The 121,919-nt window shown below is 50.4% G+C and overlaps 2 protein-coding genes across 2 annotated transcripts; one reads left to right on the plus strand and one right to left on the minus strand.

Moving 5' to 3' along the window:
* Positions 1–5,798: 5,798 nt before the first annotated feature.
* LOC124517771 (nodal modulator 1) lies at positions 5,799–61,931 on the minus strand. The gene is made up of 31 exons (XM_047087301.1): positions 61,708–61,931; positions 59,589–59,678; positions 57,564–57,609; positions 54,272–54,372; positions 53,196–53,302; positions 51,311–51,383; positions 48,773–48,925; positions 48,078–48,215; positions 47,653–47,742; positions 44,979–45,084; positions 44,640–44,790; positions 39,882–40,056; positions 38,117–38,258; positions 36,806–36,937; positions 35,628–35,764; positions 33,812–33,899; positions 31,810–31,873; positions 31,131–31,226; positions 28,491–28,709; positions 28,318–28,400; positions 27,046–27,205; positions 26,808–26,934; positions 25,016–25,129; positions 24,012–24,139; positions 22,923–23,064; positions 18,997–19,080; positions 17,745–17,855; positions 15,988–16,089; positions 13,714–13,833; positions 9,350–9,442; positions 5,799–6,431 (listed from the first exon to the last, which is right to left on the minus strand). Exons 1-31 carry the CDS (start codon positions 61,870–61,872, stop codon positions 6,300–6,302), a joined length of 3,669 nt encoding a protein of 1,222 aa, XP_046943257.1. The 5' UTR covers positions 61,873–61,931; the 3' UTR covers positions 5,799–6,299.
* A 2,908-nt stretch (positions 61,932–64,839) lies between these two features.
* On the plus strand, positions 64,840–116,505 carry ABCC6 (ATP binding cassette subfamily C member 6). The gene is made up of 31 exons (XM_047087813.1): positions 64,840–64,875; positions 66,361–66,543; positions 68,828–68,953; positions 69,099–69,227; positions 72,925–73,050; positions 74,255–74,316; positions 77,345–77,476; positions 81,869–82,063; positions 83,729–83,906; positions 86,377–86,538; positions 88,026–88,118; positions 89,707–89,910; positions 91,154–91,300; positions 92,196–92,283; positions 92,670–92,745; positions 94,544–94,670; positions 94,859–95,035; positions 97,354–97,521; positions 97,953–98,127; positions 99,465–99,540; positions 100,986–101,094; positions 103,265–103,472; positions 104,413–104,723; positions 106,754–106,953; positions 109,019–109,145; positions 109,854–109,955; positions 110,756–110,902; positions 112,685–112,843; positions 112,923–113,089; positions 115,885–116,079; positions 116,397–116,505. The coding sequence occupies exons 1-31, from the start codon at positions 64,840–64,842 to the stop codon at positions 116,503–116,505; spliced, it is 4,494 nt and encodes a 1,497-aa protein (XP_046943769.1).
* The last annotated feature ends 5,414 nt before the right edge of the window (positions 116,506–121,919 follow it).

The raw sequence follows: 121,919 nt of genomic DNA on the forward strand, positions 1-121,919 counted from the left end.
CAACTTTGAGGCACTCCCACATGGATCATTCTAGCTCTCTCTTTGTAGTGGATCAGTCACCTTCTACTCCAACAGTGAGAAACCTCGCTCCCACCATGTACCATCCATCTACTTGTTTAACTTCAGTGTACGTGTATGGTGGGTTGGCTCTTCAACCATTCTGGCCCATGAAAATGGTAGTCTCATATGGTTCATCCTAAGCAGAAGACAAGTATGAACTGGTGACACGGTCTCCACATGAGTCATTTGCATTGGTCATGACCAATATTATTACTAATGAGCATTCATTAATTCATCAGTGAGTGGGTGGATTTCTCCCACCTCACTGGCCACGCCTCTTGGTTTCTTGGTCAGGTCCTTCCTCCTGCCAGTCTCTGAAGGTTAAACTCTCCCAGAGCATGGCCTCGTTGCTGTTCCTCGAATTCATGAAGCTCATTTCCTCCTCAGAGCCTTGGCAGTTTCTGACCCTTCCACCTGGGCAGCTCTTCGTGCAGATCTTGGCATAACTGGCCCCTTCTCTTCTTCAGGACTCAGCTTAAATGTCACCTCAACAGAGTGGCCCTCCCTGACAGTCACCTTCCACCATACCACCTATTCTCCTCTTTTTAATAACACCGTTATCCAAGAAATTCTCATTTACTTGTACGTTGTCCCTCCCCTCTGTCAGCACTACCCGCCAGGAGAGTTGAGGCCTGGTTGCTCTTTCTCACCACTATATCCCCCGGACACAGAGCAGTGCCAGGCACAGGCTAGATGCTCAGTTCATACATGCTGAACAAATTAATGACTCCCCCTGAAGATCAGACTTTACAAAGCACCCACTAGACTAGAGGTCAGCAAACCTTTCCTAGAAAGAGCCATATATAAAGTTTATAGGCTTTGTAGACCATAAAGTCTTTGCCACAGCTACTTACCTCTGCCACTGTGGGGCAAAAAAAAAAAAAAAAAAAAAAAAAAAAGCCATGGGTAATCTGTAAATGAACAGGGATGGCTGTGTTCCCATTACACTTTATTTCCAAACACAGATGACAGACCAGATTTGGCCCAAGGGCCATGGTTTGCTGACCCCTGTCCCTCAACCAATACAAATCTTAGACCTCATCTTCTTATGTGAACAGTTCTTTGCTGCTGTAACTGAGTATCAGTCATCACTGAGGTAAGGCACTCTTGCAGGTGTACAAAGAAACATTTTTAGGGGCACCTGGGTGGCTCAGTCGGTTGAGCATCTGACTTCGGCTCAGGTCATGACCTCACAGTTCATGAGTTCGAGCCCCGCGTCGGGCTCTGTGCTGACAGTTCAGAGCCTGGAGCTTCTTCGGATTCTGTGTCTCCCTCTCTCTCTGCCCCTCCCCAGCTCGTGTTGTCTCTCTCTCTGAAAAATAAACATTAAAAACATATATTCATGATACAACCATGATCCCACCATTGTATCATGAAGCATAAACACCTTCTCCCACTGAGAAGGGTGGGGAGGAAAAGGGCACATCCTACCTTTCCCTGTTCCACCAAGTTCCAGGGCTGGAAAGGCAACTCCTGGCCCTAGCAAATAGTAGGCTCACAGATGGATTAGTTTCTTCCTTCTCTAGACATGTCATAAGGTCCATAAGGTCTTGGTCACATTGCTAATGAAAAGATAAAGCCCAAAATGGCAGGTGACTTCAACCAGGCCTTGTCATCAAGTTTTAAGGAAAGTGGAACTGACAGCTCGCCACCACCTGCTTCTTTAGGAAACGGAGAATCCCTCATCATGGCAGCTACCAATGGCGTGATGTAGGTGTGGCTCGGGTCTGGTCGGGCCCCAGCCATTCTGCACTTTGCCCCTTTCCCAGGACTGACACGCGTTGCCTCAAGATGAAGTTCTCTTTCCGTCAGGCCTACAAATTGGGATGTTAAGGCCTAACACTGCCAGGTGACTGTCTTCCATAGGAGCACAACAGACTGACAGAAGTCAAAGACCAGTTTCCCACACTCCACTCGGGGAGAGCAGTGACTGAGCAAGCACACCTGGGCCTGCTTTAAACGTCTGTCGGTTTGTATAAAGTGGTCTCTCAGAGCCAATCATGGAAAGCTGCCCATAGCGCCTTGGTGGAGGAAACAACAAGGTCAACACGTAACAGGAAGCAGAGTCAGGAGACTAAGACAGACCCTGGATCCAGCCGTACATAAAGCCTGGATCTCTAAATTACATGATCAGAGTGAAATGGACCATTTTGCTTAAGCTAGTTGGAGCTGGGTTTCTATTACGTGACACCAAAAAAGCGTGGACCAGTACACAAGCACTGCATAACACATTACCCCAAGACTTAGAGGCCAAATACATGATTATGTATGGTCTTCACAGACTCTGTGGGGCAGGATTTGGGAAGAGCTCGGCTGGGCAGTATTCAATCTGGGGCCTCTGAAGGGGCAGCAGTCAGATGTCGGCTGGGGCTGCATCATCCGAAGGCTTGTCTAGGGCTGGAGGGTCACGTCCAAGGTGCCTCACGCACGTAGCTGTGAGACTGGATGGGCTACTGGCCACAGGGCTCGGCTCCTCGCCACGGGGCTGCGGGAGCACCCTCAAGCAGGGCAGGCAAGCTAGCTGCACCCTGAGCCAAAGAAGGAGGCACAATACCTTTCCTGGCCTAGCCTGAGAAGTCACACATCACCCCTCACTCCTCCCCTACTCCATTGGCCACGCCACGCCAGCCCCAATTCAGGGTGACAGGGGACCACATAGGACAACGTGGATCACTAGGGCCCCTCTTGAGGCTGGTACCTATCCCAAGCGCCAACCATAGGCCGGAGGCTGGAAATGCAGGTGATTAAGATGTTCTTAACTCCTAATGAACACTCAGGCTGAAAAGAATGTAACCACTTTGTCCCCCCTAATCCTGACCAACTCTCCCCTTCAGGATGTTCCAAATTTTAAGGGAAAGGAAATCCTGCCTATTAAGGAATTGGAATTGGGTGCCTGGGTAGTTCAGTTGGTTAAGCATCTAACTCTTGATTTCAGCTCAGGTCACGATCTCAGTTTGTGAGTTCAAGCCCCGCATTGGGCTGTTCGCGGACAGCGTGGAGCCTGCTCGGGACCCTCTCTCTCCCTCTCTCTCTGCTCCCCCTCCGTTCATTCTCTCTCCTTCTCTCAAAATAAACATTTAAAAAGTTTAATTAAAAAAAAAAAAGGAAGTGGATTTAAGTGTCTAGGCACAGAGTTCTCTGGTCCCAGAAACAACACTCAGCAAACAACGAAAATGTTCTCTGTCCTCCACGTCCCTTCATGACCCAACCCTCCATTGCACAGTGTTGCATGTGGCCGGATCTTTACTAACTTTATCACAGCTACATCCGCATCTCCTGCCCGCAGCATTCACTCTCTAATCCCCTGAACTAGCCCCCTGGTCAACCTGGCATATAATTGCACGGTCTCCTTTTGTGTAGCGGGGGCAAGAACTCTTGGACTTGGGTTCAAATCCCAGCTCTGCCTGTTAGCAGCTGTGAGATCCTTAAGTCTTGGTGTCATCCTCTGTCAAATGGGACTGAAACGTGTGCTTCACGAGGCCATACGGATCCAGGGCATCATGAACGCAAGGGCACAGCACGGTGCCTTGCACACGGTGACCACCAAAGGAGGGCTGGTCTTTCCTGCTGGTGCTCTCACTGCAGGACGGCAATCGTTCTCCTCCGGGGAGACCGTGACGAGTTAAGCTCCGGGCTGTCTCTTCCCTCTGCCCTTCTCTTGTGGCCACCAGTCCCTCCTTCTCTGGGTGCACCTGCAGCCCTTCCCATCCCCCCTCGTCCACCAATCCTTACTGGTCGGTTGATAAAACTGAAAACAAGACAAGCCGGAATACTCAAGTGAAAAGTGAAGCCAGTACCTTAGAATCACAGGTCTTTGGGGTGTCCTCAGTGAAAATTTCATGGCCACTTAAATAAGCAAAAATGTGCAAACAATGGAGGTAAGAGCCCACTATTTTAGACATTTAAAATTTTTCTCAGTGTTAAGAAAAAAACAAAGAAAACTTCTCATGTAACTTTGGCCCCATTCAAAATCCTCAAACATCATTAACCCGTACACCTCCCAGGGGGAATCAGAGGCATTCTGTCCTGAGATTGCCAGAAAATGAGAAAATTAGAGACAACAGAATAAGCCCAACTTTCAAATGGACTGAGAAATGCACACGCTTCTCCCCCCGCCTCACCCCCCACCCGCCCACAGGGGCAGAGCCCTTCAGAAGTGCCCTGGGCACCCCAGGTGACCCGTGGCCAGAGGCAGAGGAAGACCGCCACTTAACGGCAGCAGCTAGAACTGGAAGGAATGTATTGACATCCAGGAGGATCTTTCACAAGCTCTTAACCTTTACACCATGTCAATAAAAAGCCCCATTAACATTTAAAAGGGACGTTTCTGGGTGTCCACTTGGAATAAGAGTTAGCATACACTCCAAGAGTTGGGTTATGTATCTCATCTGTCCCAGATCTCCAAGAGTTTACTTCCTTTCATGGTTAAAAAAAAAAAAAAAAAAGCCAGCCCATGAAACGGCAAACAGCCAAGAGCCACCTGCTAGCAACACAGCGACTCTTGGGGGGGCCACCAGGACCGGGGGGGCCCTCGGGCTGACCTCCTGCATTGGCAAATCACACCCAACAAGACTTTCTGCCCTCTTTCTCCTCTCTCCATTCTGGATCTTCAACCACACTTAACATCACCTCCGGGAAGCCCCCCTCAAACCCTCAGGGGGGGGATCTGTGCCCCCACGGCCACTTGCGCTTCCTAAACCAGGAGGCCCTGAGCTCGCCACACTGCCCTTGACCACTCACCAGCTGGTCTTGCACTCAGCGATGGGAGCATTCCGTGAAGGCAGGCATCGGGCACTCACCTATCCACACGTGCGCACGCGCACTGGCTCACTCCTCACAGAATACTCGCAACATGGCAGGCAGGCGCTGGGGATGTGAGGAACGAAGCAGACGTGGCCCGTCCTCAGTGTTGCCCCCCCACCGCCCATCTTCATATCCCCAGTGCCTATCAAGTGCGGTTCTCAGTAAATGCTGGCCGGATGGATGTGTCCCTCCCTCAGTGGAACTTCATCACATCGACCACTTCCGAGAAGAATTGAACGAATGCTGTAAAATGCTGGGGATTGCTGCAGACCCCGGATGCAAATGAGCGGCCTTCAAGCCTCACCCATCCCACATAGGCATTCTGATTGGTTGGTGTGGCTTCTTTATTTTCTTTAAACACTAATTTTTTTTTTTTTTTTTAAGTTTTATTTATTTGAGAGCGAGCCAGCGCCTGCATGAGCAACGGCAGGGCAGAGACAGAGACAGAGAGAGACAGAGAGAGGGAATCCCAAGCAGGCTCCACGCTGTCAGCGCAGAGCCCGACATGGGGCTCAATCCGAGAACCACGAGATCGTGACCTGAGCAGAAACTAACAGTGGGACCCTCGACCAACTGAGCCGCCCAGGCGCCCCTGTGTGGTTTCTTAATAAATGGGATCTGTCACTCACTTTTAAAACTTCGGTTTCACCCGTGACTTGTCCATCTGGCTTCTCTACATCCATGAAGGTGCACTCCTGCAGAGCACAGGAGAGCAGGAGCCGAGAAACTCTGGCTCCTTCAGAGGGGGTGGGCACTCTTGATCTTGCCGCCCCTCCTCCGTCCCCTGTTGTCCTAGCGCTGAGGCCAAACCTCACCCTGGCTGAGGACTCTCTTGCCCCGGCTCCTCACTCAGGGTCGACGTGCCCCTTGAGGCATCTCGGTTTATGACCCCAGCTTTATGCCCAAGTTACCGAAGAGACACATCTGAGATGAGCTACAACACGAACGAATGGGCAATTTTATTGATCATTACCTCCTACCCAACCTCCTAGTAGTAGATACAGGCTGTGCGGTTTCCAGCAGGGATCTCAGGTGCAGGGGAAGTCACGGGACAAGGCGAATTCTGGCAGGTTCTTCGCTGGCGGACCAAAAACCCACGTTTACTGCAATTCTCACAAACGAGTGCTGAAGACGAAGAATCACATTCTCACACCACCAGCACAGCTTAAATACTTCTTCGACAAAAATACTAATAATAAATTATCTTCAACTCAGAAAATAAAGTGTGCTCAGCAGAGTGACAGGAGGGTCCATTCATTGCATTGCACCAAGGGCTGGGCGAGGGAGGGCAGGCCCGGGCAGCTGCACCGGCGGGAGCATGGGGCTGACAGCACGTGCTGAACTTGGTCGAATGCATGCTTGATGCCAACGGTGGGTGGTGGCAGCCCCTAGGCCGCGGCCTGTCCCGCGTGAGATTCACCTGCCCCTCCTCCTCCTCACGTCCGCCTTGTCTTCTGTTTCTTGGCTTGTCTCTTTGCATCTTCTGGGCCGCTATTGTCAGAGGCTGTCTGGCCAAGAGCTCGCACACCCTGTAGTCGACTTGTCAACTGCAACAGCAAGGGAATGAGCTAGAACGAGAGAGAGAGAGAGTGAGAGAGAGGGATGCCAGGAGAATACTCTTGCCCAGAGGGACAAGGGAGCCTCACGTGTCAACACACCTCCTTCTTCGGGCAGCTCACCACCCACTGTGGGCTAACAGGTGACTCTTGGTTCAAGACGAGGCAGAGAGAGGCCTTGGCACTGGAGAGGGTTGGCAGACACACGGGGACAAAGGATTAGGGGAGATGTTACAAGAGGTTTATGGCCTTCAAAGGAGGCCTGAGATTTGACAAAGAACAGTATCTATTCTTGATAAAAGCCCTCAACAAAGTAGGAACACAGGGAACATACCCCTATATCATCAAGGCCGGATATGAACGACCCACAACTAATATCCTCCTCAATGGGGAAAACCTGAGAGCTTTTCCCTCTAAGGCCAGAAACACGACAGTGATGTTCGCTCTCACCATTGCTATTTCACACAGTACTGGAAGTCCTAGCTTTAGCCATCAGACAAAAAAAGAAATAAAAGGCATCCAAATCGGCAAGAAGTCAAACTTTCACTATTCGCAGACTACACAATCCTTTACGTGGAAAGCCCAAAAGATGCCACCAAAAAACTGCTAGCACTGATAACACGAATTCAGCAAAGTCGCAGGACACAAAATCAACATAGAGAAATCTGTCACGTTTCTCTACACCAATAATGAAGTGGCAGAAAGAGAAATCAAGGAATTGATCCCATTTGAAATTGCACCCAAAACTGTAAGATACCTAGGAATAAACCTAATCAAAGAGGTAAAGGATCTGTATGCTGAACACTATAGAAAGCTTATGAAAGAAATTGAAGAAGACACAAAGAAATGGGAAAACACTCCATGCTCCTGGACTGGAAGAACAAACATTGTTAAAATGTCCATACTACCCAAAGCAATCTACACATTTAATGCAATCCCTATCAAAATACCACCAGGATTTTTCACAGAGCTAGAAGAAACAATCCTAAAATTTGTGTGGGACCACAAGAGACCCTGATTAGCCAAAGCAATCTTGAAAAACAAAAGCAAAGCTGGAGGCATCACAATCCCAGACTTCAAGTTATTATTATAAAGCTGTAGTGATCATGACAGTATGGCACTGGCACAAACACAGCCACAGAGATCGATGGAACAGAACAGAAAACCCAGACACGGACCTACAACTGTGTGGCCAACTAATCTCTGACGAAGCAGGAAAGAATATCCAATGGGAAAAAGACAGTCTCTTCAGCAAGTGGTATTGGGAAAACTGGACCATTTTCTAAAGTTTTTTTTTTAATGTCTGTTTATTTTTGAGAGAGAGAGCGAGACAGAGTGCAAGTAGGGAGAGGCAGAGAGAGGGAGACACAGAATCCGAAGCAGGCTCCAGGCTCTGAGCTGTCAGCACAGACTTGAATGCAAGGCCTGAACTCACGAACTGTGAGATCATGACCTGAGCCGAAGCCAGATGCTCAACCGACTGAGCCGCCCAGGCACCTGAACCTGGACCACTTTCTTACACCATATACAAAAATAAGTTCAACATGGATGAAAGATGTAAATATGAGACAGGAAATCATCAAAATCCTAGAGATGAACACAGGAGTAACCTCTTTGACATCAGCTGTACCAACTAGACATGTCTCCTGAGTCAAGGGAAACAAAAAGCAAAAATGAACTACTAGGGTTTCAAGATAAAAACCTTCTGAATAGTAAAGGAAACAATAAAACTAAAGAGCAACCTTTGGAATGGAAAATATATTTGCAGATGACATTATCTGATAAACGGTTAATGTCCAAAATCTAGAAAGAACTTATCAAACTCAATACCCAAAAAATAAATGATCCAGTTAAGAAATGGACAGAAGACACGAATAGACATTTTTTCACAAGGAAGACATCCAGATGGCTACAGACACACGAAAAGATGCTCAACATCCCTCATCATCAGGAAAATACAAATCAAAACCATGTTGAGATACCACCTCACACCTGTCAGAATGGCTAACATTAACAACTCAGGAAACAATAGATGTTGGCGAGGATACGGAGAAAGAGGAATCCTTTTGCATTGTTGGTGGGAACACAAGCGGGTGCAGCCACTCTGGAAAACAGTATGGAGGTTCCTCAAAACATTAAAAATAGAACTACTGTACAACCCAGCAACTGCACTACTAGGTATTTATCCAAAGGACACAAAAATATTGATTCAATACTGATTCAAACATGTACCCCAATATTTATAGCAGCACTATCAACAATAGCCAAATTATGGAAAGAGCCCAAATGTCCATCAACTGATGCATGGATAAAGAAAATGTGATACACACACACACACACACACACACACACACACACACACTGTGGAATATTACCCGGCCATCACGAAGAATGTGATCTTGTCATTCGCAACAACATGGATGGAACTAGAGTATATTGTGCTAAGCGATAGAAGTCAGTCAAAGACAAGTATCATATGATTTCACACATATGTGGAACTTAAGAAACAAAACATATGAACATATGGGAAAGAAAAAAGAGAGAGAGGGAGGAAAAACCATAAGAGACTGTTAGAGGTGATGGGGTAATGGGTTAAATGGATGACGGGAATTAAGGAGGGCACTTGTGATGAGCACTGGGTGTTGTATGTAAGCTCTGAATCGTTAAATTCCACACCTGAAACTAATATTACACTACATGTTAACTAACTAGAGTTTAAGTAAAAACATAAACATTAAAAAATAATAATAAATTAAAAAGTTAAAAAAAAAGCAAAGGAAAGAAAAGAGGACTGGGGACTGGATTTGAGGCCTTCGCACTCGCTTCCAACCCTGTATCTTCTGGAACACTGGACACCTCGCCGTGTGTGGGAAGGTGTGTAACAATGGATGGAACCCTGCACTTTCTCGCAGGGCCTCTGCATTTCCTACCTTATCGTGGTTGTAGCCGGCCAACAGGACAAGCAGGGTCAGAGGCAGGGCGATGTAGGACCCCTGTGCGATGTCTTGCTCAGGCAGTTTCCTCTGTGGACACCAAGACCACCATTACTGCTTTATAGGCTCTCCGCTTCCTGGCCGCCCACCATCCCACAGCCTTGGCCCACCCAGCCGGGACCCCGGGCATCCACATGACCCAATTCTTGCTCTCCACGGCCAGGAAGTGCAGCGACTTGGGTATACTTTCAGGTGAATCCCCTGCTCCCCAAACTCCCCTGCTTGCTCTTTGACACTCTGGGCCAGACAGATGCCAATCACAAGGTAGGTCTCACCCTCTGAGCCTCCACGAGACTGAGGAAACCGAGCTGTGGGGAGCAGGCCATCCCTGTGGCTGAGACGTAAAGGGCCCCCTGGGCACTGAGTCCCGGCTACACACAGGGGCTCTTCCCTCCAAGGGGGTACGGAGAACCCGCCGTGCTAGGCTCGGGCGCACAGTGACAGATGCACTGGTCGCAGAGAGTATCTCTAGTGATGGGAGGAGGCAGGCTGCCATTTGTCTCCTAGCGGCCATTTGCCCTTTCTTCCAACTTTCATCCGGGCCGATCAGAATATACACACTTCCCAGCCTCCTCTGCAGCTAAGATAGCCATGGAATTAAATTCTGGCCAAGACCACATGGATAGAAGTGTTCGGTAACACATCCAGGCTGTTCGCTAAAAAGTGGTGCTGTGCCCTCCCCTCCTGCCGGCCAGGAGTGCCATCTGTCAAAAAGGTGATGTGCTAAGGGATGGCAGAGCCCCAAGAGAGGGGAGGCTGGGCCCCTGATACCTTGGGGCTGCCATAGCATTCCTGTACTGCTCCGTCCTGGATGCTGACATAAGACCGAAACTTCCATCTGACTAAAAGCCCCTGAAATTTTGGGTCTCTATACTAGCCAATGAACCTGTACCTTAGCTCACTCTATCCGCGCAAAAGAAACAAACAATGGAAACTTTCAGATAATGACAGAACAAGTTAAGGAGCCAGAGCACTGGTTCTCAAAGTAATGTCTAGGGAACTTCCTTTCAGATTTCCAAGGTCAAAACTATTTTCATAACAACACTAAGATATTATATGGCTTTTTTGCCTTCATTCTTTCACAAGTGAACAGTGGACTGTTCTGGAAGTTACATGTGATGATGTCATCACGCTGATAACAGAATATGATAAATAAAAATACATTACACCCATGTAAACCAAGTCTCTTTTGGATTCTCAACAACTTTTAACAGGGTAATAGGGTCCTGAGACCAAAACATCTGGGGAGCATCCAGGCTGGAGAACGACTGCGGGGTCATTTTGCCCGAGACGGTTGAGGCAGAATGGGACGGTCGTTCAGAAATGAAAGAATCAATGGGATGTGCACTGGGTGTTCTATGGAAACCAACTTGACAATAAATTTCATATAAAAAAAAAAAAAAGAAAGAATCAGGGCGGGAACACATTTCTACCTCCAACGGCCCACTCCTGGATTATCCGATATGTCTTAGACCCCAATTTGCTCTCCGTGGAAGTAAATATTTAATGGCGAAACTGCAGAGTGATGAAGGCAATGAGCTTTGAGCTCAAGGCTCAGGTCTGGCCACATGACCTTGGGCAATCACGTGAAGCCTCGGGCCATGTGGTGCTGATACCAAAAGCACCTGCTGCAGGGGGATGTGAAATTCAGCAAAATCAGCTACCTCAAGTGCCAGCAGTGCATGAAACACTCAGTAAAAAAATCAATGATGTGGCTCTCGGTTTGCATGTTGAACAAAAGAACAGAGTGGAGCACATACCAAGGCCCTCGCGAACGTACAACATTGAGCCGCCCATCCAGAAGGCTGTAATGCACTAGAAGCCACGTGATGTGGGACCCGCCACCTCCTCTGAGTTCCGGCTCTGCTGATCAACCGCAGGTAAGTTACTTACTCTCTCTGAGCGTCTGTAAAATGCGAGGGATGGCACCTTCCCGGAAAGGTGTGATGTGAGGACTAGCAGTGAGTACCCTTCAGGAGCAGGCACTCCCTTCCCTGGTCACTGGGGCCCTGGTCTCCCAGGTAGCCTCTGGCAGGGGTGTGTTCTCAGAAGTGACAGGCACATTCTTGGCCACAGCCGTGAGGCACGGTGGCTGCCCAGCTGCCACCCAGCATCATGTTCCCGCCACCAGCTGCCAAAGCGTCTCCCTGGATCCAGATGAGTCTCTGGGGCGGGGGGAATGTCCCAGACGGCTGCCATCAGTGCCCTTCACAGAGGCCCTCTGCCTCTCCCTGGGGTGGCAACGTGCCTCTACAGAGACAGAAGGTTCCCTACGTGCTCATGTCAGTGGCCCTTCCAATTGGTCCCAAACGTGGGAAATGAGGTAAGTGCTTCCTCATGGAGTCATCAGAAAAACTCTCCACTTCACATAAAATTTGTATTTGCCAAGTCACTGAGCACGAGCCCCTCATCAGAGATGCTCAGAAACCAGCAGAAGAGCTGTGTTCAAGTCCCACGTCTGCTGCGCACAAGCTGGGGACTTAGACCACTCAGAATCCTCTTGGGTCTTATCTCTAGATGACGGAAAAGAATCCCTACCTACCTCGCCTCTAGGATGCTGTTTGAAAAGCACAAAATGGTCACTTGCTTGCATGTAGGAAAGATAAATGTGGAACTATTCTTTCTACCCTACACCAGGAAAAACCCTAAATGGCTAGAGATGGCCATGTATAAAATGTAACCATACAGGTACTGAAGGAAAAATAAATTCCTTTAAAACTGGGAGGGGGGAGCTTTTCCAGACTAAGGCTCAAAATTCAGGAGCAAGGAGAAAAAGAATGACACATTTTAACATATAAAATAAATGTTTGCATAATCAAAATGAAAAAAGATGATAAATTAGGAAAAAATATGGACAACGTATATTACGAAGGTTTAACATCCCTCTTACACAAAGGGCTTCTGAAACATAAAAAATACCAACAATCCAGACAGATAGGTCCAGAAGTCAATAGTTTCCAGAAAGGGACATACCTGGGTTCTGAACCCCGTGGAAGGATGAGAAATGCAGAGGACAGAGACATGGAGATACCACTTCTCATCCATTATACTGCAAAAAATCTTTAATTTGACAACACACTCTGCGGGGGAACAGGGATGCTCGCATACGTAGCTGGTGGGAATGCAAATAGTACAGCCCTACGGACAGGAAGTGGCACCATCCAGCAAAATTTCAGGAGCATCGACCCTGTGATCCAGCAACTCTACTTCTTGAAGACTATTTCAAAGACAGACTGACAAACATCCAAAAACATGCACGCACAAGGCCAATCACTAAAGGGTCATTTGTAATGGCAGAAAACTAGGAATAACCCAAACATTCATCAAGCAGGGGCTAACTGAACACACCACAGTAGAGCCACACAGAGGAGTATTACATAGCCATTAAAAAGGAACAAGAAGACACTAAATCTATTGCTGTGCACACAGTTATGTTTATCAAGAAAAACTCTTCACGCCGATGAGGCCTACGACGACGGTCAACGCAGTAGCTACGGGGCCAGATGTTTGTTGTACTGTAGATCCCTGGGCTCCACTCTTACTACCTAAACCAAGTTCACACTCAGTAGGTCTGAGGCTGGGCCCTGGAGCCCATTTTTGTTGCTGCTGTGGGCATTTAATCCCCAGGTGATTCTACCGCATGCCAGCTTTGGGAAGCACTGGCCTAAAGAATTATCTCACGAATGTTAAAAATACCTGTGTGTGTTGTTCTGTTTTGTTTTTCAGTCTGTTCGACACGGGATCCATTGGGCTCTACACATTGCAAATGGCTCACAAAATGAGCAAGTTGCTTTTAACCTACAAGTATCCCACCCACCTGTGGGTTTTTTTTTTCTTCCTCACTTGCAATCTGTCAAATCAATCAGTTTCCAGCTTATTGTCCTGCACTTTCCCATAACCTGCATTTTGTTGACTACATCCTTGCAGCATCCTTTACATGTTCCTGTGTCCTCTCAACTTCCTGTAAACTGGCAGCCGGTTCTAGAAGTTTGGGTAGGGCAGGTGTCACGTGGCTCCAGATGGAGGACCACAACACCCCCAATCGCGACACAGTGATGAGCCTTGTTCCTAAAAATCACACCCGAGCCACTGACCTAAACAAATCCCCTGCCCTCGCTGACAACTTCCTCCTCAAAGGGAACCGAAGGCATCAGCACTCGAAAAAGGAGAAAAGCATCTAGGGAAATTCAGAGTGCGAAATCCAGAATGCAATCGGGCATCAAGGTGAGGGTCCCTCAAGCGGCCGTCCTCCCTCACCACCCCTAGAGGTTGTTTTCAACCACCCACCGCCCTTTCCTTACCGTGGGATTGAAGACCAAGGTGATGTGCTTATGGTAGCCCACTGCAGTGAAAGACACCTGAGGCAAGACGTAGTCATACTGGGATCTGGGGAGCGTGGAGTCCAGCAGCACAACGTAATTCTGTGCACAAGTAAGAAGAAGTTACTTTTTACAAAGGACTTTATGTTTTGAAAGAAATCCCCAAGTTTACACATCCAAACCAAGGTTGCTAACTTCAGAGGAGGAACCTCAGTGGGCTCTTCCCTCGTTGACAGCCGTGTGTCCCGGCATCTCGGAGACTGTGTCTTCTGATAAAGCTTTCAGAGCTGGCGGCAATATTTTATAAGCATATTCAACCACGACATAATTGTGCTCCTTTGAGAATCTGACTTTATGAAACACAGAAAGTTATTACGAGCCAATCTGGATGAGGGACAGACATGATCGAACTGGGAAAGACTGCTTTCAATCCAAAATGAGGTAGACTTTTAAGGCATGATAATTAAGCGGCTCACCAGCTGGCAAGTTCTAAGAACACAGCATCTCGGGAGCGGTGCGGGCGACGGTCAGAGCCCACTCCACCGTTGGGTGCAGAGCCCCAACGTGGTAGGCACCATGAGCACTGCCTTGGGCAAATACCGGCTGTGCTCTCAACCACGGACAAGGTCGGGTTTACTGCTCCCATCTCACAGCAGGCTGTGAGCCCAGGGGGAATCGGACCCCAAAGCCCATTACGCTTCCACACTGACGTGATGCTTACAGTGACTGCTGGGGCGCCTGGTGGCTCAGACGGCTGAGTGTCCAACTCTTGGCTTCCGCTCAGGTCATGATCTCACGGTTTGTGAGTTCAAGCCCTGTGTCGGCTCTGTGCTGACAGTGCGGAGCCTGATTGGGATTGTCTCTCTCCCTCCCTCTCTGCCCCTCCCCCACTCTCTCAAAATAAATAAATGAAACTTTAAAAAAAGCTCAATCTTTAAAAACAAATAAAAAAAACAGCATACAGTGGCTATTTCAAAGGGCATCTCAAGAAACGGGGAGCAACTCCAAGCTTCCATCGCAACTTATTTCATTATTTTACAGCTGTTTCATGACAAAAAAGGCCACAGTTTATCATCCCCACGGCAGGTGGTAAGAAGCCAGGAGAGGAAACGTCGTATGTAGGCTCACTACTGACAGGTGCACGCCGAGCCCACCAGAAAAGAACCGAATTCTGTGCCAAGTTTCCTCCCAGCACCTCAACTACAACAGCCTGCTCTGTCTGAACACAACTGATAATAAACAGTCTAGAATCAGTAAACGATGTCCACCGTTAAGGCCTGAGTTAAATAAACTATCATTATTTCCCACATTATGGACGGCTGTGCAACCATGAGAAACCATGTTATAAAAAATGTAATGATGGGATGGGGCGCCTGGGTGGCGCAGTCGGTTAAGCGTTCGACTTCAGCCAGGTCACGATCTCGCGGTCCGTGAGTTCGAGCCCCGCGTCGGGCTCTGGGCTGATGGCTCGGAGCCTGGAGCCTGTTTCCAATTCTGTGTCTCCCTCTCTCTCTCTGCCCCTCCCCCGTTCATGCTCTGTCTCTCTCTGTCCCAAAAATTAAAAAAAAAAAAAAAAAAATGTAATGATGGGGAAAAGATTTCTGATGTATTCTTCACTGAAAAGCACGGATTATAAAACAATGTACCAAACAGTCCTAGCCTTATTAAACTAAATACACATGTGTATGTATTAAACTAAATACACGTGTGTGTATTTACACACACACACACACACACACACACACACACACATATTGAAAAAAGACCAAAGGAGGGGCGCCTGGGTGGCGCAGTCGGTTAAGCGTCCGACTTCAGCCAGGTCACGATCTCGCGGTCCGGGAGTTCGAGCCCCGCGTCGGGCTCTGGGCTGATGGCTCAGAGCCTGGAGCCTGTTTCCGATTCTGTGTCTCCCTCTCTCTCTGCCCCTCCCCCGTTCATGCTCTGTCTCTCTCTGTCCCAAAAATAAATAAACGTTGAAAAAAAAAAATTAAAAGAAAAAAGACCAAAGGATACCTGTCAGCACACTGACCAGGATTATTTCTAGATGATGGGACTGTATTTGATTTTGTTTTCCCCCCAAAACAACTCCTGCCGTGAATGTGTATTATTTGTGTAAACAGGAAAACAGCAAATTAAGCAGAAGTAAATGCTACAGAGCCTACCCCCCTCTTATTCAGAGAGCACATCCACTGTCTCCGCGAAGGGAGATTTGGAGGGAGACGCAAGGACTGTTTGGGAGCCACGGGCATTAGTTACCTGGCCGTCCCGGAGCAGGGGTGGGAAGTGGAAGAAGAGAGACTGGCCCAGGGAGACCGTGTGCATTGGGCTGTCGAGATTTTCACTTTTGTAAAGCTTTACCTGGAGAGGAGAAACAAAGCAGGACGTGCTTTCAAAATTAAAACACAATCAACATTTCATTTCCAACACTGCGTTTCATCCTCAGGATAGCTCATCTGTTGCAGGGGAAAAGGATCTTTGGAAACACGGATATTTGAAAGAGAAACCAGACACCCCCAACAGGAATACATAATGTGTTCCGCAATCACCTGAGCCTCCAGTTCCCTGACCTGCATAGAAATGGAAGATTTTAAAACTGATTCCAGCGACTTTACGTTAATGTACAAAATGGTAACAGTTAGTATGAGGGCCATGTTAAAAGGAATAGCCTCTGATATAGCTATAATATGCTGGGCAAGTGACAGGCACTTTACACACATTGTCACCAATCCTGGCTCTGAACAGGCATCATTATTACCTCTAGGGAGGCCCAGAGCCTGCATCACCTAAAGGCGCACAACTTATTCGTGGTGGTCCCTGGGATTCAGCCCATGTCACTGAGGGTCTGGCCCACGTGGCACTGCCTCTCCATCGGCTATACCCTCAACCCCACAAGTATTCCTTAAGCGCACGACACATTCCCATTTTGCATTTGGTTTTCCGGGCTGCTTCCAGAAGCAGTTCAGTCGTTTGTTTCTAGCCTTCCTTTCTCTCTGGCCTGTTCTCATTCTCTCTACCACAAGCAACGGGACGTGAGGAGGTACGGTCCCGCCTGACGCAGAAGGCTGTGGGGCTCGAGCCTGGCACCTGCCACAGAAGAACGCCATGGCCGCCCCTCTCCAGGGCCCACGGCGACACTTTTCTATAGAACACACAAGTCACGAGGAGTTTTCCTAAAGTAAGCCACAGACTGGAGGCCTACGGGTCACATCCAAGACCACATATGTGTCTTTTTGCCCTACACAGTGTTCTAAGCAAAACTCAATTCATTGCCTGTTTTTACAAACCAAGTGATTTCAAATAACTCTAAGTTCCATCTTCTCTGGAACACTGGGAAGTGATGCCAACCCTGGGCCAGAGCTCCGACACAACAACCATCCGACAGAGCCGAGGAGCGGTGGGTGCACCCTGCCCAGCCCTCTTCACCCTGGCGTTGCCCTGCCTGGCCCCCACGAGCAACATGCTTGCCACCCTGGAAGGAAGGGCGAGTTGAGAGGGGAGTTAAAACCTAAGCGTACATTCTCTCCCAAGTCAAACACATCACTGTACATAAAATTACAAGCGCCTCTGAAAAATACGCTCTTGTGGCAATTCACTGACATTTTTCAAGGGATCGTAGGGCCTTATATAAACATTTCATTAACTGTAGACATGGAGATTTTGTTAGAACCTGAAGACACCTTAAGAGGGTTTCACAGAGGAGAAACCAGAGGTCCAGGGGCATGAAGTGACTGCCCGTGGCGGCAGGGCAAGCAGGACACAGCTCAGACTGTCCGACTCCTAGTCCCCTGCCCACACCTTCACGCTGGACAGAATTCTACAAGTTACAAGGCACTGTGCCCTAAAATCATGTCTCCGCTTTCAACTCTAGGTCGTACTAAGCATTCATTAGGTGTGTACCACAAAGCTTCCAAAGCTATATTTCTATGAATAGCTAAACAAAGTTATCTGAGAGTACGACCCCTCCTATGCTTCTCAGAGCCAAAAAGACCATAACAGGAAGAAGCTGGCCTTACCCATAATGTAGGGAGATACTCAGAGGAAGTGATCACGTTTCCACTTAGGTCGAATTGATTAATCTGCCGGAAAACTATGATGTTTACATCATCGATGTCGTTATTGCCAACCTGGAAAGAGACCGGGAGCGTTGGCAGTGAGGAAGCTGGGAGGCGAACTTGCTGGGTGACGTCCCAGGAGCTATTTCAGAGCAAATTTCACTTCTTCAGTAAGGGGGCCAAGTTCACCAAGTCCAAGGGCACAAACTGACAGTGAGGATGTAGGCTACGGCTGGCCCACAGACACAACTTGTTTGATGAGCACAGCATTTTTTCCCCCTAAGTTTCAATTATCTTCTCCAACGTTTTAAGAGAGAAATTTCATACACAAAAAGAGCCAGGTTTTCTGGCCTCTCTTGGAAATAGAGAAAGATGTTCTTGCCTGGCAGCAATCATCAGGGGCTGAGCAACGGCTGTCCCGTGGGTGGGTGGGTGCCCTCCTGTTTGTGACTTTTTCGTATCTGCCAGGCCATGGTCCCCATGACCACCCGTGATCCTGGCCTTAGTTAGCCACCATGGCAGAGAAACACGCAATTTAAAGATGCAGCCATCACAGCCTGATGCCATAAAGACATCCATAAAGAAAATCCACTTCCCAGCCAAATGGTCCTATATGGCCCGCCACTCTCCTGACCCCCATAATCTTCGTGCCTAACGCCCCCTAATCAAGCCACCAAGAGGCAGCCCCCCATCACACCCAAGCCCTCCAGTCTAGCAAGCGAGAGTTATTCCACGGGGAAAAAGCTTCACTTCAAATGATTCTCAGGCTGCTTCCCACGAGCTGCAGGGAGGGCTGCCTCTTTAGGGATCAATTAGCGAAGTCGTGATCAGGAATATCAAGAGACTCCACCCACCAAATGGAAAAAGCAAGGTCATCTGGATATAAGGAGGTCCGACGGCCCCACCACCAATTAAGCCCATGTTGTCTTTATTATCCTCCCTTGATCTGAAATGCCACTTAGACACTGAGCTCCTCAACTTGGAGGATAATGATCAGAGCTTGCAGGGAGACTGAAGAGACAACAGCTCAAATTTCTCTGGATTCACGACAGCCATGCTGCTCATTAAAAGCCCGCAGGAGATGCTGCTTGTGAAGATGACACTATTCAAAGAGGACCCTTAATTAGGGCCCAGAGCTCCCCCCGGCAAGAGATGAAAGGCAGGCAGCCAGAGAAGCACTGCAGGGTTTCTGCCGCGGAGCGGGGTGCCTTACCGCGATCTCCCGGTGGTGGGGGAGGGCCCGCTCGATGTGCTCGTTGCCTTCTGCCTTGAGCTGCACGTGGTACACACATCCCGGCTGCAAGCAAACGCAGGGGTCACGCCTCTCGAAAGGGGCTCGTCGCCTGGAACCTGACCTGCGCCTGCTCTGACCACAGGCCCTCAACGCGACCGCGACGCCATTTCCACCCCGTCGCCGGTCCCAGTCTGCGGCCTGTTAACCTGCTTAAGAGTCCCTTTTAAAAGCACCCTGATGAAGGAACATTTATCTCAAGGTCTGCAATTTCTTCAGTCCCCAAGGAAAATTAGATTTAGCTTCCTATTCCAAAATCGTAAGCAAAATATGCTTATTTTGACAAAACTGTGCTTATAGGGCTGTCCACCCCCCACATACACGCAGGGTGTGGTATCTGCAACGACAACTCCCAAATGCTTACAATGCACACGATTTCTGGGAAGTGAGATTTGAAATTTTTCTTTAAAAAAAAAAACTTGTTCTGAGGCACCTGAGTGCCTCAGTCAGTTAAGCATCTGACTCTTGATTTCAGCTGAGGTCGTGATCTCATGATTCGTGGCTACGAGCCCCATGACAGGCTCTGTGCTGATATGCAGAGCCTTCTTGGGATTCTCTCTCCCTCTCTCTGTGCCCCTCCCCTGCTCATGTGAGCTCACTCTCTGTCTCTCAAAATAAGTAATAAACTTAAAAAAAATTTGTTCTTCCTAAAACTTTTTATTCTATTGCTCAAATTTATAGGTGTACATATTTACCAAATAAATCATTACTCTAAGAAAACTTTTAGAGCAACTGATTTCTGATCAATAGCACAAGTGACCTAATGACATGCTAGGATCTAAAGCATCAGGCCGAGGTCAGAGGTGTCTATGTGCAGCTAATGGGGGACAACCCTAAGATACAACTGTTTATTTGTAAACCAGCGTGGATAATATGGTTCTGGTCTCCTAAAATAATGTGTGCTTTGATAGCTGTAGGGTGTGTTTTTTTGCCCTTTCAAGATTGCCTGTTTGGATATGCTGCCTGAACTACTTTATAATGACCACATGGCACCTTTACAAAGACGAAAAGCTATTGTTTTTTAAAAAGTGAGAACACCTCTGTGATGGCCATAATCATTGACACATTCACTGACTTTACAGCTCGGTGAGGACTGGCAGCACGGGGTTCGGTTCCAAATGGCCACGTGTGCCCCAGAGGGCAAGGGACGCGAGTAATCACTTGGGAAGACAAAGGCATAGTCCTGCCCACTTGCTCACGCACCTGGGCCACCGGGAGCTCATCGGGGCAGCGGCTCCGTCCCACCCGGCTCCCTCCTTCCTCAGGACCCAGGCCGACCAACTCGGGGACTCACCTTCAGCCTCTGGCAGGGGTGTCTCGCCCCAGATGTCCTGACAACGTGCTGGGAAAGGTGAAATGAAAGACCGGACCCTGACTAGGGTCAAAATCCCTAGGAAATCTTCAGCAAGGGCTCTCCAGCCCGGTGTCCTCTGGGAGACGGGCACACTCAATCCCAAACCCTCGCTGAGCAACGTCTAAGGCTGTCCCTCCAGCACCTGTGGCCTGGCATGTGGAAGGCGAGGGCTACCACCAGGGCGACCCTAAAACCCACTGAGAGCGCTAATAAATTCACACCTATTAGGAGGGGGAGGGTGTCTCAGAGCATCAATTACAACAGAAATCTATTGTGCTGGACAAAGAAACTATATTCCATTTAATTAAATAAAACGCGTGAAGATGGCGAGTTGAGAGCACGTCTGGGCCAGCAGGACACTGGGGAACCCAGAAGGGGAGGGAGAATTTGCGTTCCTGCAACCATGAGAGGGAGGTAAGCCGAGAACACGGAGTCCGCCCCGGGGAAGGGAGGCTCTCCTAGGCCCGACCTGCACAGGCCCCCACGCAGACCCCGTCTCAAACTGCTGCCTCACAAAGCTGCACACCGAAACCCCAGCTGGCAGTGACGGTGAGGACCGCCTCCAGGAAAGTCTTGTTTATTGTTGCTCATTAACTACTTGCTGAGTCTCCGTGCCAGGACCACTGCCTGTGCTACACGTATCAACTTACTTATACTTACACCTGTTCTATATCACACTCATCCTCACAAAGATGACAAAACAGATACAGAAAGGAAAAAACCTTGCCTGAACGTAAACAGCTAAGAAATGACAGAGGCAGGCCTCAAACCCAGGCAGGTGGAAGCAGAAGGGCGTCTGCACAGCCTTTAAAAAAGGACAAAACTACAAAGGCTGGGCTTGCACCGAACGCATAAGACCAAGGACCTGGCTCCCACGACATGTCCCCTCTCCCTGGGCCCTGGCTGCAGCAGCATACAGCTATGGAACACCCCTCCTGGCCTGTGTATTCTCTGTGGGAAGCAGGCCTGGAGGACAGCAGAGAGCAGGTGCCAGTGGCAGCATGTTCCTCGGGGGCAGGGCCTTCCCACACAGCGGAGGACAGCTAGGAAGGAGCATCTCAGGAAGGCCTGTGTGGACTCCTAAGGATGGCAAGGTAACTGTCACCTTGATGCCGCTGGTGAGAACACGCGGGAGAGAAGGAGCAGTGGGCAGAGTGCAGTGTGGGGAGCCCCCCCAGTCAGTGTGCATCCAGTTGGACCATCAGAACATATTCCAGTATTCCAGTCCTCAGCACAACCAGGGAAGACAACCCCGAGTCCGTCCTCCTCCTTCGGCTTGAACACCTCCAGCTCACCAGGAAACCTTGCAACCTGCCTCCCAGGTACCCCAACATCTGACACTGGGGAGTCCTGGACAATGGACGGGAGTATTTTTGTTTTGGGGAAAGAATAGCTTTGCCCCAACCTATCAAATGATTTATTTTTAACATTTATTTATTTTTGAGACAGAGCATGAGTGGGGGAGGAGAGAGAGAGGGAGACACAGAATCCGAAGCAGGCTCTAGGCTCTGAGCCATCAGCACAGAGCTCGATGTGGGGCTCAAACTCACAAACCGGGAGATCACGACCTGAGCCGAAGTCAGATGCTTAACCGACTGAGCCACCTCGTCTCTAAATCAACTGGCAAGCCGCTTCACATGCGAGCTCATGTGATTTGGACAAACATTACCCTTCTGTGGAGCTATGTGTGCCTGTCTATATGTGAACTATGAATACCCAGTCCGTGCATCTGAGAGCCCAGGGGCCCCACCACGGATCCAAGTGGCCCAGTCCAGCAGGTGCTGTCCAACCCTGCCAGTGACCACACGGTACACAGGTAAGGTCTGCTAAATGAGCAAATGAATGAATGCACACATAAAAACTGAGGACAAAGCACCAATAAACCCTAAACTGAATGCTGCAATTGAGGAGTGAGAAGGACAAATGAGTTGTATGGACACACAAAGAAGTTGTGGGTTTGTGTTTTTTTGTTTTTTTTTTAATTAGTTGTTAACACCTAGAAATCAGGAGCTTTCACACAGAAACCTAAACTTGTGACATCCCTTTTAACAATGCAAAGGATCTGGCAGCCCCGAGTCTGTCTTCCCACATGGCTACAGAGAGCTGGGGTTCAGTGGCAGCTGCCCCCTCTCGAGTTCACCAGCCCCGCGTGTGCACCCAGCACCCTTCAGCCATTCACAGGTCTCTTCCGGCCCCACAGGCATTTGGCGTGAGAGCCCCTGCTTAAGCCGTAACCACTCGATGCAGGCAACAGCTGCTCCAAACCCACTGTTTCCCAACTTTAATTTGCCACAAAACCCCAACCCAATGTGTCAGCTCCGTGAAAGGTAAGCTGTGCCAGTTAAGATACGGAAGGACGCTTCCAGAGCCCTAACCCCACAGCCCCAACCCCCCTGCCCAGCCTGTTCCTAGCCGTCTTGGGGGCAGGCACCACAAGGCAGCTGTCAACAACACAGTGTGCAGACACCCACTAATAAAAGATGTCCAGTCTCACCAGCAATCCACGAAGTCTGAACTTGCCCTCCTCATCCGTCACGGTGTCTTCTCCGTAAATACTGCAGTCGTTCTGTCCCACGGCTTCCACGGCCACACCCTGTTCTGGTTCTCCGTTTAAAGAAGAAACCGTTCCATAGCAACTAGAATGGCGAGAGACAGAGCATGATATGCCCGGGGTTTTCTGAAGCACACAAAGGATTTGAGGTAAAGCATCCTGCCTTTACTGACAATTCACAGTGCAAAGCAGTCCGGTGGGGAAGTGTACCTCGATGAGCCAAGGGGATTCGGTTCTGGCCTTGTCACTTCCAATCCGGCCTTCCTGCCTGAAGGCCCGAGCCTGCCTGAACGCTGCCATCAGTTTCTCTCCTCGGACGCTCCAGGAAATTACAATTAATGGAGGCCAAGCCTTGTTTTATTCCGCTTTACCTTGCTTTCATTAAGCTTTGTTTCAAATAATGAAGCATTCCATGAAATGCAATGAAAACAGTTTCTCATTCTCTACACTCGTTTGAAAATGGCCCATTTTCCTAAACTTCTGATCAGCCAATCTTCATCTCAAGCGCTCTTGCGACTGTTTACAAATATGTACGGTGTGTGTATGAATACCTTTCCAGCTACGTACAGCTAACAGAGCTAACGTATGGCGTGTCGTACACGTGTACGAGTATCTGTGTAAACCATCTCTGGAAGTGCTCTGACACACCGCAAAACCTGATGCGCTGAAACAAGGAAGGGGAACCGAACGTTTTACACTCTCGCCAACATTCTGCAGCCTTACTCCAGTGAGTTAATTTCCTTGTTTTAAAAATTTAATTTGAGTTTCAAGCTCTTGAACAAATAAAATTTTTAAGCAACTAAATGGGCACTCCCAGGCCAATTTCAGAATAGGAACTTCGTGACAGAATCGCTGATTTGGAGGGATCTGAAGAAAACAGGCAGCCGTCAAAACTCTCTGGGCCTGGTCTCTTATCGCCTCTGCCTCCCACGTGAAACCCGAATGCAGGCTGGGTGAAGGCTCCGGGTCACGGAGGCCTGAGTGGGGCTCCAGAACCTGGGCCTGGGGGACAGGGACAGGCAGGCTGCGTACCTGTAGGCCGTTCGGTACCCGGTGACGGAGATCTTTAAGTTCTGCCCCTCCTGCACCTCGATCATTTGTGAGGACGGCTCAAACCGGAACTCCTTCATCATGGGTTTGAAGTAATACTGGCCAGGGCTCTGTGGAGAGACACCCACGGACTGAGCCTCTGCTGCCCCATCTATATATGGCTTCACACGGGGCAACTAAAGCCAGCAGGGACCGGAATTTGGCCACCAGAGCCCCAGGGCTTCCTATGCAGACAAAAATGGTGACTCTGCCTCTCGAGGAAATGGTTACATGAAGCAATTACAACTCTAATAGCAGCCGGCATCACGTGCCTTTAATTCAGTGAGGCAGAAATCAATTTGAATTTTATGAACGAAGAAACTGAGGCTCAGAGAGGTCAAGTAACTCCCCTGAGATGACACAGTACATAAGCAGCGGAGGGAAGATTCGTGGCTGGGTGTGCATCAGTGCACAGCACATGACCTTTCAGATACGCCTCGCTGCCTGCGTGCGATGTCCCTGGAGCAGTCCCTTTACACCCAGGCCTCACAGAATGGCCAGCTAACATGTACTTGCTGAGTCCCCACCACTCAGGGCCTCAGGTTACATCCGGAATGAAACGCTGCCATCCTCCTATCATGGGGAACACGGTTTGCAGAACAAACACAAGCGAGCCACCAAATAAGACTCGGCAGTCAACAACGCGATGTTGTGGTCAAACAAAGGGATGCCTAGGAGAGGAGCCGCTGAGGCCACGGTAATTAATTACGCTGTCTTACTGACAAGCCGGTGGCCAGAAAACAAGTGTGTGCGGAAGGGAATAAGAATCGGCAGCATTAAGTTCTAGTAAGAGCAATACCCTAGTTATATTTGGTCCCCTAAGAAACGTGCAGCACTCGACGCTGCTCTTCTGTTCTCAGGTTGTCAAGCGATACCTAAGTCACGCAAGCCATGTCCCTGCTCCCTTGTGGGAACACGGGCAGGTGGCACATTACGGGACACTTTACCAGGTTTGAGAACGTCAGAATGCCATTGTCCTGAGTCAAGAGGTTGGATCGAAAAACACCACCACTGAGGGACAAGAGGACCCCGGGGAGGGGCTGGTCATCTTCCGCCTTTATCTGGGGGCAAGAAAGAACAGCAGAGCAAGGGCAACTCCGTTAGCCACTGGAGGTAACATTTCAAAAGCCAAGAGGCAATTCTTCTGGGTTGTTTTTCTCTTATTGTTATCCATCGGTAGACAGAAGGTCTACTCTTCGTCCCCAGGGGTAACTAATGTTAATAGTTTGGTACGTCGCCTTCCAGAACGGCTTCTACGCCCACATAAACGTGCAAACATTACAGCTAGCGCTGACCGACTGGCAAGTTTACAGCAGGGAGGCTGGGCAGGTGGCCCAAGCTCTGCACCTGCTGCTTCTCTCAAGTACGGATCCCGGCCTCCCTCCCCTGCCGGGCCACATATCTACCGTACTGTGTCTTAATGCACATCATCCTAAAGCAGGGGGCGGCCGAGCTCTGCATGAAGACCAGCCACCTACTTCTGTGATAGGAAAGGAGACGATCGAAACTTCCTGGAACATGTGTTCCTTGTGCACTTGTTTGCCTCTGTTCCTGGGAGTAGAACTGTTGGATGTTGTGCACTTTGAATTCAGAAAGACACACCCACATTGTACACCAAAGCGGCCATAACCAGTTACAGTTCCATGAATTATCTATGCGTGGGAAAATACACGCAAAAAAATGGATACTGTCTGAATCACTGCAAATCTAAGCTACATCCCAGTGTTTCAATGGTAATTCCTTCAGTCACTTCTGAAGTTGGGCATTTCTTCTAGTTTATCAGACACCGGTATTGCTTCTGTAAACTGCCTTTTCATATACTTTGTGGTTCTTATTTCTATCAAATTGTCTTTTTCTTACCAATTTTAGGAGTTCCTTATCATCTTGGGTATTTCTCATGATATAAAGATTTCTTCCTGGTTTGAATGTCTTTTAATTTGCTTTAAAAATGAATCCTGCATCGGGGCGCCTGGGTGGCTCAGTTGGTTAAGCATCTGACTTCAACTCAGGTCATGATCTCACCATTCCTGAGTTCGAGCCCCGCCTTAGGCTCAGAGCCTGGAGCCTGCTTCAGATTCTGTGTCTCCCTCTCTCTCCTCCCCTCCTCCACTAACGCTCTCTCTCTCAAAAATAAACAAACATTAAAAAAAAATTATCAAAAAAAATGCATCCTGTGCTACAGAATTTGAAATCTGTATGTGATGTAATCTGTCCTTCTTTTCCTTGAGTCTCCCTCTATATTGAAAATATTCACACTCAAGGACCTCTAGACTTACTCCGGGCACCACACACTTCTTCCCAGGAAGGATGGTTAAGAAGAGAGGGACATCAAATACTGCTACAGGAACATTCTGTCCTTTTCCACAGGACACAGTTAAGGATGAGAGTTTAAAGCACTTCCCAAAAGGTAGGCAAACAAGCTAAAGTCAACAGGTCTCCAAATTATGCTGAGTGAAAGAAGGCCTCCCCAAAGGAGTACATCCTATATGGTTCCGTTTGTGTCAAACGCTAGAAAATGCAAACTAATCCGCAGTGACAGAAAGCAGACCAGATGAGCAGGGAGATCGGGAGGGAGGGGGTACCAAGGGGTACGAGCACACTGAGCAGGGTGCCTGACTGTCACTATACTCCCGGGTGCACCCGTGTATGTTGAAACTAGCAAATTATATGCTTTAAGTGCAGTTTATCATATGCCAATTATAACTCAATAAAACCACTTTTCGAAAACGTAAGGGTTACCTCAAAGCTTACGCCGGCCAAAGCATAAGCCTTAAAGTCTCCTATGGTTCCCTCGACTGCGGTCAAAACGTAGCCTTCCTTCTGCGAGGACACCGTGTACTCCAGGTCACTGTGCAGGGGCCCGACGCTAAACAAAAGAAAGCAAGAGCACGCTGGATGGCTGCGCTTCATGCCTGCAGGAGGCCTCGCCGGCCCCACGGACACCTGCTCCCAAGCATGTGCTTTGTCACGGGCTTACCTATAGGCACCTTTGTCATCAGTGAAGACTGTGATCAGGGGTGAGCTCGCCCCCTTTTCACTGATGACGATCTCGACTCCCTCCAACTCCGGGTGGATCTGGCCTTCCAGAAATAAGCCTGCTTTCCCGTGGATCTCAATCAGCTTCCCTGGGCAACTTTCTAAAGAGGGAACAAATAGAAGAATGGGACTTAGCTGCAGTGGGATGGGGGCATTTTGGAAGGGGGCTTCCCGTTAAAGAAGGGCTTGAAACTGAGATATGTGAAGCTAGTTCCAAAGGAGGCTGTTCACTACATATATCAGAAGCCTCAGTAATTGGGTGGCCCACACCTCCCTCCATTCCTGGAAGAGTTTGCTCAATGGCCAGGAACGTGAGCACACAAATCTAACTAGGCTGGGTTCTCACTACCCCTCTCTCCACTGTCACAAGGCCTTTCTGGTGGAGGAGAGGCTGTGCAGCTGGACCCGGCGGGGAAGACCACCCCAAACAAAACGCCCGCTGGGAAGCCGCACTACTCAATATGCTCTCCTCCCAAACACAAACTGCATAAATGCCCAGGATCCACTGAACCCATGACGCTAGAGAAAACTGTTGGAAGCCAAAAGACAAATACCCCACCAGCAGTCACTTTAAATTGTCCAGTCCCAAAAAGACCCTCTCTCGCTCCTACCAACAGATACACACACCATCAACAGTTCATACATATGATGCCTAAAGCTCTCATTTCAGCACCGGATGGTTTTGCTTTTCACCTACCTTTCAGTAACAAACTAAAAACATCAGGGAAAAAAGTAATCCTTCCTCAGAAAGATCACCCAACTTCTAATAACCACAGTAACTTTCGGGACACCTGGGGGCTCAGTCGGTTGAGTGTCCGACTTTGGCTCAGGTCATGATCTCACGGTTCGTGAGTTCGAGCCCCGCATCGGGCTCTGTGCTGTCAGCACAGAGCCTGCATCCTGCTTCAGATTCTGTGTCTCCCTCTCTCTCTGCCCCTCCCCTGTCTGCACTCTGTCTCTCTCTCTCTATCAAAAATAAACACTAAATAAATAAATAAATAAATAACCAGTTACTTTCACGGACTGAGATGATCCATTCACTCAGCCACTCACCAAAAATGGTAACAGCTATGTGCCAGTGCCAAAGGGGATTATAAGGAGCCCTACAAAGATGGTTTCACTGTAACAACCACACAAAATAAATTTTTAAATGCAGGTAAAAGGAGCGGTGAACTGCAAAGATGTGTCACTGGCTCACCGAGTTGACACTTACCTCCGCTGACAGTGGCTTCCATGGACGGGGGATAGAAGAGTAGCTCTTTAGAGGAGGGTGTGACAGTGATTTTCTCTCCAGACCTAAAACAATGAAAATACTTCCATTTGGTTGGTTTTGCCCTCGGTTAGGAAGGGTATGAGAAGAGAGGACGCCGTAGAGAGAGAGCTCACCGTGCCCAGTAAGAGAAGTCATAGGAGAAGGGGCCTTGCAACTCGTCGACCATCTCCTGCGCGGGGGGTTTGGTCCTTCCTTCCCCAGCGTCGTCCTTGCCGTTCTTCTCCCTCTCCTGCCGGCGGCTCTCGATCTCGGCCAGCTGCTGCTCCCTCCGCAGCTCCTGCACGGACTTCAGGGGGCCCAGGACCAAGGCGGGTTCACTGTCTATGGAAGATCTGGAAGAAAGGAAGGAGCAGCCTAGAGCACGTGGTCACTTACCCGCCGCGGTCGGTGGGAACCGGACATTTCTAAAAGGAGTCACCCGTCAGTAAAAGCCTGACTGCCTTCTGACGCCACCCCAGCGGCACACTCTGCTCCTGTTCTGCATCAACGAATCGCTTTCCAAAAAATAAAAACTGAACTTCTTTGTGACAGTAGCAGTATCTAGTAGGTCCAGGGAACCAGTAAACAGGACAAATGACATTCCCTAACCATGTGGAATCCACATTCCAGGGGGGGAGAGACAGACAATAAACAGAAAATGATGTCAGACTGAATACAAGGCAGTAAAATAAAGCACCGTGGAAGGAGACCGTGCTGGCAGCGTGGGGGCGCTCTTCTTTACCAGGCTCCCAGGGTGGGGAGTGTGTTGGGCAAGGAAACAGCAAGTAAAAAGCCCTTGGAGCCTCGGGGGCAGTTCCCCTGCCAGGCCCAGGGGACAGCAAGGAGACTGAGGTGGCCTGGGCAGCGGACCCAGGGAAGAGTCAGATGCGTCAGAGGGTCCGGGGGAGCAGGTGTCAGACCCTGGATTTCATTCTGGGTGGGATGGAGAGCCACTGGAGCTGTAAGCGGAGGAATGACAACGTCCCTACTTTAAAAGGCCTCTGGCTTCTGCACAGAGAACACAGTCAGGAAGCAAGAGCCCATACAGGAAAGCCAGGCAGGATGGCCGTGGCAAGGATCCAGGCAAGAGACAGTGGATGGGACCAGAGTACCGAGGCAGCGTGCTGAGAAGGGACAAGATGATGGGCATATTTCAACTGCAAAGCCAAAGATCTGCACGTGGACTGGCTGGGTACGGATGCAGGGGAAAGAAGAGTCGAGAACCATCGAGAAAGATGACAAAGGGTAGGTCTGTGGAGGGCGACAACCAGGAGTCCGGTTTGGGAGCCGGGGAGCACAAGATCCCCATGAGGGATCCAGGTGGTCCTGTCCAGCTGAAACATGCATCTTCTACAATCCCCAGCACAAGCAACCAAAACAAAACCCCCCTCCCAGGTTTCAAAGATATATTCAATAAAGGCTGAAAATAAGGTAATACACGGTCGCTACTGGTCCGACCAATAATTGCTACTTTCCAAGCAGGAGGAGGGTAAAAGGCACTCTTCCAGCACCAGGCAGCGCCCTGGGCCCACCAGGAACATGCCCAAGTCCTTTGCCTAGACCCCTGGCCGCCCTGGGGAACGAGACACCCCTTCAATCCATTCCCCTCAGCCAGGAGCCGAGGGCCGTCCCCAACACTCGTCCCGCCTGACCCCACTGGTCAGCGATGCCACATGCTGTCAACTCCATCTCCTCGACAGCACCCCCAGGCATCCACTGCTCCCCAGCCCCACTACCGTGCATCTGGCCAAACCTCCACTGACTCACGCCTACACCCCTGCGAGGGCCTCCGCCCCCTGCCTCATGCGGCTTCTTCTGTGTGTCCACTCAGCACCCAGGGGGATCTTTGTGAAGCACAAACACCATCCCTCTACTTAAACACATCACAGTGTCTGTGCGACAATGCTGAGACCCTTAACTCGGGCTGGCCCTACGGGGCCTACCTCCCCCCCACACACACCCCAAGCATCCACGGGGTCCAATTCAAAGCCCTCATCATAGGTGCAACCTCACAGTCCTGCGCGTGACGCCTGGACTACTGTCTGTGTCCCCTGTGAGACCGTGGCTGTGCCTGAGCACTGAAGAACTCCCAACATTTGCGCAGAGGTGGATGAGCTGAAAAGGCGGAGGACAGAAAGACGGACAAACAGTTGAGGTCGCTTAAGGTAAGGAGGGGGAAAATTACTCAGATTTCCATTTTCTGGCACAAAGATGATCATGTTGCCGAAAACTCTCATTTCTCGAGGAAATTACAGTGTCGGGCATCTAACACCTCACCACACAGCAAAAATTCCTCTCAAAGAGGACATTCGCATGAACCTGACTCTCAGGGAGGGTCTGCCTTTCACATACTTTCTCCCTCATGACCCTTCACTTATCAGGTGCTCTCTACTTTCCAAGACTTCAAGGAAAGGTCTCTAGGAAAATAGGCAATTTTTCCAAATTTGCTAAAACACGTGAAATACGATGAACAAGCTAGAGATTTTTTTTTCCTTTAGCAAAGACAGGAAGTGTAGAGAGGTCACACAGAAATTTAAGGCACTGAAACGAGCTGTCAGAAGACTCTCCCTCATCCACAGTTAATTCTTGAGTCATAAAAGGAAAGGATGAAGGCTGCCATGAATTTATGGGTATGTCGTGTGAGCAGAAAGGCCATTCGTATACATACCTAGAGATAAGAAATCAAAAATAATTTTCAGAGTGTCTGTTAGAGAAGTCCCCAGCCCTCATCCACCCCCTCCTGCGCTCAGACCACCGCAGAGCACAAGTCTTACTTGATTGTCACGGTGACATCCATCATTTTGTCAGTGGTGATAGTTCCAAGGACATGGTGGCGGATGGCTGTCAACGTCAAGATACTGGGTGAAGACCTATAAACCAAAGTGGAAAGAAAACACTAGCAACATCACCTAGTTCTTCTCAAAGGGTCACAAGCAACGCCCTCCAGGGGCACAACCGTTCTGACCCTGAAATATACTACCGAAATCGCTCCTAGTTTGGGATGAGGGACCTCCCGAAATACCTATCAGTGTTTAAAGAATAAACTAATTTTCCAATCCAAAACTTTACGCTTCCGATTCTTGGTGAAACTCTCAAGCATCTGTGCAAAGGGAAAAATGGTAGACTGGAGTCCAAGCAACTCCCATCGGTGAGAGCTGGAAGACTGAACCAAGATGATAATTAAGGCACTTGAAAACCATACCCTTCCATCCTGGGCTTACAGAATTCTTGGGAAAGACAGCTCATCTCCATCTCCTCAATAATTCATCCAAATGTCTTGAAATCCTTACGTAGAAATTCTTTTTAATACCTAACTTTACCTCTTCCATTAAAAATACCAAAAAAAAAAAAAAAATCCTTTTGTCTTCCAGAAAGAACTCAAGAAAAGACACACACTCACTTGACCCCAGAGAAGGCTCACAAACACCATGGGGCAGGGAAGACCCAGCTTACGTGTCATAGGTGTAGAACGCTTGCTCAAACCGGTGGCAGGAGCGGGGGGTCACCTTGTACACACCTGCAGCCGGGAAAGCATAAGTCATTTTCAGAGGAGAGTGTCTGTGACACTGAGCGCTTCCAACATCTGAAATCCAAAGGCAGTGCCTCTCACTTGAATACACAACACACAGCAGATGGGCAATGATGGGATCAGAAATGCCTTTTCTGCTGCCTGTGACAGCTTCTTTCCAGCAACCCGGTCCATTTAATGGCCCCTCACAAGCTCAGGATTTCATTTTCCATAATTGAACAACTCACAGTAGTTTAATCTGCACAAACCGAGCCAACAGGGCCGTGCAGAAGGAACAGGAAGTACATTTCCACTGCAGATGAGAACGAGAATTTTCCACTTAACAGATCTCTATTAAAGATCCAAACGATAACCACAGCCTGACCGCCCTCCTAGAAATATTCCTAAAACAGGGCACAGAGCAAACCCCAAAAATTTACGAAACAATCGCAGAGAACACTTTAATGCCACGAGCCTGTATAGGGAAACACTCAGGTTAGGGGTATAAGTAGTTTGGCAGAGGAATACTATCAGTTTCAGGAAGGAGCAAAGTCTAACAACTTATTCCCCCAAATGATCATTAACCAACCTTTTGGACATTCTTCCTACAAAAACCTGAAATTAGTTCAAACTGCCTCTGCTGTTTTCATCACACTGAGGAACCCCTTGTGCAATAACTAGCAGGAAAAAATGCTTAGGTTTCTCCATTCGCTTTATTCTTTCATCCTACAAATATTGACAGAGCACCAGCACCTACTATAAGCCAGGTGTTGTGCTAAGTACGAGTAGACAGCAGAGAAGACTTTGTATTTCACCTCGGGAACCGAAAGAAGTCACTGAATTACCCACTAGGAAGAGGCAAAGTAAAGCCACAATGAGATGCCACTTTATACCCACCAGGATGGCTAAAATCAAAAAGGAAAGTAACGAATGGTGTGAACATGTGGGCAAACAGGAACCGCCGTGCACTGCTGGCTAGAGTACCAACTGGCACACGGGGCCCCTTCAGGAAACAGTCCGGCAGCTTCTTAGACAAGGAAACATCAACTGACCATATAGTCCAGCAATTCCACCCCTGGGCCTCTAACCCAGAAGAGAGGAAAACAGATGTCCACATAAAGACTTGCACACAAATGTTCACAGCAACATGGTTCATGACAGCCACACACTGGTGAATGCACACACAAAGTGTGAACTATCCACACAATGGGATCCAGTAAGGGAAAGCTACAATCCACTAATACCTGCTCCGACATGAACTTCAAGACACGAGGACTCGAAACCAGGCTAAGTGAAAGGAGCCAGCCCAAATACCGGAATGGCAGGACCTCGCTTGTAAGTAATGTCCAAAAAAAGGCCAATCCACAGAGACAACACAGATGAGTGGCTGCCTGGAGCTGGGGGCAGAGATTAACTGTAAACATGCATGAAGGATGCTTCTTCCAAGATGAAAATGTTCTACGCTAGATTATGTGTATGGTCGCATAATTCGGTACGTTTACTAAAAATCCTCGTACGTTGTAAACGGGTGAGGTTTATGGTCTGCAAATTGTACCTCAGTACAGTTGGTAAAAAGGGAGAGAAGCCACCGACGGATTTTAAGCAAGGTGTGAGATGGTCCAAATTTTATCTTAAAAACATCACTTTTAAGGAGAGATCACTGCCCAATGGTGTAGTATTTTTCAAGGGGCAATGACCTAGTGGTCTCTACCTAACTCACACCCAAGGAGACCAGGAACACTCTCTAGCTCCCAGCTCTAATTCTCTCGGTAAAAACAGCACTCCCTCCAGAGGAAAGAGACGGAAACACAGGGGTACACTAACCACAACCGAAATCAATAGCCTGATACACAAAGAACCACGGTAGGAAAAAAAAGGCCTTCACAATGATCCTCGGGTGCCTTTCCATTTCTCTAACTCAGAGCCCATCAATCCTTCCAGACTCACCAGGCTTGGACAGGCAGAATCGGTTGACTCCTTTGGAGAGGTTATAAATCCCCACGTTCTCAGGTCCATTTCCATCCTGATAAAATTCCTAAGGGACCAAAGCCAATACAATGACTTACTAGGGGAGACGGAGACACCAAGATGATTAATAATATTTCTGTTTCTGAACCAGTCATCTGTTTTACCCATTAATCATTTGAGCAGTTGGGCACTACAGGAAAATTAAAAACCTTCAAAAACTTCCCACAAAAACATGCTCTTTTTCACTCAATCAACTAATATTTATTGAGCACCTGCTATGTGACAGACCCAGGGCCGGGTCCTGGTGGCGGACGCGGCTCCTGCTCTCAAGGGGCTTACATTCTAATACGGGAAGACAGAAAATCCATTGTGGTCAATAAAGAAATTAGATTGCGGCTAATAGTAATGGAGAGGTGGGGAAAATGACCAGGAAAGCAGGCTAAAGCATGATCACAGCAGGAGCTTTTCAGCTTGCTGGGCTCAGGGCAGGCCCTCTCCTTCAGCAGGTAACATTATGGCTACAGCCTGAATGATGAGAGGAAACCAACCATGTGCATTTCCAGGGAAGACGCAGTTGCAGGCGGAGGAAAACATGTGTGCAAAGACCCAGAGGAGGAAACCAGCCTGGTGCAGAAGCGGCGAAGGCTGGTGTGCCAATGCCCAGGGAGCAAGGTGGAGAGATAAGGAGGAGGTCTGGGCTAGGGAAGGGCCATCGTTAAGGAATGTGGATCTCATCCTAAGGGAAAGGGAAACCTGCTGGAGACTTTAAGGGAAGGAACAATTTCCTAAATGTGTACCACCTGCTCTCAACTGGGCATCAGCTGACCCATCTCCTGGACAGCTGCTTCTTGAGTATTTGTAGCAGTTAGAATAGTCCACAGGACCTGGAGACACCAGCGGCAATCCCTCCACGTGTCTAAAGTAAGCAATCGCTTCACTGTCGTTTGCCTCAGTTTCTCCACTGGAACCTGACAATGACATCTGCCATTGTCTGAAGCCAGAAAGGTCTATAAAATTCATGAATGGACCTAGACAGTCCTACACACATGTTCTCCTTCCTGAAACCCAGGTGGTACACTGCCTATCAGGGAGCTACCTCAACAAGACAGTAAGATGTTAGCAGCTCTGTCCTTTGCACTGGAACATACTAGAGAAACTGACTCAGCTGTACTTATTATTAACACTGGCAGTACTGGGGCGCCTGGGTGGCTCAGTCGGTTAAGCGTCCAACTTCGGCTCAGGTCATGACCTCGCAGTCCATGAGTTCGAGCCCCACCTCGGGCTCTGTGCTGACAGCTCAGAGCCTGGAGCCTGCTTTGGATTCTGGGTTTCCCTCTCTCTCTATCCCTCCCCCGCTCATGCTCTGCCTTTCTCTCTCTCTCTCAAAAATAAATAAATATTAAAATAATCATAATAACAATAGTAGTACACACCAAGGAAACCAAATACATAAGAGGTTTACTTAAACTTCATTACAACACTGAGAAGTGGACATTATGATCCAAGGGCTACAAAATCAATACACTTTACATGACATCAATGGCTTTCCCAAATCACTAATCAAAGTTAGAATTTAATGTGGGTCTAGGACAAGAAAATCTCCCAAATCAAGGCATCCTTCTGCTAAGGGACTTTAAACAAAGCTTCCTGACTAGGCTTTCCCGAATAAGGGGGAGAATCGAGGGGCAGAAAAGTAAATCTGACTTAACTATGGTTATAATATTCTTGGCATGCTGGTCCTTCCTGCTTTCCAAAGGACCCTCCAAATAAGAGAATCACCACAAGCCATTCATACCAGAGTGATTGCGTGAGAAAGGGAACATCTCAGCATATAGCCCGTCTGCCTAAACTCAATCGTGGACACATCGTCTTCCAGAACCTCCACCTCCAGACTCTTGTTCTTCCAGCACCAATCTTCATGCATGATGCTCACTGGAAAAGCCACAACACAGACACACATGGGCATAGAGCATATCCCCTCCCTCAACAAAAACTGTAATGACTTAATTTTTTTAAATGTGTACGTGCAGACACACACACACACACACACACACACACACACACACACACACACAGCTAGTCGTGCTCAGAACTGAGTACTAAAGAGAAAATGAAACCAACGGTCATTAACGTCAACAAGAAAGAAACTGACAGTAATTCAAGATCACACTTACAAGTAAAAATATTTAGGGATCAACAAACTTTTTCTATAAAGGGCCAGAAAGTATTTTCCACTTTGCAGGTCAGGCAGTCAAATATTCAACTCTGCCTTCATAGCATATGAGCAGCTATAGATGATACGTAAGCAAATGGGTGCGGCTGTGTTTGAATAAAACTTTATAAAAATAGGCAAGTGACCCCCATTGCCATAGTCTGCCAAAACTTGATATAATAGAAAACAATTTCCCAGAAAAAAAGATTACTTTATAAGTTATTCATTGCCACCAGCTCCAAGTTGAGCTTTGAAGAAGCAGAAATATAGGCAATGGGAGTTTTCAAACTGCAGGGAAAAGGGAACCAATGTTGGCCAGGCACTGAACAAACTATATTTCATTTTGTTTGGCACTCTACAGAAAGGCTGTATTACTCCTATTTTAGCAGAGGAAACAGAGTCTCAGGGAGATCAAGTAACCTGCCATGGTCACACAGCTGCTAAGTAGTACAATACATCACTGGAAATATTTCATGCGCTCTGTTCTGGCATTTAGAGTGAAAACGGCATGAATGAGGGCCCCCTTCCAAAACGGAAGAAATGTGTGGGTTGTCCTGACAAGGTGGTAGTTATGCATGGAAGGAACATCAATTCTTACACAATCATCCATTGCTAAACAACGCACGTTCAAGGTCAAGGGGCAAAGAAAAGTTAAACAAGTAAAGGTATATAGCTGGGATGCAATTTGAGAGCTGGGTTTTAGAAATTTCAGAAAGACAGGAAGTACGTGAAGGCCACAAGCCGGTGCCTATGGTTCTTACTTTTGTATTTTCCCGGAAGCACGTTGTCAAAGGTAAAAGTCATTGAGTTGACCTTGCCGGACAGCTGGAGGCTCCGCTTCTCGCCCTGGCGGCTCAGGGACTGCAGTGTCACCAGCAGGTCACCACAAGTGTCTGCAGAGAAAAGATAGGAAGGATTCACTTGGCTGCCCTCACCAACGCCAGCACAGGTTTGAACCCTCCACCTCTGTGTGCCGCTGGCCACCACTTACCTCCTGAAGGGCAAGGCCAGCAGGGCTCCTTCAAAGCCAGGACGGGTCTACTTGATTCCAGGACATCTCCCCCTCCCCCTTGCAGGTCATTAGTACCACATAAAGAAGCCACCGAGGTTGAAAGTGACCCATCACTTGCTGAGTACCCCCATGCAAGGCACAGAAGACCAGGAGAGGGAAGAGTGTCACAGGGCACCTATTAAAGCAGACGCGAGGTGAAAGAGGGGAAGTGATATTTATGGAGCACCAGAAGAAGACAGAAAACCAGCAAGAAAGATCTGGGGTGCCTGGGTGGTTCAGGCGGTTAAGCGTCCGACTTCTGCTCAGGTTGTGATCTTGTGGTTCGTGGGTTCGAGCCCCACATCGGGCTCTGTACTGACAGCTCAGAGCCTGGAGCCTGCTTCTGATTCTGTGTGTGTGTCTCTCTCTCTCTCTCTCTCTTTCAAAAGGAACAAAGATCAAGGAACTTTACTGAATGGCACAGAACTGGGCCCTTTATCATCATAACATCACCTGTGACAGCAAAGATTGGCATGACTCTTACTGTGTTCCAGAAACTCGCACAGGCTCTCCATGCGCTAGCTCATTTGAGCCTCACAACAACCCTCCGAGGCAGGTACGGTTATTATCTCCGTATAACGGAGGAGAGACTCAAAGCACAGACAGGTTAAGTAACTTGCTGCAGGTCACACAGCGAGGGTTCAAGCCCACAAGCCTGGTTTCAGAGTCCACGTTCTTAACATCTGTGCCACACAGCCTGACATGACCATATTTAAAACCCTCTGAGAGCCGTTAATGCTTCCATGCTACAGAAGAAAAACAGGCTGGTCGAGTAAGTGCTTACTGTCTCACAGCTGGTAAGTGACAGAGCTGGGCAAGAAACCCCGTGTTCTTTTAGGAGCCAAAGCAGAAATGCTCCAAGAGAAATGTTTCTGGTGACGCCGTGTGGCACTTAGAAAGAATCGAACACAATATGGATCCACCTTTTACACTATCCAACAAGGAACAGTTCACCAAAATCCCACTTCTAACTGCCTACTCCTTTGAAGCTCTCTGTTCTTGCTTTCAAATGACATCTTACCCAAACAAGAGACTTTCCCAGAAACCGATGCCAAGAACTGTACAAAGGCCACGTCCATCACGGGCCTATTGGTCACAGTAAGAGGAAACGTCTGGGGTTTCAAGGTCAGCCCCGCTCTGGTCTCCACCTCAGGGACCATCACCTGTGGGAACACACAGGACAACGTCAGTGTCTGCATCAAGGCTGCGGCTCTCCCGGCCTGCAGGGCACCAGAACATTCACCTGGGCCCAAGGCTAAGTACTTTGAAGGACAAAGGTCCACTTCTAGGCCGAGTTTTATAATCACAACAAATCCTCAAACAGGCCACGAAAGAACACACATTTCTTTTCTTTTTTTAATGTTTTTTTTTTTACATTTATTTATTTTCTGAGAGACATAGAGAGACAGAGCCCAAGTTGGGGAGGGGCAGAGAGAGAAGGAGACACAGAATCTGAAGCAGGCTCCAGGCTACGAGCTGTCAGCACAGAGCCCAACACAGGGCTCGAACTCACAAACTGCGAGATCATGACCTGAGCTGAAGTCGGATGCTTAACCGACTGAGCCACCCAGGCGCCCCAAGAACACACATTTCTAATCACATACAAAAGAACTAGCCTTCAGCCGTGCCATGGTAAGCACAAAGGTGTATCTGGCGGGGCCCCAAAGAGGCACACAGCTGTCACCAGTACCCGGGGGGGTGGGGGGAACTGCACTAAAGCCCAGAACCTTCTGGCTTGAGGTCACTCATGACAAGCTATGAACTTGTCAATGCTATGTGGATGAGCTCCTGGCAGAGTGAGGCCTTTTCTTCTGGACGCCTGGGCTAAGAAGAAGGACTGGGGAAGAGTCCAGTGGGCAGCTATTTCATCCCTAGTGAAGTCTACCTCCCCAAGTTGCCCTTCCTTGGCAAGTCCCTTATGCTTCAAAAGGGCTTCCAAAGGCCTGCCAATGTGGCCAACTTCACAAGAGCTGGCTGACTGGCAAAGGGGCTAAGTACTCACACCACACTGTTCAGCGGAAGCAGGGAAACCACTCTCCTCCCACCCCATCTCCTCAGGGAGGGGAGTCTGCCTGCTCCGGGGGAGAGCACAGTCTCAGAGGGACCCTTCCCAGCCCTCTCCCTCACCTCACCTGCCCTTCTTCAGGGCAGAAGGGCAGCAGCTGACTGGACAGACGAGAGCCCGAGCTGCCCGGGGACTCAGCCTTCCCCGTGAGCAGGGCCGTGGCACTGAAAGGCACGGTGTGCTGACCTCTGGCTCTGTCCACCTCTTGCCTACCGTCCTGTGCTGAGGCCTTCACCCTCCTCGGTGAGGCCACAGGCCAGGGTGTGCCCAGCTTCTGTGCCTGCCTCGAGGGAGAAATCAGATGGTATTCAGGGTGAGGTGGAAAAACACAAGCTCCACGTTGGCCTCGGGGGCCAGAAGCCATGCACTGTGGACCTGCCATCAGTAAAGGGCTAATGTTGATCTCCTTTGGGACTTATGGCTAGTCTATAGCAGCCAGAAGCCTAGGAAGGTGCAGGTGTGATCGGCAGCCTGAAAGTAACTCCTGACAAACATCGGGACTGGAAAAAAGAGACGTCTGAGTATCATTTTCATAGTGGGTGCCCATCGGGCTCTACTGTGACATGCAGGAACGTAAAGACTTCAAATAAGAAACTGGGGACAGAAACGCTCCTTCTGTAACTCCATTCCGGCTAATGATAATCCTTCTAAAAATCACTGAATACCTTAAATACCTTAAGTAAAACATCAAATATCTCAAACAAAACAAAACTCATCATACCTGGACTTTGTAGGTCCCTGGCTTTGCTTTAAAACAAAATGATCCACGAGCATCTGTCTCCACGGTGACCAAAGACTTGTCCTTGTCTTGAGACGACAGGACAGCTTTGTATTTGCTCATCTGCTTGACAGTGTCAGGGAGGCGAGTGATTGAAATCTGGCCACAGACACTGAACCTGTAACAAGGGGACCACCCATTCCGGCATGAGAATTCACTTGTGACAGGAGAGGCACTTACCAACCCCAACTGCGCATCCCTCTTCCTGCCCCGGTCCCCAGGACTAGTTTAACCTTAAGAAAGAGACAGAAAAGCAGCCTAAATGACTGCGGTCTCAAAAAACAACCTTTGGCGGGAAGACTGAACCCCTCTCTGTGTACCGGAAAAGGCACAGTGGGAGCCCAGGACGGGGCAATCCCCCACCGAGGAGGCCATTTTCAGAAAATCTGCGGATGATAAAAATGTTTCGGGTAAAGCGGATCATCGATGGCGGAACAGCCTCGGACTGAGGACGTGGGCTGGGCTTACACGCAAGAGCTGTGAGGAGCCTGACGCTGTGGCATTGCCCGGGCCACGAAACGGGGCGGCGTTATCAAAGACGCCTTCCTCGCCTGTCATTCCATACAGTTCAGGATAAAAGCAACTGGGGAGATGTGAACAGAAAAGGTAATTAAGTTAAAAAAAATTACAAAGCCAAAATAGAACCCCAGTAGCCACCAAAGCGACTTCTAACTGAAAGGCCCTATTCAGGTAATGACTCACACTGGAGGCTCTAAGTGAGCAGCGTGTTAAGTGCTGCAAAGTGTCCCCGGAGAAGCGCGTGAAAGGCGCGGCCCTTCGCTGCCGAAGACCAACCAAGACCATCATCCTGCACAGTGACGGTCTTCGTTTGTCAGTCGGTTGATGTGTTAAAGCGTAATAATGCACAGGGCTGGAGGCTCCAGTTGTATCTTCGGCTGACTAAAGGTTGTATTTTCTAATCTTAATGGATCACTTTAAGTAAAAGTCAGTTGCTACTTTTGACAGAAAGAGAGTAAGTTGGATTCGATGCTGGATAATTACGGAGTACACACGACGTCGGAATGCCCACCCGCTGCAAATAAAAAATGGCAGAAAACAGCACAGCGGGAAGCTGTGTGTGCGGTCTAAGAACGGTGACAAGCCAGTCGTGTCTGCAGAGTGAAGTGACCAGCCTGCCACATGAGCTCACAATCTAGAGCAGAGGCCCACGTGCCAAATCCAGTCAGCTGCCTGTTTCTGGATGGACGGTGGGCTAAGAAGGGTGTTCACACTTCTACTTCCATACTTCTGAAGGATTAAAAGAGAGGCGGAAAAATCAAAAGAATAATAGTTTGACCCACAAAAATCATACGAACCTCCAATTTCAGTGTGCTAAATAAAGATTAACTGGAACACAGCCACGCCAGTCATTCATGAATTGGCCATGGTGGGTTTCGTCACAGAGGCCGTATGGCCCGTGAAGCCCACCATATTTATTCTCTGGCCCTTTACACAGGAAGTGTGCAGGCCTCTGATCTAGAGTTAAAGGCACACATCTTGGTTCTCACTCTCCCCAACTGGGCACTTTGAGAGTAAAAGGACAGGAAGGGGATATGGGTGAGCTATTTTCTTCCTTTTATTAGTGTTTATTTATTATGACAGAGAGAGCGCGCATGCAAGCAAGAGCACGAGCAGGGGGAGGGGCAGAGAGAGGACAGACAGAATCCCAAGCAGGTTCCACACTGCCAGCAAGGAGCCCAACAAGGGGGCTCGATCCCATGAACTGTGAGATCGTGACCCGAGCTGAAACCAAAGAGGTGGACGCCTACCTACTGGGCCACCCAGGCGCCCGAATTGATGAGTTGTTCTTTCACGATGTCTTAATTTATATACGTGTCATGGGTAACGTCACTTTTTTGTTCTAAACTGAACCTCTTTGTCTCTCAAAGTTTTAAATATTTTACCCATCCCACCTGTTTTAGCTCATAGTCTCAAAGATAACTATCCAGTTACCCCAAACCTCAAATGCACATTGGCTTTAGTTTAAAAAAAATAAACTAAAAAAAAAAAAAAAACTAAATAGGACAGTGTTGTGTTACACTGAAGCCCTCAAAAATTGATTTGTGTCAACAAATTCATCAGAGGTGAATACGTTTATTCAGAAACTGATGATTTTGATGCATTACAAGATAATTATATTCTCATAGTCACTTGGACAGAAGCCAAGGCGTTTCCTTCTCAAATAAATTGGGAATTGTTTTTTAAATAAGATACATGAATGAATTAAAGGGCAAATGTGTTATTTTAGCCCAAAAGGAAAATGAGTTTTTCGAAAGATGCTCGACAAATGTTTTTCTCTCTTTCGACCCAAATACTCCACTTTAAAGAAAAAAATAAATACAAGTATCATCCCCCATCTCCGTGAACGGCACCTCCTCCATCTACACAGTTGCTCAAAAAAGAAATCTGGGACCCCGACAGCACCAGTCTGCCGACCCCCTCCCCACATTATCTGTCAAAGGCATCTACTTCCTGTCCTCCCCTGCCGGTACCCTGGACCTGCCACCACCCTATCCCCTCCAGACAACTGTCACCGTTTCCTGTGGAGTCCCTGCACGGATACTCTGGGTTCCCTGCCATCCCTCTTCCACAGAGCGGCCAGAGCAGGAGAAAAAACATCTATTCTAAATGCCCTGATCCATACTGCTTCCTTGCCGAAAACGCTTCAACAGCTTCCCATCACGGGTGGGGAGAAGAGCCCACCTCCACAGCCTACTACAGGCTCTCTAACCTCGCCAGCTGCCTCCAGCCACGCTGGCCACCTTCCAGAAGGCTCCTCTCCCACCCCTCTGGGCCTTGGAACACACCGTTCCTGCTGTCTGGGAAGCCTCACTTAGCTAACTGTTAGTCCTCCCGGGTCTCAGTGACCCAGTGAGGGATCTCTCTGGGCCCTGGCCCCCTTCCCTGCACACCTACTGGAACTTACTACCACAAGTTACTCAGCTCGAGCCTGTCTCCCCAGGAAGACGAAAGCCCCATCTCCGTCTTGCTAGTTTGGTTCACTGTTACACACCCAGCCTTTATCACAGGGTCTCACCCCGAGTAGTTGCCCAAAAATGTTTATGAAAGAAAAGGAGGAAGGGCGTGAATCCAAAATGATTTTCTGAGCTCTAGCGCAATAGGGACAGAAGTACCGGGTTCCACTGGCGATGTACTTCCTTGTCTCCCAGTTGCCACAGAACCTCTGACTTTGACCTCCACCTGTCTACAGAAAATGTCACCATAGCCTCCTCAGTGACCAAGCCAATGCACCGTGCTTTCAGGGCTCAGCTCTGGGGCCTCCCTGACCATCAGGTACCACCGCATACTTAAACCCCGTTGCCTGGATCTTCCCGAGGCCGCCCCTCAAACGCCAGCGTTCCATTTTTGGTCTACTGTTACCTGCTCTTACACATCTAAGTTGCTGGCGGCCGCCTGGCCCCGTCTCCCCGAATTACCATCTATCCGGGCACCTAGTGAAGAGCTCCACCTAGTGGTCCTACAGATCCAGAGGCCACGACTGAACCCTTGTCACCTGAGGGGCTCCTCTGCCCTGCCCACAGCCATCCTGCTTCTCAAACTGTGAACCCCTAAATACTTTTCCAACCTGTCCCTGATTTCCCTGTAAGGTGAGCCCTCAGCAAGTCTGTTTTCACGCCACCTGTGCCCCAGTCTTGTCCCCTTCACAGCCACCCTCCACCACGGCCGCCGGAGTGCCTCAGTGAATATGAAAACCTAACCCGTGTCACCCTCCATGCTCAAAATCGATCACTGGCCGTCAGACCCCTGGTAGAGAGAACCCCGTTCTTCCAGTGGGAGTGTGAAGACGTCCTCTGAGATCTGCCCCTCCGGCCTCGTCACTCTCCTCGTCCTGCCCAGACACACGAAGCCTTTGCTCACGTTGCCTCTCCCCTGGGAGACCCTGCCCCGCTCCGTTCAAGCCACGGTTCAGTGAGCATTGCTGCTGTCTCAGACACAGATGGTGGCAGCCCAGGCTAGACATTCCACGCAGGGGAGACAAGGACCCGATGTCTGACTCCAGGGTTCTCTGTACTACGGTGCATCACTACAGGATAGAACTGCACAAATTCAACCACCGGATGTCCCCTCACGTGCTCACGGTAGGTACAACAAAGGAGGAAGAACTCTGACAGCGACCGGAAGCATCTTATGACAAACTTTTCCCAAGCAACTGTACTATCTTCCAAAGTCCTCAAGAGTTAAGCCATGGAAGGTCTTGGAGATGTGGAGTCAGACACGAGAGATCTTCTTCTAACTTAGACCCATTTTAACTTTGAAGCAAAACAATTTTCCTTAAGTATCTAAATAGAAGTACCTTTAGTTTATAAAACTTAGCACTAACCTTTTTGGATTTTTTTTTTTTTTTCATTTTATTTTAGAGACAGCAGAGAGTGGGGGAGCGGGGCACAGACAGAGAATCCCAAGCAGGCTCCAGGCTCAGCACGAAACCCCATGCGGGGCTCGATCCCATGACCCCAGGATCATGACCTGAGCCAACAGCAAGAGTCAGACGCTCAACTGGCTGAGCCCCCCAGGCGGCCCAGCACTAATCTAAGAATGCCAGCCTGGATTTCTCGCAGGTGTCTAAAACCCAATGTGGATCCTTGGCAGAAACACACAGTCAGATTAAAGGTAATTCTGTTCTCCCATGGCTGCGAACGTCCACACTGGTACTTCCAAAAACAAACACAATGACCTTACCCTGTTGCAATGATGTCAGCCAGCTGAGGTGTGTTAGGCGCAATTTTGATGGTGACAGTTTCAAAGTAGAGGTGCTCTTTCTGAGCGTGGATGGTGTATGTCCCAGTCGTGATGTTCTCCAGGCGGAATGAGCCATCGGCTTTTGTTTTGACTATAAAACAAGAACATGCAAAAGAAGATGAGCCAAAAACAACCGTATGTCCGCTCCGTCTCCACGAGAATGCTTGAGACAAAAAGCTGGCATGTTTCACAGTCTTTAAGATGGTTTCCTTTCCATTTCTCTCTGTGACCAAAAACCAGCCCTGGCAAACAGTCCCGGGGGCCAACGCATCTGCTGACCTTTGATCTGGTTATTCAGAGTGACCACTGCCTCCGGAACACCTTCTCCTTCGGGTCCATTCAAGACCCTCCCGGTGACTGAGAATCCCATGACGTGGAACACGGGCTGGAAGATGAAGAACAAGGTCTGCAGGTGCCTGAGCGCAAGAGCCTCCCTGGTTCACTCAACGCCACCAGTCAGCGATGCCACCGCTCAGCCCAGCCGCCCATGTGGGAGCCCCGTGTGCCAGCCAGGCCCCTCCCGGCCCCCCATCTCACGCTGCTCCCACACCGCTGCGCTTTCCCCGGGGTCCACCTGCTTTCTTACATTCCCAACACGTTGATGTCTGTCAAATAACTGGATGACAGAGATCTAGAAGTTTACTCCTCCAGTTAAAGCTCACGGAGTCAAACTTGAGAGAGCCCCCCACCCTTGCTCCCAGCTGCCTCCTCCCCTCCAAATGCCCCCTGTTCCGCTGAACCGCACCACCCTCCAGTCTCCCAACCTCAAGCCCCAGCGTACCTGGGACCCCTCCCCACACTCCGACACCTATCTGTTCTCTGCATCCCACCCCCGCCAGTCTCTTCGCACCACAACCCGGATTCATGGCCTTGTTGCCTCCACCTGGGCCACCTTCCTCATTTGCCATACCCCATGCTTGGTTTACACGTGTCTGTGCCCCTGCTCGTGAGTGCCATGGCTTTGCTCTCCCTGGAGTCGCTCTGTTCCAGCCCCCCTGATCTCTGGGGCCTCAAGCTGACCACATTTGGGCACGGCAGGCACGCCTCACGTGGGCCTGTTACACCAGCTGCTCTCTCGGCCTGGATCACTCTTTCCCACACGTGGAGATCGGGGCGGAGGCCTCTCCTTCTCACCACTCAGGTTTGGGCTCAAACCATTAGCACCTCTGTCCAAGAGGCCTTACCTGACTGTCCATCCCATCTCAGGGGCCCTGCCTCCTGCCAGGGCCGGTCACCATCTATCACGCTAAACTGTTTTATTAGCTTCGTCAGATTTTTACCACTATCTGAAGTGACCTTGTTTGATTTCTTATTGTTTGTCCACCTCTTATTGAATGCAAGCTCCATGAACATAGGGACCTTTTCTTAGCTGGTATACAGTAGGCACTCAATAAATCGCTCCTGAATGAATGAAGGCACGCATGCATGCATACATACAAGAGCGTTTGAGAGAATTTCAAATAAAATGGCTTTTTTAAAATTCAGGAAGCCCCTCTTGATCCTTCCAACAAGATGTGGTTTATCCACATACTGATCCCTATATTCACCCAACAGCTACTTGTATGAGACACCTACTATGTGCCAGGCACTAAATCACAGTAGGAGGAAAGAATGACGCTCTGATGGCTCCTGACCTCATGCAGCTCACAGGCCGCACCCTGAAATTTTAGTCATGTGTTCAAAAACTTGCATTTGGTTGAGATCTGGGAATGTCCTTCCCCGCTCACCCGCCCCATCCTTCTCTGCCAGCCCCCTGAAGCAAAAGCAAGGACATCTCCTCACCTCCTGCCTACTCCGGCGTGCACAAAACAGTCAAGTGCTTTACAGAATCTTAAAAAGCAGTCAGAACCCCACTGAGCATGTGACCTAAAAGCTAGCTCCTACCAATTTAAGCTACTTTAACATAGTACTTTCAAATGTAACATTAAAAGAAAGTGATTAAAATCTAATTTTTTCAATAACTGTAACACTGGGAGGTCTGTTTTTGGAGACTACTATTTTCTTTGGGGATCTGCTCTATCTAGCAAATTTTCTACAGTAACCATTATCTACTTCTGTAATTAAAGATAAAATGTGATGCAAAACACATTTACCACCTATTTTAGGATCTAGGGAGTTTGTCACCTCTCACTCACTCCCTCCCTGCAGCCCACACTCTCAGCTCCCACCTGGTTCATGGCCACAGCCTCCTAACTAACCCCTCCCTCACTTCCACCTTGCCCCTTGCAACCTCTCCTCAACATGACAGGCTGAGGAATCACACCTCCCCTCTGCTCAGAACCTCAGTGGCCCGCCAGGTCCTGTGCTATCTGCCCCGTCGTCTCTCCCTTCCCCACGCCCTCCATCCCAGCCACCCCGGCCTCCTTGGGGTTCCTCAAACCCTCCAGGCACACTTCGGCCTCAGGACCTTTGCACCTGCCACTCCCTCCGTCTCAAACACTTCCCACCCTGACTCTTTCCCCTCAGGTTGTTGCTCAAACACCACCCTCACGGTGAGGACTTCCAAGGGCACCCTGGAAGACCCCAACCCGTCTCAGTGTGTCACCTCCTTCCTTGCTTCATTCTTCTACACAACACTTATCACCTTCTGATACACGAGTGAATTTACCTATCGGAGCCACTGACGTCTGAAAGAACAGAATTTTGTGTCTCGTTAGGTCCCCACTGTACCCCCACCCCTGTGACAGTACCTGAATCGTCTGGCACTGGCACGCACTAAATACATCTCATGGCACAAAGTAGCTATAACTCAGGCTCCAATTTTCTCAGATGAGGAAATTACTGAGAGTGGATCCCAGGCTGAACTGGAACAGAGCACAAGATTCTGTTTTTCCCAGCAGCCTAGCCCTTATAGATACAATACTGGTTGTTTATTCTTAAACACGTTTGCAAGGCCTGTGCCCAGGGTGGGCAACTTGGACACCTGTCCCTCCAGACGGCAGGCAGGTCTTACCTCAATTTTCAGGCTGTCGTGTTCCACTGTAAAGTCACGTCTAGAAGGAGCAACATCAAAGGTGATCCTCTCTCCTCTATAGAAGGGGATCTAGAAGGAAGGGTCTGTTCATTACCAAGGGCCAACAACAAGATTCAACCATCAATATTAATAACTGACCCAACAGGCCACAAATGACAAGGGGTTTGAGGCGAGCTGAGAGACAAAATATTAATCCTGTTGCCGATCTTAAAAGAGGAAGGCCCAAACTTTTTCCAGCTATTTATTACCAAAGGGTCAGAATCTCGTCTTAAATAATTACACTACATAAAATGGTCATGAAACTGCAGGTCAATCATTTATTCCTTTTAACACCCAAATGGCATTGATTCTTGCTGCGTTGTAAGAGTCCCATACATTCACAGATGCAAATCTCGTCCACTCACCACAGTGTAGTCCCCACTTGGCAAGGAATAGAAGGAGAAGGAGCCATCTTCTTTGGAGACCACAAAGCACAAATACACCAGACTCTCGTCTTGGGGCTGGAAGCCGGGCACTGGTGAGATGTTGCAGCCCAGGACATCCTGTGCCAAGGGTGGGGGGAGGGAGGGTGAAAATGACTTCCTTTTCCACTTATGTGCTCTGATCATCAGCAAATGGCCATGCTACTGGAAAATTTTTCTAAGTTTTATGTCACGAGATACGTATTTCTGAAATCCAGGGCATAGTACTGGAGATAAAAGGAACACGGACTTTTTTACACTCGAGGTGAGAAGTTAAAAATTGGCACAGTCTCCTTGGAAAAAAATGACATGACTGTCTTCATCTATGACAGGTCACCACTCTCAACAAGAAAATGGAGCGCAGGAAGACGAAGTGGCCGGCCCACACAGCCAGCAAGAGGCAGGGTGGGGACTGGTCTGCACCTGGGTCGGACTGATTTCAGGGCCTGTGCACTTTCTGACATAGTCCACTCCTATCAAAGCCACTCAGCTTCTAGGGAGTCAACCGAGAAACACAGTGTTCTTAAACGTTGAAACAATACACCCACCTTGAGCTACATTTTCAGCAGTGTGTTCTTGGTCTGTAAGCCCGCAGCCCCGCCCACAAGTTTGTCTGTTCTCCACTTTTCTTTACTTACCTCTTTGGATACTACAGATGAGAAGAGAAGGAACTTCACCCCTTTCATGGGCTCCCCGTCGCTGCGGACTGACCCAGACACATTGTAGCCGGCTACGATGAGGGGGCTGGCGGCGTGGGCGTTGGAATTGGTCACCCGCACGGTGGTGCTCGCCTATGGAAGAGGGGAGTTTACCTTCCCAAGCAACAACCTCTCAGGATGTTCAACAACAGGAAGACGTGCTTCAGCTAAAACAGTAACAGGGGGCACCTGGGTGGCCCAGCCAGTTAAGCCTCAGGACTCCTGGTTTCGGCCCAGGTTGTGATCTCACATTTCGTGAGTCTGAACCCCGCATCAGGCTCCGTGCTGACAGCACAGAGCCTGGTTGGGATTCTCTGTCTCCCTCTCTCTCTGCCCCTTCCCTACTTGCTATCTCTCTACTGCGCTCAAAAGAATGATTTCCTTGGCATGGTAACACTTTACTTTTTCACATTTTTCCACCTTCCAAATTGTCCACCTCTGTTATCACTCCTGCTACCATGCTGTTCTATCTGCTCCAATTTTTTTAAATGAGCACGCTTTACTTTTTTTTCCGTATTTAATGGTGCAGATGCATGCATTTTTAAAGCCGTCTGCCAAAGCACAGTTTACACGGAGAAAACACACGCGTTGAAGGTGTACAGCACAGTGATTTTTCACAAACTGAACACACCCTGTGACTAGCACCCACCAACAGAATGGAACCAGCACCCAGAAGCCTCCTCACGCTCATTTCCAAGGCACTACCCCCCAAGGGCACTCATTATCCTGATGTTTAGCAGCATGCCCTACTTTGAAACACAATTTTATATTAATAAACTCAAATTCCTTTATGCATACAATTAACAATGTAAGCCTTAAAATTTATCCTAATCAGAATGTATAAGCCATGAGTTGTTTGTTTTGTTTTAAGCCATGAGTTTTAAACAAAACCTTTTTAAAACCCTGAAAACTGGCAGGCGTGAACAGTATACAGAGAAGTCTAGGTGTGAAACCCTACTATCTGTTATACATGCATAAAACCTTTTCAATAAAAACAGAAATAATGATTCTGATGGTTCTTTCACAAGAATGAGACACAGTCTCGGGGCACATGGGTGGCTCAGTTGGCTAAGCGTCCAACTTCGGCCCAGGTCATGATCTGACGGTTCATGGCTTCGAGCCCCGAGTCAGGCTCTGTGCAGACAGCTCAGAGTCTGGATCTTGCTTCAGATTCTGTGTCTCCCTCTCTCTCTCTGCCCCTCCTCCACTCAGGCTCTGTCTCTCAAAAATAAATAAATGTTAAAGAAAAAAGAATTAAAAAAAAAAATGAGACACAGTCTCAAAACTAGCATAAAAGTTAACATGATGAAATGTCCTTTAGATCTTTCTTCAATTTGTTTTTCCACAGATTCCAAAAGCTCACCTTCTCTGTTTCTTCCTTTTTTTGATCTTTTACTACGAACGATTTCCATCAAACAAAAAGATATGAAGACTACCCTAAAGAACACCTATATATACACTCTAACCAGCCAAAGAAATAAAAGCAGAAATAAAATTCAGGACCCTTGCGTACCTCCAAATCCCCCACCTGCCTCCCTCTATGGATGTCAATGTCACCACGGACTTGGTGTCTGCCATTCCCAAGCACAGCTTCATGCTTTGTCTACATAGGAAGTACCCTGAATGTTTGTCACGACTATCTAAACAATACTGTTTCCTTACCTTCAGCTACTTGCCGTTTTCCCTCAACTTTATGTTTTTTTTTTACTTTATGGTTTTTTTTTTAACGTTTATTTTTGAGAGAGAGAGAAAGAGAGAGCAAGCAGGGAGGGGCAGAGAGAGAGGGAGACACAGAATCCAAAGCAGGCTCCAGGCTCTCAGCTGTTAGCACAGAGCCCAACGCGGGCCTCAAACTCACAGACCGCGAGATCATGACCTGAGCCGAAGTCGGATGCTTAACAAACTGAGCCTCCCGGGAGCCCCAAACTTTATGTTTCTAAATGTACTCCTATTGATCTACGTAGCTCTGGTTCATTCATTTTTGCCGTCCAACAGAATTCTACTGTGTGATGAAACCACTCTCCACCTAAAGGACATCAAGGTTGCTTACGATATTTTGCTATTACAAGCAAAATTGCAATAAACATTCTTTTATATTCTCCTTGGGCACACGTACAACAGGTTTCTAAAATGTTAAGTGTATTTATAGATTGCTCTTTCAGGCTGGAAAAAGAACAACAAATAAATCTAATCGGGTCCTTCTGGTGTTGATTCAGCTTAAAATAGCTACAGTTAATAACAGACCTATTTCACAGAAGGAAGGCAATATTGTCACCTAAAACCAAAAGCAACATAAGCAACATCTGCTACACTGAGTTTTATCTTATAAATACCACCAAACCAATCAGTAGCACTGTCATTTTTCATCTACTTCCAGAAAAACCATAAACCCATTTCATACCTTGAACTGAAATCCGTACGTTTGTCCCCAAACCAGAACACTGCTGGCACAGCTATCAACATAAATGAAATACTCACCTCCTTCAATGCCCAGGTTGGATGAGTTGCAAGAATTTCATAATCTCCAGGAAGAACTTTAAAAAATGCAAACCTAAGACATACAAAGAGCCAATAAACTTTCTTTCAAAACAACCCAAGTATACTAATTTATGACTAGTATTGGAAGCACTAGAAAATAATGTTCAAATTATCACAAACTGGCCATTAGCTGGTTAAATGAGCATAAACAAAATTCAATCCTTCACTGTACAAATCACATCAGGGAGCACTTATTACTTCCTGTATATAAAAACAGGTGTTCTGTGGGCTGACAGGAAGGAGGTTTTAGTTTTCTCCTAAACCCCAAGGATTTCTGACCTGAGAACCAGTCACTGTGTCTTAGCCAGGGATCAGTCACAGAACTTGCAAGTGCATTTTGACAGAGGCGTTAGGCATGAATAGGCATAGAGAAGGGAAGGGGTGCCAAAGGAACAGAAGTGGGAAGGGAGGAGTCCTGTGTAAAGAAGAGAGAACAGATCCGACAGGCTGAGGCCATCGCTAACACAAGATGATGCTGATGACACTGGTAGGGCAAATGACAGCAAGCTTCGAATCCTGTGCCGGAGAGTTTAGATGTGTTAGCAGAAACAGAGTAAAAGGCGTTCCGGGCTCTTGCACAAACTACTGTGATGAAATCAGATGCTGACAAAGACCAGTTAGGTAGCTGTAGACAAACCAGCCCCAGAGTGACAGGAGATGAGGCTGGGAAGGCCACCAGCAGGATTCTGACATATTTAACCCTTTCAAAGCGCAAAGCCCAGACGACGAGAGGGCTAACTCTAGTGAAATGGACGATCAAAAATCCACCTAATTTCTTCTCCTGTGGTGTCATTTTGCTACTTTGCTACAGTAACATGGAAATGACTACTGGATTTTGCAATTAGTGAGATTGAGCCTCTACTTCTGCAGGGTAAGATCACTGTTTTAGATAAGTGCAGAGGAATGAGATTCAACAAGTTCAGGTCACTTTTCCCAGAGAGGTCAAAAGCAAACTACTACTAGTCTAGAGAAAATGGAAGCCCCGCGTCCCCCAGCAGGCTTCAATCAAGTAGAAGTAAACCTTATCCCCAGACTGAAAAATAATTTCGACAACCCTCATTTAGAAACTGGATAGCTTACCGACAGACTCATTATCAACTTCTAATTTGCAGTTAAGTTGGTTTTGTATACTGAAGGAGTAATGATTTGAATGCTTTCAAAATTATCAGTTGGAACTATTCTGAATTAATCTTGGCACATCTGTTAACACTTACAACTTGACGACATAGATCCATTAAATAAATGGCTTTAAATCTGACTCAACAAGGTTAATTTAAATAGTTGTTGCTTCGAACTACAAAATAATTTTCATGTAATAGTGATGAAATGATTTTTTAAAAATCGTAATAGAGCAAATCTATATGGAGCTAACACGATTAAGCATGTATTCCACACCAGGCAGTTTGAAATAAAAATATTAATTTAATCTTCCTAATAACCTTGGGAGGTGGGCTCCACCACCACCGTCACTTATAAATGAGAAAACTAAGGCCCAAAGGCATTAAGTAACTTGTCTGGGACCAAATCCAGTAAGTGGGAGAACAAGGACCCAAACCCAGGTTTTCAGGTTCCAGAGCCAGCCCCAGCTGTTAAATGAAGGCCTACTACGTGCCAGGCACTGCCGGAGGGACTGTAGAGACCTTAACTCATCTCCTCAGTGCTGGAGGAGAGAAGTCAGATGACTTCTTTCACAGACAAAGGGTTTGAACTTGCCTGAAGAGTCCAAACCAGGATTTAAACCCAGGACTCCCTATACCTGAAGCTCCTCCAGCCCCAGTAACAGCACCCCCTCTCCGTGAGGCAGGATGACACGGGCACAACTCACTTTCCACCAGGCTGGGTCACGGTGGACTGGATCTTCGCTTCGGTCCCCGTGTTTCTCAGAGACACCTGAACTCCTGCGGGGCCCAGGGGCTGCCCTTTGCTGAGAACCTGGCGAGGAGAAGGAGGTCAGGACTGAAGCCAGGTGCAAAGCTCTCTCCACTCAGGAGAACTGCCCGGCCCGTTCATGTCCCCCCTCATGGAGCTTATATCCTTCCTGGGAGCAAGACTCCTTAAAAAGATTAGACAGATCACGGAGACCCTTCCCAAGGAGAGCTGAGGGGCTGAGAGAGGGAGTAGTAACAGGGAAATAATACTTTGTTTCACTGAACCTAAGACACCATCAGCCAAAGAGACACCATTATTCTACAATCTCTACAGAGAAAGAAAACAATATCCATGATCCTCCTCCCTAGCAAGAAATTCACACATGAAACCAGGACCCCCTCGCCTCATCCAAGGGTGAGCGCCTCACTCTCGGTGTAAAGGTAAAGGAGAAATGAACCCGCCAGGAAGACAAGGACAGCAAAGAAATCTGCACGTGTCAACCTTGGTGCCGGATGGAGGGAGAAAAAAAAACTCCCCTGAGAATCTGAGCTCGAAGCTGCCATTCGCACAGGTTAGCACTCTAAATTCACACGACCAGGGGGGCCCAGAGAACTCTCAGGGAATCCAGTTTACTGAGACAGCCCCTGGGGGAAGGGGCCAAAGCAAACGCAAATCCTGTCTGGAAGAGGCCGGCTTGGGTTTCCCTCAGTGAGGACAAGATGCCACCCAGCCTGGGGCCTCCGTTCTTCCTGTCCTCACCCCTACGAAAGGCCAGCCGTAGCAGTTATTCGCCAGCAGCCTTTACAGGGGAATGGCCTGGCATTCCCTCGCAAGCGCCCTTGTGGAAGAATGATAGGGAACCTAGATCTGACCCTGAAAAACACCCACTACCTTGTACATGAAATTCCACCCTCCCAAAGCCTACCTATGGGTCCCGTGTGGGCTTACTCGCCCCATTTAAAGCAGGTTAATAGAAGACGCAGTATATAATACGGAGCAACCATTAAAAAGAACAATCTTCCAGAGCCAAACCTTTCCATTCACAGAGAACCCCGTGAACACAAAGTTGATGTCCCCGCCCTTTGTGCAGATGTCGCTGACGCCGTCCACGTAGAGCTCCACGTTTGTTGGCTCTGAGAAGTGAAGGTGGGAGGGGAGGGAACAAACAGGATACGAGACACAAGAGCAAGTTTAGTGCTGAGGTAAGGTGAATGTGCCCGGGCAAAACACCCCTTACCAGTTAACTTTCATTTGTTTTTGAGCACTTACTACGCGCGCAGGGTTAAAACTCCAAAGGTACCAGGAGGTATGAGGAAGATCTCCCCCCGACCTCTTCCCCGGACACCCAGGTTCCCACCCCAGGGTGAAACAGCGTGTGCAGGATGATATGCTTTGATGACAGTCTTTCGGCTGAGCCGTATGTCAGAGCCTCAGTGACAATTCGGGACGCACCAAATCGTTTCAGTTCCTGGATGCTTACCACGGACCAGACACGGAGCTAAGCGCGCATGTTCCTCACAACTACGTGAGCAGGGGGGTAAAAACGCCTCCAACTGATTATTAAACTGACACAAGGAAAGGTTAAAGGACCCCCCTCCCCAAAGTCACAGAGCTTGTGAGTGACAGAGCCCCAATTCAACCTGTAAAAGCCTGCCTCCAAACTGTCCCCTGACCAAGTGCGTGAGTGCAGCCACGGCAAAACGAGACGGGGAGCTCCAATGCCCACGGGAACCAAGCAGGGAGACAGGCCGCATGGGCCTAGGGTGAATGGAAAAGGGGAAGCCACTACTCACTTTGCACCAAATGCCAACTTTCTCACAAAAAAACGGAAACCTGGATTTTTATGTGCTATCTCCAGAATTTTCAGTATTAGCAACTAATTGATTTTGTCTAAAAAAACTGAAGAGGTCATCATAACAAGGGTTCAAGCTTTTAAAAGGTTAGGAAGAGGGGCACCCGGGTGGCTCAGTCGGTAAGTGTCCCACTTCAGCTCAGGTCTTGATCTTGCGGTCTGGGAGTTCAAGCCCTGCGTCGGGCTCTGTGCTGATGGCGTGGGGCCTGCTTGGGATTCTGTCTCCCTCTCTCTCTGCCCCTCCCCCGCACACATGTTCTCTCTTTCAAAATAAATAAATAAACTTACAAAAAAAAAAAGGTTAGGAAGAATGTAGAATGGTAAGTAGAGAAAAAAATGGGAAAATCAGGAGAATTTTGGGTAAAGAATTACACACACACACACACGCACACGCACACACACACAGAAGATGCCAGTAAAAAATGCACAAAAGACTTAAACAGACACCTCACAAAAGAGGCTGTCAACATGGCCAATAAACACATATAAAAAGCATTTATCTCACTGACCGTGGAGCAAACATGAAACACCACATTACCACCAGCATGGCTAAAATGAATAAGAGTGACCATACCAAGTGCTGGGGAGACGACGAGGCACCTGGAACCCTGATCACTGCTGGTAGAGCAGAATTTGCCAAACCTGCTTGGATATTTGATAAGATCTACTACAGCTGCACATGTAAACGCACTGTCACCCAGCAAGTTCCCTTCTGGGGTATACCCAACAGAAATGCAAACATGCTAAAACGTGTACCAAAAGATATGAACAAGGACGTTCGCAGGAACACTATATTTAGTGGCCAAAGTCAGCAGCCCATATGTCTGTCCACAGAAGGGGGTGAATCACCTTCTATTCACACGGTAATGAAATGAGTGAACAAAAGCTACAGGTAATACAGATGAACTTCTTTACCAATGTCAAGAGGAAGAAACCAGTTGGCAGGAGGGGAGGGGACCCAAACAAAACACTCCCACAGGGTGCTGAATCTGTAGCCTCTGCTTTAGTCCTATGCTGGGTTTCCTCCACCTCCGGCTTTCTGGAAGGCACAGGTCAGGTCCCCCCCAGCTACGAACTGGAAAAGAACTTTCCTCACAGAGCCACACTAGCTCTCGGCCATGTGAGCTGCACTTTACCCTTTGTGATGGCAGGGACTAAATTCTTCCTCCTCTAACTCAGGAGCAAGATGGCCTGAACCAACCAGCACCCCAGCCCCCCCCTTCCCAAGCTACAGAACAGGGATAAACACACATCCACTCTTGGAAGCCACGACAAAGCAGAGCCCTCTCTTCTTATCTCAACCCCATTCCGTTCCACATCTCCGGCTCTGATACAAGGCAGACACATCAGGAAAGTTTTGAGCTTTTGTCTGTATGTGTGCAGAATGCTTTTAAGTATTTATTCCCTACTAATTATGTGCCAGCCTTTCTCAGCACGTACACACACTAGCCCATTAAATCTCCAAGACAGGCCATGAGGCAGCTACAACCCCTCCCCTGAACCCCTAGCGAGAAGACACCAACCCAGGGGGAAGTAACTTATCCAAGGTTGTCACAGAGCCAGTAAAGCCCAAGGATGCCAGATCTTGTGATCTTTTCTTTTTTTTAATGTTTTTATTTATTTTTGAGAGACCACAAGCGGGGAAGGGGCAGAGAGAAAGGGACAGAGGATCTGAAGCGGGCTCTGCGCTGACAGCCTGACAGCAGAGAGCCTGATACGGGGCCTGAACTCACAAACTGAGATCATGACCTGAGATGAAGTCAGACGTTCAACCGACTGAGCCACCAAGGTGCCCCTCTTGTGATCTCTTAAGAGAAGTAGATCTGGATTTTCACGTGAAATCTCACGACGTTGAATATTTCAATCAAGTCACTAAAAATGCCCCAGGGGGCTAAGAAAGAAGCCATCCTAGGACAGGAAAAGAAGTCCCCACTCCTGACCTCTAGAAGTCATTCTGCTGCCACTTAATGAATGAAACTACAAAAGCAGAGCTTCCTGAGGCAGATTCAAGAAAGGATGCCTACTTTAAGAGAAATGACAGAAAACCTTAAGGTAGGTCCAAGATAAATCCAATTTAATGTAACAAGCAGGTGGGGGGCGCCTGGATGGCTCAGTCAGTTAAACTTCTGACTTTGGTTTAGGTCATGATCTCGTGGTTCACGGGTTCGAGCCTTGCTTCGGGCTCTGTGCTGACAGCTCGTAGCCTGGAGTCTGCTTCAGATTCTGTGTCTCCCTCTTTCTCTGCCCCTCCCCCGCTCGTACTCTGTCTCTCAAAAGTATATAAAAAAGTGTATATATATATATATATATATATATATATATATATATAGTAGCAAACAGGAAAAAGCCCTGTTCCACACTAGAAATGTATCCTTAATATTTTAACAGTATACGCACTCCAACAATTTAAATTAATATTCAGCACACAATCTAATCCTTTACAGAGTATGTCTGGCTATTCAGTTAACTTACCAAAACTCCACCCTAGGGGAGGCTCGATCTTCAGAATGAAATCTCCCTAAAAGGGGGGGAAGAAAAGGTAGAGGAATGAAAACCAATGACCTTTCAATTAGTTTAATTTACTTCAGGGCTACCATTTAATCTAGCATTTTCACACCTGCAATGAAATTCCAAGTATAGGGGTGCCTGGGTGGCTCAGGTGGTTAAGCGTCCACCTCTTGATCTCAGCTCAGGTCAGATCTCACGGACCATGGGTTTGAGCCCCACATCAGGCTCTGTGCTTACAGCATGGAGCCTGCTCGGAATTCTCTCTCCCTCCCTCTGCCCCTACCCCACTCGTGCTCTCTCTCTGTCTCTCTCTCAAAATAAATAAACTTAAAAAAAAAAAAAAGAAAAAGAAATTCCAAACATATACTGTGTCCTTCTAAGTCGCTGTGGGCTGTCTGGTTCCCTTCGGATGTGGTGGGCTGAAGCTGGCTGCCCAGAAGTCCCCATCCAACCAATCACGAGACACCACGTTAACGCCCATGGGAGAGTTCTAAAGGCGTTATGTTCAGCCACTCGCTGTCTTCTGATGCCAAACATGCGACTAATGGAGTCTCCTACTAACCCCGCCTACATCCAAGGTTGCCAGGGTCATTGTGTATCTTTAGGAACAAAAGTCGTTTCTTAAAACTAGATGTTACTCACACACCTTGCTTTCTTGAGAATGATACGAATAGTTAAAAACAAAACAAACAAACAAACAAAAAATGATTTTAAGACCAACCTATAGAAGTCAGCCCTACATACTGCAGTGAAAGATGTAATTTCAAGAATAGTGTTGTGTTATAATATTTTAAATTGGGAAAAGCCTCTACGCCTATCAATAGAGACACGGTTACATAAATTGACAGTTTTGATTTGATTCTGATGTGCTATGTGGCCATTAAAAATAAATCAGTAGACCTGTACACGCTGATGTTGAAAGTGTACCAAGATGTTACCATAGGGGAAAAAAATAAAAAATTGCAGAATAATTCCTGTTGTTTAGTTCCATCCGATATAAAAAAAACAAAGCCAAAGCTATGTGTACACACTGACTATTTTTTGCAACTTCCTGTGAATCTACGTTTCTAAATAAAACGTTGAAATGGGAAGGGTAATGAGGGTGGGGTGTAAGTAGGTGTGGATACACGTCTATGCATACACGCACATATGTGGGCATCTTTACAATTATAAAAAATTTTTTTTTCTTAATGTTTATTTACTTTTGAGAGAGAGAGAGCACGGTGGGGAGAGGCAGAGAGAGAGAGGGAGACACAGAATCGGAAACAGGCTCCAGGCTCTGAGCTGTCAGCACAGAGCCTGAATGCGGGGCTCGAACCCACGAAGTCTAAGATCATGACCTGAGCCGAAGTCAGACACGTAACTGACTGAGCCACCCAGGCGCCCCTTTATAATTATAATACAGAGAAAGCCGTCTCTTGGGATACACACCAAAACTTTTACCAGTGGTCATCACTACAGAGGGATGAGAAATTGGGGGGCAAATGGATAAATTTACTTCAAATACTTCTAAAGACCTTATTTTGCTGTTTCCCACAAAGCTCACAAATTCGAGTATCACTTGCACAGTTTTTTTTAAACAGTATTTTAAGCTGCTTGCAAATAAAGACTTCTATTAAATCAGGGTTTTTGGATGTCGGCACTGCTGACGTTTGGTCTGTCCTGTGCAGCAGGTTCAGCTTCATTTCCGGCCTCTGCTCACTAGATAAAGACGCCCTCCCCCAACACCAGACAGGTGTCACAACCAAAAATGTCTCTAGACACTGGCAGATGTCCCTGCAGACACTGAGAACCACTGTTCGGTTTGTACTCAATCAACCCACTTTATAAATTGTCTCCCTCAAAATTTGGCCAGGACTGTAGATTCCACTTATAATTTACAAAAGAGACAAGCCTTTGCTCATGTGCCAAATAAAGCCTGCTCTGGTTAGGGCGGTCCTGGAGGCCACACCACTTCCGATCATAAACGACTACAGTAGTCTCTCTTACCTTATCGTACAAGGGGATCATAAAGTAACCATTATTAGGGGCACAGTCTGTCTGGTATTTCAAAGTCCCGTGCTTGGTATACAACTTTATCTAGAAGGCAAGAGAAAGAAAAAAAGTCATAATATTGCCTTTGAGGATTAGCTACATTACACCACAATGCATTTGGCCAATATGCATTTGCTGAGGACCTACTATGTGCTGTGATGAACACCAGGCACTAAGGTCAGAGACAAATAAGACAAAGTATCCACGAAATAGTGTAATTAGATATTTTTTAGGTTAGAAACCCTCTAAAGACTACCCTGCAAAGTCATATTTTTCAATATTTTTCAGTGTATTTTTAGCGGCTGTCTCTGTGGATGTAAAATAAATTTTCCAATGTGCTATTAATAAGGTGCTTATTAAAATGCAATCCCCAAGCCCCACTTCTGTTTCTAAACTAGAAGGTCTTGGGTGGGGGGACAGGGATCTACATTCATCTCAAATGATTCCCAATATTTGCGAGTTAACACTCATCTAGGAATTTTTAATTTCCTCTTTTATTTTCATTCTTAGGCAAAAATAAATCAAAAGGCACTTAATGTATGTCTTTTCAAGGGATCTCTAAAGTTCTTGCATCCTGGGCATTTCCAAATACAATCTCTTAACCTTTTAAGACACTCAAGCAGCATCTGGGTTTTCCACATGCTGTGTGACAGTCATTTAACTTCCTGAGGTCCAGTTTCTTCATAAACACAAAAAGAGCCACTCCCCTTCGTGGTGATTATACAGACTCACATCAATGCATATTAAGCACCTGGCAGACAGCATGGCTCAAAAAAAAAAAAAAGTGTTCTTATCGTTTTACTATATTACTATGTGGTAGTACTAACTTCTCTCTGCCTTTACTTTTCTCTCGGAGCCCCAGGAAACTAAGTAGCACAAAGCCTTGCAAGGCAGCTTCTGAACTGGTCTGTGCCCACACACTGGGAGGCAACCCAAGAGGTGGCACGGGCACCCAGCAGAGCCCTAGAACCCTGCCATTGCCAGTGGGTTGACTCATTAAACACCTGACTTAGGATCAAAACTGGCAGAGAAGCGAGAGACAGAGGGGTCTTGAAGGTGATAATTATTTTCTTTAGTTAATACATGGTGCTGGATTCTGCTTCTGTCTCAACACCCTCCTACAAGAACAAAAGCTGGGATTTGGAACAAGGCCAGGGCGACCCAGTAGAGTGTGGAATCTATTTTCTACCCCTCCCCAAACCCATCTCAGCAACCAGATTTGTAGAATATACTGGTTCATTCCTTCACCACAGCCCTTCAGCTGCCAGCAATGGACTGGCTCAAATGTGCTTTCAGTCAGCCTTTGGGGTCTTAATCCCCCCAAAGTCCCTTCTCTTTGCCAGCTCATAGCCTCTTCCTTTTTTTTCTCTCTCTCCAATCCCCTTCTGCCCCATCACAGTACCCTTCTAAGAGAGAGGCCAGCCCTCCCTCAGGTCCCCTCCCATCTATCCTGACAAGTGACCTTACTTTTCACAAAAGCTTTCTGGGCCATAATGCCACTGTATTGATAATCATGCAACTGCCTGGGGCTTTACAACTTAATAAAAAAGACTTCAGCTAAAATCTCCAGCATTAATTTCACTAACTACCCAGAAAGACATTCAGGGCAGCTGCCAACTCTCCATTTTTAAAGGAAAAGGAGTCCCGGGGTGGGGGGATATCGGGAAAGATTAAAAATACATATTCCCAGCCCCAGAGATGCCAACAGAGATCTACCCTGACAGGATCTTTGGGATGGGAATCAGTGCTCTCTAAAAGCATCCCTGGGGGGTTTCGAGGAGTGGATTAGAACTTTTGGGGGCTCTGAGACGTGGGGTACATACCTCTAGGTCCCCAACCCCACTCCGTAGCTGACCCCACGATAGGAACCCCCACCCCAGCGCGACGGGGAGGGCATGGGATGGTGGAGAGCCCGCGGGGGGCGGAGACTTCAAGGAGGCAAGGACTCCTAGAACGTGGGGCAGGTGGCAACCGCCTGGCGTTTGAGGCGAGGCCACCGCAGCCCAGACAGGTTGAGTAACTGGCTCAGGGTCACAGAGCGAGCTCCGGCCCCGGCCGCGGGGTGGGCGCTCACCTCGATGAGCGAGTAGTTGATCTCCACGTCCGACTTGACGAAGCCCCCGCAGCCCACCACGATGTCCTCGGAGGCGCGTGCCGGACCCACGCCACTCAGCAGCAGCACCACAGCGGCGGCCACCACCACTGGCCCCGGCGGCCCCAAGCCCCCGCACGCCCGCATGGCCGGGCCTCTGCCGCCCGACCCTTCGCAGGCCTCCAGGTCCCGCCCCTAGCTCCGCGCGCTGCCCGCTGCTTCCTCCTCTGCCCGCCGCTGACAGCCCAGGCCCCGCCCCGGGGCTGCTGCGCGTGCGTGCTCCGGCGCCACGCCCCCTCGCCAGACAGGCTAACTACAGCGCATGCTCAGCAACAAAACCAGACCATTAGTGCCCTACGGTGGCCTGGAGGACTCCGCGCACCGTCTATCAGGTGCAGTTGCAAGGTCCCTGATTACAGTCACAAACTCCAAAGTTGAATTATGCTTTGGAATTCAATATCGCTGAAACTGGAAACGACAAGAGACTGTTGATTTAAGTATCCAACTACTCCCCCGAATGTTTTTGGCACATGTATTTCACAGGTGATATATAATCTCAAAAACCCGTTTAGGAATTTGAGTCAGTGCATTTTTCCATTATAAATAATCAGTACTTTTTAAAAAAAGCAATACATAGGCCATTTAAGGTCAGCATTATGTTTTTATTTTTATTTTTATTTTTTTTTAACGTTTATTTATTTTTGGGACAGAGAGAGACAGAGCATGAACAGGGGAGGGGCAGAGAGAGAGAGGGAGACACAGAATCGGAAACAGGCTCCAGGCTCTGAGCCATCAGCCCAGAGCCCGATGCGGGGCTCGAACTCACGGACCGCGAGATCATGACCTGGCTGAAGTTGGACGCTTAACCGACTGCGCCACCCAGGCGCCCCGCATTATGTTTTTTTAAAAAAAGGGTATTTGAAATTTATTTTAATCCCAGTTCTAATAACATTTGTGTAGAAACAAACTTGAGGGTTTTTCTCCCATAAGCAAGAGATGCAAACAGTTAATTTACTTTGAATTGTCTGTGATTTGAAGCATGGTTTGTCAGAAAACAAGTTCAAATCTCAGCACGTTGTGCTTTGCCCCAAGATTATACATATACTATGACAAAAACTGGATTTAACTGCAAGTTACCACATCAAAAGAGACAAAAATTGCTTTTCTGACCTGATATTGGAATTCTTCCATTTTGCCCTAAAAGAGAATCAAGCCCTTTATTTTGATAGTTTTTATATTTTATTTCTAAACAACCAGGTAAGAGAGAAAATTTCCCACTAGAATTTATCATTGTGACCAAGACTTAAGCAATATACAACTATGAATCATAGGGAGTTTAGGCCATGCAATGGTTAAAACCCTCATGGGTCCTATAATGGAATGATACATCCCCCAAGGATCTCAGTCATGAGCACATCTGATTTCAGTTTCTCACTCTGCACTCTCACTGGAAATACAGTGAAATTCTCATCTATTTGGTTATAGAGAGAATCTAGCTTAATATTTATTTCATTTATTGGGTATTTATAACTACAACTGAAACAGATGCCCTTTCCTCTCCCTAGCATGAGTCCCTGGTTTGTCTTAGCAAATCCGCATGGGGCTGAAAGCCACCAATTAGGAAATGCTGACCCATGGAACCTTCTCACCTTACAGAATGGGAAACTGAGGCTGAGAGGGGGGAAAGGGACTAGTTTAGGGCTCTGCATTCAGCCCTGTACTGTTCAGAGGACTGGGTTCTGTTCTTGGCTCACCCAACTGATTTCCTCTGTGTTCTTCCTTACTTTCTGACCATTCCCCCAAAATTCCCACCATTCCCCACAAATTCATCTTCACATATACAATAAAATAAACACTAGGACTGTGGCAATGCCTATCAGAGGTGGGGTCACATGGGGTCACAGTAAGAGAGGCCTCCCCCTAATTTCCATCAGCCTCCACCAAGATCACCTCAAATAAACAGACATAATTTATAAATGTGAACAGCAGACCTGCCACACTCAGCTTCAAAACTGAGTTTGTTCTCTGTGTCCCTGCTCTTCCAGAAGACCCAGGCTGGAGGACAGCTGAAGGCATACTGACTTGGGCCCCAGGCCAGGGTTGGGAAACCCCAAAAGAAAGGGGAGCCCACACAGTGGAGGCCATGCGAGAAGTGGCATTCAAGAGCTGCAGAGAAGTGACAGGGCGATGTGGAAAATGCATAGAGTCTGACTCCTTCCTCCAAACTGAGTACCTGTGTTTGCCTGTCTGAAAAAGCTGTCTTTTCATTTCTATCTTGAAAAGAATACATGCTCGTGGCAGAAAGAAAGAAAACAGAAAAAGGAAAGGAAAAAGAAAAGAAAAATGAGGATTTCCATGATCACTGCTGGACTGCACATCCATTTTTAAAATCTATGCATACATGTTGCATAAAGGATTTCCCAAAAAGAGCTACTGTCTGGGAACACACCTTGCTTTAACACCCAGGAGAGGAAGGCAAAGATTTGACTTCCTTCTCCCTCTTTCCCCAACCTAAGAATATACTTTTTTTTTTTGCATAAATATTGTAGCCTATTTTGTATTATAATCTTGTTTTCATTTAGCATTTAGCAACTATCTTTCCATATTATATTTCTGAAATGGCACAGTGAACCACTGCTTAGTAACCTATGGATAACATAACATTACTAACACTAATAATCGCTAACTCATTGAGCATTTACTGTGTTCTTGGCACTGTGCTAAACTCTTTATTAGTAATCTTAGTATCTTCCCACCACCCTACAGGCAGACAGTGTCCATCCCACCTGTTGCGGGACTGGAGGGTTTTAGCGGGATGCCACTGCACTTTCCGGGGCTCCGAGATCCCCTCCCCCAATGCCGGCCCGGGCCACCCAGAGTGCCCCCTCCAATCGCCTCGTCTCATCCCTTCCCGCCCCACCCTTGCCGCGCGGCGGGACCTTGCCCCGGGCCTGGCGATCCCGGAGCTGGAATCCCAGCCTAGCCTGTCAGTCTCCGCCCCTTCCAGGACCCGGAGCGCGGCAAAGGAGGCTGTCTCGGGACAGACGGACAGACCGCGGGCGGACAGACGGACAGACCGCGGGCGGACAGACGGACAGGCACGGGAGGCGCGCGATGGCCGCGGCTGCAGAGCCCTGTGTGGGACAGGGGGTAAGTCCCCCCACCCCCACCCCGCCTCCTGCCCCACTCTCCTTTTCCGGGCTTGGTAGGTCTCTCCGGCAGCTTTCTCCAGGGGGTGATACCGGGTAGGGGAGAGACCACCAAATTCCCAGGCAAACAGCAGGCAAGTGCGGGCCCTTTAACCGAGCCTGCCCCTGGAGACCCCAGCACCACTAACGGGGCCTCCCGACCTCCCAGCTGCCTGCAGGCTTTGACCTCTATTTGCATAAAGCTTCAGGACCCCCACCTCTCTGGCCGGCTTCCTCTTTCATCCAGGCTCTTAGCGAAGGACTCTGGGAAAGAGGCTCATGGGATGGGAGCAAGGGTCGCAAACTCCCAGGATTTCAGGGGCCGGGCCGGTAAGGCAATAATAATAGCTGATATTAATTGAGGGCTTACTTTGTGCCCCACATCCTCCTATGTGCTTTATTGGTACCAACCCATTTAATTCAATCCTTAGAGGTAGATTCTCTGAACACCACCCCTCTCCTTTGCAACAAAGGAAACTGAGGCACAGGGAAGTTGAAGTTCACAGAGCTGGCCAGTGGCAAAGTGGGGAGCAGTGAAGAAAGATAACCAGTGTGGGAGAGGGAGGGCTGTTAATATAGTAGGAAGAGAACTGAAGAGCCATGTTCTCTGAACTTCCCATTCATACTTTTTGTAGCATTAGAGAAGGCCAGCCAAGAGGCTGAGAGAAGAATCACAGACCCAGGGGCACCTGGGGGGCTCAGTCCATTAAGCATCTGGCTCTTGACTTGGGATCAGGTCATGATTTCATGGTTCATGGGTTCAAGCCCCGGGGCTCAGCTCCGACAGCATGGAGCCTGCTTGGGATTCTCTCTCTCTCCCTGTGTCTCTGCCCCTCCCCTACTCCTGTGCTTGTTCTCTCTCTCTCTCTCTCTCTCTCTCTGTCTCTCAATAAATAAACTTAAAAAAAAAAAAAAGAATCACAGATCAAGACCCTCTGTAGAACAAGCTTTGGGGTCAAACAGGCTTCATGGGAATTAGCTCTGCCACTTTCTGTATGTGTGAGCCTGAAGAAGGCTGTTCCCCTCTCAGTGCCTCAGTTCCCTGGTCTGTGAAATGGGAACAGTAACACCTACCTCTTAAAATATAAGGCTTAAACGACAGTCTGCACCCAGTATTCATCCTGGAACCCAGGTATCCCAGACTCCAGGACCCAGCCACCTTGGTTCAAATCCCAGCACCACCATACTGGGTGATAGTCACCCAGGTTATGTAACCTTTCTGGGCCTCAGCTTCCTCATATGCAAAATCAGTAGCATAATTGCTTGTACTTCTTAGGGTTGATATTATTAGCATTAAAGGAGTTGAGACTTATAAGGTACTCCAGAGAGTGCTGGGCCCATTTTCATGTCAATGTTAGGAGTCCAGATGGTTGCCTTGCCCCCTAATCAGGTGAATCTGGGACTCCTGCATTGTAAGATCACAAGGGTCGCCCTGGTGTTCCCTCAGGTCTGGAACTGGACAGAGCCTGAACCCATTGCTGCCCACCTACTGAACGTGTGCTTCCTGAAAACGGCAGGGATCTGGGTACCCCCGATGTACCTCTGGGTCCTTGGCCCCATCTACCTCCTCTACATCCATCGCCACGGCAACAACTACCTCCGGATGTCCCCGCTTTTCAAGGCCAAAATGGTAACCGCTGCCTCTGGGAGGCTGTAACCAGACAATGGTTGGGAGGTGTGGGAAGCTGGCTGGAGCCTTGGCGGAGACCCCAAAGTGGACACTCCTCCTTTCAAGGAGCACCCAGGGTGGGGACAAGACGGGGACCTCTTAGTCAAACAGAGCAATACTCCAGAGAGGCTACAGAGGTAAACTCTGTGGAACCAGATTCCCCCAAACAGATATGGTGACAATGAAAATCCACGCATCTGCAAACACACACATCCGGATGTTCAGATGTTCCTGGCCAGTTTGTGACTACCATACCTTGGAATTACCCACAGTGTGTGAGGTATACTCCTGGGGTACACGAGGCGATTTTAGGGTCACACTTGGGTGAACTTTTAAAAATTTTTTGAACAGTTACGTGTTGATTTTTATGTTTTCCCACTGGCAGTTCTAAACACCGGTTCTTAAAATTGTTCTGTATTTATTTTAGTGTGTTACAAAAACACGGGCATTCCAAGTGTGAGCCTTTCTGCTCATCCATCCCGTTCTCCAAACCTCTACAAGAATGTCCTTCCCAGGCATTAAGGAATCTGCTCCTGAAATCATTGTTGCACTATATACTAACTAACTTGGATTAAATTAAAAAAAAAAAAAAAAAAAAGAACGTCCCTTCCCATACCACCTCGTTAATTTTTGTCCTATTGTCGAACTCTTCCTTAAAGGGCCAGACAGTATATATTTGAGGCTTTGAAGGTCCATGTGGATTCCATGTCACCTACTCTGCCATTGCAGCAGAAAAGCAGCCACAAACGACAGTAAATAAATAAGCATGACTGTGTCTCGATAGCATTTTCCCGAAAGTCACTGAAATTTAAACTTCATGTAATTTTCACACATCACGACCTATTATACTTTTTTGAGTTTTGTTCAATGATTGAAAAATGTCAAAAACCATCCTTAGCTCACAGGGGATACAAAAATAGGCAGCGGGTCAAACCCAGGCTGCCAGTAGTACTTGGAGCCCTGCTTTGGACTGTGAGGTGCTTGTAATAGTTCCTGCTATGCGCCCAGAGGCCTCGTCTTCTCTCCCACCTGTGTCCACCTTCTGCTTTCCTGCTTTCTCTCATTCAGAAAAGAGATCCCCGCATCTTAGAGAAAGGTCTGGAGACATACCAGTCCTGACAGAGCTTCTCCTTGATTTTATAGCAGGGGTCACGGGTGTCTGGGTGGCTCAGTCGGTTAAGCATCCAATTTCGGCTCAGGTCATGATCTCACTGTTGGTGAGTTCAAGTCCCGCGTTGGGCTGTGTGCTGACAGCTCAGAGCCTGGAGCCTGGTTCAGATTCTGTGTCTCCCTCTCTCTTTGCCCATCACTCACTCGTGCTCTCTCTGTCAAAAATAAATAAACATTAAAAACTTTTTAAAAATAGTAGAGGTCAAAGGGACTTGAAGAGAGTGTAAGTTTTTCATACCCTGCGTGAATGTTGTTTTAGGCCGCTTATTTATTTATTTATTTATTTATTTATAAATGTTTATTTATTTTCGAGAGACACAGAGTGTGAGTGGGGGGAGGGGCAGAGAGAGGGAGATACACACACACACACACACACACACACACACACACACACACAGAATCCAAAGCAGCCTCCAGGCTCCGAGCTGTTAGCACAGAGCCCGATGTAGGGCTCGAACTCATGAACCATGAGATCGTGACCTGAGCTGAAGTCAGACAGTTAACCGTCTGAGCCACCCAGGAGCCCCTTTTTTAAAAATTTTTTTTGATGTTTATTTATTTGAGAGAGAGAGACAGACAGACAGACAGAGCATGAGCGGGGGAGGGGCAGAGAGAGAGAAAGACACAGAATTTGAAGCAGGCTCCAGGCTCTGAGCTGTCAGCACAGAGCCCAACGCAGGGCTTGAACTCACAAACCATGAGAACATGACCTGAGCTGAAGTTGGACACTTAACCTACTGAGCCACCCAGGCACCCCCATGGTGCTTCTTCATACCTAAAGCACCTCGCCTGCGTACTCTTGGTGCACCCTGCCCCACCCTCACATTCTGGAAAATACTGGGTTGGCCTGGGTCCCTGGGGCATACACTTCCAGGTCAAGGTGAGTCTGTAGGTAAGGCTCCCCTTCCTGCTTCTTATTCGGCATCTCTCACACTGGCACTGCTAAATTATGATGTTGGGACCTTAGCGGTGCCTCATCCAGAGCCACCGCCCAGTGGGCGTGGGGTCCCTGTCTGGTTTGCCCCCCACCCTTCTTTTTGCCCGCCGGCCTTATCTAGCCAAGCCTGTTTCCCAGGTGCTTGGGCTTGCCCTCATCATCCTGTGCACGTCCAGCGTGTCTGTGGCTCTCTGGAGAATCCAGCGGGGAACACCCCAGGCCCCAGAATTCCTCATTCATCCTACTGTGTGGCTCACCACGACGGTAAGGACAACCCAGGCTTGCTGGGCTTGCTCCTGGCTGAGAGGCTTCTCTTGCCCTGGTGGAGGGTGTGGGGCAGAGCGCAGCTCCCTTCCGCCCTCCCTGCCCCTGTCCACCTTAAGGGGCCTGTCCTGACTCTCCTGTCCAGAGCTTCGCCATGTTCCTGGTCCACACGGAGAGGAAGAAAGGGGTCCGGGCATCGGGGCTGCTGTTTGGATACTGGCTTCTCTGCTTTCTCTTGCCAGCGACCAGTGCTGCCCAGCTGGCCTCGCAAGGGGTAAGTGGAAGCCTAGGGAACCGATGTTGCAGTTTCAGGCCGTGGGTTGCCCTGCCTCCCTCCTTCCTCCTCCCCTTTCCGCACATGACTTACTGTCTACACAGGGACACACACCACGGTTGCTTAAACTCCAGCGACACACAGGCACACTCACTCACACAGGTGTATGCGTCATCCCATATGTTTTTATGGACACTCATTCCCAGGGTCTTACACACTTAGCTCACACACTTCACTTGCACAGCAGATGCACCCCTTTGTGCCCCACCTTTCATGCATCACACAACTACCGTCTGAAACACACCCACACCTGCCGCCACCCAGTGTGTCTGTCTGTGCCTTCAAGCTCCCACACGATTCAGGCACATGCATCGCCCATTCCCACACTGCACACCCATGCACACGTCCTCCCTCGCACCACTGGCCACAGGTGCAGTGTTGGTTCACGCCGTCAGGAGCTTCCCCGATGAAATTTGAAAGGGGCCCCATAGGGGCGCGTGGGTGGCTCGGTCGGTTAAGTGTCTGACTTCAGGTCAGGTCGTGATCTTGCGGTTCGTGGGTTCGAGCCCCGCGTCGGGCTCTGTGCTGACGGCTCGGAGCCGGGAGCCTGCTTTGGATTCTGTGTCTCCCTCTCTCTCTGCCCCTCCCTCACTCGTACTCTGTCTGTCTCTCAAAAATAATAAACAATCTCTCTCAATAAATAATAAAAATTAAAAAAAATTAGGTCTAATTAGTATTAGGTCTAATACCTGATACTCCAGATGGTAGCTGGCAGAGTTAATAAGCAAGGGGACTTACAAGGCTTGTCCCAGGCACCACAGGATGAGTAGATGTCTGCACCTGCCACCAGAATCTTCGAAGTATATAGAGGCCTATGTCCAGACAGTCTCCACAACATGTTACTCTCTCAAGTTTGTGTTCTTGAAAAGGCTCCAAGTGCGAGACACGAGTGAGTGGAATGACCTCCCAAAACATACCTGCGCACACACTCTTTCTGTATGAGCGTGCACATCTCCCCTCATTCTCACCTACCCTCACCCATGCTCCCCTCTGGACATAATACGCATTGTTGCATATCCATCCATATTTCTTTTTCATTTTATGTAGAGAGAGTGAGCACTGTGCTTTCAGCTCACTCTCAAGACCATGAGATCAGGACCTGAGCCAAAATCAAGAGTCAGATGCTCAACCCACTGAGCTACCCAGGCTTCCCTTCCCCCCACCCCCCTCCCTATATTTCGGTTTCCCATCCTGGCCAATAGCAGTTCCATGTTAAGGGACACATCGGATCTGTTTACCTGCAAAGAGAGAAATAGCCCAGACCTCGGTTCCTCAACCTCAGCACTCTTGACATCATTCTCTTTGGGGCGGGGGGAGCCGTTCTCGCCTTGTCGGATGTTAAACAGCATTTCCGGCCTCCACCTGCTAGATGCCAAGTGCACACCCTCCCTTGATGGTAAAACCCAGAGTGTCTGCCCTTGGGGACAAATTTGCCCCGGTTGAAAAGTGCTTGTGTAGTTGGGATGCTCACCTCAGATCTGGAGACCCCCCTGCAACGGGCTGTAGATCGTTTCTCCAGCCAAATGGTTGTTCCAGTCCTGCTCCCGAAAGGAAAAGGCAGAGACATACCATTCTGTCCTTAAGGACAGATTTTCACAAAGTAATCTTCGTAACCGATGGGAAAATTGCACAGGCCATCCACTGATGTGTGCAAAGCTAGGTTCCCCCAGCGGCCAGATGCAGCACAGAAATAATAATATTGTGACCACGCATTAATATTGTGACCCCGGCCACATGCCAGGCCCTGCAAAAGCCACTTTATGTCATGTCTTCATTGGATTCTTACAAGAATGTGCTATGGCAGATTCTCACAGTCCCGTTTTAAAGATGGGGAAACCAAGGCTAAGAGAAATGAGCGGCCTCCTCAAGGTCACATGGCCGAGGAGCGCAGAGCCCAAGTCCATCTCCCCCGAATTCAGAACAAATGTCCCGATAGAAACAGTGGTAAAAATGGCATTATAGGGGCGCCTGGCTGGCTCAGTCGGTTAAGCGGCCGACTTCGGCTCAGGTCATGATCTCGCGGTCCGTGAGTTCGAGCCCTGCGTCGGGCTCTGTGCTGACAGCTCAGAGCCTGGAGCCTGTTTCAGATTCTGTGTCTCCCTCTTTCTGACCCTCCCTCGTTCATGCTCTGTCTCTCTATGTCTCAAAAATAAATAAACGTTAAAAATTTAAAAAAAAATGGCATTATAGAGAAGGTGAGCCACGATGTAACTGGGATATCAAATTGTCTAATACCTCAGAAAACAGAAGTAAGAACAAAAGAGTAGAAATCCTGTAGAGGAACTGCCATTCGAAACGAGGGCTCTTGTTTTAAGCCACAAAGACTCAACTCACACTAGCTTAAGGGGGGAAAAAAGTCTGGAGGAATTCATTAGCTCCTACATGGGGGCTCTCCTGGGCACGGTTGGTCCAAGTGTTCAGATGACGCCATCAGATAGATCTCCATCTCCTTCTGTCTCTTGGTTCTGGCCTGTTATTTGTTCAACAGTGGGGTGACAAGAAGAACCAACAATCGCACTAGACCTAGGCTCCACCCCTGCAGCAACCCCAGTGAAAGATCTCCTGATGGTTCCAGCTCTCACTGGCCCAGTGTGGGTCGTATGTCCATTCCTGACCCCATCACAGTAGCCAGGGGACTGGAACGTACTCACTGGTCAGACCTCAGTCCCCTGCCCACCGCCTGCAATGGAGTCACTTCTGCATAAACCACATACCTGAGCATGGGAAAAGAAATTAAGGGAGTCTGACAGAGGGGCAGCAGATATGAAAGCCATCACGGTGTGGCAGCAAAAGTTCTTGATTTGGATCGGATCATCTGGGTGCCCTTGAGCAAGGTGCTATTGCTTCTGTGAACTTGGTTTCTGCATGAGTAAAATAGAGCAGCTAAACTCCAGCTGGGGTCAGAGTGGGGAGGGACTTGATGAGACAGTGCCCAAAAAGACTCCCGCATAGGCACAGGGTGGAGTAAATGCTCACTAACTCCAGTTCCCTTCTTTTTTATTTAAGTTTATTTATTTATTTTGAGAGAGAGAGAGAGAGAGCGTGTGCACACATGCGCGCAACTGGGGGAGGGGCAGAGAGAGGAGAGAAAATCCCAAGCATGCTCTGCACCGTGAGCCTGAGCCCGACGCAAGCCCCATGGGAGGCTGGATCTCACAACGGTGAGATCATGACCTGAGCTGAAACTGAGAGTCCAATGCTTAATCGACTGAGCCACCCAGGTGCCCCAAACCAGCTTCCGTCTTAAACCAGAAAACACTGGCCATGAGGAAGCAGAATGGGATATTGGGGTGGGGGCTGGAGTAGAGAAGGGCTTTCCTCCGTGGCACAAGGAGAAAGGAAAAGTATCCCCCCCTGCTCACATTCCAGGGGCTGTGGTCAACTGTCACCTGCCTAAGGGGAGACACATGCCCCCCCCATTTCATGCAGAGTATGGGGGTCGGGTGTTCCTAAATCGGGTCACCAGGCATGTGGCTCTGGCTCCCTGCCTGGGCACTGCTCATAGCTTCAGAAACCTGCTCAGCCGTGAGCATTCCTCCCCTTAGAGACACCCTGCCCAGCCTCTGCTCCCCACAGGCCTCTGGCTGCAGACTTCACCATGCCAGACTCGATGGGACTTGTGCTTTCTCGTCCACAGGGCTTCCAGAGTGACCCCTACTACCACCTGTCGACCTACCTGTGCTTGTCTCTGGTGCTGGCACAGTTTGTGCTGTCCTGCCTCGTCGATCAACCCCCCTTCTTCCCTAAAGACCCCCAACAGTCTGTAAGTTGCCGTGTCTCCAACCCAGCACCTCCCTTGTCCCTGTTTCATTTCTGGACTCAGTTTCCCCGTGGGACAGAAGGGAGCTAAACTAGGACACGAGCCTTTCATCATTTTTTACCCATTCTTTCATTCAGCAAAATGTGTATTCTATATCTGTGCCCTAGGCTGGCCAACTTTTTCTGATCAGAGCAAGACAAAGTATTTTAGGCTTTGTGGGCCATATGGTCTCCGCGGCATCGATCCAACTCTGCTGCTGCTGCACAGATAGTATGTCAAAGGAGCATGGCTGTATTCCAGTAAAACTTTACTTGCAGAAACAGGCACTGTGCCAGATCTGGCCCAGGAGCTGTGGTCCAGTCCCTGCGCTGTACCCCAGCTAGGTGCCGAGGATCTATGGCAAACAAGCAGACGTAGTCCCTGTCCTCATGCAGCTAACAGCCAAGTAGAGCAACCAGACATTAATCACATAATTGCACAAGCACGTAGAAAGTTACATTTGGGGCAAGTGCCCTGCAGGAGAAATTCGGGGTCCGTGAGAGTTTACAACAGGTAGCACTGAACTAGCCTGTGAAATCAGGAAAGAATTCTCTGAGGAAGAGACAGTTGAGCTAAGGTCACCTAAGGAAAAAAAATGCTCAGTGACATGAGTAATCAAATGAAGACTCTAGAACTTTTTTGTTCTGTGAGAATGAAAGAAAACATTAAAAATTGATAATAAGCTGTGATGGCAAAGATGTGGTGAAATAAGCAGTCTCGTGCTCTAGTGGTAAAAGGCGAAGACGCGTGCAGTTTTTCTGGAGCAGCTGGCAACGTCTCAGGACAGATCCCTCCGCACTTCTCACCAAATTCACTGAGGGATGTTGTCGAGGATGTTATTGTCTGTGTCACACATGCTCCGTGCTTCTAGGAGCTTCTTAGTCTCAGTATTAGTAATAGTTGTTCCCCTGGGAAGCTGTTAGTTCTTACCTATTGGTTGCTGTCAGATTTGTGGCACAAATCGCTTTGGGCCTTACCTGCTAGGAAGCACCTAGCCCACGGGTATTCACCTGTAACAAGCAGTCAGGGCATCTCAATGCGCACTTCTAGTAATACCGAGCTCATGGTCCGTTCATCCGGTCTTCCTGACCTTGGTTCCCTTGCCCTTATACTGGCCGTGGAATGTGAGACTTGCGTCCTTCACCACCACCATCTCTTGTCTTTACAGAATCCATGCCCAGAGGCTGGAGCTTCCTTCCCCTCCAAGGCCATGTTCTGGTGGGTTTCTGGGTAAGTAGAGTAGCAGGGAAGGGGCCCAGGTGCATTTGCTTTCTTATTCGTCACTACAGCTCTTCCCCCCAAGACGTTTCCGGTCAAGCCTACCAAGGTCAGCCAGGCTTTCTTCCTCCCAGCCTCAGTGCTTCTCTGTCCGATGTCAGTGTGTCCAATCTCCACACCCCATTCCCATTCACTCACTGGAGTGAGATCTGGGTTTGAGTCTGGCTTTCCTTCTTAGCTGGCCCGTATCACAAACATTCAGGACCTCAGTTTTCCCCTCTGTAAAAGGGGAACAGCTCTACCTTCATTAAATGTACATTGCTTAGTGCTTATGCACAGTAGGTGCTCAACAAAACCAAATCTATTCCTTGGCTGCATTCGTTCCACCAGCATCTAATATGCACCTGCTATTTGCTAAGCACCGGGAGTAAGGACAGAAGAGACCACATCTTTACTCCCCAGAGGCTCCCAGAGGTGGAGAAGACATGTGTTTCTCCAGGGCCAGCACACCAGGCAGTGAGGATGCCCTGTCCCCTCCAGACCACATTGCAGTCAGATCTTGGCAGCCCCTGGATTCAAATCCTGGCCTCGCCATTTCCTGGCTGTGTGACCCTGGGCAAGCTGCTAAACCTCCCTGCATCTCAGTCCCCGCCCCTGAAAAAGGATAATAAGAGCATCTACCTAATAGGGGTGTGGGAATTAAATGAAATAAGGCTTCAAAGCACTGAGCACAGGGTCTGGCCCATAATGAGTACTATACAAAGTGGTTGGTGAATACATAAAGACTAGAATGCCCTCGGGGTGAGGAATTGATGGGAAGTGCATACAGTTTGGCCAAACAGCTCTAGAGAGGACCTAGCCCTCTTTTTCCCAAATGTAGGCATTTGCGGATCATTCTTCAAGCTTTTTGCCTTATTGGGATTTTATTTTCCTTCCTTTACTTAGTGGTTTTTTTTCTATTTTTAAACTCATTTTTCTTTCTTTTTTTAAAAACTTTTTAAAAAAGTTTATTTGTTTTAAGACAGAGAAAGAGAGGGAGAGAGAGAATTAGCAAGGGAGGGACTGAGAGAGAGGACGACACAGGATCAGAAGTGGGCTCTATGCCGACAGTGCAGAGCCCGATTTGGGGCTTGAACCCACAACCCGTGAGATCATGACCCAAGTCGAAGTTGGATGCCCAACCGACAGAGCCACCCAGGCGCCTGGTTTTGGGTTTTTTTTTTTTTCTTTAAATCAACTCACTTTTTCTACTTTAATAAACTTTTTTTAAAGGAAACTTTCTATCACTGCCAAGTTGGAAAAAAACCTATTAAATCACTTGCCACATAGATCTCCTCCCCTCAAAATTTCAGTGAAAACCAGGTCATGTTAATAATTTCTAGGTCAGAACTAGATTGGCTGAATTTGCTCTGCATTAAAAAAACAAAAGGAGGGGCGCCTGGGTGGCTCAGTCGGTTGAGCGTCCGACTTCAGCTCAGGTCACGATCTCACGGTCCGTGAGTTCGAGCCCCACGTCGGGCTCTGGGCTGATGGCTCAGAGCCTGGAGCCTGCTTCCGATTCTGTGTCTCCCTCTCTCTCTGCCCCTCCCCCGTTCATGCTCTGTCTCGCTCTGTCTCAAAAATAAATAAATGTTAAAAAAAAATAAAAATAAAAATAAAAAAAAGGAACTTGGAAAGTCTCCGAGGCGAGCTTAGGACCAGCAGCAAACAAGACCATCTCCTTGGTATTATCAGGAAAATTACAGACACCTGAGAAGTAATAAACCACGCTCCCGCCTTGAAGTCTAGAGTAATTGATCTCTTGTGTATGTGTGCTGGCCCCCAGCTTGGCAAGGACAGACTGAAGACAGAGCAGACCGTTCCAATTGGCAGGTGGTGGTTTTAATAAGCAAGGAAACTTAGGAGGCTTGTCCTGGGCGGCCACAAAGTGAATAGATCTCCTCACCCGCCTGCCAGAATCTTACAAGTTAATGCGGGGGCCTCAGCGGGGTTCAGGCACATCTACCAACCAGATAGTCTCAACAACACATTGCCTTCTCAAGGCTGCATCCTTGAAATGACTTTTAGTGCAGGCAGAGTGGGCAGATCCTACTTTCCAAGGACAGAGGACGGGCGAGGAGCCTCTGATTGCCCACGTCCAGCTTGTGGGACACCCGGAGGTCATGTCCTCTCCGTGACCGCCTCCAATAATGTGCCACCTACAATCCAGTCCAAGTGTTGGTAAACTCTCATTTTAAGGTGAGAAAATTGAGATCCACTGGTGGGAAGGGAGGTGCCCAAGGTGACAGAGCTGAAAACTGGTTTTATTTGACAAATCTTTGGTCCTGTGTCAGGAGGTGAGGATATAGAGGAGGAGAATAAAGGCAAGTACTTTTTGCCCCCATGGAATTTACCATCCAGTGGAGGAGAAAGACACTCAACATATAACCATATCAAAAAAGTAAGTCATAATGGCAACAAGCATTGTAAAGAAAAGCTCAGGAAAAAAGTCTATAATAGGAAAATCTACGTGGACTGAAGGGCCATCAAGTGGGTATCTAAAGAAATCACATCTAAGCCCAGGAAGCGGCCAGGTGAAGAGTGGCAGGAAAAGGGTTCTAAGCAGAGCAATGTACATGTGCAAAGGTCCTGAGGCCAGGTGGCTGCAGAGGTGAACAAGGCACTTAAAGCTGAGGGTGGAGCTCAGGTTTCCAACTCTGGACTTCTGACTCTGGGGAGGTTTATTTCCCTCGCCACACAGGCTGTCCATTGATTAAGTCACTGAGTGTCTCTGAACCTCGATTTCTTCTCCTCATCTGTAAAATAGGTCAATAGTTATCACCGAGTGTTCTTGTGTAAGATTTAATGGGATGATCTTTGTAAACTGGGAAGTGCCCCACAAATGTTGGGGGTGCTGAGGCTAAATGCTTTCATTTTCCTGAGGGGCCAGGAGAGGAAAAGTGACTTACTCAGGGTCACATAGCTCCCAGGGCAGGACCCTGTGGGGGAGGGGAGGAGAGCATGGCGGGAAGAGCTTGTCCTGGTGACTCTCTTTTTACAGGCTGGTCTGGAGAGGCTACAGGAGGCCGCTTGGGCCAAAAGACCTCTGGTCACTTGGGCGAGAAAACTCCTCAAAAGAAATTGTTTCCCAGCTTGAGAGGGCATGGAGGAGAAACCGCAGTGCGGCCCAGCGGTGAGTGTGTGAGAAACGAGAGCCCGGCCCAACGCTTGGCCAGCAAAGCTCATCACTTGGCCCCGAGTACGACCCCAGACCCTACTCTGGGCTCCACTGCCATAGTCCCCTGCCTGCCAGCTGATCCCAGTAAGCATGAACTGACCAGGCCCAAGGGACATTTCCTCCCAGAGTGCTTCGCAGCTTCCAAGAGGACACAGTGGGTGCCTCCAGAGGGAAGCTTGGATGTTGGGACAGCAGACAGGAAACAGATGGGGAGTGAAAGGTTCTGTGGTGGTCCACAACGTGCAGCCAACTACTTACTATCTAACCCGAGGGATTCGTTCCCTGGGCCTCAGTTTTCTTATCTGTTCAACGAGGATGCCATTAGCTTCTGGGGGATGAAAAAAAATTATTTGTAGAAAAGAACTGAGCAAATACCCCAACAATGGTAAAAGCTCCAGTAGTGTCAATTATCTGGAGGATTTCCAGCCCTTTCTAGTCCTGCCAGCTCTGCCTCACCCTTGCCCTCTGTGGCATCTCTGGAAACTTCTGTGGTCCCCTCTGACTCTGAGGAACCCAGTTGGGAACCTCTGGTCTACAGAAAAGAGCTGTCAACATAGGATTCATTAAACGTGGGTTAAAGCAGTCTTGCCATGAAGTAGTTGATGACTTTGGCCAAATCACGTGCACTTCGTGTTTCAGGGGACTGACAAAAGTGCCTTCGCCCTGTGGGAAGAGTTAGAGGGTTCCCCTGTGTACTTTAGGATTTTTGGGGGGTTGTTGCATCCTCCAAATTAGAAGAAGTGAGAGACAGTCTTTTGGCTCACATAGCTTAGAAGGTAGGTCTAGCCTCAGGTGTGGCTGGATCCAGGGGCTTGCCTAATATCCAAATTCTTTCTCTCCATCTCTCAGCTCAGCTGATGTATTGGCTCGCCTCATATCCTGCCAGTGCAGTAACCCCAGCAGGAGTGTCTGTCCTAGCGTCTGTAGAGAAAATGCTAGGGAAGGCATTGGCTGACTCGAGTCAGGACCAATGCCATAGCCGGGGGCAGCCCCATGATCGGTAGCCCCTTCAGAGCCACAGTGGGGTATGTTTTCCCAAAAGGGGTAAATGATATGAGCAAGTCAAAATAGCAACTCATTGCAGGAGTATTTTGTTGAATTGCCCCTCTAGTCTTACATGATTTCTAAGTGGCCGAATTCATTCAAAAGGACCTTAGAGGGGGGCGTCTGAGTGGCTCAGTCGGTTAAGCGTCCCATCTCACGATTTGTGAGTTCGAGCCCCACATGGGACTCTGCACTGACAGCTCAGAGCCTGGGGTCTGCTTCGGATTCTGTGTCTCCCTCTCTCTCTGCCCCTCCCCCACTCACACTGTCTCTCTCAAAAAGATATAAACATTAAAAAAAAAAAAAAAAAAAAGAGTCCTAGAGGTCTTGCCCACTCTCTCCCAGCTGTGACCTCCCCTCAGGGGCATGAGAATATTGCAGCCAGGATAGAAACATTCTCCAGGACAGATTAAGAATCCATAGCAATCGACAGAAGACACGGCCATACAAAGGCCTCCCTGAGTTTTTTTCTGAGTTGACTGATTACACACAGAAAGAACCTTGGTTTTATTTCTGAAGTATTTTGCAATTTTGGGGGGAAGGGAGAGGACGTCATCCTGAGAGGTCAGGAACCAGCCACTCGCAGACCAGGTCAGGTTCCCAAGGTATGTTTGGTCCATGTGTTGTTCGGGGTTTTTTTCTTTTTTTTAAAGTTGCCAGTATTTAAAACATTGGAGATTTCATATAAAAATCTGGAATTCTGGTGTCTTTTAAAGGACATGGGCAGTGCCGGGTCACGTCCCCTGCATGGCAACAGGGGAGTGGATCTGGGCAGGCCCCAGTGGGCAGGGCATTGGTTGGCCACAGTCTGTTCCACTCCCTTTTGTTTTCCCAACTTGGACCTGGACAGTCACCCCCTGCCTCTTCCTGTGGTCACGGGTACACCGTGCACTAAATGGCCCCCGGTCCAGAGACCTAAAACCTGGAATGTGAAACCCACTGGAAAGGAGGAACCTGGTTACAGAGCCTTCAGGTGGATCCCAGGGATTCCGAATTCTGGGGTGAGCAACCAGAACAGGACTGAGCAAAACATCCAGCTGGAAAGAGGCCTTCATCATCATCTCCTGGCCACCCCATTTGGCAGATGGAAACACTGAGGCTCAGGGAAACGGGGACAGAGCAGGCATTTGAATCTCAGGCTCCTGCCTCCAAGGCAGGTTCTGTCCATCAAACCAGATTTCCTTCCTTCCTTCCTTCCTTCCTTCCTTCCTTCCTTCCTTCCTTCCACAAATCTTCACAACCGTATGCACATTTATTTATTTTTGAGAGACAGAGAGAGACAGAGCACAAGCGGGGGACGGGCAGAGAGAGAAGGAGACACAGAATCCGAAGCAGGCTCCAGGCTCCGAGCTGTCAGCACAGAGCCCCATGTGGGGCTCGAACTCATAAACCGTGAGATCATGACCTGAGCCCAAGTCGGACGCTTAAGGGACTGAGTGGTTGACACTCCTGTTAGGCCCTTTATACACGTCCCACATCTGTTATTTTTTCCATTCATTTGACAAGTATTTATTGAGTGCCTACTACATTTAGGAGCTGAATATGGGGGGGTGGGTGGAATACAAGCGAAGTCTACCCACCTGGAGTGCTAACAAGGTAATTACATAAAGGTGAATATTGGAGAGAGCGAGCAGGGCCTTGAGGGCAACGAATTAAACCCTGGGCTGTGATGAGGAGGGGTGGCCAGGTGACAAGAAGGTGACATCTTCTTGGCATTGGAGGCCCAAATACCAAAATGTTTGTGAGCAGCAAGCCGTGCCCAGCTGAGCGACAGACCCTCCAGAGATGCCAAATCAAACAAGCCGGACCGTGGTCAAGGGGCAAGGGGGCAAGGCCTTGGCTTGTTAGCGAAGGTCTGGCCACCAGTGTTCGCCAAGGTTGGGGTTTTTTTTCCCCCCTTCTTTCTAAAGATTTTTGTCAGTGGGGCTCGCAAAGAGGAACTATGCGAATCACGAATTGCGACCCGGTCTCAAACCCCTGCTCTGTCCTCACTGTGTGACCTCAAGCAGCTATCACCACCTTTCAGAGCCTCAGTCTTCCCCTCGGGAAAACGGGGAGTCCATGGTAGGGAAGTCCACCAGGCAGGGAAGTCCAGAAAAACCAACAAGCTGGTGCATGTACAGGGCTGATCCCAGAGCCCAGCCCCAGGTCCCGGCTCTGTAAACAGGCACTGAAATTACTGATAACCCCAGAGGTTGTCGGAGCTGGAAGAAGCTCAAAGAGTGGGACCAGCCCCTTCCTTGCAAGCATGAGGACACAGAGGCACAGAGAAGGCGATTGTCTGCCCAAGGCCACACAGCACCCAGACTCTCAGCTGCTGAGGACCTGCCTGCCTGGCTCTCCCTTGCACTCCCCACCTTCCCCCCAGTTTCCATCTGTGGTTTCATCCAGACCAGGAATGCTGGGCCCATGGACATCAGCTGTGATTCTAAACTGGTTCTAGACCAGCTCTAAACCACCTAAGGGCTAGCCAGTTACGCAAGGGAGGGGGAGGAGTTGCATTAATGGCTCACAGAATGCCTAGGCTCTGAAGGCACAGAGCTGGGATCAAATCCCACACACTTCTCAGCTGTGTGCCCTTGGGCAAGGTCATTCTAAACCTTCTTTTCCCCATCTGTGAAATGGGGTTAACACCTAGCTGGCCAGCTTCTTCAGAGGGCTGAGGAGTGCCTGGCACATAGTAGGTGCTCAATGCGTGTGCAGTGCCATCAGCATCCGTAACGCCGTAGGGCAGCCCTCCTGCCCTGCCCCTTCCTTCCTGCCCCGTTGTCTCATAAAGGGGTCCTCTGGGGGACACAGAAGAACAGTTGAGAGAGCAAGGCGGGATGCTTACCCAGTCATCCCCCTTGTTGGGAAAATGGTCCTGTAATGCCTGGTCCTACTGGAAACTCATCTGCCACCTCTGAGAATATGTGAAAGGACTATCTTAGTCCATTCAGGCACTGTAACAAAATACCATAGGCTGAGTGGCTTCTAAACCACAGACATTCATTTCTCACCGCGCTGGAGGCAAGGCTGGGCACTCCGAGATCAAAACCCCACAGATGCGGTGTCGTGGGGGCCTGCCTCCTGGTTTATAGATGGCTGCGTCTAAGGCTGTTCTCACATGCTGGAAGGAAGAAGGAGCTGTCTGCTCCCATTCATGAGGGCTTTCCCCTCATGACCTCATCACCTCCCCAAAGCCCCACCTCCAAATACCATCACCCTGGGGGTTAGATTTCAACATGTGAGTTTTGGTGCAGGACGGAAACAAATATTCAGTCTCTTGCAATGACCCAGAGCCATTTTCTCCTCTCCCGTAAGGCACACCAAGGCAGGAGCAGCTAAAAGGTATGGCACGGAGGTCCCAGAGACGGAGGTCTTCCTGCAGCAAGAAGGGAGCCAGAGCGGCTCGCTGCTGAGGGCCATCTGGCAGATGTTCCGTTCCACCTTCCTCCTGGGGACCCTGAGCCTTGTCATCTGTGATGTCTTCAGGTTTGCTGTCCCCAAGCTCCTCAGGTGGGTCCAGACCTTGGGTGCCTTGCTAAGGCTGGTGGTCCTTTCCTTAATGGTGTCTTTCCAGAGTCAGGGGGCACCAGCTCTCTTTCTTCCTCTGCCTAGTCCTCCAGTGCCCAGGGCACTGGAGAGTGGGTGAAAAGGATACTGAGGAAGGGAAAAAAGTACGGAGAAATTGACTAGCCTCAGGGAGAGAAGATGAATGAACTCAACCCCGACTGTATCAGTTAGCTTTTGCCGTACAACAAAACAACCCAAAAGCGAGGGGCTTACAACCACTTCCTTAGCGCGTGATAATGTGGGTCAGCAGTTGGGGCTGGGCTCGGCTGGGCAGTTCTTCTTCCGTCAGCTGGGTTCCCCCGTGTGTCTGTGCTCAGCCGTGTGTGAAGCTGGCCGGGGGCTGGCTGGTCGGAGACGGTCTCAGCTGGGACAGCGTGTCTCTGCTCCATGCGATCTCTCATGGCCCACAGTGCTAGCTCTGGCTTGTTCACATGGCCACTTGGCAGGGCTTAAAGACCCAGAGCAAAAGGGCCACTTTCTCTTGAGGCCTCGGGCTGGGGGCTGGCACAGTTTTACCTGCACTGTTTTCTGGGCCAAAGCTGGTTGTACGGCCAGCCCAGATTCAGGGGATAGTCGATTTGTGTGCTGTGGCTACCATGACAGTATTACAGGCTGGGTGGCTGAGACAACAGAAATCCATCTTCGCACAGTGCTGGCGACGAGAGGTCCAAGATCAAGACGGATTTTATGAGGCCTCTCTCTTGGACGTGCTGTGTCCTCACATGGTCTTTCTTCTGTGTGTGTGTGTGTGTGCCCGTAGTATCTCCTTGTGTGTGCAAGTTTGCTCTTAGAAGGACACCAATCAAATGGGATTACGGTTCCACCCTCATGGCCTTATTTTTTATTTTATTTTTTTTTCCAACGTTTTATTTTATTTTTGGGACAGAGAGAGACAGAGCATGAACGGGGGAGGGGCAGAGAGAGAGGGCGACACAGAATCGGAAGCAGGCTCCAGGCTCCGAGCCATCAGCCCAGAGCCCGACGCGGGGCTCGAACTCACGGACCGCGAGATCGTGACCTGGCTGAAGTCAGACGCTTAACCGACTGCGCCACCCAGGCGCCCCCCTCATGGCCTTATTTTAACTAAACTTCCCCTTGAAAGGCCCGATCTCCAAATACAGATGCATTCTAAAGTACTGGGAATTAGGATTTAACATAGGTATTTGGTGGGGGCACAATTCAGCCCATAGCACGTGGAGACAAAATACTCCCCTCCAGGTCAAAGGAGCAGCAATCACATTCAAAATGAATGTGCAGGGGGTGCTAAGTCTGACGTCGGCATAGGTCATGACCTTGCGGTCCGCGAGTTCGCGCCCCGCGTCGGGCTCTTTGCTAACAGCTGAGAGCCCGGAGCCTGCTTCGGATTCTGTGTCTCCCTCTTTCTCTGCCTCTCCCCTGCTTGCTCTCTGTCTCTCTCTCAAAAATAAATAAACATTAAAAAAAATTGTTTTTAAAAAGAAAATGACTGTGGACAGTGGGAGAAATCACTTGCATTTTTGCAGAAATTATCTACCACTCTGTCTGATCCTCTATACCTTGCCAGGCTCAGGCAAAAGGAACGACCATGGATGCCTTCTCTTACCGCTCGTACTCTCCCTCTCTCGAAAGCCTTTTTCTGGAGTTTACTGGTAATCCCACAACCCCGGCCTGGAAAGGGTATCTCCTCGCGGTGCTGATGTTCCTCTCTGCCTTCCTGCAATCAGTATGGGAGCAGCAGTCCATGTACAGACTCAAGGTGCTGCAGATGAGGCTGCGAACAGCCATTACTGGCCTGGTGTACAGGAAGGTGAGCCCTGGGCGAGAGGTGCGGGTCTTTCCCGTCTCCCCATCTCTTCCGAATTTATATGAAACGTTCTAGCCCAAAAGGGCCACATCATATCATCTGTGCCTGAAAATGCCCTCATTCATTACTTTACTACACTCTCACCTTCTTGGTTATTTCCATAAGACCTTGAGTGATCTGACCCTGGCACCTCTCCAACTCTATAACAACACACACCTGCTCTCTTGCTCAACCCACTCCAGCCACAAACATACCAGGCAACCTCCGACCTCAGGACCTTTGCGCTTGCTGTTGCCACTACCTGGACACCCTTTCCATTTCTTTTCATGTACTTTCCACTCATCCCCCATGAGGATAAAGGGCTAATCTTGGGGCTGTGTGGAAACCAGATGGAAGCAGATTAACAGCTACATCCCCAGGCAACGCTGCTTATGGTAAAAATGACGACCCATTGGTAAATTCATCTGGGCTGAAAGTTCTGTCGGTGGAGCATGAGTACCTGATGGGAAGCCGTAGCTTGGAGCTTCTTTTCCTGCAACGGCTCTTGTCCCCTTGGGAGCCCTGGGAGTGGCGCTCACAAGACTATCTGCCGTAAGACTATCGGACTCTCTGGCTCCCGTGGGGTCTGGAGCCCCTGAGCCTGGGCCACCCAGTCCCCGCGAGTCTCCTGTCACGCCCGCGCTGTCCCCTGGGGGAGAACCGGGGCAAAGGGAACAGCCCCTGGACGGCTGTGTGGACGGCTCCCCTGACCGCGTGGCTGCTGTGTCTTAGACCCGTGTCTCCCCCCCACGCAAGCTCCGGGTCAGTGTGGCCCGTCTGGTCTTGTGAATCCACGTGCCGAGCTGAGGCTTGAGGCCGTTGCTCTCCCATGCCCACCCTTAGGGGAGCCCTGCCCGTCTCCTCAGAGGTCAGCCCCCGGCTCCCCGCGCTGCTCTGCCTCCCCGTTAACCGTGTCTGCTTATTTTCCGGACCTGGTACGTAGACAGGGCTAGCCAATTTCTAGACGTAGGAAATGACTCTCCAGGAGCGCCCCTTTCATGCCAACTACCCAGTCCAGAGCCCACACTCCCGATCGCCCCCTGATGGGGCTCTCGACACTCTGGGCCCCCACACGCCTGCCCCAGTCACCCCAGGGCCAGGTGCTGGACGAAGGACAGCTCCTGTGCCCCAGAGCCCACCAAAATTACTCAAGCTAGCCAACCCTGCTTACCCTCACCAACCCTTCCTCCCTGTGAACACCACAATTAAGGCCCCACAGTCCACCTTGCTAATAGGCAATAATAGTAATTATTATTATTGATGTTACTGAATAATATTATCTTAAAACATTGCTTCGTAACATGCCTCATAACTGCCATTAAAGAAGGAACTATGTAAGTTGTGATTTAATTTTCCTCCCCACTTCAAACTCTGCTGTGGGAGAGCAAGCCCCCTGCCTCTATCTTCTCGGTACTCAGTTCACTGTGAGGCCCAGACTAGGTACTCGATAAAGACTGGAAGATTCTTCTGGAGATTTTCTACTCAGTCCTTCCTGGCTCACTCATTTACCCCCTTACTTCTTCCCTCACACACTCAGCAGAGACGATGGCAAATAGAGCTTAGCATTCAACAGGCTGGAAGGGGTCCACTGTGACCCCAGGGCCCACATCTGGGGCTGCCAGAGAACCAGGTCTGGTGTGTGAGGGGCACCATGTAGATGCCTTCAGGGAATTGATCTAACACCCTGTCTAGCTCCTGTCTCGCCTTGGTCATCCTAGATTCCAAGCTTGGCCTAGCCTTTTAGAAGGCCCTTCAACTTTGGGTAAGTTGGTCAACTTCTCTGTGCCTCAGTTTCCTTGGCTGTAAAGTGGGGTTAGCAATTCTGCACTTCATTGATCCCAGTCTCACTTTTTTTTTTAACCCTTCTGAAATCAAGATGTATATCATGTGTCTTAATTTAATCGCATTTACTTTTTTTGCCCTTAGTGACACAAAAACAGAGCGTTTCGTCCGTAGCATTGTAGACTGAATGAGATATGGCAGCACCTACTCCATCTGGTTGTGGGTTGGGCCCCATCACAGAAAACGGTGACCCTGTTCATTTAGCACAGTGCCTGGGGCATGGTTGGAATTCAGGAAATGATCCCCAGTATCATCATGAACCCAAGGGTTTTATATATTGTGCTACTAACTTACCACAACAGTGTTTTAGGGATGTCAGAGGATTTTTTTCTTTGGTCATCTCTCCAAATTCTCACGACGGCCCTGGGAGGTTGGCTCAGGAGATTCACTAGCCCACTTTACAGACGAGTGAACTGAGGCTAGATAGGGAAGAGACCTGCCTCTGCCAGCAAGGGCAGACCAGCTTAGACCCCAGACCGGCCAGGCGGCTGTGCTCTTGCTCCGTCCACGCTTTGGGCCTCCCTGCCCTCCTCCGCCCCACTCGTCCCGTCCTTCCCTCTGGCTCAGGTCTCCATCCTCCCGCCCCGCCCAGGTCCTGGTCCTGTCCAGCGCCTCCAGAAAAGCCAGCACGGTGGGTGACGTGGTCAACCTGGTGTCCGTGGACGTGCAGCGGCTGACCGAGAGCGTCGTCTACCTTAACGGGCTGTGGCTGCCGATTATCTGGATCATCATCTGCTTCGTCTACCTCTGGCAGGTGTGCCACAGTTCACAGGCCCCCGGCAGGTGTATCAGCGGCGTAGCGACAGTGAGCGAGCATAGAGTGGTCCCGAGTACCATCCAGTGGGTGTCGTCACGGTGACTGTAGATCTACGCCTACTGCCCCTACCCTACGGGACACGGGGCCAGCACCCTTTCTGACTGGCCGCCTTGTAGCCAGGGCCCAGCATGCACTGGGCACACGTAGGAAGAGGGAGGGGGACGAAGGACTCCTGGGAAAATGCAGAGCCATTAAAGGGGCAGACCCCTGACCCCAGCAAATCTGCAGAAGACCCACCCATCACCCTCCTGGTCTTTTGGTGGATGGTCCCTAACATCAGAAGGTCACCCTGAAATCCTGGCCCGGCTGGGGCGGGGCAGACATTGAAGTTGCCACAGTTAGCATCTGTAGCATTTTTCTCCAAATGATACTATTTTTGCCAGAGAAAGCTTAACCTTCCTTTCACCTTTCTTTGAGTATTTTCCCAATCCTGGCGGTGGGCTGGTTTGCCTTCCGGGCACTTCTCCATTTGGCCACTGGGTGGCGCGATTGCTGCATAAATGAAACAAACAGGCTTGCTCTGTGGTCAAGGAGATTACAAAATCGTGTTCTTAAAAGCCGAGAGGGGAAACTGAGGGCCACAGACTGAAGAGGGGTGGGGCTTGTCTAGAGACTGGGCCCAAATGACGCGGGAGGAATCTCAAACAGTCACAACCACTTAGAAATCATCTCCCCCACCCCCAGCTCCACATTTGCACCAAAGCAGGGGCGCCTCTGTGGCTCAGTTGGTTAAGCCTCTGCCTTCGGCTCAGGTCATGATCTTGCAGTTCTTGAGTTCGAGCCCCACATCGGGCTTTCTGCTGTCAGCCTGTCAGCACAGAGCCCGCTTCGGATCCTCTGTCTCCCCTCTCTGCTTTTCCCCCGCTTGCACTCTCCCCCCCTAAAAAAAAATAGAGGGGGGGGGAACCAAAGCCAAGAGGGAACATAACTGTCCCAAAGTCACAAAGCTGGTGGGGGTAGGGCTGTCAGACAAAATACAGGATGTCCGGTTAAATATGACTTTTAGAGAAACCGAATAATTTCTTAGGATAAGTATATCCCAAATATAGCATGGGACATACTTATACCAAAAAGCCATTTGCTGTTTCATCTGAAATTCGTACTTGCCGAGGCATCCTATATGTTTTTTGGCTAAATCTGGCAACCTTGTCAGGGGTGAAATGAAGACCTAGGATAACGACTGTATGACACGGGCACTTACTCTAGGTGACGGGCAATGCTGGATGTCCCTTTCACGGATGAGGACACTGCTGCTTAGGGAGGTTAGGCAGTTTGCATGAGTGTCCTCAGCAAGTGTCAGCTGGCTGCCCTCGCCAGCTTCCCTGGGATGCCCTGCCTTAGGACCCAGGTCTGACCAAATCCCTCGGTGTCTTCAGCCGGGCTCCTGGAGGCGTCTTGTGACCTCCCACCCTCTCTGTCTCCAGCTTCTAGGACCCTCTGCCCTCACTGCCATCGCTGTCTTCCTGAGCCTCCTCCCTCTGAATTTCTTCATCACCAAGAAGAGGAAACAGCATCAGGTCTGACATTTGGGAGAAGGGACACACTGGGCGGCAAGCGGGGCGGGGAGCCTGCAGGTCACGGGACTGTGGCTGGCGCAGGTACGGGGAGATGAGGAGGGGACGGAGGGCCTGGTGGCATGAGCCTTTCCGGTCACTCAGAGCACTGCCTTCCTCCCGGTGCCCCCAGCCCTGTGGATGGCTGTCACACGCCTCCAGCGTCTGGGCCACAAGCCAACCATGGGTCAACTCGGACGCCTCTCTTGTTCTCACACACCGTCCCTCAGCAGATGCATCCGGAATGATGGCCCCGTCTCACCCTCACTGGGCGCTCCTGCTCCTGCCCTCGTCATCCCTCTCTGCTCAGAACCACAGTGGCTCGCATGTCCCCGAGAGTCAGAGCCGAGACCCTTGGTGGCCAGCCGTGATCTGGCCTCACCTCCTGCCCCTCTGCCCTCGCCTGACCCTCAAGCTCCAACCCCACTCCCCCTCTGCCCTCCCCTGACCCTCAAGCTCCAACCCCACTCCCCCTCTGCCCTCGCCTGACCCTCAAGCTCCAACCCCACTCCCCCTCTGCCCTCCCCTGACCCTCAAGCTCCAACCCCACTCCCCCTCTGCCCTCCCCTGACCCTCAAGCTCCAACCCCACTCCCCCTCTGCCCTCCCCGACCCTCAAGCCCCACTCAGGGCCTTTGCTCCTATGGTGCTCTCTGCCTGGAACACCTTCACCCCCAGACATCCCTGCCCCCCCACCCCAACCCCTCACAGACCCCTGGTTACAGCAGCAACACGCCCCTCCCCTCCATATGCACCTGTTCGGCAACTTGGCCTGCCCGTTTGCCAGATGCACCTGGCTCCTCTCTCTCTTCGGACTGAAAGCTTCCCGGCAGCAGGGAATATGCACTGATGCAGTCTCAGCTTCTAGAACAGTGCTTGGCAATCAGGAGGAGGGAGGGAGGGAGGGAGGAAGAAAGGTCTCACATAGACTGTTTTCTCCAGCCTTCTGTTTGGCCTCCTCTAAGGCACTGTCCACACCTGCCCCTGTGACAATGCCCCTCCTTAGTGGGACACAGGGGCCCCACCCCGGACTCTTCTGCCTGACCCCCAAGTCCCAACGTGGTGCAGCCCACCTCCCTCCCGTAGCACACCCCCCCACCCTCTCTGACCACGCTGCCTGCCTCTGGGTCGTGCTGTCCCCTCCGCCCTCCTTCGTCCACCTCACCTACCCATTTGCACACCCAGCACCTGCTCGTCATAGCTCACGGTCACTCCCACCTCCAGGAAGCCTTCCCTGTGGCACCACACCCAGGCTGGTTCAGGGCTCCGCCTCTCCCACCTCCTCCCTGGTCTGTGGGAGCTTCCCATCATCTCTGGCCCACAATGAGGGCAGAAGCTGGGGGACAGGAGGGAGAAGGCACCTGTGGGGGTCCAGGGACAAGATGACAGTGACTTGGGCCAGGACTGTGGGGACAGCGATACTGAGAGGCAGACAGCCTGGGACCTGCTGTGGAATCAAGGGCATTTGCTGAAGGTGGGGTGTGATGGTTTGGGGGGAGGAGAATTCTAGACGTTTCCCTGACCTCTTCCCCTCTTCTTCCCTCTGGTACCAGGAGGAGCACATGAGGCAGAAGGATTCTCGGGCACGGCTCACCAGCTGCGTCATCAGGAACATGAAGATGGTCAAGTCCCACGGCTGGGAGGGAGCCTTTCTAGAAAGAGTCCTGCACATCCGGGGCCAGGAGCTGGGTGCCTTGAGGACCTCCAGCCTACTCTTCTCTGTGTCTCTGGTGTCCTTCCAAGTGTCCACATTTCTGGTGAGGTCACTCTGATCTCTCTGCAGAGCATGGACGGAGGGAGGGAATCCTGGGGAGGGGATGAGGTAGGCAGAACTCCCCCCTCCGCGCCCCCCCAGATCCTGGAGCCTTTCTTTGCAGACCACGCTGTCCGTTCAAACATACCTTTCCTGGATCCTTCCCAGTCAGGGATCCTTGCTTTGTGCTGAGTTAGCTGATTCTGAAGCTGGTAGTGGCTAACAAGGTCTGTCATTCTCCTGTAGAAGGTTCCAGCGTCCGAACTGTTGCTGCTTCTGGCATGGGGAGGAGGCAACAGGGGCAGGTTCTGCTCAGGTAGCCCCCCCGGTCCACACTGATGCCGGCTGTCAGATGGCTGCAGGGGGCCCCCTTCCCCACATCCACACACACTGGGCACCGTCCTGTCCTCCAATTTATTTCACAAACTGCTGCCGGATTAGCCTTCCTAAAGCATGGCCAGCCATGACTTCAGTCCATGTGGGGTTGCAAACAAACCTACGGTAACTCACTGCTGCATAAATAAATAATCCAAACTCTTCATAAAATATTCAAGGCTGGTGGCAGGTGGGCCTTAATCACTTATTTCCAGAAGGATTAGACATCCCCCCCCCCCCCGCCCCGGGGACGATCTGGAGTTACCAACACTGTCATCGCTGAGAAACACAAGTAGCATTGCTTACAGCCATGAGAGCTCCCCGGATAGGGTCACTGAGTCACCATCACACCGAGCGACCATCACAGTGGGCATCATGTAGAGTGGTCAGCACACTAAGGGACCATCATATCATCACCAAGTGGCACCTAGAACTGAACTACCCCCTCGTGACATCTAGAGCCACAAATGCCACCAACCCCCAAGGTTCTCGAGCGCTGCTGATACGTGCGACTTCAGGGTCATCTCCAAGAATTTCTAGACTCACAAGTCCCACCCATGCCTAGAACCCCCCCAAACCCTACCCAGACCGAATGCTGCAGTGTCCCCAGATGCCTGGAACCAAGAGTTTCTGGTCCTAGAACAGGGATTGCACACACACCTCCTTTCACTAATACAGTTGTATTTTTTCAGAGAAACACAGTTTTGTGAACCAGGAGTGAGAACTGGGGCGGGTAGCAGAATTTAGGGTGAGAACCAGACGGGCGGGAACATTCCAACGTGGCAAGGCTTGGCCAAACAGGCCCCTGGAGACGCCTGCTCAGGTTCCAGGGTTGTGCCCTCAGCTCATTGTCACTGCCCGTGTGTCCCCAGGTCGCACTGGCGGTGTTTGCTGTTCATTCGCTGGTGGCTGAGGAGAATGCCATGGATGCTGAGAAAGCTTTTGTGACTCTCGTGGTTCTCAATATCCTCAACAAGGCTCAGGGTTTCCTGCCCTTCTCCATCGACTCCGTGGTCCGGGTGAGGCGGTGGGGCGGGGAGGCCATCTGGGCAAAGACCCGCAGGGGTGTAGCAGGCAGTGCCCTGCCTCTGTGCATCCCCACACTGCCCACAGGACCAACAGGGGAGGGAGGGAGAGGCCGGGAGGGGCAGAGGATATAAGGAATGGGCAGCAATCACTGTTCTCTTATTATGTAAAGTGTTTTTATTTCCATTCTCTTCCCTGTCTCTGCTCACACTGTGCCACCTTGGTGTGGTAGAAATGAGAGCAAGTTGCCTCGCTGAGACATCTCTATTTAAATTTTTTTTTGATGTTTTAACTTATTCTTGAGAGAGAAAAAGTGCATACTGGGGACGGGCAGCGGGAGAAAGGAAGACAGAGAATCCCAAGCAGGCTCTGCACTGTTAGCAGAGAGCCTGATGCGAGGCTTGAACTCACGAGCCACCAGATCACATCCTGAGCTGAAGCTGAACGCTTAACTGACTGAGCCACCCAGGCGCCCTGAGGTGTCCCTATTCAAATGCCGCCTCCTTAGTTCCCAGAGATGGTTTTAGGGCTGAGAGCAGAGAGGGTTCCCCTAGGTGGACAGAGTCTGGAACCATTTCCAATAATGGTCTGATGACCCCCTTGGAAAAGCCACCATCTCCTTCTGGGGTCTGATCTGCAGAATGGCAGCCCAAGTGTCCCTACTATGCTAATTAGGGGTGAGGAGACGGGAGGTCACCACCGTCATCGTCGTCACCACCTCCGTGTGCAGTTTCCCGTGACCTGGAAAGCCTTGCGCTAAAGCTTTGCAAATGCATCAGGCTTGGGAGACTGGAAGGTTTTCCACATCCCAAGGCACCAGGCACCTGAAGCCCGAGTTCATTTTTTTGCTCTTTGGGCGCCAGTGACCTGAGGCTTTGGTTTCCCCAGGCCCGGGTGTCCTTGGACCGTCTGGCCGCCTTCCTCTGCCTGGAAGAAGTTGACCCTGGGGCTGTGGACTCAAGTCCCTCCAGACGCTGTGAGTGCGGAGTTCAGCAGGAGGGGGATGGGAGGGATAAGAGGAGCGGTTCCCGCAGTCCATCGACCAAAAGCCAGGGTCCCAGCTGGGGCCGCTGGTGACAGGATGGCACGCGCAGATGAGGTCACCAGCCGTGCAACGTGGAAACGGGCACGGTGACACTTTCTGCCGGTCATTCAGTGGCTACCCGTGCCCACTGATGGCGCGTCAGTCTGGGTTACAGCAGCCATCCCTCTAACAGCCCAGGTCCTCGCCCTCGTGCGGGAAGTCCGGGGAGACAAACACGGTGATGTGTTCGTCGATTTGGGAAATAAAGGCAGAGAGATTACGGGCACCCTTGTGTGATGAGGTTCTCCAAGCACGGGTTGTCTGGGTTTGCCCTCCAGCTGCTGGGGACACGTGCATCAGCGTGCACAATGGCACCTTCGCCTGGTCCCGAGAAGGCACCCTCTGCCTGCGCAGGTACAGCATGGCTTCTCCGCAAACTGCCTTCCCGGGGTCGGGAGGACGATGCGAGAGCTGCCGCGGTGTCCTGTGTGAGAGACGATGCAGGCTTCCCGCGAGGCGGGGGGGGGGGGGGGGGAGAGGGGCTGGAGAGCGGGCTCACCCACGCCGCTGTTGTCAGGGAGGTTGGGACCAGCCCTGGCAGAGAGTTTGGGGGAAGCAAGACTCCTGGGGGTGGAGGAATGGTGAATCAGCCTCCCCGGTCGGGGAGGGAACACCTCCCTGGTCCCCGCTCCCCACACTGGCCAAGATGACACCAAGGGAGGCCTAGCGGACAGGCCCCCCAAGACCCCATCAGCCATATCTGCTTCTCTCTCTCCTCTGTTAGCTCCCAGGTCATTGCCACCTGCAGCCCCCACTTTCGGTGGGGTCTTTGTGGCAGAAAACCCCAGCCAGCCCCAAAACTCTATAAGAAGGGAAAGAAAATATCCTGGGCGGTATTCATGTCGATTGCCATTCACTCCCCTCGTAGTACTTATTAAACGCTTGCTATGTGCCAGCCCCTGCTGTAGGCTCTGGGGACAGAGCGAAAGAAACGCGCAAGGGCCCTGCTTTCTTGGGGCCGACGTGATGGGGGCACACAAATGAGAAAGGGTAAGGGTGTGATGTCAAGGGAGGGGCATGTGTAGTGAGGTCATAATAAAGAGAAGGAATGAGCCTTGCGGGTGTCTGGAAGAAGAGCTTCCTAGTGGTAGGGACAGCAAGTACAAAGGTCCTGAGGCAGGAGTGTGCCTAGACCAAGATTTCTCCACGTCAGGACTATTGACATTGAGGACTGCAGAATTCTTTGTCGTAGGGGCTGTGCTATGCATTGGAGGATGGTTAGCAGGACTCCCAGTATCTGCCCACTAGCTTCTAGCAGCAACCACCCACCAGGTGTGACAAATGACACTTGGGGAGGGGCACAGTGCCTCCTACTTGAGAACCACTGTCCTACTCTCTTTGAGAAGAAGCAGGAGGTCAGTGTGGCTGAGGCCGAGTGGCTAAGGGACAGAGCAGTGGGAGGTCGGACATACTTCGTGAATTGTTGGGACGCTTTACCTTTTATCCTGAGTGACATGGGAACCGCTGGAGGCTTCAGCGAGGAGGCATCATGATCCCACTTTTAACTGGTTTTAACGGGTCCTTCTGGCCACGGGGTGGAAGATGGGCTACAGCACATGAGCAGGGGTGGAGGGCAAGGGCAGAAGCAGGGAGAGTGGTGAAGAGCCTACTGTAATACCCTGGACAAGAGGCAAGGCTGGTTAGACCCTTCTGCCACAATAAACTGAGTGTGTGTGTGTGTGTGTGTGTGTGTGTGCATATGTGCAAGCAGGTGTGTGCACGCACGTGTGCACATGCAGGCATGAGCGTGTGTGCAGATGTGCACTAGAACGTGTGCATGAATGTGTGTGCACTTGTGCATACACGTGAGTGTGCATGCACACGTCTGTGGCTGCACATGTTTGTGGTACGTGTGGTATGCTAAGGGTGTGCGTTTGTATGACTGCAGGAGTGTGCGTGAGTGTGCGGTGTAATGCACGTGTGTGCTTGTGTGACGGCACGTGTGTGTGTGCATGTGCACGTGTGTGGGGCAAGGTGGCCGCTTAAATAGCCGGACAAGGACTGTGAGAGAGAAGGACAGCTCCACGCTTACCCACAGTGACCTCTGCCTGAGTCGCCAACAGGAAAGGCTGGCTCTGTCGGGGTTCACCAATTCCACGCGGACTCAGGCTGGGCCCTGCCCAGGGACATATCTCCCCTCCTGTGTTGCCAGGATAAACCTCACTGTGCCCCAGGGTCATCTACTGGCGGTTGTTGGTGCAGTGGGGGCAGGGAAGTCCTCTCTGCTCTCTGCCCTCCTTGGGGAGCTGTCAAAGGTGGAGGGATCCGTGACCATCAAGGTGAGGCTGCCCCCTGCCTGTCACAATGTCCCTCCCCCCGCCTCCCTCCCGGTCCCCCCCACTCCTTTCCCCTCCTCCCCTCTCCTGCTCACTCCTCTCTGCTCCTCCCCGCTCCTCCTACTTCCCCCAAATTGCTCCTACCTCCATCCCTACCTGCCTTTTGATGGCCGAAGTGAGTTGTATTTTAGGGTTCCGTGGCTTACGTGCCCCAGGAGGCCTGGGTCCAGAACACATCCGTGGTCGAGAATGTGTGCTTCAGGCAGGAGCTGGACCCGATGTGGCTGGAGAGGGTCCTGGAGGCCTGTGCCCTGTGGCCAGACGTGTGCAGCTTCCCTGCAGGGGTCCACACCAAAATTGGGGAGCAGGTGAGGGTCTCGGGGCCTTCTTGTGGCAGGAAGGCATCGGAGCTCTGGGCCATTTGTCTCCCTGGCATGTGGGCCGTGTGGTGGGAGGGACAAAGAGGACACAAGGAGGCAGCAAAGTGGGACAGACGAAGCGAGTTTAGTTCAGGGCCAAACATGTAATAAATGCTCAATAAATAGTTGTTAACGAGTGAATGATTGAAAATAGAGACCAAGGCAGAGACATGTGGCAGGGTTTGGAGGTGAGGGCTCTCAGCGACTAGGAGTGAGGAGATCTGGGCTTCTGTCCTGCCCTGCTTTTCTGGGTGACATTGGTCAAATAGCTTTTCCTTTCTGGGAATCACCAAAGGGTCTGGGGCAGAGATGTCCAATAGACAGGATATATGCATCTGGAGCTACGGATTGGGCAGGGGTCAGCAAACGATGACCCACAGGTCAAGTCCAGTCCATCACGTGTTTTTGTAAATGAGGTCTTATGGGAATACAGTGACGCCCATTCATTTAATGGTGGTCCATGGCTGCTTTTGCATGACAGGAGCAGAGACCAGGGTTAACATAGTTACTGTCTGGCCCCTTACAGAAAAAGTTTGCTAGCCTCTGGATTAGGCAGTTGAGAGTGAAAAACTAGGAGCTGCCATTAAGGAAATGAGTGGGTTTCCAGAGAGAAGAGGAAAGGGCCCAGGACAGGGTCTGGAGGAGTCCCTGTGTGGCCTGAGCCATAAAGAGCGGCTGACAAGGACTGTCCAGGGAGGAGGATGGGTGTCCTGGAGGCCAAGGGAGGGTGTGTTCCAGAAAGAAGGAGTACTTGCTGCCCTCCCTCTGTGACCAGCTGTGACATCCTAAACCAGACATGTGCGCTCCCAAAACTTGCCCACCCCTATCCCCGGTGATGGGAGCTGCATCCCTCCAGAGCTCGGATCCCAAACCTTGGTATCATTCTTGGTTCTCCTCTCTTTCATACACCCATACATCTAATCCATCAGCAAATCCTGTTGAGTCCACCTTCAAAGAGGACCCAGAGTGTCCTGGCATCATCCACCATCAATTCCCCCCTACGTGGCTGCCCTGCTTTCTTCTGTCGTCACGCCTGATAGCTTAAGCCCAGTGCGGCAGCCAAAGGGATTCTGTTCATGCCTAAGTCAGACCTCATCCTTTCTCTGCTTGGGAATCTTCCAAGGTCTTCCCATCTCTCTCAGAGTCAAAGCCAAAGTCCTGATAGTCCGCAACAAGTCTTCTCAAGGTTTGGCCCCACTCATCTCTCCAGCCCCATCCTATCATGCTCCCCCTTTCCTGTTTCACTCCAGCCACATGGATCTCTGGATGTTTATTACACACCCGAAGCATGCTCCCACCCTGAGGTGCTCTTCTCTCTGCCGGGCATCCACGTGGTCCATCCCTCGCTCCCATCGGGTCTCAACCCAAACGTCCCCTTGGTGGAGAGGCTTTACCTGACTGCCACCCCCAGCACAGCAACCCTGTTCATGCTGGTACAACATACACGTTAATTCTGCTTAATTCTTCATAGCACATAACATCTTCTGATAGGTGATAGATTTGACTTGTTTATTAATTACATGTCTCCCACCCTACCCTCATTAGAGTGCAAGATCCATGAGAGCAGGGACTGGGTTTTTTTCATTATGGTATCCCCAGAGCCTAGGACACTGGGTATAGTAGCCATGTGGAACATATGAGTGGAGTGGAGTGGAAGAAAGGAAGAGAAAAAGAAAAGAAAAGGAGAGAGAGAGAGGAAGGAAGGAAAGAAAGAAAGAGAAATAGAAAGAAAGAAAAAAGAAAGAAAGAAAGAAAGAAAGAAAGAAAAAGAAAGGAAGGAAGGAAGGAAGGAAAGAAGGAAAAAAAGAAAAGAAAGAAAGAAAGAAAGAAAGAAAGAAAGAAAAGAAAGAAAAAGGAAGGAAGGAAGGAAGGAAAGAAGGAAGGAAGGAAGGAAGGAAGGAAGGAAGGAAGGAAGGAAGGAAGAAAGAAAGAAAAAGAAAGGAAGGAAGGAAGGAAAGAAGGAAGGAAGGAAGGAAGGAAGAAAGAAAAAGAAAATAAGGTTGGGCAACCAGAGAAATGACTGGTGTCCCAAGGAAGGCGGTATCATACGGTGGAGAAGCGAGAAGAGAAACCAGACTCAAGGAGAAGTGAGCCGGAGGAGAGAAGGTCGCTTCCCCCAGGCAGCTTGGCTGGAAGGGGACAGGCGATGCTGGGTGGAGGCTGGTGGGGACGCTGGTTCGAGAGCAAGTGTTCGAACCTGGGAGCTGGCCCTCACTCTGATGAGCATGACGTCCAGCCAGGCCCCTGTTCCTCTCCTGTGGCCACAGGGCATGAATCTCTCCGGGGGCCAGAAGCAGCGACTGAGCCTGGCCCGGGCCGTGTACAGGAAGGCCGCTGTGTATCTGCTGGATGACCCCCTGGCGGCCCTGGATGCCCACGTCGGCCAGCAGGTCTTCAACCAGGTCATTGGGCCCGACGGGCTGCTCCAGGGAACAGTACGTTTGGGAAAACGTGTCAAAGTTCACAGGGCAAAGGCAGGGGAAGTCCTAACCCAACCCTCTCCTCAAGATCAGTTTTCCTCTTTATAGTGGTCAGCGTTTGCTCTGACAATGCTGCCTAACAAACACCCCCCGATCCCTGTGGCTTGCGACAGCAGTTATTTCTTGCTCATGGGTCCGCGGTTAAACTACTCCAGCCGTACCTCAGGTCACCGGCCAGGTTCAGGGAAACCCTGTGTCTTCTTGTTTCAAGACACAGGTTGAAGGAGCCCCTCTATTTCTCCACTGGAACATAGAGAGAGAGGGTGGGAGGGCAAGAAGGGGAGCTCCTCCCACACACAGTCCCAGGACGCTGCCTGCCCCTGAGCCCCCAGCTCTGGATGACCGGTCAAACACACCAGTGTAACCTCTACCCCTTCTTTTCCCAGACACGGATTCTCGTGACCCACGCACTCCACGTCCTGCCCCAGGCTGATTGGATCGTGGTGCTGGAAGACGGAGCCATTGCAGAGATGGGTTCCTACCAGGAGCTTCTACGCAGGAAGGGGGCCCTGGTGGGCCTTCTGGATGCAGCCAGAAGGCCAGGAGATACAGGAGATGGAGGTACGGGCTGGGCTTTGCTGGTTCTCTGTTGCCGGGATCCTGCCCCGCCTTGAGGAGAAGGCTCCAAGGATCCCACAGGCATCCCCTGGAAGGCTCTGGCCACACCCCTCCTGGGAGCCCAGGCCTGGAAGCAGACAGCTCTCTGAGAGGCCACCCAACCCCCCAGTTAGAGCGAGCGACACCTTCTGTGAGCCAGGGAGAGTGCTAAGTTCATTGGATCTGTCTTATGAGGCATGTGCCCTTTTGGTTGCCATTTTACTAATGAACAAACTGGGGCAAAGGCAAGTACTTTTTCTGAGGTCACAACATTAGAACTTGGGTGTGTTCAAATCTGGAGTGTTCAAGTCCTAACTGCTGCAGAGGCTGAGCAAATGGTCATTTGGTGGCTAGAGGCCAGAAGGCCCACGACACGCCAGCTAGGGCTTCTAATAGCCAGAAAATACCATGCCTTCTGGAAAAACGATAACGCGTTGGAAGTGACGTCACCGATCCAAGCTCACCCATGGTGGCTGATAAGGACCCCCGTGGCACCTCACATACATTAGCTCATTTAATCATCGCGGTGCCTCTGTGAGGTCAGTGCCGTAATTATGTCCATTTAACAGGTGAGAAAACTGAGGCCCAGAAGTGAAGGAACTAGCCCAAGTTTACATGGCTTATAGGTGGCAGTGCTGGGATTTGAACCCAAGCAACTTGACTCCAGAGCATGTGCTTTTTCATCAGTAGGCTGTAGGCTGCTCCCCCGCCCCCGGCTCTCCCCCAACCCCCACCACCATGGAAAAGCAAGGACCCACAGCCAGGTGCCCCCAGAAAAGGCTCTGCCTTTTCTGAAAACATCTGTTGCACAGAACAGGGGCTCACCCTGGTAAAAGTCCAAAGCGTCAACTCGCAGTATCATCATCCTGGAGCTCGAAGATGGGGCCTGCCCAACCTGGAGGATGGTCAGAGGCAGGGTCCTTCCTGAGGAAGGTGACCCCTGAGGTTGGGTGCAAGTTGCCTAGAAAAGAACATTCCAGGTACAAGAAACTGCTCATGCAAGGCTGTCGGGGGACACCGGAGAGGTTTGCCATGTGCAGTGTTTGCTACTGTTTTCCAGCCCCAAGTTCATAGCAGGTGCGCAGTTCTATTTGCTAAGTGAATGAGCGCACGAATGAGTGATTCAATGAGTAATGGTCCCAGAAGAACCCAGGGAGGATTCAGAGACGTTGCAGGGGCCAGATCATGGGAAACAGATGCTCAGACAAGTTAAGGCCATACAGCCGGTGGGTGTCAATGCCCGCGTTTGGACCCCGATTACTGGCCCCCCATCACACGACAAGACTCCTTTGACCTTGCAGAAACAGAACTCACGACTGATGCCAAGGACCCCAGAGACCCTGCTGGAAGTGGGAGGCCCGAGGGTGGACCCGAGAGGTGAGTCTGCGAGAAGTGGACCTGAGAGGTGCTGAGCGTGGGGAGGGCGCAGGCTGAGGCTGTAAAAGCATTGCTGGGTCAGCACCCGCAGCGCGGGCAGGTCAGGGCGGCCAGAACCATTCTGGACCTCACAGCTGCTGAGTGCCCGCTCTGGGGGCCAGACCAGCCGAAAGCTGTTTGATCTTCAATGGGCCAAAGTGGTTAAGTCCTCATGTGGCCAGTTCATAGCAGGACCAGTTTGCCCTCAAATATGATGAATGCCCTAAAGTTTGTTAGGTTGTCTCATTGCCAGAGAGGGGCAGGGCTGGTGCCCGAGAAAGATCCTCGCCATAGCTGTTAATGATGTGCCCATCCCTGTCGTTCGTCATGCTTTTTCAGGCTTGCTACACGAAGGGCTTGAGTCTACACGCGTGGGATCACTTGTTACAGGCCAGAACACACGCGTGGGGGTTCACCAGGAGGCCTGCTGTCCCCTCGTCCCCAGCCCCTTCTAGACAGGCCATAGCTGGACTCATTGTGGGGCTGTCTGCAGCCCTGGAACCTTGCCACCTGGTACTCGCCCTTTTTATGGAAAGTGACTTTGTCAACAGCAGACCACTGGGCAGTGGACACAGTGCGAGCTTAGGTGACAGTTGTTGGGAGGCTCCTGGGGTACTGTGAGGGTCCTTGGTCCCTGGGGAATGTAGAGGCTGAGCCCAGCTTCTCTCCATGCCAGGTAGCCACCCCGAGCACTCCTGGGTCTTACACTGGGCAATCCCACTTGTCCTCACTGTGCACAATAATCCCAAGATCAGATAGATGATATAGGCAGGTAGGCAGAGAGAGAGAGAGAGAGATAGATGACAGATTGATGAATGATGGATGAGTGGATGATTGATTGGTAGCTAGACAGACCGACATAGACTAACCCCATCTTACAGCTGAGGAAACTGAGGCACAGACAGGATACGTCAGCTGCCCACGATTTCACAGTCACCAGATGGCAATTCACATTTAAGTTTAAGGCAGCCCCCTCATCCGCAGACGAAAGGAAGATACAAGAAGTCCTCAACATTTGAATTGCACAAAACTGACCTTCTTCCAAGGTGGACTAACAGATCTGCGGGTAAACAGCAGGGGCAAAATGACCGTAGCAATGCTTAGGCCAAAAGGAAAACTCTGAAAAACAGGTCCCAAAGTTGAGTAAATAAGTTCATTCAATGAAACAGCATCGGGAGAACAGGCTTGCTCGCCTCTGGGGAAGGAGGTGGCATTTAGCTGGGCACCGTGGAGGGAGGACGGAGCACGATGCCCCGTGGTGCTCCATATGCTGGTTGTATGAGTGAGCGAAGGAATGAACGAGTGAAGAGTGTGTGTCAGAGCTCACCGGCTCCCAGTGGCCATGAGGGTTGGGTGTGCACACACCCCCTGGACAGAGCCGCTGACTTGTCTTCATTTCCTCTCAGTGACAGGTCCATGAATTTGTTGGTCTCTGAGAAGGACAGAGCCACTTTGGAGGATGATCCAGAGTGGGCAGGATGGTCAACAGGAGAGGATGGCATCCAGTATGGCAGGGTAACCACCAGCTGCTCCCTCTCCTCTACGTCCACTGCTACAGCTACGCACTCCCCGGGGCTCAAGACCTCCCATCAGATACAGTGCCGGGCAGGGAGGCGGGGTGGGGGAGACTCACTTTACTGGACACCTACTGTGTGCCACGTTGGACTCTGGACTCTTCACGTTTCTTAATGCTCACAGCCACCCCAAAATTAGATGGTGACAGCTCCATTTTAGAAATGAAGAAACTGAGGTCTTAAAGAGTTTGTCTGCGTTCTCAGAGCTAGCAAGGGACTTAAATCAAGGTTGCTCAGAGCAAGCAACCTGGGACTTAAACCTAGGTCAGTTAGAATCTAAAGTTTGTACTATTTCTTTTCTTTTATGATGCTTTGTCCACCCCTCCTTTCACCTACCTACTTTTTCATTCCTCTGTCTGCCTACTTTTCCATTTATTCACCATCCACCCCATCCTACTCACCCATCCAGCCACCTACCCATCTACTCACTCATCTATCCATCTCACCTACCCTCTCACCCATTCACTCATCCAGCCATTCATCCATCCACCTACCATCCATCCATCTACCCATCTTCCACTTATCCACTCACCCATCCATCTACCCATCTTCCATCTATTCATCCTTCCACCCACTTATCTACCCATCCACCCACCCATCCATCTACTCACCTTCCATCTATCTACTCATCCACCCACGTATCCATCTATCCATCCATCCACCCACTTATCCATCTATCCATCCATCCACCCACTTTTCCACCCATCCATCTACCCACCTTCCATCTATCCACCCATCCACCCACCTTCCATCTGTTCATCCATCCACCTACTTATCCACCCATCCATCCATCCACCCATCTTCCATCCATCCATCTATCCATTCCACCCACCCATCTACCTACCCACTTTTCCACCCATCCATCTACCCACCTTCCATCTATCCACCCATCCACCCACCTTCCATCTGTTCATCCATCCACCTACTTATCCACCCATCCATCCATCTACCCATCTTCCATCCATCCATCTATCCATTCCACCCACCCACTTTTCCACCCATCCATCTACCCACCTTCCATCTGTCCACTCATCCACCCACTTATCCATCTATCCATCCATCCACCCACTTAACCATCCAGAATCCATCCATCCACTCATCTGTTCATCTGCTCTTCTATAGACTCACTCATTTATTTATCCATCCACCCATCTACCCTTTCATTCACTCAACTGCCCATCATCCCACCCAACCATCCACCTACTCATCCACCCAAAAGACATTTACAGAACCCCCACTACATGCAGGCAATGTCTCTACTTTGGTGGATGTTGCGCACTAGTGGGGGCAGACAGTCAGCAAACAATTAGGCTAATGAGCAAGGTAATATCAGATAATGATAAAAAAAATAAAGAAGGGAAATGAGATGGAGACCAACCAACTGAGGGTCACGAGCCTGCTTGGGTTAAGAGGCCCTAATGGGTGATTCTCCAGGTGAGCCCTAAAGTAAGGAGCCAGCTGCTGACAGAGGAGGAGGGAGAGCATTCCAGGCAGAGGGAACAGCAGGTGAAAAGGCTCTGAGGTGGGAAGGAGTTTGGGGCACCAGAGAAAGGAAAGAAATCCCATGAGACCAGCAGATAGTGAGTAGGAGGTAAGGTCAGAGAGACAGACTAGAAGGTGAGAATTTCTTCTGAGAGCAAGAGAAAGCCATGAGCAGGCCAGCGACGGCAAGATAGGGTCAGGATGATGTTTCCAGAAGTTCACTCTGGCTGCAGCCAGGTGAAGAACTTCAGATTTGTGGCAGCTGGACCTTAGCAGGTGTCTTAACCTCTTTGTGCCTTTCTTTCCTTATCTGTCAGGTGGGAGTTATGATGGGGGTAGAGACACATGCCTGTCCTATAGTATGTGTTCAGTAAATCACTCCAAAGCCAGAAAGTGCCACAGCTTTAAAGCTCCCACTGGCCTTTGGAGGGTTCTGCAGAGGAAGGGGGTCTTGAGGCTAGGTGGGGCCTGTAGGAAAGCTGGTGCTCCAGGTGGTAGGAACCGAGAGAGCACAGGTAAGGTCTGCACCGTGATTCCATCTGCCCTGTTGAGAACCTCACCTGGTCTTTTCTTTTTTCCTTTCCCTCCGGGGCCTCTCTCTGTCCCCATCCCCCCTACCTGTGCTACAGGTGAGGGCCACCATGCACCTGACCTACCTACGGGCTGTGGGTGCCCCACTGTGCCTCTATGCACTGTTCCTCTTCCTCTGCCAGCAAGTGGCCTCCTTCTGCCGTGGCTACTGGCTGAGCCTGTGGGCCGACGACCCCACTGTGGATGGGCGACAGACCCAGGTGGCTCTGCGTGGCTGGATCTTCGGGCTCCTGGGCTGCCTCCAAGGTACCCCTCGCCCGCCTTCCTCACCCTCCACCCTCCCGGCCCCAACTGAGGTGCTCAGGGCTCCCTGGCCCGCCCATCCCTGTCCTTTCTGGACATCTGTGCAAACATCCTGGGCCCAAGCGCAGACCTGCATCCTTTAGATAAGGCTGGAAGGAGTGGGGGGGCAGGACACATCCCTCCTTTCCTGGGATCTTCAGAGTCTGTGCCAGACTCCTCAGCAAGTGCAGAACCTTGGCCCCCAGATGTTGGGGTAGCTGAGGACTTGGGTGGGGACAGACCAACTGCAGTGGTTTGGATGGGCCAGAGACAGTTTGCCCCACCTCAGAAACGGAGTGAAGTCAGCCCCATTCCAGGCACATAGACGGGCATTGAGAGAAAGGGGGTATATTAGTTTCCTAGGGCTGACAGAAATTACCACAAACTTGGTAGCTTAGAACAACAGACACTTCATCTCTCAGCGTCCCGAAGCCAGCAGCCCAAAGACAAGCTGTCGGCAGGAGTGGTTCCTCCTGGAGGCTTTGAGGGAGCGACAGTCCCATGCCTGTCTCCTAGCTTCTGTTGGGGGTCTCCAATCCTTGGCTTGCATATGCCCCCATTCTGTGCCTCTGCCTTCATATCACCTTCGTCTCTGTCTCCGGATGTCTTCTCTTCTTGTAAGGACGGGAGCTATTGGATTTAGAAGGCATCCTAAATCCAGGGTGTTACCACCTTAGGATCTTTCCCTGAAAACGGCCACAAAGACCGTGTTTCCAAATAAGGTCACATTCCGAGATTCCTGATGGACACGAGTTTGCAGGGTGGGGAGGCACACTGTTCAACCCACTGCAGGGTGGTTCCATCAGGGGACACTCAGGATGGCCAAAGCATAAGATGGCCATCATGGGGAAGTTGGGGGAGGGGGGTCTCGGCTCTCACGCTCTGACACCCGCTCTCTCCCCAGCCATTGGGCTGTTTGCGTCCATGGCCATGGTGCTCCTGGCAGGAATCCGGGCATCCAGACTGCTTTTCCAGAGGCTTCTGTGGGATGTGGCACAGTGTCCCATCGGCTTCTTTGAGCGGACGCCCATCGGGAACTTGCTGAATCGCTTCTCTAAGGAAACAGACACAGTAGATGTGGACATCCCAGACAAACTCCGGTCCTTGCTGATTTATGCCTTTGGACTGCTGGAGGTCAGCCTGGTGGTGACGGTGACCACCCCTCTGGCTATTGTCGCCTTCCTGCCGTTGCTGGTCCTCTATGCTGGGTTTCAGGTACGGAGAGATTGGGGAGGCCCCTGGGGCCAGCTCGGGTCACCTCAGCCAGTCTCTTGTCTCTGGACAGGATTCAGCGTAAGAGGCTCTGCACACTGGAAGAATCCCTAGAAGAATTCCCAGAGGCAGAGACACCACAGTTTACTTCTAACACCTACACTCAACACTGTCTCCCGAATGTCCGTGTCTAAGTTCTTAGTATCTTACATTTTGTCCTGCTGCTGCTGAAATCAGCTTTCCGTTCTCCAATTATCTAGAAACCAAGGAGGCATTGCAAGGTCTCCAAGTGTTGTATTAGGTTGGACTCTTTCAGTTGCCAGAGCTGGAGACCAACTGAAATTAGCTTAAACAAAAGGACAGAAATTAACGTCTTACGTCCCTAAAGCGCAAGGAGCCGGTTATCACCACGATGCGGTCACTCTCTCCATATCTTTGCTCAGGGGGTCTCAAAGTGCCATCTCAGACCAGCAGCGTCAGGACCACCTGGGAGCTAGTGAGAAATGCACGTTCTCAGGCCCCACCCAGGAGCTACTGACTCTCAAGTCACGGTAGAAATGGAGCCCAGAAATGTGGGTTTCAGCAAACCCTCCAGATAATTCCGATGCATACTAATGTTTAAAAACCCCTGGCTTTAGCTCTGCATGGCCTGATTTTGGACGCACTGCCTTTCTAGGGTCTGATGGGTCTGATGGCCCCTGACAACCCTATACTCACAGCATCCCACCTCAGCAAGTCCAACCCAAAGTAACTTTTACTCCAGCTCCGCATTCGTAGGTCAGTCCCAGGGAAGATTTGACTGGCCTGTTTGGGGGCCCGTGTTCATCCCTGAGCGAATCACAGTGACCAGAGGGTTAGCACACTCTGACTGGCTAGGCTGTGGGAGGCTACGTCCTCCGTGATCGGGTCCCACGTTTGAACTCTACCCTCCACCTCCACCCCAGGAAATCAGAAGTAGAAGAGAAAAAAACACGGTAGTCAGACAAAAACCACAGCCACCACTGTCTTCTCGATGTCTTCTTGACCTGGGGAGGGACAGCTTAAGGGTCGGGCGGAGGTGGATTTGAATCTGGGCCCTGCCACTTGCTTGCTGGAGAGGCCTGGACCAGCTACTTGATCCCTCTGGGCCTCAGGTTTTCTCACCTGTAAACTGTGAAGGACACCAGTGCCCACCTCACATTAATAAATACTGTTTGTAAAGAGGCTGGCACACAGCCTGGCTGGCTATTCAGCAGATGCATATCCTTCTGGCTGGCACACAGCTTGTGGCGTCAGAGCAAATAACCCCACGGATCATTTGGGCATTGTTATGTTCCCAGCACCGGGCAGGTAACCTCCAGTTAAGTGAGCGGATTCCACTTGGCCGAATGCCTTCCTTGTCCTTTATGGTTTTGTTCCCACAATGACTGGCCCTAAGTGAAGCAGTTGGCTTTAGGGCTGGGAATGAGACATTCACACTAGATGAGTGGTTTCTCAGTCCTGGCTGTACGTTAGAATCGCCCAGAAGGTTTTTGAAAACTACCAAGGCCAAGGTGGTACCACCAGAGATTCTAATTTAATAGCTCTGGGATGGGGCACTGGAGGGTTTTGCAGCTTCCTGGGTTCTTCTTTTTAAAATTTTTTCATGTTTTTTTTTTTTTTTTGAAGGAGAGAGAGGCAGTATGAACAGGGGAGGGACAGAGGGAGAGATAGGGAGACACAGAATCAGAAGCAGGCTCCAGGCTCTGAGCTGTCAGCACAGAGCCTGACGCGGGGCTTGAACTCGTGAACCACTAGATCATGACCTGAGCCGAAACCAGATGCTTAACTGACGGAGCCACCCAGGCGGCCCTCTGGGTTCTTCTTTAAAAGAACCATGTAACTCTGATTCTGCAGGGAAAATAGAGCCCAGAGAGGGGAATCAACTAGCCCAAGGTCCCACAGCAAGCTGGTAACAGAGCCTGGTCTGAAACCCTGTACTTGAGGCTCCCTGTGCGTCTCAGACTACCTCTCTGTGTCTGTGACTTCTCCCCTTCCCACCTGTCCCACTTCAGAGCCTGTACGTGGCCAGCTTATGCCAGCTCAGACGCCTCGAGTCAGCCAGGCACTCGTTCGTGTGTTCCCACGTGGCCGACACGTTCCAGGGCATCACAGTGGTCAGAGCCTTCCAGGCCCAGTGCCCCTTTGTGGCTCAGAATGACATGCACGTGGATGAAAGCCAGAGAGTCAGTTTCCCGCGGCTGGTGGCTGACAGGTAGGAAAAGCATGGGGGCAGGCAAGACCCTGCAAGACATCTGTGTTCCCAGAGAGTGAGACGTAGGGTGACGCTATGTGGCCAGAGAGATCAAGCGGCCTGCCCAAAGTCACACAGCAAGTCAGGGTTAAAGCTGAAGCTATACCCCGTGGGTGCACTTGGCTCGTACCGTGAGCAGATGGAGTCTGCCCTGAGGAGTCCTCAGCAGCAGGTGGACAGGAAGTACAGATGTCAGCAGAAGGGAAGAAGCCTCTGTTGCCAGGCCGCTGGACCAGCCTCTGTTGCCTTGGTGATAGAGCAGCTACGTAAGCATCCTCAGCCTCTTTTCATTACTAAGTAAGAATACTCAGGCTTTGAGCACAGACAGGGGCTCAAATCCCAGCTCTGCGACTTACCAGCTGGGTGATCTTGGGCAGGTTTCATACCTCTCTGAGCCTCGTTTGTCAAGGGGGATGTCACTTATGGGGTGGCTATGAGGATTAAATACATACACTCAGAGCTAATACTTGTAACATGCTTACTATATGCTCAGCACGGTACTGAGCGCTCTACATGGATTTGTTCTTTTAGTCCTAAAAACAACTCATGAGGCCGAGACTGTTTTATGGATGATGAATCTTAGGCACAGAGAGATTTAGGAACTTGCCCAGGGCCGCACAGTGAATGTGGTAGAGTAAGGATCTGAATCCAGGTAATCTGGTGCCACAGTGTGGAGAGGGCCAAGCACACAGTAGGTGCTCAATAAATGTGAATTCCTTTCTCCTTTATGCCCCAGGTCCCTGGCCAGCTGAGGCTATCAGGCCATGTGGCTGTGGGCAGCATCTCAATCCCATAAGCCTTCTGGGCGACCTGCCCTGCCTCTTCCTGGGGTCCTAGCCCAAGGAGGAAAGACCTAATGAACATTTAGAAAGCACCCGCAATGTGAAGGCCCGGTGATGTCCGTGGTCTGTATGGCAGATCTTATTTAATCCTCTCATCTGTAAGGAGCCGGATTTTACTTCATTCCACAGATGGGTAAACTGGGCTTTCAAGAACAAAGGGACTCTCCCAAGAGCAGCTGTCTAGGAAGCAACTTATGTATTCATTTGCTGGTTGGTTTGTTGAAAACCACCATAACCTAGTGGAAAAGGTTCATGCTTCCTGGTATGCATCAGGGTGATGTGGCTTCTAAGACTTTCATGTGTGTGGACTCTGGCAAGTACCTAACTCTTCTGAGCCCCAGCGTCCTCATCTGTCAAGTGGGGACAACAATACCCCGCTTTGTGGGGTTGTTAGAAGGACTAGATTCTCCATGTAGTAAAGCCCAGAGATCCCTGAAGACAGATTCTTAAATTGGATCACTGTGTCCCCAGCACCTGCAGCAGACATGACACACAGTAGGTGGTCAATATGTTTGTTGAATGAATGAATGAATGAATGAATGTTGGAGTAGGAATGCAAGAGAAGGAGGTGCCATTTATCCACTCAGTTTATTATTCATTGAGCACCTACTACATGCTGGGTCCTGTGCTAAGTACTGGGGACAGTCATGAACGAGACAGAGTTGCCGCCCTCATGGAGCTCACAATCTACTGATGGAGAATGATGGTCAAGGACTGATTAAATCATTTAATTATTAAGAGTGGTAAGTGTTATGAAGGAAGTTATGAGCGATGTGTTAGAGAGAAAGGGAGGAACAGGCCAGGAAGGCTTTTTGGAGGAGGTGATGTTCAACCCAACCTGTGCATGAAGATGATATTGGCCGTATGAAGATGGAGGTCAGGTCCAGGCAGGGGGACCCCAAGGGAAACAGCCGGGCATAGCCCAGGGACGGAAAATCGGCACCATGGCAAAACTTTACTTGAGCACCTACTGTGTGCCAGGCTCTGAGCTGGGCACAGGTAAGACAAAAGCGTCAACTTCCCCCACCCACTGAGCTTGGGTGGGGCCTGGGGTGTGGAGGAGACCAATGCTGGGACCCCTGTGGGACTCAACTTGGTACGATGACCAGTCCTTGTGCCCAGAGAAACAAGTCCTGCAGACAAGGCCCTCCCCCCGCCCTGCTCTTACCTGCCTCTCCTTGCAGGTGGCTGGCTACCAACCTGGAGCTCCTGGGGAACGTGCTGGTGTTGGCAGCCGCCATGTGTGCTGTGCTGAGCAAGGCCCACCTTAGCGCCGGCCTCGTGGGCTTCTCTGTTTCCGCTGCCCTCCAGGTACACCTGCCTCCCAAGACAGACCCCTGCCAGTCGGACCTTCAAGGACCCAAGCCCAAACCAGCAACCAGTGAGGAAAATATAGAGGCTTAGCTGGGGTGACCTTCCTGGACCTTGGGCAAGTCTTCCCTCGCAGAGCCTCAGTGTGCTCATCCGGAAAATGGGGCAGTAATCTCTTCACTTCAGACATTGTAGAGCCTAGTTGAGATAAGGTATATAGAGTCCATTTCCAGGGTAGTGCTAAATTTTGTTAACTATTAATAATAATATGTCACGTCAGGTCATGATATCTATGAAGGAAAAAATATATATGCAAGTAGCATTCTTCTACTGAATTGTTCTAACAGCTTTATAAATATTAACCCATTTAATTCTGCCCACAACCCCATCGGGGATACTATTATTATCCTCATTTTACATTGAGGCAAAATGATGGGAAGTCAGGGGAGAGAAACTCTCAGAATGGAAGTCAGTGGGCCTGAGCCTTGCTGGGTGTCCTTGCGAGAGCCATACACCCTCTCTGGTCCTCTCGTCCCACCTGTATCAAGATGGGTTGGACAAGCTCCTTTCTACTCTACATACTCCAGTTCTACTGAAGGAAGGTCCTGGTGACGACAGTCAAAGCCCATCCCCTTACCTGTCCCCACTTCTGCCTCCCACCCTGCCTAGGGGGGCTGACGCAAGCCTGCGATGTCTTCCCCCCCCCAGGTGACCCAGACACTGCAGTGGGCTGTTCGCAGCTGGACAGACCTGGAGAGCAGCATCGTGTCGGTAGAGCGGATGAAGGACTATGTCCAGACGCCCAAGGAGGTGATGGGTGGAAGATGGGGATGGGGGTGTGGACCCAGGTCTATGCCTGCTACGGGCTTTAGAGCCCCTGCCACTGAGGGCTGGGGTTGCAGCCAGGGTGACAGTAATGGTTAAGAGCGTGGGGTCTGGAGCCAGGAGAAATCCTGGGTCCTTTGCTTCTTCACTTGGGCAAAGCAGGTCATTCTTCTGAGTGACAGGGGACCATAGGTAACAGCAGTGCAGTAGCAGTAGAACAGCAACATGACGGCCACATCACAGACACATCACAGCAACGTTCTAGGCACATCACAGCAAGATGACAATAACGGAAGAGTGACACGGCAAGGTAACAGCGCGGGTGTACTGGGGGGTCAGGTGAGATCCCACGAGAAAGCACTTAGTGTCAGGCACACCGTAGACAGGCCCTACACGCCCACGGCTCTGATGGGCCCTCTTTCACCTCGAGGGGATCGAGGACCTATTCAAGGTCACAGGAAGAGCACACAGCAGCTAACGACCCCCTCATGCACAATCTTGCCCTCCTCACAAAGACAAAGGGGAGAATATTATTCTACCCCTTCTAGAGGAAGACAGAATCTTATTTGACAATTAATAGTGGCTAATAATAATAATAAAGATAGAGTAGCCAATACCATCATTATTTTTATAATCTCAGAGGTCACTTGTTTATAGCTCTGCTATGTTCCAATGCCCCCAACGACTCTGTGAGATAGCAGTAAATATGCCCATTTTACAGAAGAGGAAACTGAAGCTCAAAGAGAGAGCGGCTCCTCTGACCCTGTGCCCCTCTCCCGTCCCAGGCGCCCTGGAGGCTACCCACCTGTGCAGACCGGTCCCCCTGGCCTCACGGGGGGCAGATCGAGTTCCGGGACTTTGGCCTGAGATACAGACCTGAGCTCCCACTGGCCGTTCGGGGTGTGTCCTTCAAGATCGAAGCCGGAGAGAAGGTGAGCGGCTCTGGCCCGTCTTCCTCCTCCTGGAAGCCAGGCCCAGGGTGGGCAGTGCCCAGGGTCTAGGCCCTGAGCACCAAATGCTTCCTCCACACCCGACTTCAGGCCCTCCACTCTGAAGACCCACCACGCCCAAACTGAAACGATCATCTCCCCCAGACCTGCCGCCATCTTGGCGAATGCCACCACCCACCCACCTTGGTGTCCTGGGTAAGGAGGCGTCTCTCCGACCGCCTTCTTTCTCTTTGCCTCCGACGTGAGTGCTGTGGCAGAGTGCTGGATGTTCCGCATACGCGATCCAGTCTGCACGGGCTCAGTTCCTGGCTTTGCCATGGCTGACCCTGGGCAGGTCACTTCATGTCTTGACCTCAGTTTTTCCATCTGTAAAATGGAAATAACAATGTCAATCTCACAGAGCTCTTGTGAAGTTTCGGTGACTTAACACATATAAACTGCTGGGAACGGTGCCTGGCACATAGCAAGAGCTGCAGAAGCGTTTGCCCGGGGTTTTAGCAATTATCAGGTGCACTTTTACTCTGACAACGACCCTACGAAGAAGTGCTAGTATTGTCCCATTTTACAGATGCTTAGGAAACATTTCCCACTTGCATTTCCTTCCTGCCTCCTCCTAGACTGCTCCAGGCCCCCAGTTGAGCCCCCAGCCTCCCATTTGGTCACCTCCAGTCTGTTTTCCGTGATCTTTATTTGGGCATGACATTCCCCTGCTTGAGACCTTCCCCCTGCTCCCAGCTTCCCTTACAGTAAAGCCCAAACTCTTGAGCTTAGCATTCAAGGCTCTGCCCAGCTCTTCATTCATTGCCCTGCCAGGGCTCAGCCAATACTTGGGGAGTACTGCCTCACGGGGCCAGGTGGGCACCTGGTACTCCCCTCGGGGGGTTTACCTGGCATCTTCCCCTTCCCCAAACTCCTGCTTATCCTTCAAGGTTCCACTCAAGTATCACCTCCACCATGAAGCCTGCTCTGATTACCCTGTTGACTTCTATCCCAGGTGGGGGCTTTTTCATCACAGTGTATTCAAATTAAGTTTGCTCAGTTGCATTATTTCCAGGACCAGACAGTGAGCCCTGTAGAGCAAGGATTCCTTAATTTCTCTATTCCTCATGCCTAGAAGAGTTGCCTGTCATACAGTGGGTAACACGATTCATTTACTTTTTTTTTTTATTTATTTTTGAGAGAGAGAGAGATTGAACGTGGAAGAAGGGCAGAGAGAGAGGGGGCTACAGGGTCTAAAGCAGGCTCTGTGCTGACAGCAGCGAGCCCAGAGCCGGGCTTGATATCATGAACTGTGAGATCCTGACCTGAGCCAAAGTTGGACACTTAACCGACTGAGCCACCCAGATGGCCCATATTTCATTCACTTCTTAAACATATAGTGTTGAGCCTCCAGCGAGTGTTGGACATTGAGAACGCAGCAATAAATGCTGAGGACGGATGGGGGCAGGAACAATGATGGGCAGATGGATGGAAGGATGGAAAAACGGGAGGGTGGGGGTATAGCAGGAAGTGTGGGTGAGTGGACAGAAAGATGGGAGAGATGAGTCACAAAGGGGAGAAGACAGAGAACTATGTACAGAAAGAAGGCTGGATGGAATGGGTGGACATATGGAAAGGCGGACAGATGGACAAATGCTCAAAGGATAATGGATAGATGGATGTATCTTGGATGCAGGGGAAACACCTCGCAGAGATGCCCAGGGACCCTCCGGGCTTCTGGGCAGACGTGGTCAGAACGAGCCTTGCCCTCCCATCCCCTGGCAGGTGGGCATCGTTGGCAGGACAGGGGCCGGGAAGTCCTCCCTGGCCGGGGGCCTCCTGCGGCTCCTGGAGGCGGCCGAGGGTGGGATTTGGATCGACGGGGTCCCCATCACCCACGTAGGGCTGCACACGCTGCGGTCCAGGATCACCATCATCCCCCAGGTGAGGCCTGGGGCACAGGGTGGGCAGAGGTGGGAGGCGTGGCTGGGCCCGGCCCTGACCCACTGCCCCTTCCGGCCAGGACCCCACCCTGTTCCCTGGCTCGCTTCGGATGAATCTGGACATGCTGCAGGAGCACCCGGACCAAGCCGTCTGGGAGGCCTTGGACACGGTGCAGCTCAGAGCCCTGGTGGCCAGCCTGCCTGGCCAGCTGCAGTATGAGTGTGCTGACCAAGGTTGCAACCTGAGGTAGGCTTGCCCCGCCACGACCAGGGCCCGGGAGGAGCTGCGTGGAGAGGCGAGTGTGGCTGAGGCTCCCCGCACTGCCCTGTCCCCAGGGTAACATGCCCTGGAAGTCTGCCTCCCCCACGGGACTGCCAGCTTCATTCTGTTAGTACTCACAGGATGAACCCTGTCCCTCATCAGCAATTCTGAACTCCAACACAGTCTCCGAATATCCAGTTTTGTTTTCCTCAATTCGGTTCCTCAATTTATTTGGGTGACAAAACCCAACCCTTACTGACACAAGGCTACTTATAGTCTATTTATCCCTCTCAGCATTTCTTTTGCTACAAAAGTATCGTGTTTGATGTGGGCACAATTCCACTCTCACTGTGGGTTCTAAGTAACATATGGTGTACGTTTCTGTCTGAAGAACTTTTAGGGGCGCCTGGGTGGCCAGTTGGTTGAGCGTCTGACTCTTGGTTTCAGCTCAAGTCATGATCCCAGGGTCATGGGACTGAGGCCTGTACCACGCTCCGTGTTGAGTGTGGATCCTGCTTAAGATTCTCTCTTTCGCTCCCCCCCCCCTCCTCGCCCCTCTCCCCCACTCGTGCTCTGGCTCTCTCTCAAAAAGAAAAAAAAAGAAATTTTAGTTGTGGTAAAATACACCTAACATAAAATTTAGCATCAAAAAAATTTTTTTAATGTTTATTTACTTTTGAGAGAGACAGAGCGTGAGCGGGGGAGGGGTAGAGAGAGAGGGAGACACAGACTCCAAAGCAGGCTCCAGGCTCTGAGCTGTCAGTACAGAGCCCGACCCAGGGCTGGAGCTTATGAACTGCGAGATAGTGACCTGAGCCAAAGTCGGATGCTTAACCGACTGAGCCACCCAGGTGCCCCAACCACTTTTTTTTTCTTTACTAGAATACATTCATCTTTATTCATAAATACTGGAAAATAGGGTCTACTTTTTTTTTTTTTAACTTTGCATCCAAGTTAGTTAGCATATAGTGCAACAATGATTTCAGTAGATTCCTTAATGCTCCCTACCCATTTAGCCCAACCCCCCACCCCTCCAGTCCAACCCCCCACCCCTCCAGTAACCCTCTGTTTGTTCTCCATTTTTAAGAGTCTCTTATGTTTTGTCCCCTTCCCTGTTTTTATCTTATTTTTGCTTCCCTTCCCTTATGTTCATCTGTTTTGTATCTTAAATTCCTCATATGAGTGAAGTCACATGATATTTGTCTTTCCCTGACTAATTTCGCTTAGCATAATACCCTCTGGTTCCATCGACGTAGTTATAAATGGCCAACCATTTTTTAATGTACAATTCGTAGTGTTAAATACATTCACATAATTATGCGACCCATTTCCAGAACTTTTTTTTTTTTTTAATTTTTTTTTTTTTTCAACGTTTATTTATTTTGGGACAGAGAGAGACAGAGCATGAACGGGGGAGGGGCAGAGAGAGAGGGAGACACAGAATCGGAAACAGGCTCCAGGCTCCGAGCCATCAGCCCAGAGCCCGACGCGGGGCTCGAACTCCCGGACCGCGAGATCGTGACCTGGCTGAAGTCGGACGCTTAACCGACTGAGCCACCCAGGCGCCCCTCTGGGTACCTCATTTAAGGGGAGTATTACAGTATTCGCCTTTTGTGACTGGCTCGTTTCACTCAGCATAATGCCCTCAAGGCTCATCAGTATTGCAGCATGTGCCAGAATTCCCTTCCTTTTTAAGGCTGAATACTATTCCATCGTAGGGACGTACCGCATTTTTCTTGCCCATTCCTTCACGGATGGATGCTTGCGTGCCTTTTTGAAAACAAAGACATTCTGGATCCTAAAACCCCATCTGCCCCCAGAGGTGTGAGGGTAAGAGGCCGTGGGTGGCAGCCTCATCAGAGCTTCTGCTCACTAGAGAAGCAGTGTAGCTTGGTGGCTGAGAGTTTAGACACGCGTCAAATCCAGCCTCCCCCAGTTACCAGCTCTAGGACCTTGGGCAAGTTCATCTTCTCTGCCCAAGAGAGAAGTGAGTGAAAAGAGAACTATAGTGAGTATCTCCTTCCTGTTCGAGGATTGACTTATACGTGTTAAGTTGCAGACACAGTGCCTGGATGGAGGGAAAAATAATGTTTCCCTGTAAACCTCAGAGAGGCCCCCTCACGAATCCCCTTCTGCAGGATTGGCTTATAAGGCTTGAAAGTTGCCCCGGGGTCACCCAGCTCGCCAGGGGCGTGGCCATAGCGGGTCCTGGTTCCCCAGAGACGCTGCTGGAAGGCTTCACCGTGAGAAGGAAGACCGCCCCAGACAGCCTTGGGTCTCCAGGGTCAGGGGTGTCACGGACTGTGTGACCTTCAGTTGCAACTGTGTGCTGTGTGCTGGGGCCTTACTCTGTGACAAGCACACTTCTAAGCACTTTTATCGGGCTTATTTTGTCCCTGCACCCTGATAAGTCACAAGACTCATTGGCACAGTAACTACCTTTGAGGTCACCGTGAGACGTGAGTCAAGACATGCACAGGCACGTAGGTTATGTCTGGCACAAGATAAAGAACACTGAGTAGAAGTGGAAATAGCCATTTCACTGGGGGAGAGGAACTGAGGCACGGGGGTTTGAATGTCTTGCCTGGAGTCTCCGTGCTCAAAAAATGGCGGGAAGGGGATTCCTGCCAGCTCTGTGGACTGGGGACCCTCGTGAAGGAGTGTGTGTACCTGCCCCACTAACTTCTGCAGCTGTCGGGGGATCCGTTCGTGGGCAGGCCCTGCAAGTCCTGAGATGCAGGTAGAGAAACGTCGGGCCTGACCGTCCCACTCCTTCCCAGTGTGGGCCAGAAGCAGCTCCTGTGTCTGGCACGTGCCCTTCTCCGGAAAACCCAGATCCTCATCCTGGACGAGGCCACAGCCGCCGTGGACCCGGGGACGGAGCTCCAGATGCAGGCCGCCCTCAGGAGCTCGTTTGCCCAGTGCACAGTGCTGGTCATTGCCCACCGCCTGCGCTCTGTGATGGACTGCGCCAGGTAAGCACCCCTCCCCGAGTAGGCCCTCTCCCCGCCCCGCCCCCACGGGCGTAGAGGAAGGCATCAGGGTTTAGAGCCGCACGGGCGCTGGAATGGGTTATCACGCGCGCACTGTACAGGTGGCAAAACTGATGCCCAGCAGGGAGGAGATGAGCCCAAGAACACGTGCCCGCAAGATGTTTCCAACCTAGCTGTCAGGGTCGGGAAACCGCAGGGAAGGCCGGACTTTGCCAGAGCAGACATGCTGGGCTTTCACTGGTGCAAGCGCTCGGGCGGATTGGGCCGGTAAGGGCTCCCCATTGCCCTCTCTCCTGCAGGGTGCTGGTCATGGACAAGGGGCAGGTGGCAGAGAGTGGCAGCCCGGTCCAGCTGCTGGCCCAGAAGGGCCTGTTTCATAGGCTGGCACAGGAGTCAGGCCTAGTCTGAGCCCTCTGCCCTCGCCTCGCCAACCCGGAGAGACTGCTGTGCCTTGGAGGTACAGGTGACCCAGGGGTCGTCAGTGGCACCTCAGTATTGGATCTAGACCCCTCTGATCTCTGGGAGGAAAACGGCAGAGAAAATGGCCGATCATCACAAACCCAGGAGGACACAGCAACACCCAGGTTGGCCTGATGAGGGCTCATCCCGCCACATCCACCCTGGAGGGGCTCCCTGTGCTGCCCGCCCGTTGGCCTCACCTGAGGTCCTTGGAAACCTGCACATGTCTGGGCTCCACCGCAGACCAAAGAAATCAGCATCTCTGGGGCTGGGGGGGGGCTGGGACCGTGGTGTGCGTGTGCCTTTTACAAACCACCCCCTTAATTCTGAGATGGTTGTCGAGTGACAAGCCACGACAAGAATCCAGAAAGTTCCTGCGTAGCTTTACTCTGTTTCCCCCACTAGTAACATCTTGAAAAACGATAGTATAATATCATAACCGGGATGTTGATAGTGGTACAATCGGCCGATCTTGTTCGGATTTCCCGCTTTTACGTGGATTTGTGTATGTGTGTGTGCGCACGCGCATTTCTACGGAGGCTCCTGCACCTACCCCCACCAGACGGGATGCTGAATGTTTCCATTACCACAGGAACCCCTCTGCTTGCTTTCGTAACCATACCCACCTCCCTCCGCCCACAACTGCTGACGCGTTCTCCATTTTGGTACCTATTTTTTTTTTTTTTATTTATCTTGAGAGAGAGAGCACGAGCAGGGGAGGGACAGGAGAGGGAGACAGAGAGAATCCCAAGCAGGCCCCACGCTGCCAGCGCAGAGCCCGACGCGGGGCTCAAACTCATGAACCACAAGATTGTGATCTGAGCCAAAACCAAGAGTCAGACGCTTAACCGACTGAGCCACTCAGGTGCCCCTTGGAACGTATTTTCAAAGCTTCCGGAGTATTCTACACCTCTTGGTGCCCCCCTACCCTCGGAGATGAGCCCCTAGGAGCGTCTTATCTGAACTGTCGCACCAGCCACACAACCCACACCAAGAGCAGACCGTCCCGGGAATGAGCACGTGCACACTTTCAACTCCATAAATAGGGTTCACAGAGCCAGCACCCCCAGACTCCCACTGAGAGAATCTCCTCACCGCACACTTCACTTCCTCTGTTTGTTGAAGACCAAATTCCAGCTCCCCAGGGGAGTCCCAATGGTGGTTGGGACGTCCAGAGCAGCCAGAGGCCTGGATAGGGATGGCTCAGGGCTCGCTTTCGTGAGGGGGAGTCACCACGCGCCATGCTGCTGGGGCCGGTTTCCCACAGCACTCGGAAATCGGATACAGGGCTCCTAAAACTGGCTTCAGGCACCAGGCAAGGGGGACAAGAGTCTAAAATAGCCCAGCCTGAGGCCACACAGGCATATACCTGTGAAGGGCAGCCTGAGAAAGGAGTCAAGTCCCTGGACCAGAACTTGAGGCCAGCCCCACAGTTCTTTAGTGACCTCACGGCATGGCTGCAGAGGTGAGCTGGGCACCAAATGCACGCCCGATCGATGTTCACTATAGTCGGCAATCCTGTTCTATCTGAGGACCTCTGTGGGTCCTCCAGGGGGTAAAGGCTTTACACACCAGGATCTTTTTAACCACATCACTCTTTAAAAAATGTTTATTTATTTTGAGAGAGAGAGAGAGAGAGAGTGCTGGGGAGGGGCAGAGGGGGAGAGAGAATCTTAAGCGAGGTGCAGGCTCAGCGTGGAGTCCAATGTGGCTCTCCATCCCATGACCCTGAGATCATGACCTGAGCCGAAATTAAGAGTCAGGTGCCAGGCGCCCTTTAACTGCATCACTGTTGACAGGTGGGCTGATAATTCTGGGTTGGGAGGGACGTTCAGCAGCAGCCCTGGCCTCTTTACTAGAGGCCAATAGCACTGTCACCTCCAGTTGTGACAAAAATGTCTCTAGATGCTGCCACTGTCCCCCGGGGGATCAATCACCTGGTGAGAGGCACTGGGCCTACCCGACCCGTGGTTAATCCGCTGAGACGTGGACAATGGCTGTGCTGGTATATCAAGAGGGGCCTGTGGACACCCACCTGCTTGCTGGGACCTGGAGCCCGCCCTGTCCCAGCCCGGTCACGGGGACTTTCAGCTGGTCCATTCAACATCGGGTTTTCAGCCCAGAGTAAACCAAAGCTAGATCTAACAGCAGTGCCTACCTCCCTTTGCCAAGGGGCGGCCAGAAGCTCCTGCTGTCGCCTTGCAAGCAGAGTGGGAGGTCTCCGTCCCTCGCCTGCCCCTGGTCATGCCTACAAGGGGCCGGCCCCACCATCACTAGCACCTCCCAGCTCTGTTTTATAAACGAGGAAACTGAGGCTCAGTGAGTTCACATGACCTGCCAATTGTCGCCCAGCTTGTAAGTGGCCGAGTGGGGGCTCTGCTCCTGGGTCTATTTACCACCACAGCCCAGGACGTGGCGTGGGGGGCGTCTGCCCAACTTTGAAGCAGAGGAAGGGACCAGACACAGCACTTTCCATTTCTCTACTTGGAACAGAGCCCCCTGATGTCCGGGCAGAGCGACCGCAGGCCAAAGAGGCAGCCGCTGTGTGTTTGGCAAACCCACTGGGGGTCATTCAAAGGCTTCTTTCATGGAGGGAGGTGGTTGGCCAGCAGGCGGAGCGTGCTCCCGGGGAGCCAGCGCTAATGAGGCTGTTGTTGGGCCCACACCACGGCTTCCTGGAGACCGGCCTGCAGGGGCCACCCAGGCCATCCGTCCTCCTGCCACAGGCTCGGGGGGGTGGGGACACAGATGCAGGAAAAGCCATGTACAGACCTTCTGTGGTCAGTCCCGGTCTCAGTAGGTCCCTTACCTTCACCTGTGTCCCGTCCCGTCACTGCAAACGCTTACCAAGCCCTGCCCCAATGCCTGCCGTAGCCTTCTAGGGAACCCTTACAACGGGAGGAGGAAGGTCCCATCATTATTCCCTTACTAGGATGCTTTGAGGAGGCCCCTTTTACAGATAGCATAAGGAGGGATAGCATAAGGAGGGATCCGAACCCAGGTGGCCGGGCTCCAGAGCTCACGTCCTATCCACTGTACCACACTGCCTCTCGCACACTTCGTTCACTCTAAAACACCAGCTCGCTGCTAGTTGAATTCCACTCTGGTATCCCACCAGAAGCGAAGGAAAGGGCTCCTTTCCTTTTTTTTTTTCCTCTTGGTTTATTTTGAGAGAGAGAGAAAGAGAGCGAGCGCACAAGTGGGGCAGGGGCAGAGAGGGAGAGAGAACTCCAAGCAGACTCCACGCAGTCAGTATGCACAGAGCCCAACTCAGGGCTCGAACTCATGAGCTGTGAGATCATGACCTGAGCTGAGATCAAGAGTTGGATGCTGAACCGACTGAGCCCCCCAGGTGCCCCAGGGCCCCCCTTTCCTTCTCGAGGCAAGGGATTTGTTCATGTGTCTTCACTGTGTCTCCCAGCACCTGGCATGGTGTGCAGCAAACGAGAGTGCTTAGTAAGTGACACCTGCGTGACTGGATGGACGGACGGACGGATGGACAAAGCGACGAATCCTACATCATCACCGGCTATGGTGCTGGGTGCTTTACCTGGATCTTTTTCCATCCCCACACCCACCTGGCCTGGTGGACATAATGATCCCAGCTGTACCAAGGAAGAAACCACGGGTGCCGAAAGGCAAGTTCTCGAGTCCCCGATGACTTCGCACTTGGCTCAGGGCCCGGCACAGAGGGCTTGTCCTGGATCAGAGAACCCAGCCACTTGGATGCATGCTACATGCCCGTGGTGGGCCATTCATCAGGGAATAAGCAGATCAACCCCCTGCTCTCACAGAGCAGCCACTGCACCACCACCAGGGAGGGACCAGCAAGAGGCAAGACCCTCTTGGTCTTGCATCCTTGGGCCTGCATCCTGCACCCTGGAACACCAGCAGAGTGTGACTTGTGGCTGGAGAGGCCAGTGAGGTGGCCAGAAGGGAGCTGCGGGCAGAGGTCATGGGAAGCCAGATTACGTGGGGTGTGTGGGTGCCGAGATGGGGACCGCAGGAGGGTTGGGATGTGATTTTTTTACAGACTTGCTGCAGGGAGGGGGCGGCCAGGGCAAAAGCAGGGAAACCACTGAGGTGGTGGCTGTCACAGGAACACGAGAGAGAGACCAGCGTGGCAGGAATGGGAGGGAAGAGAAGCGGTCTGATTGGGAGTGTTTTTCTGGAATGAGCTGCAGGACCCGCACGGGGATGTGAGAATGAACGGCGGACAAGAGCTCAACACTGGGAGGCACCATGTCCACTGCCCGCTCCCCTCTGGCCCAGGGGTCCCTTCCCGTGTGAGCAACGCTCCGCACTGAGCCCAGGGCCTGGCACACGGCAGGTGCCGTCTCCCTCCACGTTAGGAAAGCACTCACCCGGACCATACCTGGATGAGCAGGCGCCCCTGCCCCAACCCTGGCGTTTCTGGCTTCCACCTTCTTCAGGGTTAATGCGGCCTGCGGCCTTCTCTTCGTAAAGCAGAAGGAGCTCTGACTCAGGCCTGGGACCCTCTGGAGTCCCAGTTGTCTCACAAAGCACACCCGTAGGCACACGCTCAGATACCTGTTTAACAGACCCGGCTTGGGGTTTTGGTGATTCAGGGTCAGGCTCCACGGAGACAGGAGACAGGAGCACACCTCCCTTCTCAGACCGACACCCCCCCACCCCTGCCCCGACCCGGCACGTATAAATACCTCCTTCCAATGGTAACACCCTGACGGGAGCCCGGTACTGAACACTCAGGCTTCAGTCCCTAAACGCAACGACGTGCGAGGCAAAGGTGTCAGTCCAGGGACAGCAATGTCGGAGGGAAGACCGGCAGGGTCGGGAAGCTCCCTCTGCACATTTACTTGGTGTGCGGTTTTAGGGTGCAGCAGAAATGGCCTGCTCCCCAACTACAGGGAATTCTTCACCATCGAAACTCGTCCAATTCAAACTCAGAAACCGAACATGCCAGCCTCACTCACGCACTATCCAAACCCCAGAAAACATGCGAGTGACTGCAGGGAGAGGTACCGCTCTCCCTTACGCACCCCTGCACTTCCCAGCCTCTTTTGCAGTGTGGTTGGGGCCGTAGGACTGATTCTGGCCAACGGGCTGAGTGGAGCTGACTTGTGTGGCTTCTGGTTTGAGACACTGAAAAATGGGTGTCCATCACCCGCACTTTCCCCTCCCCTGCTGTGGTCTCTGGAAGCCAGCCTCGAGAGGTGATGTCGTAAGCCCAGAAGGGCCTGGATCACTAAGCTGCCGCATGGAAGGCAGGGACCCTAGAGAGGCACCCGACGCTCATCAAGACACAGGGGTGAGAAACAAACCCTTTTGTTCATTTCCTAAGAGTTTAGGGCTAATTTGCTAACTGCAGGACAGCCTGTCCT

This window comes from Lynx rufus, unplaced genomic scaffold (assembly GCF_022079265.1).
Source record: "Lynx rufus isolate CCGP_SWC_20201006 ecotype Redwood Valley unplaced genomic scaffold, mLynRuf1.p SCAF_23, whole genome shotgun sequence".
In the NCBI taxonomy this organism is placed as follows: Eukaryota; Metazoa; Chordata; class Mammalia; order Carnivora; family Felidae; genus Lynx; species Lynx rufus.

What these genes read in the sequence shown, in the direction of transcription:
- ABCC6 (XM_047087813.1), top strand. Translation starts at nt 64,840, where the DNA reads ATGGCCGCGGCTGCAGAGCCCTGTGTGGGACAGGGG. An exon ending in CCCGAGGGTGGACCCGAGAG is followed by an intron (nt 99,541 to 100,985) that starts GTGAGTCTGCGA and finishes ATTTCCTCTCAG; the next exon opens with TGACAGGTCCATGAATTTGT. An exon ending in ATGTCCAGACGCCCAAGGAG is followed by an intron (nt 109,956 to 110,755) that starts GTGATGGGTGGA and finishes CTCCCGTCCCAG; the next exon opens with GCGCCCTGGAGGCTACCCAC.
- LOC124517771 (XM_047087301.1), bottom strand. Translation starts at nt 61,872, where the DNA reads ATGCGGGCGTGCGGGGGCTTGGGGCCGCCGGGGCCAGTGGTGGTGGCC. An exon ending in TGATCCCCTTGTACGATAAG is followed by an intron (nt 57,610 to 59,588) that starts GTAAGAGAGACT and finishes CCCCCCTTTTAG; the next exon opens with GGAGATTTCATTCTGAAGAT. An exon ending in ACGACAGCCTGAAAATTGAG is followed by an intron (nt 45,085 to 47,652) that starts GTAAGACCTGCC and finishes TTCATCTTCCAG; the next exon opens with CCCGTGTTCCACGTCATGGG.